The 113486-nt window shown below is 44.3% G+C and overlaps 3 protein-coding genes across 11 annotated transcripts in view; 2 read left to right on the top strand and 1 right to left on the bottom strand.

Moving 5' to 3' along the window:
- The window catches only part of efhb (EF-hand domain family, member B), a 4630-nt gene extending 818 nt beyond the window's left edge, over positions 1–3812 (top strand). The window contains exons 4-11 of the mRNA XM_041942272.1: positions 136–313; positions 598–708; positions 858–987; positions 1308–1388; positions 1491–1592; positions 2067–2281; positions 2539–2720; positions 3517–3812. Coding sequence (XP_041798206.1) covers positions 136–313; positions 598–708; positions 858–987; positions 1308–1388; positions 1491–1592; positions 2067–2281; positions 2539–2720; positions 3517–3663 — 1146 coding nt within the window. The 3' untranslated portion in view covers positions 3664–3812. The remainder of the gene's footprint in view (positions 1–135; positions 314–597; positions 709–857; positions 988–1307; positions 1389–1490; positions 1593–2066; positions 2282–2538; positions 2721–3516) is intronic.
- A 4084-nt stretch (positions 3813–7896) lies between these two features.
- Positions 7897–12929, bottom strand: si:dkey-82o10.4 (uncharacterized protein LOC797793 homolog). The gene is made up of 5 exons (XM_041943041.1): positions 12427–12929; positions 11648–11719; positions 11435–11561; positions 10589–10733; positions 7897–8716 (listed from the first exon to the last, which is right to left on the bottom strand). The coding sequence occupies exons 1-5, from the start codon at positions 12817–12819 to the stop codon at positions 8632–8634; spliced, it is 822 nt and encodes a 273-aa protein (XP_041798975.1). The 5' UTR covers positions 12820–12929; the 3' UTR covers positions 7897–8631.
- A 29973-nt stretch (positions 12930–42902) lies between these two features.
- LOC121609936 (DNA-binding protein SATB1) lies at positions 42903–104279 on the top strand. 9 transcript variants are annotated; one of them, XM_041941734.1, is made up of 14 exons: positions 42903–43184; positions 56677–56915; positions 59888–60064; positions 60982–61108; positions 63119–63187; positions 64484–64607; positions 70242–70353; positions 71430–71507; positions 74562–75058; positions 78969–79181; positions 82662–82733; positions 83341–83496; positions 99611–99817; positions 101595–104279. In XM_041941734.1, the coding sequence occupies exons 2-14, from the start codon at positions 56702–56704 to the stop codon at positions 102222–102224; spliced, it is 2676 nt and encodes an 891-aa protein (XP_041797668.1). In that variant the 5' UTR covers positions 42903–43184; positions 56677–56701; the 3' UTR covers positions 102225–104279. The 9 variants fall into 9 exon arrangements, with proteins under 9 accessions (XP_041797668.1, XP_041797672.1, XP_041797673.1 ...); XM_041941738.1 differs by having other exon boundaries at positions 64484–64532; XM_041941736.1 differs by lacking the exon at positions 42903–43184 and adding an exon at positions 51345–51376.
- The last annotated feature ends 9207 nt before the right edge of the window (positions 104280–113486 follow it).

The following is a 113486-nucleotide window of genomic DNA, read 5'->3' on the forward strand; positions in this document are numbered from 1 at the left end:
TCAGTGGCAGTTTTACTGTAGTTCACCATCTAGTGCAAATTAACAGTGTGTTAGTTTATGGCACAAGCTAACTTTGCATAAACAGTTTTAAGCAGAATGTGGATATGAGTCCTTCATTTTATGTGGTTCCAACAGGCGGGACACTTGCTAAATCCTCCCCAGAAGACCTTGTTCCAACAGAAGTTACAGGAGCTCAGTGAGACCGTGTACACCAGGAATCAAAAAGCACCGTTGGGCAGGTCCCATGATCAGCACGCTGGACTTCCCACCTGGTATAACGACCAAACTACATTTGGTGTTAAACCAATTCGAGGTATGTGTATCATCAAATAATGTCATGGCTGAAGCAATTTTTGAATAAAGAAAAGAAAATAGGCTTTAGTCTGGTAAGACACAACTTTTATAATCCGAACATGCAAATATTTATCTACTCTTATAAAAGAAAGTCAACCCTGTACTTAAAGCTCCTCAGAATGCTTAGATTTTTTTTAAACCTTGTGTTTTATGTTTCTCAATAATTATCATAAGTGTAGGAATCATTTTATTGAAATGATGAACCTCCTCTCTTTTGAATGTCTCATGTTCGTTTTTGTCCAGGCTTGAATGTGCGTGACATTATTAACCCTTCAAAAACAGCAGAGGAGGTGGAGAGGGAAGCCCAGGAGGGACACAAGGCTTACATTCGCAGCCACAACGCCTATTATGTTGGTAAGAGGAATGGAAAAATGCATAATATGCATAAAGCCTCTACTGTGTCTACCAACATTCTATCAGTGTGTCCATCAATCTTATTGAGTATTTTGAAATGCAATGACTGCCTTTCACCACAATGAAATCATCTTGCACTACTCCTCCAGGTGAGCGGATTGACAGGAAGTACAACTGCAGTCACTACAGTAAAGATGGCAGGTTTGGGATCATCACACCTCATTTCAGTGATGGCCGTAATGTTGGCAAAACTCTCCACTGGCTGGGGGAAACACAGAAGTAAGTCCTGCCACAAGTGTCCATCCATCATCTATACACCGCTGAATCCTTTGCAGGGTCACGGGGGGGCTGGAGCCTATCCCAGCCGTCTCTCGGGCTACATATACAGACATACAGACAAACAACCACGCACACCGCTCATTCACACCTACGGACAATTTAGAGTTATCAATTAACCTCAGCATGTTTTTGGACTGTGGGAGGAAGCCGGAGAAGCCGGTGAAAACCCACGCTGCACAGGGAGAACATGCAAACTCCACACACCGGCCACAAGTGTTTTGTTGTCAATTTTCATAACACTACATATTATTTTGCCATAGGTTTTACAATCCAAAGACGGTTTGGAAGAGATCTGGGAACAGGGAGAAGATGGCCCTACAACTTGGAATGATGAACAGCGTGTAAGTTTCTGTCACACATCCAGATGACCACATCTGTGATTTCTGTAGATGCTTTACTGACTCATGTTTAGCTTCACTCTCTCATTAATCTCATCTTTTCAGGAAAGGAAACACCTTGATTCCACCAGACCACACCGCTGGAACTTTCTTGCCACCGGGTGAATTTGGTAAATTTTGTGTGCCACGTGTCAAGGCTGAGTCGCAGTGGCCCCGGGTTTGAATCCAGCCCAGGCTCTTTGCTGCATGTCATCCCCTCTCTCTCCCCCTGCCTTTCCTGTGTCTCTCTACTGTCAAATAAAGCAGAAATGCCGAAGCAAAAAATAATTATATACATATTAGGTAGAAATACACATACTGGAACTATTGTAAGTCTTCAGACATTTTGGCCTGCTTCCTGCACAGGTGTTGGAGATATAATCAACCTTAACGTGGGCATGCTTTTCTAGAACTGCTCTGCTTCACATTTTAATGCATTTATTTCCACTGAAGTCTCAGGTACCGAATTGCAAATGCAGTTGAGTGATTTATCTTTTATGGTTTCTCAGACTACAACAACACTAAGAACAGATTTCAAGTCATGAGAGTTAACGTGACTCAGTTAAGATTTTAGGGTGATGTAGAGGTTACGTGCGGAGGTTCGTTTCCTGGATAATTTTCTTTTCATCGTCTCTGCTGCAGAATGTCCAGCATGGCTCCAGCTGACATAGAGAAGAAACCATCGTCAGAATCAGCACAGCTTCCTGCCTCTCAGGCCTCGGTTAAACCTGAGGACCCGGAGCCTGTTGAGCCAGGCAGCTCATTGAAGACCCTCAGGACCTTGAGGCGAGTCCCAGACCACTTCATGACGTCCTCCTCCCTCATTGGGGCTGCCAGTGAAGGTCCATCTACATCATGTACGTCAAAAATAGAGATTTGTGGTGACTACTTCCTTCCGGGTCTGAAACTGGTCAAGGGTGAAATAACCAAAAACAGCAATATGCAGACACTCTCTCTTACATGCAGATTTCTTCCTCATGACACAAGCACTACATGTTTGATATCACACTGTGGGAGACATAAAATGACTGATATGCATTATTTTTTATCATTTATACTCCATTCACTCTCATCTCCTATAAATCCTTACTTATAATGTGATCTCTTTACATAGGCGCCCACACCTGCGGCATCCCATCGGTGCGCACTGACCTTCCAGCTCCACGCATAAGGAGAGTCCATGACAAGACAAATTACGGTGATATATCCACGGTTAGAGATCTTCTATATCCATCAGTTCATGCCCTTCTGGGTGTCTATGACGAACACCTCCTCTGCCCTCGCAGCAAGAATGAGGTATGCAAATAACAACTGAGAGCAAATACTCACATTAAAAGGGATGGACCCTGTGATGGACACTGTGTGCAATTGCTATTCAGGGGACATGACATTATTTTGTTCCATTACATACATCACATTCATTTGGCAGACACTTTTATCCAATGCAACTTACAATAGAGTCTGTGCATCTTAATTGTCAACTCTGTCTGACATTAGAAAGTTAGAACCCCTTGTTTTCCCATATGGTTTCAAAATATCCTGTTTATTAAAAGCATTAAAATTCTGTATAAGATGCAAGACATGAAACATCATAGCAGGCGTGATGTTCAAGGTTGAATGCACGGTTGGGTGCTGAAGAAAAGCTTAATATAGCAGACAGTCTTTCCTGTTTTGTGCTTTATTACATATTCAAATATTCCTCTGAGCTTAACTTCACTGAATTTTCAACTAATACTGGAGAGTGTGTATTTTGTGTGACGATGTTTTGTTAAGCTGGATGAGCCCTGCAGAATCATTACTCCATTCTCTGTGATCTCTGTCTGCTGAACTCTTTCATTCTGTTCAATTTGTTGATTATCTTTTGTTTTCTTTAAACTTTTGTTAAGGAAAAGTTGATTGAGCTTCACCACCTTCACCAGTCTGTTTCATAATCAGTTCTTTTTTCAGACTGGTCATCAAAGTCTGCCACTGCTGCAGCGTGGCCTCAGCGCAGTTACATAAAAGATAAAACATACTTAAATCTCACAGCTCTAACTTGTGCTTTAGTGAAATAGGTTTTTGATATTGACACTCTTCACCCTCGTCTTCACAGATTGCAGAGATCTTCAGGAATGTGGGTGTGAGTATTTCTGAGGCGACGTTCGAGGAGGCCTGGACTCTGGCGTCCATGAAGCATCCAGCAGGGGAAGTTTGTGTCGAGGATTTCAGAAACGTACTCAAGGAAATAAAAGCAATGTAGCGCTCAAGACGTTCTTCCCGGCACAGTGTTTCCTTATCACAGTCTGTTTCTGTGTGAACAATATCTCCGCTGTCTGGTGAAAGCTTTGAGGATGTTTAAGTTTGATTGGAGTGAATTTTTGACATAATGAAGAAAGGATTTTATTTCAAGCCACGTAGCAGTAAACAATAATCTGAAGTATGCGGTAGATGTGCTGTTACAGATTTTTCACTAGACAACCATTATGCAAAAAAATTGAGGTTTGCTTTCTTGGAAATGATGCATTCCTGCATTAACGTGGGAACTCCCAAGAAACAACACGTTAAATTTTAATCTCTTTTTGTGCCTGTCGAGTCTGTTTGAGCTGGTAGGTGACCTAACGAAATACAGAGAGCATCCTCTCCACGAGATTTTTTTTTGTGCTGTCGCATATTCAATTACTGTTCTGCTTTTCTATTCAACCGATGTAACCTTTAATTTCACACGGTTACTTCATCATGATGGTGGTTATGAATCTGCTGAAACATTAAATACAGAAAGGGAACACAGAAAAATGAATCCCTTTTTGAATGGCTAATATGATACTAATGTGTATCATTATATGAGCCTCTTTCTGAGCATCCTCTTGACCTATTTTTTAGATTGAGGTCTTTTGGATTGTTGCTGTTCCTGTTATTTCATGAACTCACGGGAAACTGCTTGATAGTTCCTGATAGTGCATCCAACCATAAGAGGGATATGTGAAGAGACAGGCTGTACCTGCTTAACAATTTAATATGTGGACTGAACTGCTCCTTCAAGCTGTATCTCCATTATTGTGAACAGCAACAAACAACTTATTTAATGCAGTGTTACATGCAGTGCTTGAAGCAGCCATGAATGCATCATGGAGCAGACTTTAAACCAATGCATGAACTTTGTCTTCACTGTTCTTAGAATACCTCTGCAAGGATGTACCTGTGTGATTTCTTCTTAGATATGCAGTAAACCAGCCCTCTTCTGATACTGACCGGGTTCATATTTTCGTCCCCAGCAGGGGGCACATCAGCATGCAGGGGAATGACAGAAACACATGCATTGATAGTCCAAAGCACTGTGTTTCTCATTATTGTTGACTGTGATTTGGTTTTGGATTGTTCTTACATAGTCAGTCCTCACTTCTTAAACTCAAACTGTCCTTGTTCTGGCTTGAAAATTAGAAGAGTTTGTGAGACTGAATGGCATAAAAAGTGAGCGAGTTTTGGTTTTATTTCATCTCCCCTCACAACAAACAAAATACATTCAGTTAAAAAGGCTTTGTATTACTGTCAAGTATTCAGTAGTCAACACAAGACAGAATATTGATACCACAAATTCAGAGATGAACATGTCAGCAAACAAAATGTTTTTATCCCTATTACATGTCAACTAAGAGAGAATCAGTTTTTCTATTAAAATGAGAAATAGACATTCATGCACAGAAAGAGCTCATTTGTTATGCCAACATGTCACCTTTCTTTTGTTGGTACAAGTAAGCTGCTGTGAAACAATATTAAATGTTTGGTTGATTGCTTTAATAACAGCCAGTGTGACTGTTTCTATGCTGGTGAAAGACCTGAGTATTACATTTGATTTCCAAGCATATTTATCTTGTAATTCTATTAATCAACCTTAAAATGGGAGTCTGACAGAGATACCACAATTAATTTATGGCTTCCTGGAGCTGACACATGTGTAGACATACAGACATACAGACTCTCAAAGAGGTATGAGGAATTGTTTGCAATCTGTTTCGCTAACAAGATTAATGAAACAGTTTGGCACGTAGCCTCGACTGATCCACATGTCAGAACATTACAAAACAGTAAAATAACTAATAAAAAAACCCATTAGGTTTTTGTATATTCACCACTTGCTTTTGTTTTCTTGTTAATTTCCATTTAACTGAGTGATGCACAGGCGTGGTAAATTGTTTAATGTGCTCTCACCATATCCATGAGCATATTGACATGTGCTAAGCTAACCACACTCATTTAATCTCATTAGGACTCTGCGAGATGCTCCACTGGAACCAAAACCCCCCCCACGCAAAGTTCCACAGACCACATATTACTATGCAGCAAAAATTAAAATAATCCTCAGCGTATTGCATTATGCATGAATTAGCGGCTGCTAATGACAGAATCCTCTGTTTGTCAGATATGTTGTCAACATTAATAATATTGCAGCAAGCTTTAACAGAATGGGATGATACGCAGCATTCAAGAGCCTGTCAGACGTGATGTTTTTGACAAGTGACACGTTTCTGGCAATGACCGCTGGCTCAGATGCAGGCTGCATTTGAATTACTTGAACGGGTGGGGAATTTTCTGGTAGAATTTGTCACTCCTGCTTGCAGCGATGCAATACAACTATTTCCACTTGGTACAAGACTTGTGTTATGATTTCTTGTAGATCCATAAAGTACTTTCTTGACAACCATGTACCGAAATATGCGCATCCCCCTGCTTGCTATGGAAAATGGATTATCTTGTTGCTTATTATCACAAGTGCCTCAACACTAGTATATTTGGTCCCCTATATGTTTCATGAATCATCCATTCATCCATCCACTTATCCGGGGCTGGGTCGTGGTGGCAGCAGGTGAAGCAGGTAGTCCAGATGTCCCTCTCCCTAGCAACATTTTCCAGCTCCTCCTGGGGAATCCCAGGGCTTTCCCAAGTCAGATAATATACATAATCCCTCCGGTGTGTTCTGTGCCTACCCCGGGCTTTCCTACCATTTAGACATGGCCAGAAAACCTCCAAGGGCAGGCGGGAGGCATCCAGATCAGATGCCTGAACCACCTCAAGTGGCTCCATTCAATGCGAAGGAGCAGCAGCTGTACTCCAATCGTCACCAAATCTTTTCTGCAGGTGATTGTTGAAACATAAACTGACTGGTAAACGGTCCGGTACAACACCTCCACTTCTGCTGACGCTGCACCAGCCTGCTTGTCCATCTCATACTCTATTTTGCCCTCACTTGTGAACAAGACGCTGAGGTACCTGGACTCCTTGGCTTGGGGCAACAACTCACTCCCAACATCGAAGGAGCAATCCAAGGTTTGCTGGCAGGGAACCATGTCCTCAGATTTGGATGCCTCACACTCGTTTGCAAGCCGCCTCAGTGTGTGCGGATTGTCATAAATCTTGTCCACATCTTGCGCTTTGCCACCGAGGAGCTTGACTACCACAGAAACCTCTGTCAGGATTATGGGCGGGACTTCCCGCCGAGTCTTCAAACTCTGCTTCCTCGATAGAGGACATGTTGGTCAGGTTCCAAAGTGCACTTTCTACCGCTCGACAATATCTCCAGTCCAGGTCAGAAGTTTTCGTTCTCCCAATAAAAACAGCCTGAGCCAAGTCCTTCTCCCCTTCCTGAGTCAGCGGTTTGCCAGACCTTCTGAGGCCAGCCCAAAGTCCCTAATGAATCCTCAATGAACTCCCCCCACATCGACAACCACCAAAGGCGCAGCCCTTCTGGCCTCTCACTACCTGTCTGCTGCTCAGAGAGGAGACAGACATTCACCCTCACAACACCAGGTCTGTCCAGCAGCCTCTCCACCCATCTGACCCACCTCACCACCAGGTGGTAACCAGTGGACAGCTCTGCTCCTCTCTTCACCTGAGAGTCCGCAAGACATACTGATGCAGATCTGATGATATAACCACAATGTCAATCACTGATCTTTATGCCTTATGCTCAGACATGATGAGCACAGAACTCCAACAACAGAGCACTGCTCAGATTTGTATCAGGCAGGCTGTTTCTCCCAGTCACCCCCTCCAGGTTCTCCATTGTTGTCCATGTGAGCATTGAGGTCCCCCAGCAGGACTATTGAGGTGGTCTCCTTTCCTGGGTACCATTCCCTTCAATAGCTGCATCAAAAATACAACTTTAATTTGTGCTGTGGTTCATAAAAGGTGCATTTTGCCACATGCAGAGGACAACAGCTCTGTCTCTGTACACACTTAAACACAGTGTTATAGTGACATGCTGCGGAGAGGCTGGTTTTTCTGTCATCAGAGGGCTTGAAGCAAACATAATGCCGGCGAAGGTCTTGCTCTTTTACAACGAGAAGCAAGTCAATCATTTCTGCACAGTCCCTTCGTTTATCAGTGCAGCCTCAGAGAGACATACTGTGGGTGTGCAGAAGATGAGACCTCATAAGATGAAAAATTGATTGTGAGTGGGGGTGTGGCAGACTTTGTGTGTAAATTAAAAGGTCAACGGTGCAGTTTGGTGCTATGGTCAGGCAATTTATTGATGCAAAGTGTTGGCTTAAAAAGAACCTCAACAGAGTTAAATGTCAAAACATATACATATAGATATAGATATGTATACATATAGGTCCGCACACTTGTGCCCAAAGGTCAATCTCATTGTCTTCCTCAGAGGATTGAGTCTTCACAGCTGCCATCACTTGACCTACAGTAAGTACAGAACGTTGGTCACATGACAACAGTGACCATAATCAAGCACCTGTTGTCATGTAACCAGTTACTTGCAACCTGTAGGTCATGTAATGACAACTGAGCTATCACTATGACAACCTGAGCATGTTTCATTTGCAAAGGAGGACTGTGAGATGTAGCTGAAAGCTCTGGAAAAAGGTCTTTCTGTAGTAACCTCATCACTCCGTTCATATACTGCATAAGAGCTAAAAACAGCTGATGGTGTTCACAGCTGATTCAGAGGACATGTACAGTATGCTGTGTAACTGTGGGGGGGGGGGTTTAATGGCATCTGAGGGTCTGAGGCTGACCTCAAGTAGGTTTATAAAGTTCTGAGGTCTTCACTTGTGTGCACAGCTTCAGTGTCAGCGCTCCGGGTCCATTCAACGATCAAAGGTGAGTAGCTGATTGGCCAAGCTTCATGTTATCTTCCATGGATACATGAACTCAGCTAATTCCTTCTCCCCTGTTGGGTCCCAACGACTGACAAATGGCCTCGCCGCCTCGAGCCTGATCACTCAGCTGCTTTCCAGTGCCAGTGCCAAACAGTTGTGACCGTCCAGTCGGGAGAGGCCCCTCTCGTCAGCTCTCTGCGGAACCTGGAGAAGGAACGAGGAAGACGTGTTTAACAGCGGCGATGATGGTTTCCTCTCATTTTAAACACAAACAGCTCCCCAGACTGATGTAAATCATGCATAGCCTGCATCTCCTCTGTTGAAAATTCATGAGAGCTGCAGAGGAGCATCCTAAATTCTTCTTAGTATTACAAATGTATTCAAACTCCAAGAGGAAAAGACGGATTGACGAACACTCAACTCAGCTCAAACTAAGTTCTGCTTCTGGTCTCACCTTGGAAACAGCGAGCTTCCTTATCCTGCCAAACTGTCTGTTTGCTAGCCTCTGAAGTGTAACAGGCTTTTTCTGAGGGAATCCTAAGACCTGAAACAATAGAGAAGAGAATCTGGCTAACTAGATAGGTGGGCATTAGGTAGAATAGCCACACCATGTGGTCCTGCAACTAACCGGATTACTGATTGGAAATGAAAAGAGGCTTTGACTGTCACATCCACTGGGAGGGAAATTATTTCCTCTTTCTGCTACAGCAGCAAATCATACCAGCGCTTCTTTGCACCTGGATCAGAACCACTGAAGTGACGGCATGGACACGATTTTACATAACCAGGACTGGATTCTTTACTTCTCGAGGTCCTTTTCAGACGTGGACCTCGTTGCCGGCTTCATCTAGCGGCCGAAGTGACAAAATACGCAACTGTTAATTTTCCACGCAGCTTCATTCAGACACGACAGGACGTTTCAGTAAAGCGCCACAGTGACGCTCGCATGATATCTGGCACCTGGCGTGAGGCGGGGCAGCTGAGAACAGTGATGAGTTACACGACGTCATGACAACATGACAACATTTTGTTTCCTCTGAAGCGTTTTGCTGGATACTCAGAAATTCAGCCATCTGGTTTGCATGAATGAAAATTTTAAGTATAAAGAGGGTCTGATCTGACTGTGCTGAAACGGTCATGGATCAGTTTTGCACCAGTCAAGTTTAAACTTAGAATCGAGTTTTGAGGGTTTTCTCTTTGCACAAACTGATACTAGTTAATAAGGCAACTCCACATTTTTAAGTTTCTTCATTGCATATTTAACCTTTTTCTGCTGGAGCCTTTCTGTTTATCTGACAGCATTCAGTTCAGACCTAAAACAGCTTTCGGACTTTCCTGTTAAAGCGACTCTGGTGTTTATCCAAACAAAAGACCGACGTGTTCACTGGAAATCACATTGAAATACAAGGCTGATGTCTGAAAGGGATCTAATAAATCGCTGCTTGCACTGGACAGCTGTGTTTTATCAAATTAATGATTAAAATATTGGGAAAGTGTGCCACTACGCCTCACTGTGAATATTTGATTTATTCTGCCAAACAGATTTGTTCTTCTATTAATATTTTGTACTGTTAAGTGTATCCGAGCTGTCCTCCGGAGTCCTCCAGTGAAATAAATACGTCACTTTCACCGTTTTCCCATGTGAGGCATTACATATTAGATGAACTCTCATCCACGGACACATTCAGAACATTTCTCCAGAATTCTCCCTGACACGTATGTGTGAAAAACATTAAACTTGCCGCCGTCAGCTGTGGCTGTTACCCGCCCAACAAAAACAGACACGCCATATGTTGGAAAGCCCGCAGGTAACTTTGAGCTTTTGCCAACATATAATTATCTCTCTAAGTAAATATTTGTACCTTTTAATTGTGATTCTGCATGCTCTATATGAGAGAAATAAACCAAACAGAGATCTTGGCACAAAACATCTGAACAAATTAATGATCAGAAATGGGCTTTAAGTTAAAAAAAGAGTCAGCAGCACACTGCAGGAAATAGATTCGACCATGTCAAAGCTGAATGAGGGAAGATCTGATCGTTGCGATGTGTGCACTTGACGAGCTGAGCTCTTACTCGTAGACTGCTGTCGCTATCTTCTTCCGTGGGCCGCCATCTTCACTGGAGGCCAGTTTGAAGATCTTTGCGCCTTCGGGGTCATCAGAGCCTTCGTGTGTTGACAGGAGCCAAAACCTCATGACAATGAAGCAGAACTTTCTACCTGCAAGGACAAAGACAGGAATCAGAGACCATCCAGCAGACGAGTCGCATCACACCTGAACACCGACTGAGCCTTTCCAGGATGCTCCTTTCATACCCAATCATGATGCTATCACCTGTTACCAATCAACCTGTTGACCTGTGAAATGTTCCAAACAGGTGTTTTTGGAGCGTTCCACATCTGTCCCAGTCTTTTGTTGCTTCTGTCCCAACTTGTTTGAAACATGTTGCTGCATCAAATTCAGAATAAAGCAAATATTTACAAAAATCCATGAAGCTGCTGAGCTAAAGCATTAAATACATTGTCTTTGTATTGTTTTCAGTTGAGTTTATGTCAAAAATGATTAGTGAAGAATCACATTCTGCTTATTTATGTTTAACACAGCGTCCTAACTTTGGGTGGTAGCTTCATCTTTGTGACCTCAGGACCTGAATGTGTGCAGGGAGGCTCACATCAGCACCGTGTGGAACAAGAAGGATAACAAAATGAAGAGGAATGAAAGAAGTCGACAGTGAGGCTCCAGCTCTGAGTGCGAGGTTATGAGTCCATCCTTAGGCAGGGAGGACGGACAGTTTCGTGACCTTTGACTGACAGCAGAGCAGTTTGTTTTGGTCATGTGATCACAGGGAAACCCCTGATGTGATGCATGCTGCAGCTCAAGTGCTGGAATCAGTCATGCAGGCTTCTCAGTCAGAACTCACCGTGTCGATCAAAGACGACAGACACGTCTTCCGGCAGCATGAATATGATATCGTCCATTTTCACGGCTAGCTGCTGCCTCTGAGCATTGGTGAGAGCCCGGCACCTCTCCTCAACGTACTCGATCATCTGAAATGACAAGAAATCAAATAAAACTTTATCAACACCTGCAGGCTGCCATTAAGCTTGTGTGCAGAATGTGCAGGATTTGTTACCTCGTTGGACACTAGCCCCACTAGCCTGTGGTATCTGCCGCTGGACATCAGGTCAGAGACATGGACCAAAGCCTGGGACGGACGAGGAACAACGGGGTGATTAGTTCATCCTGCATCGCGGTGGACGATGTCACTCATGTAACTACCACGATTCCTACATGTGACGGTTAACTGTGACGCCTCGTGTTCAAAGCAGGCTGGGAAGCTTCCTCTTCCTCCTCAGGCAGGAAACACCAAGCACAGAATCCCTTCTGGCCTCAAACACCTACAAAGCCATGGCAACAAGAGCAACTCCATCTGCTGAGGAAGTTCATGTCATGTGAGTGAAAGCTCCAGAACAGCTCGGAAACAGAGCTTGCTTTCTCAGGAAGGAAATAATTTATTTTGATACCGACTTAGTTAAATGTGTGTAAAACTGCATTTTGGGAACTAGGGTTGCCGTTGTGATGCTTTTTGAGGTGTTTTTTTTTTTTTTTACTTTTTCTTTTTTATAACTTAAGTTTAAAGCTTAGAGCTGTGCTTTTCATTCCAACCTTCTTGCTTTTCATCAACCTTAATGTTTAACCTCTATGAAACCTCTGGTGCACCTGTCAAAAAGTGAGTTATCTCATGTTTAATTCACACCTGAGGAATCACAGGCAGCTTTCAAACCATTTACTTCATGAACTGAGGACTAAACGTGGCCGCTCTGGACGGTTTTCTCGGGCTCAGATGGAGAAATGTTACCGAGCAGTTTACGGCTGACAGGTAGAAAAAGGCCTGTGAGGTGTCACTGTTACCTGCTTCACTCCTCTGTTGAACTCAGCAGAGTTGACGTCTAACTCAAAGTACAGCTTGATGAGAAACATGATGACCCTGCACCGGATCCATGTGATCGGGTCCGGGATGCCGACCACGGAGACGGCGGGGTGACCGTCGGAGCCCCCCGGCGGCCCGTCGGCTCCGGGCTGCGAGCTGAGCAGTCTGTGTTTCTGCCCGGCGAACGCGACCCTCCGCCTGCACATCCTCCGGCCCTGCGCTCCGGGCACCGCGGAGAAAGGACGCGCGGGACGCACACACCCCTCCAGCTGCTTGCTAAAGGTCGGGCCCCTCTTCCAGGCGCGGAGCCCGGGGGAGCGAGCCGCGAGGCCGCCGAGCTCCCGGCATGCAGCGAGGCTGGTGATGCGCTGCATCACAGCGAGGAGGACGCGGCCTCACAGGCGGCGTCTGGACCACGGACCGGGGCAGAGACTGCGACCATTGTTAGCCACAGCTGCCTTTGGTTTACTTACGCAACTCACCCCATGCTGTACCCATAATCCTTATCGTGTTCACGGTGTACACACACATGACTGCTGCCTTCAGGTACTGTGGGAAATGCTAAAAGAAGCACTTTAAATAGAGCCAAACTGATTAATCTTCCTCTTCTCTGGATGGTAGAAGTGTTTTAGTCTTTGGCCTTTTGTGCTCGTAATAAGTATATTTATTTTTTTCAAATTTTTATTTTTTTTCTGACTATATTTTATATTGCTTTCATGTCTTCATGAACAGAACAGAACAGATTGCTGCTGCTTCATTTTCTTTTGATGAAGTCGGACATTAGGTAATGAGAGGAAGGGAAAGTGTGGAGGTCAGATGTTAAAATATACATTTATAACTACAAACAAATGGAGTCGCATGTTGTCTCTCTTTCATTCTGCTCCTGTAGCTACAGTAGGTCCAAAACAAAGTCAAACAGAAGCTTTCAAAGGACAATATTTGTGCTGAATTTCCCTTTTAATGACTAAGCTCAAACTTACAGGGAGCACTTAAAGGCAGCAGAGTGCTGTTACCGACAGGCTCCAGTAGAGGGAGATAAATATCCATTTATCCGCCTCATGTCGTGCGTGTGTGTTTGTAAAGTGTGAGACAAGGAGAAAACAAACTTTCGGGGAGTCTGTCGCGGATGCGTTATTAACACAATAAAAGAGAACATCTAAGGAGCGCGCGCGCGCGCGCACACACACACACACACACACACACACACACACACACACAGAAGCAGTTGTTCCTCCAGGCCAGCAGTTTCCGCCCAGACTCTGTTTTCTGCGCAGGTGCCCAAAATGATTGTGCGAAAATGTGAAATTTGATCAGCAGACCAAAACATCATTAAGTCCCCGCTGTTCTCGGTGATTACAGGTCAGCGCCGCTTTCCCGTCGCTTCTCCCTCCGCTGCGCGCGCGCTCTCGCACGCACGCACGCGGCAGACACCTGCGCGCGGCCCCGCCCACCTGAAGTTCTCCCAACTAATTTTATTTATCAATAATTAGCAGCGCAGCACTTGGTTATTTGAAATTGCGCTCAGACACGGAAACCTTTCCGGGATGCATCATAGTAATTATGTGTGTCAGCTGAGAATGCTTTTTACATCTGCGAGTCGAATGGAGCAGAATATTAACGACTCCGCGCTGGATGGGATTAATTGTTGGAGAATCTGCAGATAAACACGCAAGTGAAGAAGAGCTAAGAGTCCAGACTGCTGTGTGTTGCACGATAATCAAGATGTGTGAGGGGCGAGGAGGCGAGGAAGGAGGAGGAGGAGGAGGAGGAGGACAGGAATGAGAGGGATGCGAGGAAAATGGAGGAAGGAAAACAGCAAAAGAGATAAGTTTTAACTTCCGCACGAGCCACGTGAGGTGCTTGTTTGTTTTCAGGTGAATAATTAATGTGTCGTCAAATTAAATTTCACATACAAACCGTCAGAAAAGACTCATATTTCACAGGATAATGAGTGAAGTTTGAACCCGGACTCAAACTTGAATACATCAATTAAACAGCATTTAAACCAGCTCAGATCCAGCCCGTCAGGTGTAACACAGCCTGTAAGGCTGCAGCTACAGGCCACTGAGGTCATGTCCTCCCTCACTTTCTGCAAGGTCAAAGTGCACATGAGCAGAGTTTTTACCCACAAGTCTGATTCCTTTGTGTTTATCTTTGAAATGTGACTCTATTTAATCAAAACAATGAGGCAGATAGTTGAGGATTTAGTATTTGTCCCCCACAATTATGTGTAAAAGTCTTTGAAGTGGCAGATAGACCATTATTTAGAGACAGAATTAGTGAATTATCTGAATAAAAGGCATAAAAAACATTAATTTAAAGATTTCTGGGGGTGGCGTTGGGGGAAATTTTCCTTCTAACGTCAGTGTTTGGAAAAGGCTGCAGGCTGTGACCCGGCTGAGGACGCTCACTCCTGCAGGAGACGGCGTGCGAGCTGCAGCGCTGCAGCGTCCTCCCTCCTCTGCTGTGGCCACTGAAAGGCACTGTTGTCCACAGCTGAGCTGCTGGGTGACATCCAGATGAAGACGTCGAGCTGAACGAACCTCCAGAGCGTGCGAGGCAGGTCACCGGCGGAGCGTGGTCGGATGATCAGGGACGACGAGGCGGCTGCATCAGCGAGGCACGCCGCTGTTTCCTGCAGCTTCAGAGAAATCTGAAAACAGGATTTGGACATTAGAATATGAATTTGAGATTGTAGCTTTGGTGTTCATGTGGGAATAATCTCACATGTTAACCCGGTGGAGGGCTGTGGCCCCTCTACCAGGGGACAATTCACAGGATCCACAAAGTTCTGACTATTTAAAACAACTTTTTACTATATAGTGCACTTTTTTTTATTGTTATTCCCCCTGCAGAGTGGAAAAAGTACAATCCCATAATGCATTTACAAATAGCAAACATTACAGTTGTGTGACGCTGCGTCTACGTCCACCAGTGGTGACGCAAGTGTCCAAAATCTGAATCTACAGCTCACTGGAAAGTAAAACATGGAGTGTCTGCTGTATAGTAGTGACTTTCCTCTAATCTTTGGTTTTGCAGGTGAATTAATGTGACTGATTTCTCCAAAAAAAGAAGAAAAAGAAAAAAGACTCGATTTAGTTGACTGGTCACAACTCAAATCACAAGCAGGCGGTTTATTTCTTTGTCTGAAGGGTCAGAAGCTGCAGAAGGTTGAGAGACATTCTGCCCGTAACATAAAACTGCATTTTATGTTCCCCCGCCACTCGTTTGCTCTGATTACGACTTTTTAAAATCCTGAACTCCGTCTTCATTATCAGGTTTCTAAAATAACTTGGTCAACTTTCCGCCGGCGTGTTGAATGCGAAAAAAATGTTGTTTTTGTGAATTTGAATTTAATCTGGGCTACAGGTATTGGATTTTGTGTCTGCTGGCAGGGAGCCACACACAATAGCAGGCAGGTGTTGACCAGAAAAAAAAAAAAGGCGGAAAGTGATTTGAATTATCACTGCAGAATGTATTTGGCATCTCCGCAGTGGAGGAAGCTTTAAATAGAGCCACAAAGTTTTATGTCAAATTGATCTATGGATATTTCCAAAATTTCTTTTTTTTCCCCTCTCTCTGCTGAAGGTGTCACTAACTCTCGATTCCAAAATGCAGAGCTCGCTGATGAAGAGTACAGATATCTTTGACTCGAGCGCAGGGTAATGAGAGAAATTAGCACAAATGATCTAAGTAATAGTTCCTGATTTTTTTCACTCACAAATTATTTTTCAACTTGTTTTTGTATCTGTGCATAAATTAAAAAATCTGCTGAAATTTATTATTCATCTGAGATGTGATTAATATGCAAAATTATGCAAATTAAGATGCAATTAGGCTCCAATTCTCTAGTGGAATTTTCCATTATAATTTAATACAAAGTAACAGAGTAATTGGTGTCACGTGTAATTACGGTTACTCAAGTGCACTTTCAGGCATGCAAATGACTCGCTATATGTTGGTTATCCTATGCAAATGTGCCATGTGGTGTTTTAACAAGTCGAGGAGAACACAATGGGTGTGTGGTTACCCGGTGGGGCTGGAACAAGGTAAAGACGCCGGGGTGCATTTTTTTAAATGAGAGGAGTTGGAAAACTTTCAGCGCTCAGATTATCACCAGCTCAGACTTCCAGTTACTTGTTTTCTTCGTTTGGAATTCTTGATGAATTGTGTGCGAGGAGCAGACTTTCATCCGTCGCCAATCGATTAATGAGAGAAAACCGCTCTTGGATGCGACTTGGGACTCGTGTTGGAGGGAAAAGCAGGCGGCTTCCAGCACGAAACTGTTGCTTCAGTCGACGTTATTCACAGGAAGCGTCGCAGCCCGCCCGTGCCCACCCCTCCTCCAGCCGGCCGGGGCTTCTCGTGTCTTCATTACGACTGCGCCCTGTTTGATCAATGGCACCGCAAATGTCACGAGCTATCGCAAAACATTATGCGCGGGGGGGTGGGGTGGGGGGCAATTACGCCGCAGCTCGGTGTGACAAAGTTTGCAGTCGGCGGCCGGGCAGAGAGAAGAAAAGCGATTATGTAATTGATATCTATTTAGATAGAATGAAAGTCCTGTAAACGCTCGGAGGGAGAAATGTCTCTCAGAGCGATTCCTTCTTGGGAGGCAAATTGATTTTAAATTGTTACATGGCTGGTTACGTGTCCTGACATCTTGCTTTGCTCGCTCTCACACTCAAACACACACACACACTCACACACACACACGCTCTGGCATTAAAGACAGATACACTCACTTGTACACACACTCATGCAGACACACACCCTCTGCTATCTGTCTTGTTCATGATCAACGCTCTGAACAAAGACATCCTCCCTCCCGCCTCACGCCCCCCCCACCCATCTCCTCTCGCTCCCTCTCTCTCCGCCTCCACTCTTGTGCCTGCCTGCTTGCACAACTCTCTCAAAGAACATAATCCCTCAACAAAATGGAAACACAAAGGAAACTTGAGCTCAATCCTATAAACGCGCGGACACAGCAGACAATGCCTCCTCCCACCCGTTTCCCCCAATCCTCGTCCCCCTGCCTCCCCGGCAGCCATAAATGCCCCGTGGCACAGATCAGGCTTTATCAACCCTCCCTTCCTCCTCCTCCTACATCCATCCATCCCTCCCCGATTAGCACCACCTCTACCCCGCCCGTCCCGCTCCTGCCTCCGGCGTCTCCCATACCTCCACACGGGCCGCTCGCGTGCAGCAGGAGGCTGGGGGGCCCTTTGATAACTGGCTCCTTCTTCCTTTGATGCCCGAGGTGTGGCGAGCTGCTGCTGTCAGTGATGCACAGGTAGGTGTTTGTCAGGAAGTTCAGGTAAAGCAGCAGTTTGAGCACCTGGAAGTTGGTGTTGATGTGTCAGACACTAGTCAATCCAACCACAGTGTCCAACACGTCTTTAGATACTTTTTTTTGCTGATGACATTCAAGTGTCAGTAGGTGGTGCTCAGCCGGGATGACAACTAACAAATCCTTCTAATTAAACGTACAGAATGAAGTTGTTCGTCCGTGACCTCCGTAGGACCAGCTGCAGTGTTTTCTGACCGGACGTCCACGTCTGCAGGAAGACATCATCTGTCTCGGCCGTCCGAAACTGTCGCAGCCTCGCAGCAGTTCGTGAAACAGCCGCGAAATTTAATCTGCAGGATTCGTGTACGTGGATACGAGTGTTCCATCATCTTTCCTGACACTTTCAACTTTCAGACTAATTTATTTCATTTGGAAATATCTTCCACGTCATCCACCATCTTTCTCATTCCGCGGTCAAGCTAGCAATAATAGATACACAACGTCGGGTCAGGTTTGGCTGTTGGTCAGGTTTACACTCCAAAAAACAAAAGATTGTGGTTCTGGTTTAAATAGATGACTGTTGGTTTCACGCGGGAATCAAACCTGTGAGAAAGTCCTGTGTTTGAGCCATCCGTCCACCTCGGCCACCTCCTGATGTGGACTTTCTCGCTCTTCGCACCACGTTGGTCCTTGTTGTCATGAAAACCATGGAGCATGAATATCCAAGTGCATAAATCTAATGGATTAAAGTTTGTGTCTATTTCATGAACTCCTGATACTGAGCTGAAATAAATGTGGCGTTTAGCTCAACGTTTGGATATGATGAAGGTTCAGGGTCTGCAGGGTTTTGTTGACACATTTTTTCCTCAGCGCACACAAGCGCACAACTTCCTGTGTGACAGTTTTCCCAGGAAAGACACATAAGCAACAAAAAAACATGAAATCTATAAGAGTTTGTTTGCTGTCCCACAAAAACAAACAGCTATCTGTGTGAATGTCTGTTTGTCACAGCCGCTGTGTGCCCATCATCTGACGCATCACAACCAAACGTGATACAAGCAGGAAAGTGTGAGCTGAAGACGGCTTGTGGCTTTGGCAATGTAGGTCAGCATCAGTTTCCACCTTTCACTTAACTGTTACGCATCTGTTTGTCACGAGAGCTGATCCAAACCAGCACCTGAGCCCCGGCTGACGCCCAGTGTTCCCCCCCGAGAGTGATTCCTGCCCAGAGCCACAGCGGCGCTGCAGAGGGAGCCCCCTGGAGGTGGAGGAGGAGGGTGAGCTTTGATCTGCTCTAATCTGACTGCCGGTGGGAGGAGGGGAGCTGTTTGGCATCAGTACCGGGACTTTCTGCGACTGTGTGGTCTTTGGAGAACCACTTACCGCCCCCGTGCTCTCCTCCAGTTCCAGGCTTGGGAAGGTAAGGCAGGCTCTCTCCCTCCTTAACCCCTCCACACCCACCCCAGCCTGCTGATTAAATCAACCCTACGCAGGGCAAAGAGCGATAACGGAGGCAAAGTAGGCCACCTTCGCTCGCTGTCACAGGAAGAGGAAGTGCCTTGGTGTACCTTCACCTGTGCCTGGTGCCTCGCTGGCGCCGCCGCTACAACTCGCTGCACAGCTGGAGACGAGGCAGCAAGCGTGTTAGATCAGAGAGCGATGAGGATCACGTGTAGCGTTTCCTGCTGTGCCGAGTGACCATCTGAGGCCTCGACGGCTGTGCCTTCGCCGACGTGACGAACCGCGCTTTGAAGCTGTGATTCTGTGTTCATTACGCTGAAGAGTAGTGAGTCTAAAACTGTCATTTACACTTTTTGCTCAAAATATTCTCTCCTCAAAAGGAACAAAGTGACATTCAAACGCCACGAACGTGTGGATAACTTCATTTTGCCCATGAAAGAAAAGAGTCGGGTAAGTTGTTGCAAAACGTGGCTCAATAATGAACCTAAATCAATTTGAAGATTTAGCAACTAAGGTGGTGGAGAGAAAAACAGGTTGGGATTATTATATATATTTCCCTACGTTTAACATGCCAATGAACAAATCCCACAAACATCAGAGATCTGGGATGGCGAGTCCTTCCTTATAAATTCTATAAATGTCTGGTCTCTTTTCATGGATTACTGTCATTTGCCATCCGCTATTGTGAGCGCCTGCCAGGCTGGCTTGCCATTTCTGGGCCTGTGTTTCCAACCTTGATATATTTGCCAAATGAATATTTGAAGCTGTAATTAAATTTATCCCACCTCTACACCTTCTGTAAGACGGCCACCTTGCACATTTCTCACATGCCATATTTCAGCTATTTTTTGTGTGAAAAAAAAAAAAAAGGCACACAGCTTGTTGCCATTTTTTTAATGATTTGGAATGAGGATATTTTTACTGGAATAAATCTGATTTCAGGACATTCATAATGGTCCTGCTTACGTATTCAGACGTAAATAGACGCCGCGTGGCGAGAAGAGTCTTCATAGCTGTCACTGCCTCCATAAACAAACTTCATGCAACGTCTGTAAATACGATAAAAAACGATGAGTTGAAATTATATCGGAACTTAATGCAAAAATCAGGCGCTGATCCTGATAAACAAGCAACTATTTCCAGACAGGAGAGAGAAGGATGCACATGCAGAAACAGAACTGTTCTCATGAACATATCAACATGTCTGCGGTGGAGTTCTGCTTCTTCTCATGGCTAAAAGGTGAATCCAGAACGTTTACTGTTCATTTGTGTAACGGAGGGCGCGAGCGAGCTGCAGACTGGAGCAAAGGTTATGATTTATTAATCGGCTACACACAAGTGGATGCTTAAACTATTGTGCATCCTGAGACGCGAGGCCTTGACGCGTGCAAGGAGCAAACAAAACACTTGATTAATTCATGATGAGAAACTGTGCGGCTTCGGCTCGACATTTGTTTTTGTTTTCCGGAAACGTCTGAGAAACGCAGGCGCTTCTCTGCAAATCCAAACGCTACATGATTGTTCCTGTCTCAAATCCATCACTTCAGACTGTAGATCTGCAGAAATGAGGATTTTGTTTGGTCATGAGTTCAGAGATCTCTCCTGCCAGAGTACATTTCACTTCTTTCAGAGCTGTCTTCTCCGTCCTCTTTCGCTCATCGCAGGATCGAATGACTGACGTGTCCCGCCGTCGCCTTCCCTCTGATTCCTGTTAGTTACACTTTAAAGGAGCCCACTCCTCATAATTAAAATCTCCAAGCCTCCCAATAATTACCACTGGTTCCCCTTTACTTTTGAATTGCACTTGTGGTGACATAATTCATTAGTGTTTGTCCAGAGAAATGATTCAGAGTCTTTAAAGTGCTCCTCCATGCAGAATAGCTGTTAAAGCAGCCATATGCACATATGCTTGGAGCGTTAAACGGTTTGTTGAAGTCAGTCGGGGTACAAGCGATGATAAACATAAATTACGACTAATACACTGCACCAGTGGCTTTTTTGAAAATAAAAAAATTACCGACACAGGGAAAGCACTTTGGGTCCGCCGCCGCCGCAGCGCCGCGGCCCCCCCTCATCCGTGTGTGCTGAAGCGAGGATGTAGGAAGCACAACACAAATGGCTCGGGCATCACCTTGAATATTCAGATGGGTAAGCTAATCGTTTATGCCTGGATACACCACCGTGATTACCTGGCTCCTTTGGCATCACTTCCGAGCTCTCTCAAGGCGACGCAGAGCGCCTTTTGTTTTCATTTGGTTCCATTAAAAAGTTTAGACCGCACAATGAGACTCTGCCGCTGAAGTTCACGCCACCGGTTTCTACCAATTTTTTTTTTACTCCGACAACCTGCGACTGCTGCACAAAGTGCAAACCAGTCTCCACGTTTTGCGGCAAACACCCGGAGTGAGGAGGGCGTCTCCAATGATAAAAGACGAAGATGATTTTATCACCTGACAGCTGGTGCAAATGAGCAGAATTTCAGTGAGTTTTGCACCGGCGCTGTCACTCTGTGCACGCTGCTGTGTGTACACGTCTCTCCGATTTACACGTCAAAACATAAAACACCTTCATCTCATGATTTTGGCCTTCAAAAAATGTTTTTGTCCGCAGTTTGGAATATTAGCGAATGTGCACTAACAACAGAAAGCAAAAATACATTTAACTAGAATACAGATAATTAACCCGCGTTAATACAGGCTGTTGATTATGGCTGAAATAATTAGCAGATGAATCAGTTAGCTGATGGTCAGAAAATTAATCAACAGTTGTTGAATATTTGTCATTTTCCAGACAGAACTGAGAGATATTCCTGTGCTCCAGCCTCTCAGATGAAAGTCTCTGATAACGAGTCTTACTTTTGCTTGTTGATCTCAGTTTTTTTCCTTCCAGTTTTGCAGCACTTGTACCTTGTTCAGCAAACCGCTGCTGAACATGGTTTTCATTGTTATTAATGCTGACCCGTCCTGCTGTCCCGGCACTTTCCCCAACACCGTGAGAGCCTCCAGTTCGCGGTGAGCACGGCCTGATGCATTACCATACGCCCTGCATTCATCACTTTGTTCCCCCTTTGTGTTTCTCCTTTTTTAAGGGAACTGCAGGAATTATTAGCGGCTTAGCACCGAGAGGCCCCTAAGTAGCTCTCGGGGTGTAAGCCTCTCTCCCAAGTCAAGGCCAACAGCACTCTGAGCCCCCGGCCCCATTCAGTGATAATGTACATGTCAGCGGGGACATGCAATGATCCCTCACTTCTCCATGCTAAATGATCATTTTCTTTCTTACGCACTGCCTTTCATTCAAGTAAATCCACTCCCCTCAAAAAAAAACTCCAGAAAATATTAACACGCTGCTGAACAATAGTGCTCAGAAATCATGAATCAGCAGATGATTCCCAATTCCATGCACACAACAGGGGATTGTATTGAGTGTGTGTGTGTGCTTGTGCTTGTTAGGTTGGGTGGAGGGGAGCCTCCGTTAGCACCGGCGCTCCCATCCAACAAAATTCCAAACCCCCGGCATCAGTGCAGAGCTTATGATCTGTGGGAAAGCTGAGGCGAGTGGCGGAGCGGTGGAGCACCTCGCCCGAGTCTCCAGACGGCCTGATTTGGGAACGCCGTGAAATCCGTGGCACCTCTCCTGGCTTCCTGGCTGAACGGCTGCCATATCTTGTGATGGACTGAGGCAGGAGAGAGCGAAGCAGCCAGGGATGAATACGGCTTAATCTTTACCCAGGCCACATGTGTGTGCATGATAACATGGTTGCTTTCTTCCTGTGCAGGGTTATTCTCCGCCAGCTGCCAGGTTAGCTGCCTCGCACAGCCGTGTTTCGCTGCGATATTTGCCCGCTGTAAAAAGAACTATTGCACCTAAGGTGGGGGCTAATGCATGTTTTTGGAATTGGCGGTAATTCCTGACACATTTCGAGAGACAGATAGGGTGTCTTATAGCAAATGACAATATATGTAAAGACACCTAGCTTTTCCCCCCCTTTTAGTTCCTAATATTTTATTTGTGAGGAGCCTCCTCATGCTGGGGATAGAGGTTATTTTTATAATTAAATGGCTGCGTTGTGATCAAAAGCAGCTAGACGTGCAGCAAAATACCTAAACGCACATTTTAAAGTCTGGCTGCTCGTCCGCAGACATAAGGAAAATGCTATTTTAGCGAAATAGCATCGCACCAGGTTCCCATACAGAATGAATATAGATCGAAATGTGTCTGATAGTTGCTGATTTGTCCCATTTTGAATTTACAGACAACAAAGACAACAATGTTAAAGCTGTTTTATCCCTCATTCTTTACAATTAAAATGTCTGAATTTATGAATGTGTGTGTGTATCCGACATGCAGGTGCTCTTTGCTCCATACATTTTCCCATCATCTACATAAGCTTTAATGCAATCACTCCAGCAGCTTGCTGTAAATTTCCCTCCTTTCTGTCCTTCTCGCCTAAACTTTCTCCCCCTCCGCTCATCTGCCCGGCTACACAAAGCCCATTTATTATGATTGCATTACCATAAATGATTTTATAACATCTGCTTGTCAATAATTATCGTACAAATTCCCGTGCCCTCTGACCCGTGCTCTGAATGAACCCCAGGTGTAAGGCACTGTCGGGCTAATGAGTAGCGCCACGCTAGCACATTGTCCCCACGTCACTGCACACAGCCACCCAGCCACTTCAATTAGAGCCTGGCACATGCCTTAATATTAGCCGAAAATTGCGGAATCATGCGCTAATTGAAAACATTGCATTCAAGAAGAGGCGGGCTGTAAGCAAATGGTGAAGATATTTGATCTAATATCCAGATGGATGCATAAACGGTTGTTTTTCCTCCACATGGAGAATATAGAGCGAGTGTATTTCAGACGCCCCCCCCCCCCGACACACACACACACACACCTTTATTATTTGTAAGTCCAGACAATTAGAAATAAATGGTTGATACACTATAATGTATTTATAAGCATTTAAAATTCTATAAAATATTCATCCTATTTATTAATTAAGCGGTTTTTATTTATTAATACATCGTCACTGTCTATGACAACAAACTCCACCACCGATGAAGACCATGAGATGCAGCTGAAAGCTGTGGAAAAACTCCAGCTGTTCTTTGTTGAGATTTTTTTGGCAAACTGATTTGTCGGGTGAAGAATGAGCCTTCAACATGTCGTCATGAGTTCTGAACAGTTTTATAAACACATGAGCGATGCGTTCATATCTCACAGCTCTGTTATACAATATATATAATCTCATATCTGCTTAGAACTACATTGTAATGTGTTACAAGCTATTTATTAAGTGTTTATAACCTGCTTATAAATGCTACATAAGTAGGCTAAAATAAAGTGTTAAAGTTAGTGTTGCTTCTTTCATAAATTTTGCAATGACTGCGTGTACGAGTCTATTACTTATTTGCTATATTTCAATCATGTACACACCTGCCTAACAGGTGTGTATTAAATAATATTGAACTGTATGTTTTTGGCAAACAAAAGAAATCATTGTTAAATTGGCAGTGCTCACTTATAGATAATGATAATAATAATAAGAGGAAGCAGAAGAAAATGATTCAATCAAAATCATATTAGCACAATTTTTTACCTTGACGCACCTGCCAACATGGCAAAAGTAATATTTGCACATAAAAACAAGTCAAACATTGTGCATACTTGTACAAATGTTCAAAATTACAGTGGTTATTCCACAGTGAATAAAATTCACCCTTCAAACTCCTGTATATTTATGGAGTAAGATGTAATTGAGTGGGATCTCAGACCACACTGCTCAAATCATCCTCAAACACGATGCAACTGTCTAATAGCAAAATTAAAACAAATACACAGTACAATCACTTTAATGCCACATGCTCACATTACAAGTGCTCAAAGACACTGAAGTGCATCAATCTATTACACAAGTCTTTCTCTCCCTGAGCAGCAGTCTAGTTGCTATATAGCGCACACAACTGCAGTGTCAGATGCAGTCCTAATTGAAAAGTTAATTAACTTTTTGAAGTCATCAGCTGTCATTCCTGCAAATCAGACTGCAGTCGGCCCCCCGGAGACCAACTGTATATCAGTCTTAATGGCTGGGGACCCACTGCTTGGCTACGTGGGAACATTTGGTCATTGAAAGTGCTATTTATGGAGTATTGTTTAATTAAAGTCAAATTAAGAGAACTGTATGCAGAATTTAATTTCTGGTATGAATTATTGTCGAAAACAGAGTGCAACTCAGATAATCAAACTTTTCATTATCCTCTCCTCCCTCCTGAGGTGCCTCCGCTGGATCTTTGTTGACGACTCCCAAAACATAAATGAGAGGAAGCTACCCAGAATGCACTGCATATCTGCAAGTTTTCCCCCCCACACACTTCCCTCATCACGTTTTTGGTTTTAACAAACAAAAGCTTCCACTTGCAGCCCCGTCTGAAAACTGTGATCGATGTTGTTACGAGACTCATTCCTTCACCTGTGCAATGTCTGTGATAGTAGAAAACACCCAAATAAACCAATAAAAACTCACAAAAAGCATGAATTTTGATATTTTGTGCATTTTGGAAAAGGAGCATTTTTGAAGAGCGACGTAGAACCTTTAGGTGATGCTTTCTTTTACAGGTCCTGTAGTTTCCTGTAATCTCCTGAAAAGGAGCTGATGTTAACTGTGTATTTGTAGAAAATCCTTGCTGGAAAAGTGTTGCCATCTTTCCTCTTTACGATAGCTGGGTGTTACTTCCACACCTTTACTCTCCACTTCACCATTGCAAAATGTTTCTTCCCTCCATCACGTAATCTTTCTTCCTCCTTTTCCCCCAAACGCGCTCTTTCGTGCTGACTCCTGAATTCGGGCCAACGTTGTCCAATTCAGCCCTGCTGCTGTCTCACTGTAGAGGCTCTGCGGAGACGGAGCCTCCCGTGTTGTTTCTGGGGGTCAGCGCAGGTTTAATTGATTCTCCTTCTCCCTCCGTCTCTTATTAGGGCCACAGCGCCTCTCCATGGGAACTGCTAATTGGCCCTCCCCAGTGGCCACTTGGAGAAGCAGGCAGACGTGGCCCGGTAGACACTTCTGCCGGTCCACAGGGACGCCGGCAGATAAGAGATTCATGCCGACTACGTCGCTCTGCGGATCTGCTTCTTTAGGGACGACAGTCTGATGTCTCCCTCCTTCGCCATCTGGACACCAGATTTACCAACAAACCGATTGAGACCGCAGAGACTCACCGTGGATTTTAGAAGATAACACCTCTATATGTTCAGGCTGGGCTGTGTGTGTGTGCATGCGTGGGGGGTCTTGTAGTCCTATGCTTGTGAGGACCACTTTGAGCGATAGAATTTTGGGGGGATTTTTGGAAACGGAAATGCTTGAAAACTGACGCCGTGTGTGATAAGTGAAGACTTTTCTGAAAGTGTTGCCGTTTTTAAATAACTGGATGTTTTTGAAAGGTTGAGACTTTCTTTTTTAAACAAGATTTGACAGATTTTTAGAAAAGTGCGGATATTTTTGTGAGTGAGGACATTGTTGTAAAGCTAAAAATTGCATTTTGGGTAAAGTTAGATTAAAGTTTAGGGCAAGGGTGTGCAGTATGTCAGAGAAGGTCCTCACAAGGTAAGAAGTGCAAACATGCGAGTGTGTGTGTGGGATGATTTAAAGCATGGTGTGTGTGTGTGCGTTTTGTGCACATGTGGCGAGTAAAAATGGCCGAATCCGTGGAAGTGCATTTGCCGTCCGGTGCGATTTGTGCGCGCTTGTCGAGCCGCGTGTGGCGGGACATTTGCGTGCTTGCGTAACTGACCTTGATGTTTCTTCCTCAGAAGTGAAGATGAGCAGATAGGCAGCAGACTTTCACCTCAGTTGTTCTTCTTTTTCTCACTTCCCTTCAACCACAAAGACACAGAAGAAGACGTTCCATTTATTCCCTATCAAGCTGACGTTCACTCAGCCCGTGCATCCTGTCTGCGCTCGATATAAAACCAGCACGTTTCCTCGAATATGACATTTAAATCTTTTTACTTATACTTGTGTGAGAGAGCAGTGCAGGAGGGTTTTTTTTTCTGCCTCAAGTCAAACGGATTTTCTGTTCACACTTTTTAAAATAAACCTGTGCAACAATGCAATACTGAGAAAAAAAAAACGGTTTCATATGCGTGTGCTGAGATATTCTCACGGTGCTGAGAGGCTGAGGATGCATAATATTTACAGTAACTTGAATAATATCAAAACATTCACACCATTGTGACTCAACAAGTGCCCACGGCTAAAGCTTCGTCTTTCAGTCTCTTTGTTGTGGCACGTGTTTTTAATGAAATGCCCCAAATTTACCTGAAGTGCTTGTCACCACTTTTTCAGTTTCGTTTTTTGTAGACCATCAAACGGAAGTCAGCAGAGAATAAAGGTTTCCAACTGCCTTCAAAACATCTTCAATAATAATTCAAATAATTGCTTTTTATCGTGGTTTAAATATCGAAGTGAACGCTGGTAGAGCGAGCGGTGCAAAAGGGGATCGTCTCAAAAGATACCGAGCAAGGAAACTTCCTGTGCAAAAGCAGACGTATATATGAAAAGTCGCCAGTCATAACGGTTGTAAAACCACAACGAAGTCACAACTGTGCAGGAAGAGTGGAATTGAAAATGAATCAAGCGTGAAGTTTCTCAGCGCTCACGCTGAGAAATCACAGTAGATTCCAGAGAGAGCCCGGGAGTCAGGATTAACGTTTGAAGGCTAAATGGTGTTATCGGTTCTGATTAAGGAGCATGTACGTGGTGCTCGCTCCACCTCTGAGACAGCCATGGATGTCAATAGGGCTAATTGGCTCATTAGACCAGGTATTTAACTGTGCTATAATCATTCTGTGTCATCACTTAAGCCCTGGTGGAGCACGAGGGGCTCTGGCGATTGAATACCCCCCTAACCTCTGAAATAATTTGAGATACGAGACGGAGAGGCTTGTCTGACAGGAAGAGCGCAGTTTAATTCATGATCTCTTCTGCTGCGTGGCTTCTCTGTTTCCCTTTTTTTTTCAGGGGATTTTTTTACTTTGCCAGTAAACTTATGAAAGGAAGAATCTAACCTGTGAAAAAGCTGCACTTTCTTAGACTTTATTATTTGACGCTCTCGTCCCATCCAGACATCGATGTGGATCTGCTGCAGTCACAGGACTTTTGCAGCGAGCGGTAAAAGTATTTCGGTGAATCACTAAAGCCAGGAACAGAACAGGAACAGAAGACCAGACCAGACCAGACATTCCACATACAGCAACGGATTTCCCCTAAATTACACCAGTGTTTTAATCTTCACAGTTGTGAAAAAGCCCATTTTGAACAGCTGAGTAATTACGGCGCGTGGCATTGAACGACAGCTGCAAATCATCTGACTCTCGTATGGACATCTATATAAAGAAAAGCACGAATCATTGTTCATGCATTTTGCGGTTCGCGTGGAAGAGGTAAAAGAGGTAAAGAGGTAAAGAGGTGGACAACACAAACAGCTTGCAGTAGGAGGAAAGTTTGTCTGCTCTCCATGACGAATAACTCGCTGTGTGAGTCACAGCACACCACAGACTCTTTCCTGTGTTCCTGGAGCCATGTGTTCGTTGGGTCGGGGTCACAGTTAGGGACGTACATTTACCTGAAATCGACCAGAACACAACAGGAGGGTTCATGTGTGTTAACAGAATACTGATCCGAACAAAGGATCCTGGAAACACGGATAGGCTCCCGACACCACACAACTTTTGCCCGGACCTGAACTCTGTGACTGAGCAGCTGAGTGATGGAGGGCTACATGGGCCCCACCTCGGTCCCTTCAGCTGGTTCAAGGAACCAGTGGGACCCACAGCTTAGAGGGCTGCACCTTTATTCACAGAATCTGAGCTTACAGCCGTGTCCTGGGGTTCAAGTCTTGTTCTGTCCACTCACTGATTTCAGACTATTTTCTGCCCCTCACACATGATGTGACTCTTGGAGCACACCTGAACAGTAACTGGTCCAGACTGGAACAACATCTGTTCGATGTGGTCCTATCATGATCTATCAAATCCCTCAAATCAATCAACTTAGATAAAGCTAAAAGTCAATAAGTGGTCACAACCAACATCTACGTGACATATATGACAGTTACCAAAACCGCTGGAGAGTTCCAGGTGCAGAAGGTGCACTGGACCTTCGTCATCACATAGTTAATGTTGTGAGTCAGTTGCAGTTTGCTTCAGTTTGTGCACCAAAAGGATCGTGGTTTTCATTACAAACGTTTCTGACATACTTTATGGAACTTGCATTGCATAGGTTCACATAAGTCAGTGCTGACTCTGGTTTCACATGGGACAGGAACAGCGGTCTCCTTGGTGAAAGTCCTGTGTTTGTTTGGCCCATCCGTCCACCCCACCTTCCTCCACATGTGAATTTTCTTCCTCTTTACAGCACCGATGCAGCTGACTTGCATGTTACATCCATTTCTTTCTCCTCTCTCCTCATTTCCTGAATCTGTCATGTAAGTCGCCCAAAAGGCAAAAAACAAACAAAAAAAAAATAATGAACTTGTTTTAAGTTGCTTCTTAGACATATCAATGGACTGAGAGAATCAAATATTTTCAAAGATGGAGCTCTCAGTCACTGAGGAAGCTCTGTCACCAAGTCCCAACTACTATTAATTCAAATAGAAGCAGATGAGGCAGGATGGGGACATCAGGAATCTAAAGATTTTATCCCAAATGTTTTTTCCTAGAATGCACTGAACATATAGATAGATAAAACATTTCTGGAGTGGACAAAAATCTCCGTAATATCATTTCCTTCAAGCCTATAAGTGTTCCCTGAAGTCTCCAGTCTGCATGTAATTTAAATCAAAGTGAAATGAAAAACAAAAGTGCAGAACAACTAAAATTATACAGGAAAAGTTCAGACCAAACACATCTTCCCACTTTGTTTGTTTTCCCATCTGCACGGTTCCACACATCCGTTGGAAGCTCGTGCCATCACTGCCGTGGTCTTTGCTTAAAGGAGGGGGGGTTGTGGGGGGAGGGGCTGGTGTCCTGAGGGCCTGTGGAAGCTGGCATGGTGCTGACCACGCCGCCGTTGCCTCTGAAAGGAATGTCTGGTGTGGCATCAGTCACTGCTGGCATTCTGGAGATGGTCTGCCAGGCCCTCATCACTGTGCCACTGCTGCACGCACACACACACACACACACACACACACACAGGAACATAAACGCGTCACACTCGGCTCCCACCCTGTGCATGGCAGTGATAGGCAGAGGACGAAGAGCGCACATCCTTATCGACGCCAATCCAGATGAACCTACAGACACGCTTCCCCAACACCCCAGACCCACTCGCTGCACAGTTGGCCATCATTAGCCTTCTTTTAGCTATGACAGTCCTAAGGCTAAGGGGAGGGGAGGGGGCAGCATTGCCAAGGTGCTCCCCTGATTTGCTACATTTCCCAGGGCTACAGGGCCTCTAGGCTTACTGGCCCGTGGAGACATAAGCCCCGGCCTCCCTGGAGGCTCTCGGCCAACCCAGACGCTTGGCATGGGCCGAACCGCCCAATGGGAGCCGTCCAAGAGCCGTGGATGGCTATGATATGTTTCCACCGAGGGCAATTTCAATCATGTGGAATTTCGATGGATGAAAGGAATGTGTTTCGCTGGGGGTGGACTGAACGAGAGCGAGGCAGGCTGCTGCTTTCACACATTACCCCATCACACAGCAGAGAGAGGACGCTCTCCTTCAGCGGATTTAGAGGAGAATCACCTGATATAATTCACCTGAATTACAGTTTAATGTGTTTTTTCTCTCTCTCTTACGTATATCCAGGACACAATAACCATGCAAACAATTTTAGTTTTTGGTGCTCAAAGCATTGAAAGATCACATATTACAAAAACTCAACAGCACAGTGTGATCTTTACTCTGGGCCTTCCAGGTCAGGAAATTGTCAATTGTTGTGTGTATTAAACCACACAATTATACACCTCAACATCCTTTTCTCAGTGCTGCTGTTATTTTCTTTTAAAAATATCAAATCTGATCATTAACATTCATTTCACATGGATTGAATCAGGTGTTGCTGCTCTAATGCTGCTCAGACACCAGACGACACTGACGTTGATTCAGAAAAATCATCTTAAGTGGCGAGTTTTCTGTTTATTCCTGTAATATTAATGGAAGGTGAGTCCAGTCTGGTTAATGTGAAGGACAGACTTTTTCTGAATGTGTTTGTATGTTTGTGTGTCAGTTGCCTTTTTCCTTTCGCGAAGCCTTTCGTCTTCGGTTGCTGCTCTTGAAACGTGCAACAGAAATAAAGTTAATGACTCGTTGGAGACGGCTGAAGGAAGTAGGCCACTTTTTGGGAGCCTTGGTAATTTGTCCACTTGCACTATAAGAAAATTTGCATGAATATTCCCTTTAAAATAAGATACTTGCCAATTTCCTTCTTACAGTTCTGCTCTTTTACGTGTGTTGTCCAGCAAAAAGACTTCGCGCAGCTCGGTTCTGGCCGGAGTTTCCGATAATCACAACATTTTATCTTCGGATGACAAAGATAAAAAGACTACAAACGCAGTCATTAGCGGTTTGCAGGTCACAGTGGTCCATTGAGCGTCTACCTGCTGCATGGATGGCACACTGCTTCCTGCGCTGGCACTGAGTGTAATCACTGAATTGGACTAATTAATTTAAATTGCGTGCAATAGAATGAGAGTATGACCACAGAATAATGTGATGACGTTCTTCATGGCTTCACTGTTGCATCAATGTTTCAGCTCTTTATAATCAGCGATCTGGGTTTTATCAGTCATGAAGACTGTCGTAATGTCCGACACATTTATAAAAGATGCCACACACCAGAGGTTAAAGGCACACTGATGAAGGATTACGCTAATTTTTAATCGAGACGTGTTGTTTTTTTAATTCGCTCTGACTGCTCTGCTTTGATGGTTTTGATTAATACGGTCAGGAAATGTTTGTGAGAAAGACATATACTGCGATTCATCTGCAAAATAATCCAATCATTACCAACTAATGATGGGGGGTGTGTGAAAAATGATGCGGGCCCACCGTGGCTACCCAACATGCATCAGGGCCCCATCGACGCAGAGGATTGGAGGCCCCACCTGTCACGGCGATGCTGTAATTGCATTGTGGGCTCTCTCCTCTCCTCGGCTCGCGCTCCTCTCTTCCCCATCCGCCGCCGTTCAGCTGCGCAGACAATGCTCGTCTTAATGAAGCCGTCTGACGAGGTGGCAATTACAGACTTCTGTCACTGTCACCAGGGGCAATCGTGGAGGAGGTGGAGGGGGGGTGGAGGATATCTCACCCCTGAGGGCTTCTCCACACCCGCAGTGTTACGCTGGATGGCGGGGTGGCTAAGCTGCTGTCAAAGGCAGCTCGAGAGTGCGAGCTGGATTAGAGGTTTACTGTACGAGTGATTGTTGGAAATGAAGTGACGCGTCGCAGCGCATGGAGATGTCTCAGGATCGACAGATGAGCCGGTGACACTTCCATGCACACTTCAAAATGAAGCGGTGCCTCCATGCGCGGTAAAAGAAGTCCCCCGACCGGGCCGAGACTTTCGGGCAGAGTTTCTTTAAATCAGCTGAATTTCTCTCAGCGATGATGTGTCAAAGGGTCAAATTCAAAACAAAACGTGTCAACATGCACAGATTTCATGCATGAAGATCAGTTCACTCATCACGGTTACATGAATTCACCCTGTGACAACAGTTGTGTGATATCTTCTGTGTCCTTGACTCGTACAGAAAGCCTGTGTTACAAACACCACTGAGCTGCATTATGGGAAATGTAGGATCAAGCCTTCATGGAGCTTGACCCAAATTAGAGACTACGAATCTTTGCTGCATCTGCATTTTCACCATTCTTTTAATGTTTTTTCACTTTCTTGCAAGTCACCCAACTTTATGGAAGTGCAATAACAAATTGTTGGAGTGGCCCTTTAAGTCTCGCAGTAGCCGTGCAGGTATCTTTGGTTTTAGTTGCACATTTTGAGATGTATGTTTCTGAGGTTTCTGCCTCCACCTCAGCACAATAGAGCTGAATGAATTTCTTCAGTGGAGAGTACTGTGAATCAAAACTCTGACGAAAAATGCTAAAAAATTCCATTGACTTCCATTGTTTTGGGTTGACATCCTCAGATAATTAGTGTAAATTGGGTGAACTGACCGAATGCTCGTCACTGATTCAGGGTCAGACATGGTTGAACACACATCCACCGCTCTGATTCATTGACTTGCATTGTTGTTTTTAATCTGGTAATCGGCCCAGCGGTTACATTTTTAGCATTTGTTCCACCTGATCCGGTCACATTCAGTGGAGATCAATGTTATAGCTCGCTTTGTTCACAGCGTTGGCAACAGAATTAAAAAAGCTGCAACAGTGTGCATTAAATTGCACTCTCAGTTCATGCATAGGTGTCATCACAACTTAGTCACCAAACAATGAATTACCGTATATTCTTAAACTCACCAGGCCTGCTGTGTCTTTCCATGTACAGCAACAGACATTAAGAACACAATTAGGTTAGCCAAGCTTTGCTAAAAAATGTATGCAGAATTAGAGGTTCCTCTGGTTTCAGTGGTATCAAAAAAGCCATGGTGGCTAAAAGGGAAATGTGCATAAGAGGCTTAAAGGCATTCCAATTCTTAATGGTGATGTGATGGATGCACCAGTACAAAATGGCATTGCAGGCCTGGATAAATGGTTTAGTACAGATATAGCCCTGTTAAAAGATAGACACAAGGAGCTTCTATGTTCCACCTTAATGAAAACAACTGGAGGGAGAGTTCCCCAAAGTTAACACTGATGCAGTTAGTTTGAGGAACTTTCTATTTAAAATGTTCTTACTTGGAGTAAATGTTGCTCTATCAAATCAAGGCTGATCGAGGTTGAAATTTCTCTTAAAAAATACTATTTTTCACAAAATTCATTTCTGCAGTTATATCTGCACATCAACAGAGTGCGTTCCCTGTGTCCGTCATTACGCAGTCAACATATATTAGTAGAAATTGGTTAATTTAAAACTCTCCTGCAAACACAGTGTACATCTAACAACAACAGCTGTGTACTGAACATTCATCTTTAACACTGCTGTGCCTCTAAAGTGTCTCTTACTTGGACTGAAGTTAATTGAATCAGAGTCTTAATGCTGCGCTTCAGTGTTTTGACGTCTCCAGTGAAGCTGAAACTTCAACTGTTTGCAAAGACGTTCAGTCCACACACACACACACACACACACACACACACACACACACACACACTCTTCCTTTCACTCTGACACAGGTGTGCCCTGGTGCCTACAGATGTTGCCATGGTTACATCATGCCTACCTGCCCTATTTGATTATGTGGGATACCATGACACGGTACGCAAAACAAAGTAGCGTGAATACATCGTCCACCCCTCCGTCTTGTTTCTTGCGCCTTTATTGGAGAAGAAATCTCGTAATCTGCTGTAGTTTGTAAAGAAATGACATCAAGCAGCAGAGTAACTGAAAGGTTTCCATCTCAAAATATTTATATGCCTTCTCTGTGGTTTGTCGTATGAGTCATATCAGCTTTGGAAAACGTCTTTTTCGCTTTTTCTTTTGACAACTTTTTGGAAATTTGCCCAAAATGTGCACATTTGAATGCAAACTTACTGCGTCTGATACATTTATTGGTCAGAGAGGTTAACAGGTTGTTGGTGTTGGGGCTTTCTGAAGGCTGACACTGAAGCTGATAATATCTTTGACTCATCAAGATGATACCACCAGACATCTGCGTTTCCCTTCACATTTTCATTCACACCGGGGTGCAAAAGCCTCTGAAACATCCTCCACACCATCACGTGATGATCAGTGCAGCCGAGGGTACCAGCTACCTCCAGTCGGCAAACTGCTACGATGCTCTGCATGCTGCCGCCGTCCACCTATTCTGATCTCATCTTGTTGTCAAAGATAGGTTAGCATGATGTGGCTAATATTGCAAATTTACCTAAACCAAAGACATTCTGCAACAAAAGATGGACTGTTGCTAGATACAGTACAAATTTAATGTCTGCTATCTTAATACGCTCACTCCAGATCTCCAGATCTTGTGAAAATGAGTATTTGGTAGATGTTTGGCTTAAAATGTGTCCAATATTTCCTCCTTCCGGTGACTCCGGTGGATAACAGTCACTCGTCTGTGCTCACGTAAACTCTTTCAGCTCTCATGTTTGGTTTGTTTAGTGCTGGTGAAGCTAATCAAAGCTAACGTAGCATGAGCTCATTTTTACCTTTTAATCTGTTTTAGAGCAACAACCATATAAACGATCTTAAATATTCACTTGATGGGTTTAGCTGCATGCAGGTCTGGGTTAGGTCTGGGTTTCACGGGTACAACACTGAAGTAGTACGCTACTTAGCTGGGCATGCTAACGCTAGCAGCTTATATTAGAGCAGACCAACACATAGTTTAGTACTCTTTGTATGTGGAATATTGCTCTCACTGTTTTTTCAGCGTGGACAAATCCAAAGCTTCACGTTCCAGGTGTGCCTAGTTACAGTTGCTAAGCTGCGATTGGACAATCACTGTTTGAGGAAGGAGGAGGAAACTTTGAGGAAGGAATTGCCTGAAATTACTGTAATTTATTCCGGGATGCATACTTTGAGGTCTTTGAGTGAAGAGTTATTGTACAGCAGATGCACGACCAAACAATTAAGTGAATAAATAAAATGCAGAAATGAAACGGAATGAAAGTCCGCTGCAGTTTTTAATGACTGCGTGCAGATACCTGGAGACCTGGAAGAACACCGAATGACATGAAAGAGCCTGTTTATATCGAGGAAAAATAACAGGACTCAGCTATTTTCAGAGAAAGAGGAAAGTTTGAACGGATCATTTAAGTGAAGCAAACTCAGCGAGCTGTTTCAGAAACTATTGAAGGCCTCATTAGTTTGATTTGGCATCGACCCAATGACATATCAGAGCCATATTACCTGCAGTGGCTCATCACAGCCCCCCAGCTCGCTCAGACAAAGACAGAGCTTTGTTTTAAACAGCACTGCCCTGCATGTCTACGTTGCCTGTGACTGAGTAATGAGCGCACAATCAAATTCAGGAGGCGCAGAGGGCAGAGGAAGTTCACATTTTAACTGAGTTTCAGAGATCCTGCATCTTTCTGCTGCTTGTTTCCTCAGCTAAGTACTTCTGAGCAGCAACTTATATTTTTTTGACAGAAAGCGTTTACACTTTATGGTGAATTGAAATGACTCAGAGTTAAAATCCCCCTAAAATATTAGAGTTACTTTGGTTTCTCTCTCATCTTTCTGTCTCTGCCAGTGATTCATCTTTTACAAGTTAGTGAGAATTTCCCTGTTGCTTTCCACCTGGTTACAACTGACAGCCGTACCTAAGTCCCACCCACATATCTCACTCTAACTAACCAGTAATTAATCTGTTGTTAGTCTTCACCTTTGTCCTGACACACGCGCTTCGTCTTCTCTTGACGGTTTGCTCTAAACTGTGACTGACAAACTTCAGAAGTGGACCTGAAATGACGCCTCCTGCACACATTACTCACATGTTAACTGCGCAGCTCGCCGAGGTGTGTGTTAGTGCGTAATAGGCGCTATTAATAAAGCCGAGCCATGCGTGACTCGACTTTCTCTCTGCAGCCGCGTCTCATGGCTGACTCCTTACCGCGGATTCAGTTGTGTGAGTTTGGATCAGTCTAATCACATTTGTTTAATTAAGCACAGCTAATAGACTCTCCAGGAGATAGGGTGTCTCGCTGTGACGGCGGCGCTGCAGCGAGATGCATGTCAAACACAGAGGCCTGGTATCGCTCTGGCTCCCATGGCTCTGTACAGGCCGACGTGCCCGACATCCAACCACGTTTGCAAGCCTGACACAAATAAGGTGGAGGTTAAATACTGAAGGTTACACACTGTGGAATGGATGGATGTCAGCGGAACGTCTGACAGGAACTTCCCTTTGTAGTGGCTGAAGTGTGCACTTGACTGTGCGACATACTGAACTTGCTCTTCCCTCCTGATGCCTCCTGATGTCCTGACAGACGATCAGAGTTTGATGTCTTTTGCATGCATGTAGCATGTCCCTTAAAGCGGTAGTTTTGAAGTGGGGTTGCATGTGTTACCCGTCCGTAGTATGTGCATTACCTACAGTAGATGGCGGTCGGCACGCCCCAGTTTGAAGAAGCAGCAGGAGTATTGTGAGATAAGCGAGACAGAGCGTTTCACCTTCAACCTTTCCTTTGACATTACGTTTTCTGAAATGGTAGAACATCCATTTTCCCAATGCGTAAGCACACGGGTGCATGTAAGTGTAACCGTGCGGTAAGAAAGTGCTGTTGTGAAGACTGAAATCAGACTTCACTTCTCTAAAGATTTCACATATGGTGTGTGCTTCTGTTTTTACAAATAAGTGTCCTTGTCACCACGCAGATTTCACTGTGTTCCATTGAGAAATATTGGCCTTAGCCAGAACTGAATATAGACATTGATGCTCCATGAGCTAGACTGAGACAACTCCATGTTTGCAGCAACGTGAAGCTCAGAAAATATCCTAAATATGGAGTCCAATCAAGTGATTATGATTTTTTTTAGGTGGCTAAAATACATTTTGCTGCTGACTGTCATCCACTGTACTCTATAAATAAGTACCTCATACACCACTTCAAAAAAAAAACAAAAAAAAACAAAACCCAAACTGTCCCTTTAAAGTAAATAATCTGTGATGTTTCCATGAAAAGAATGTCTGCTCAGTAATTCAACAGTTGCAGCTCCATGAAAGCGGCTCTGCACTTCTGAAAACACCTGCTGACTGATTGCTCCACTGCATACCTGGAATTTTATGTTACAGGATGCATCAAAAGCAGCTTGTTTGAAATGAAGTGGGCATTCACACTGGATGCATGACGTCTGCAGCACACGAGCGCGACTGAAGGTCAACTCTGACTCTGACCCACTGTGGACAAACCTGGTGGACTGGTGGACAAGAACTGCTTTCAAGTCGGCTTTATTAGAAGTATTCAAGAGGCAAGCGTTGGTTTTATTTTTTAATGCAAATATTTTCCCTGCTGACTGTGGCTCTATGTGCCCACAGTGACACAAGAAAGCTCATAAAGAAACAGGATAGCCAAATGCAACATATAGACAGTGGGCTATCTGGGTGTTCTGAATGACTGTCGTCAAAGATTACCCTTCACTTAGCGCCCAAGAGCAAAGCCTGGATTATATATTTAATAGCATGAAATAAAAATCCGTTCTGTAAGACGGCCGAGGGATGGACGTCAAGAATGCTGCCGCTTTGAAATAACGTTAGCTAACTTACGTAGCTAACATAACTACATCTTTAATTGACTTTAAAGCAACAGCAACCATATCTGAACATACAGAAACGCGCCAGAATCATAAGTGAATAAAAGTGGTTGGGACTGACCCGAGAAGAACGACAGCAAGCGCACCCAAAAAACGCAGTTTACGTTGAAGTGACAGAGCCCTCTAGTGGTTGTAGTAATTATGACAGGAATAAACGAGAAAGCCAGGTGTCTGTCGTTGCTACTGTCCGAAGGTGATAAAAGTAGTTTTGGGAGTCATTGGTAATCCACCCCTTCATTCATTTAGGTAGGAGGATTATATATATTTGTGATTTAATTTTGAGGACTTGCTGGTAAAGATCCTGAGTACGAGGTCTATGCTTGAGAGAAATCATTACATTAAGAAGGAAGAATTACTGCCCAAGAACTAACCAACCAAATAAAAACAATTAAAATTAAATTTGAGGGCCACCGCTGTGGCCCACTAATGCACCACTTGATACATATCCTCGAAATTAAAATTCTGTCACGACTTCCTCAATTTCTTTAATTTATCACCATGTGACACAAATTCACAAGCAGGTTCCGCCAAAGCCTCAGATCCAGCCAGCTTAAAAGTGATCCGTGTTGATCCACCTGATCACAGGACGTGTTTGTGTTCGGGAGGTAAGAATCCAAAGGTAATCCAGGTATAAGAAGGTTGGTTTCGTGGACGGGCTCATTAACAGGAGACGACATGGCGGTCGGGCCCCCACCGTTTGACTGACAGGTGAGTGTGTTTCAGATGTACCTCAGCACATCTGAGGAGTGAAACCAGCAACCTTCCCCTCATGGAGTCCTCTAACATCTGGGCAACTGCCACCCGTGTTCAGCTGACGCTCTCCACATACACTAATGTACTAAGTGACATTAAGCTGCCACAGCTGATGGGAGACTTAACACCAGACAGTAATTAAACTTCTGGGCTGTTTTCTTTCGCCCAGCTGACTGACACCCCATTAACATCTGGAGGCGTGTGCACTTTGAAGGCGCTGGCAGGTCAGCTTTTATTGTTCCGATCGGCTCTCATCTCCACTGTCCTCCTTGGCAGCAAGCAAATGAGGATTAATAGCGTTTCATTTGAGAGGTGAGCTGGTGGAATACTTCTGATTCACATGTTCAGAGAGGTGCTGAGCAGAAAAGGGTGGAGGCGGAGGAATCCACAGTTCAACTCCCGCTGAGGTGATCAGAGGAACAAAAATCTGAAAATCCAGCGCTTACCCGGGATAAAGCCAGGAGACAAGCGCTCGTCTTCTCAGGAATCCTTGTTAATCTTTAAAAGGTGAGCAGTTATAACAGAGCTGCTGAAGAAAGTCACAAAGGCTAACCACAAAACCAGAGCAAAAAAAGCGGCTGAGCATTCCAGATTTAGACGAGACGTCTGTCTTTTAGCTCTTGGGCATCTTTCTGAGACAAATTACTTTCAGTAGTCAATAGCCTGTAATTAAAATATACCCACTTGATGGAGAGGCAACACTGTCTCTCGGTTTAGTTATGGGTTGGAAAGATTAATTCTGGGGTGTATAACCCTTGTAATTTTCCAACTGCTGTTTATTGTTTTCAGAGGGGGAAAAAAAAGTGCAGACGATAGAAACGTCTCAGCTCGAGGTCTGCTTTGATTTGTTTACTCTTCACACACGTTTGGTTCTCTGTTTTTTGTGCTTTACATGTGCCCTCTCTATGTTTCAGCGAGATAGATGCACTTTATCAATTTGCATTACCGTTCTGGAACTCGTCCACAGCTCTCACACGTCGCCGCCGCAGCTATAATCTCCCCTGCGTTTGAATGCAGAGGTCAGGGACATGTCTGAATCAAGACAATCAGACATGATGGAACAACCGGCATGTTAAAAAGTATAGAAGGTGTCTAAAGGAGAGGGGTCATCCTCAGCTGCCCTCCTTTCCTCTCACTCTACCCTTCTCGTTGGGATTAGACTCACCGGTCCCCCTTGTGGTCTTAGTGACAACTGCAGCACATGTGGGCTTCGGAGGCAGCAACATGAATTTTTGAATAAAACACAGGCTGCATTGAAATCACCAGCTGTTGTCTGTAATGATGAAAACATCCCTAACTTAGCATGAATTTATAATTATGCAGAAAGCAAATTTGAATCTCTTTACTGGAACTTTTCAATTCCCATTCAATCTCCCAGGAGAGAGCTGGTGTGAATCATATGCAGAGACTGTGTGTTTGTGAGTGTGTGTGATTTTTTTTTTAAATGCAGAGCTCAGATGCTTCATAATGAAACTTTTGTGGAGTCCCAAAACCACAACAAATGAACTTTTCTGAGAAGTATTTGCAGGTATCAGCTTACAATAAGACCTCCAGTCCTCCTGCATCTTCTCTGATAAATAAACTCAATGCAGACAATCAGAATCGTTTTTTGTGAGTTCATTTCCTTCAGCTTTCACCTTCTGTTGTCTTCTTCCGGCTTCTTTTACCTCTTCACTAATTCTATTTTGAACCGGGATGTAAATCAAGTATAAATGTAAGTGGATCAGTGTGTTATTTATGCTAAACCCGGTAAGAGAAACACATTCATATTGCAAGTAAACAGCTGCCATTATCTGTGGGCTCCTGCACACCTGCTAGTGCAGAGCAGTTAGCCTGTGTGCAGATGCAAACTGTCAATCATTCCACGCGCGCGCGTACACACGCGCGCACAAGCACACACACACACACACACAACAAAAGGCTGTAAATGCGTGCAAGGGCACGCGCAAATGCCAACACACACACACACACACACACACATGACACAAATAAAAATGTGCAATCAAACCACAATATGCGATGCACACACACACTGTATACACACACACACGCTCACATTGTAGGCTCACACATAACCACATGTGCAGGAGCTGCTCTCACACACACACACACACACACACACACACACACACACAATGGACAGAGACATGACAAAATCAAACAATGAGAGAAGGAGAAATGTTCATTCATGCCTGAACTATTTCATATTTTTTTCTGATTTGAACATCTATTGTGGGAAACATTAACGTAGCCTACAACATGCAGAGGTGTAATAACAGGCATCACCGTGCAGAGACTGTTATATGCTCTTCATGAAGACTATTTAAATTAATTTATTCTCTGAAACTCGACATTTCTCCCGTCTAATTTCAGACTTTGGCAGGAAAAAACAGCGACTTGTGTTCTGCACTTTTCACACAGCAGTCAACACATCCGCAGCTGAAAATCAATTAAAACAGCACAAATACATTTAGACACCGTGAGGGCGAAAATAAAAGCCTTTTTCTCCTCCGTTATCTGTCACTGTCCTGTGCGCCTCGGCTGATTCTGCTCCAGGCTGTGTTCTTAAAGATGTCCAAGAAGAGCAAAAAATAAGAATAATAAAATTATTCCGCTCTCCTGCTAAATTCGGACGAACGTGCGTTCTTTAACGCGGGTTTTTATTTTTATTTTTCGGTTGGGCCCGCGGAAGGATTTTTAAATGTGATGGAGAGGCTGTGTGTGTGTGTGTGTGTGTGTGTGTGTGTGTGTGTGTGTGTTAAACTAAAGTTACAACTGACAAAAAAAGAGAGAGAAAAAAGCAACAGCTTGTATTGCTGAAATAAAAGTGAGTCCGGTTCAGTGGTGACGCATTAAAAATGTTCACTGGCGAATAATCAGAATAATAATTATTTTCTACTAAAAGCCTCGTTTAGATTGCAAAAATTAATGGAAAAAATAGCTGTCGGCAAACACAGCAAGAGAACAGACTGCAGCATTAGCCGCTCTCTCAACAAGCATTGTTCAAACTTAATTATTCTTGAAAACTTTTTTCTTTATTATCACTTTTGCGCGCTTTCAAGCGAATTAGACAAGCGGCTCTTTATGCCGGTGAGAGCATCTGATGTACGGCAGCCTATACGCGGCTGTGTGGTTTCATATTCCGCTCAGGTGTGCGGGGAGGAAAGCTGGCAGGTTGCCCTCCGCTGTTAAAACAACAGGCTTTGACTCTATACGGAGCAAAACGCGCGCCGCTGCGCGCAATCGACTATTTACCAGACTTTTTCCCCCTTCTTCCTCTTCTTGACATGCAAACATGTGGCGTGTAAATATGAAAATGAATGAGTGTGAGAGCTCTCCTGGCACCGTCTCTCTCTCTCTCTCTCTCTCTCTCTCTCTCTCTCTCTCTCTCTCTCTCCCCACACTCAGTCCCCGGAGAAAAGCGCGTCGGAGAGGAGCGGCTGTAAAAACCAAAGTGGGGCAATGAGACAAGCTGCGCCACAGCTGGCAAATCATCGATTTGAGCATCAGAAACGGGGAGGGGCGGTTCGTTTACCTGCCACCCTCTCAAAGCAGCCCTCCTCACATGCCGCCACTCTCCTCTCCTCTACTTCACCCCCGCAGCCCGCAGCGCACGGTTGCTCACATTTCTGCGCTCCATCCGCCGTGTGCGCTCCCCAACTTCAACCTCCGCCAGTGCGGTTTCTGCAAGACGACCCCCCCCCCCCCCTCCTCGACCATAGGACTTTTGACTTTTTAAAGCAGTTTTTCCTCCCACAGAGCAGTCGCCTATTTTTGGATCTCTCGTCGCGGAGCAGTGACAAGAGGTTGTTCGACTTTTGATGGAAAACAAGAGGTCGGGCGACTGCTGACTTTAAAGGTACGGTCCCATAGTGTAGCCTGCGCCGTTTCTCCTCACTCATCTGCCTCTGCTGTCACTCTGTCACACGCCTCGCTTTTTTTATTTGCATGTGTTTTAAGTCACATTTATTTTACTGCACGACTCATAAAAATAAAGTGCATCTCATTGGATTCAGAAGGATGAATGGCTCGCTTCTAAATGAATTAAAAGCAATTTGCAGACCCATCCTCTAAATCACTTAAAACCCACACAGACAAAAAGTGGCTGCTAGGATTTAATATTTCATAAATTAAAAAAATATATACCGAATATGGCTGAGATGCTTAATTGTGCCAAATATAAAAGCACGCACGCAGAACTCTTTTTTTTCCTCGCCATGTTAATTTTAAATGTGCAGAAACGGGCCTGTGTCGTTTCTGCACGAACAAGCACAGCACTCGTGATAGTGGCGGGGTGAAGTACATCCATCTCCTCTAATTCATTAAACAAGTTATCCAGCGCGCGCAGAGGAGCCAGAAGTGATGCTGCCACCGCTGCTGCTGACCTGATGCTTTCAGGAACCTGGGATCTTTGAGCGCTGAACAAAGTTGCTTCACACTTCTTATTTTCCTCTCACGTTATGATCTTTAAAAAAAAAAAATTCTATTTCTGCCTCTTGTTTGTCAAAACTTGGTTTAGGATTTTAAACCTCTTTCTCTTTGACGCATTACGATGATGGTGATGTGTGTTGTCAAACCGCTGACATGTCTGAACAGAAATGCTGAAGCTGTTGCAGCCCAACTGCCCATCTACTTTTACTACTTTTTATTAGGCCATTAGAGCCACTTCATTTATTCCCTCCATATACTTAATATTTAATTACGTGTCAACTTGCTTCAACACTTTTATTGCTGTGGCATGAAACACTTTGTGCAACTCTCAAAAACACACTGCTCTGATTGAGTCCAGTGAGGTAAAAGAAAAAAGATTATTATTTTTTTTTAAAAAGGAAAGATGTGACAGACTCAGAGGCCAGCAAACAGTTAATGGATTTACTGCTGCCTTTCTGCCTGACTTGGTGTGAGGCCGTCACAGAGATGCGATGATACAGAAACGTTGTAGTAATGCTGCTTGGTCTGCCTTGTGGCTTTCGTCACAGTGCTGATAAAGTAATCTCAGGTGCAGCCAAACGTGTTCGTGTGTGTTTGTGAGCGAGACGGTGAGCAGTTATGAGAAGACGTATTGCCATCTTAAAAACTGCGTGGGCACTGATGCTCTGTGGTTTCCAGGTTTTTAAAGGTTTCACTCTCTGCTCCTTTAGAAAATAGCTGACGCCTCGCACGACAGCATGGCCAGAGGCTTTCACTCTGATACTAATGATTATTTGTAGTATCAGCACAAGCACTCTCATCTAAGATAGAGTTTGTACTGTAAGTGTGATCTGTCATGAAGATTGTATTTGTTAATTTGACCGCGGTGCACTAAAACAGATAAAAGTGGAGAGAAAATCCCAATAAAATCTGGTGGAGAAGTTTGCATTAAATTAGAAAAGTGATCAGATAATTTGAGGGAAATTATGCTGATATAATCTCCAGCCTTCAGTGTCACCGGGTGTGTGTTATCTGGCTGTTGCTGCCAGGCTGTGTGCTTTGCTCACATGCGATTATGAGGTCAAGCATGGCACCTCTGCATGGGAAAAAACAGGTTACGGCACAGCACCGGTGAGTTTTCTCCTTTTATCTTTGCAGATCTGTGGCAGTTCAAGGTGCTGTGGTTTATCTGGTCAGTGCCTTTGACTGCAATGACACACAGCCCTTTTCCTGTCTCAGGCTGCCATGTGTCACTTCTTGTAAAAAGTGCTCAGACAAGACGAAAGCCTCAACGGCAGCTCGCGAGCGACGAATCAAAACTTCTCGGTTTTACTCCTCAGCTCTGAGCCCTCGTTACAACCACTTTTTTTTTTTTTTAATATATATCAGCTCGTGGTTGTGAAAGTGGCACAAAAAAAAAATGTCTGCACGCATGTCCACAGCGGTGTGTCGATCTGTCTGGCAAAATTTCTCCACGTAAACTTGTTTGGCAGGAATGATAAGAATCAGAGTGTGAGGACGGCGACGGCGATGGCGGCGGCGGCGCTGCGTACGACTGCCAGGTCACACAGATCCAGCAGTAAAGCCCAGACATCTGTCGCAGCTTATTAGTGTGTAATTAATTCCTTTGAATGTGTTCTGTCGTGCTCGCAGTTCTTACAATAACCCTGTGATTTACAATTAGGAAGAGATCCGGGAAAACACCTCAGTGTTTCCACCTTTCTTCTTCTAACTTGCAGGTTTAACCTTGCAGTTCTCAGATGCCCCCCCCCCCCCCCCAGGTTAGTTTTGTTTTCATTACAACTAATCGAAACTAGTGCACGCTGCATTTACTGTACTGTAGTAGAGGGATAGCAGGAAATCAGCTTGTGATGTTCACAATAAGGGATCTCTTGTCTATTCCCTTTAAAGCCCTGTGACACTTCTGCAGCTCCTCTAGCTGCCACTTCAGGCTGGGACAGGAGGGGCGACGAGGTCTGTGCATCACAGGTTAAACCTCACACCCCTCCAGTGCAGAGCAGATTAGTTCAGTACAATACAGCGGCTGCGTGGTGGCGTGCCGGGCTCTCACTCGAGTTAACGGAGGCTGAAGAGCACCTCATCACAGCGAGAGAAGACGACAAAGTTTGTCCTGTGACCCCAAGAGACCAATTAGCCTGCACGCTGGAGAGCACAGGGCGTGATCTTCTCGCGCTTGTTGTCTCAAAGTGTTATCAAGCTTCAGCACTTTGATTTAAAGCCGAACCCTGCTCCTTGTGTCGCTTACAAGAACATAAAAAACGTGCAGGGAAAGTGCCGCCGCCACACTAAGAAAGAAACCTCTGTACGTCTGCAGCAGCTGCAGCAGTTTTGAACTCCCGCAGCAAAAGATGCAGATTATTAAAACCCCTACTGTTGAGTTTGTGCTGGGAGTTTAGAGCTGGGCTGTGCCTCACTTTGCTGAGACTGATATCTCGGCTAAAACCATTAATCGTCTTTCTTTACCACCTCGATAATTATCGCTGTAGCAAAATAACAGCTCAGCAAACAGTGAAATTATACCTGCGGTAGGGAGCAGAGTAAATACCTGTTTAGCTGCCAGCAAATGTATTTATTAGACTGTCGCCAGTAAATAAGAGGCCTGTCTCGTTTTTTAATGTGTGGCTCTTTGGGGATTCCACCCCTTCACCCCCCCACCCCCCATCCCTCCTCTGTATGAAATAGCTCTGTTATGATTGCTAATAGAAGAGAAAGATAACAATGATTCCCAGTGTTTTTTTCTCTTTTTTGATGACATGTTGCAGCTAGTTTGGAAAAAGAAAAGGTTGGTGTGTTAATAGGGACCGCTGCATTCCAGGGCTCAAAAATGTAAGAAACCCCCCCCCCCCCTTCCAACAGTTACAGACATACCACCCTGGGTGAGTGCTTAGTGTGTGATTCGGGGAGTTACAGCTCATTTTGTCATTATCTGGAAAGTTCTTTATAAAAAAAGAAAAAAGGAGAGGAGGGGGAGTCAGGGGTGTTATGTTGTCCTAGCATGTTTGACTGCATTTATTCTGGCATATGCTTTGCATACTGTTGATCCAGATTCCTTGGCTTAGCGATAAAAGCGTCACATTGTTTTTGGGTCCTGACAATCAGCGGCGTTTGTCGAACGGGTTGGCGTGTCCTCGCCGGGAGATAAAAAACCCAAAGTCCGTCAAGTCGGTTTTGTCACGCTTTTACAAAATGACATCCCTCCTGTGTCGGATGCTTTCTGTTGTTCGTGTTATTTAGCATGCTTCATGCTACCATGGCGAATATAATTTAAGAGAGCATATGCATGTAAGTTTCCACGATTCAAATCACATTATTACAGGTCTCAATGTATGTTTTTCATTTTTTTTTTTAATTCTTGAGAGGGAAAAAAAACTCATTGTCTTTTATTCCGATGCTTGTCTTTATCCAATCTGTGTAGGTTTTTCTGAATCCTTTGTTCAGAGGAAAAAAAGAGAGCGATTTAGAGGAAAGCGCATCCTGCTAAGATCAGGTTGTTAATACCCACCCACATACTCCAATGAAACAATTTCAACAGATACTGTATTCTCTCTCTGTCTCACACACACACACGCACACAAACACACACACACACACCCTTTCCTTATCAACTGTTTTGTTCATCAGTGGCTGGATGATGCATCCTTTGACAAGGGATTAAATATGCAAAGAAAAATATGTAGATAAAGAAGCACATCCTTAAGTCTGCACCTCTCATTCAGTACTTCTGCCTAAGCCTCGATATTAAGAGCCGTTCTCCCCGCATGCTCACATCCCATCGCTTCCTTTCTTTCATCCCGGCGAAGCGTCACTCCTCGCACACTGAGGCCAGTAACACCATCCCATCACCCGCCTTCATTTCTTTGACACTCCCAAGAACTCCCCACAAGGCCGGGGTACTGTGCCCTTCACCGCCTCCCCCCGAGGTCGGGAGAGACCCAGCAGGAAGTGGCAGCCTTTCTCACCCCTTCAGCCCGTCCTCTCTGTGCCACAAAGCCATCTTCAGTCTCTCCTTCTCCCTCCCGCGCACACACAAACACCCCTGTCTTTCTAACTCTATTAATTGTTTATTTGTTGCAATCCACGAGGCAGAAATTAGACTTTAATTATTCGCTCATGTGACGACCGGAGTCCAGCGAGCGGTGACAGAAAAGTCATCTCTTCAGACTCGGCCCTGCCTCTGATGCCCGTTGATTGTTGATGACTAATTGGGTTTATAGTTCGATAAAGGGCGAAGCGAGCGAGAGAGGGAGGGGGTGATAAACAAGGCGGTGGAGGGTCCTCTCGACAAAGGGTGCAGTTTGAATCTTTAATACAGATTCCTGTGAGGATCGAGCTGGCCTGAAAGTGCCACGACACTGAAGCCGACTGCCAGGTCAGGGTTCAGGCGGAGGCCCCGTCCCTGAGGGCTGAGGCCTTGTTCGACGCTGCGCCCGTGCACGCTTGCCACCGCCGAGCGGATGTGTCTGCACGCGTGGGAGTTGTGTACAGTGAACGCCACAAATCTAGGGGGTCGGCGTCGAGAGCGGAGACGTGTTAACCAAGGGGCTCGAGTGGAGCGGCTGTCTTTGAAACGGTCCTGATGTTCGCGCTCCACGGCGCCGCAGACAGCCGCTGAGGCCAACTGGCATTAGGCCTTCGTGTCAGCAGACCTGAGGTGGAGACCACTCGCTCCGCTTCTATTTCTGTCGGCTTCATGTGATTATAAAACAATTAAGCACTTAGGAGTCGACTCTCAGTTCATTACAACCCCCTTGTTCTTTCTTTCTCTCTTTTCTCCCTCCTCCCACACTGAAGCGCGGACATATGAAAATGTAGAAATCACCTTATTTCACAAGTAATTGAAAGCCACGCTGGCTGCGCGAGAGGCTAATGGAAAACATGAAACTAATGTGATCTGGAGGATGTGTTCATTATGGGATATTTAGTCTATCTGTGCTTACCTTGCAACAGCTGATTTTTCACGGTCCCTAAGATGAGGAGACATTAAATAAACCCTGAACTCTGCACAGAAAGTGAACCTTGATGTGTTTTTGTGCAACAGTTGTGCTGACAGATGAGCCATTTAGAAAAAAAAAAAGTGTCAACACGACTGCATTTCTGAGAAGACAAAGAACAAAGTGAGACCTGCGCCGACAAAATGACGACACGCTTGTTAGCTTTCAAATTTTCTACACTTTCTATATTGTTTTTTGGCAGAAGAGGTCATATTTTGTTTTCATAGGGCGTCTGTTGGTTTAGTTTTGAGTCTGAAACCCATTTGTCCGCATAATCAGCGCCAACGGCACTGGACAACTTCTACGAGCCAAAAGTCAAAACCCTCCCTTTTGTGTGAATTCATTCACGATTAAATAAATTAAAGCAGCAGTTGTTAACGTAAAATAATCTCCGTCTGCATCTATTCAGCGCTTTTGTTTAGACGAGAGGTTGATTTCGCTTTTTGCCACTCGTTCGGCTGCTTGTTGGTTTTGCCCGGCATCCACTGCACACCACCCTGCTTTTCATTTTTTTCACCGTACGTGATATCTTGTCTCGCTGGGTTTCATGCGTGCACCCACAGTGATGCGGGCGTGTTGTGACACGCTCCCCGACAGATTATTAAAAAGCTTTGCAGCCTCTAATAATACCATTATGTTTATGTGTGTGTTTTTATTGTGGCAGACACTTGCAGAAAGAGCTCAAAGTCAAACCAGTGACAGTGCTTCCCCCCCTGTGCTGTTTGTGTTTGCCCAGACTGGATGCGCAGACTAATTTGTATTAGTAATCCAAATAATCGTATTAATGCCCATTAGAAGCAACACAAGTGGCGAGCATGAAGACATCACAACACCTACGTACAGTAAGTGATGACGCCGGCTTCGCCTGACACAGTAAATAAAGACGCTTCTTGATGTTGAGCCAACAATGATACATTTTCTTATTCATATTTCCCCCCTTTGTGTGTTGATTATTAGTGTCTTTTTAACGACAAAGACATAACATTTAATTCCTCCTGAGACATAAATATGCGGTTTAAAAAGCAGCAGGCCAGATGTGATAGTTTTGATAATTGTGTTATGGTGAAAACATACAGTACCTGTGGTAATACACAGAGTGCAGGTGAAATGTATCTGCGGTGTAATGCTATGACTCCTGACATTTAAATGAGGTGTCTTTGTTGCTGTTTAGCATCCAGTCTGTCATGTCTCTCATGTCATTTTCATTTTTTTTCTTTACAAATGCAGCCAACAGGCACAAAATCTTGCCTGAACAATTCCACTTGTGCACGTGCACAGCGCACCACGTGCTGTATCTCCCCTACACAAAGCCACACAGGCTTGTAAAAACCCACCTTGAACAGAGCTAAATCTGTATTCAGCACATGATTATAACAGCACACGGCTAGTATTTTTAAACAGGCTTTCTGTATTTCAAAACCCATTTTTTCCCTCTATTCTGTGCGATACAAAACGGTATATGTTAATTGATAATCAGCAGTGTTGATTCAGTGGTGCATTCAGTGCAAATCTGTGCCCTTCTGGATGTCAGAGGGTTTTCACAGCCACGTCGGTGCCAACCTAGCTGGCAGTGCCGGCACCTGTTGGCGGTGCCAAGGCCTGGCAGGGGTTATCGATGCTCTCTGATGGTGCCCGACAATCACAGTGGAAATGACTGCGGCTGCTTGCGTCATGCCAGATAGAAAAGAGCATTTGCCGACAATGGCTCGCTTTCACCGTCGCTCCTGTTTTCCGAACACTGCTAACTGTGGCCAAGGGGTAGGGTGGGGGGGGGAGCAGAGAGAGAGAGAGGGAGGGAGAGACGGGAGCTGCGGCGAACATCATGTAAAACATGTCAACGTGGAAAACATGTCAACATGCAGAATGCTGTGCAGCGGTGCCGCGCAGGTCTAAGTGATGCGGAGTGATCTGCTGAGGAGAGGGTTTGGGGTGTTGGGGGGGGGGCTGCAGCCTGTCTGTGCACGTCATGTAACACAGTGACACCAATGAACCTCCAGAGTCGGCACATTCTGCAAGAATTAAACCCTTTAAAATGCAGCACATCTATTCCAGAGACGAATTATTGCCGGATATTCACTCTTTATTATTTAAAAATGATTAAAAAAACATATTTGCAGGACAATTTCATCCTCTTACCTATCATGTAGCAAAGAGCTCAAGATAGACAGCAACTTCAATATGATTCATTCGGCAATTTTTCTTTCATGTCTTCAGTGACTTTGTGGAAATCTCTGTCACATTTTCAGAAGCTGAATAATATCTCATGTTGGAATGAATCTCTGAAAATATAGTAATTACTCCACAGTTTGGGTCCTTTATTCAGACACATAGCAGAGCCATTTAACCACACTGCACACCGCAGCTGTGTTTAGTACACACTGTTGGCAGCTCACTGAAACCCCGAGAATGGTTAAGATAAGAATTGATCGCTGAATCTGTGCAGCAGCCTCTGCTCACGAATTCGCGCATGTCGGGGTCTTGCACAAACAGTTTCAACAACTGTTATGCTTCCTGTTGAAAAACCACAGCCGTGGGACCCTTTTAAAGTGCAGCCACCCCCTCAAAACTTACACCTTGTGCTAACTCGGCGGCAATATTGCAAGACATTGTTCCATCTCAGGTTCGAAAGGTGAGTTTCACATTGTATTTTTCCGTTAAAAGCCTCTCTGCTGGCCTTCTGCGGTGAATTCCTAATGCAGCCTTTTTGGACACAAATGTGTTTTGAATAGAGCAAACTTTTGACCCCACATCGGTGGGTGGAACAATGATTTGGTTTCACAACCAGGGGTTGAATGGGAGGTGTAACTGTACTGTTTCTACTGTGCGGTGACACCACGCAGCATCACTTCTTCCATCGGCTGATCTGCGCCAGCTTCTGGCCTTCTTTTAAAAGGACTCCGCTATTCTTTCCCCTAAAAGCGAGCTGTTAACACCTCCCATAAACCTGAAAGACTTTCTTCACATTTGTTCCGTAGAGTTTCCTCCACTGTCGCCGTCACCTGACTGTGGTTACCGTCAGGCTAAGCTGAGGAGCTCACGTCTGCAGTGTTGCATTGTTTATGAAACAACAGCTTTGTGTGAGAGGATGTACCATTACTGTATTTATGATTTCACACAGGGGGAGTTTATGAGCCCTGCGAAGATTTAATAGTAAGCACGTAATGTTATGTAGCATTTCTCATGCACCTGACCTCCACAGTCGGCTCGCAACCTCTGGCTTTGCCGTTGTGATAGGTGTACGCGCTTCCTGTTTTCTGTTGGTTTCCTGTTTTTGTTCTGACGCAACGTGGACATGCACGCTTGTACATTTCTCTTTGATGTGGATATTGGCCTGACGAGTCGGATCATATCGTCCCACCCCGCTTCTTCTGTACCTCGTAAAAGAAAAAAAAAAAAGCTTAATGTTCCATCTGCCTCACAGTGGTGATAAATGAATGAATACTTCTTTAGTTTCACCTTCTACTGCATTCATCCTACATTCTATTTATGTACTATCAGTATTACTATATTTCACATGTGTGTAAAAACCCCTGTGGTCTCCACAATGAACTGTGCCTCACACACACTCACCCCTCTGCCTCTTCATAGGACCTAAAGATGGTGAAATGAGAGCTAAATGCATCTACACCTCACACTTGCAGACAGCATTGGTACACATTTATTGTCAGCTCTGTGAGCGCGTGTGTGTGAGAGAGTGTGTGTGTGTGTGTGTGTGTCCACCAGATATTAGTCTGGCCTTTGCTCATAAAGTCAAAGTGAAGCAGTTATTATTAGGCCACCTTAAGGTTGGGGACAAACACCATATCAGGCCTTTATTGACAATATCAACAGAGATTACCTTGTCTGATATTTTTGCCGTTTGCTCCAGAGCAACAAAGCCCGCCAGCAGGGAAAGGTTCATGAAATAATTACAAAATAATAACAATAGCTCTCACATCAACTTGAGAAAACCTTCCAGCTTGCTATTGTTTGCAGAGATTGTGTGCCTCTCCAGCCTCTAAACATTCCTCCTTTTCAGTTGTTCCTCCACTTTGACAGTTCAGGGTTTTGTTGACAATATCAACAGAGATTAGCTTGTCTAATATTTTGGTATAATCATGTTTGACATAGCCTGGCATGGAGGTAAATTTTGTGAGATAATAGCAGAATAATGACAGTGCAAAAGCTAAATGTTGAGATGGGAAATGCCTGCCAACTTTCCTTGATGTTTACTGACAAGAATATATGCGCATCTACGGGACAACCCACCAAAAATCACTTTTTTTATTTGTAGTATGTGGAGATTACACTGCTTTTCTAGCAAAGATCCACACAAACTGACCTAAATGATAGAACAATGAAAGAGGAAAAACACCTTTTTGAAAATATATTTCATTTTTCTTTGTTTAGAGATTATATCATGCAAGAATACAAGTGTTTTATTCATGCAACAACTAAATATCTCTCAACTTGACACTGAGTTCTGTCTGCTGACAAACCACCAAGCTACAACAACGGACGTAGCGCTCCGCCTTTAGTGTGCGGAACAATAGAGCCTTCCTACTTTTTAATGCCAAAAATATTTATTGTGTAAATTCAGAGTTCAGGGTATAAATAAATACCCACTTGAATAAATAGATATTTATTTTTTGCGTCATAGTCAGTGTCTAAGAATGAACATTAACTGGGAGTCATATACTTTTTCCATTTGAATAAAGATCTCTTGAAAGGCTTTGTGATTTCTGATATCAATTCAGAGCAGAAATATTAAGAAGTAAATCTATGACAAACTTTTGATGAGCTAAAAGAGCCTCGAGATGAACCTCTATTGCGATTGCACATGCAAAAATCCACATCTTTTAAAGAAGATGCAAGTTAAAGGAGGTTTTTAGCTTTTCTGCGTGTGTTTTTGGGTTCCCTTTAGTTTATAGTGATGTTGGTTTCCCTCAGAGTGACTGCCGCTGCCTGGAGGTCAAATAGTCACCTTAACTCCTGCACATCACTGAATGTTGAATATTTTGTAAAACAGAAACGATGCATTGTGGAAAAGTAAATTAAAAACGCATCATAAATTAAGGTATCCAGTGTGTGTGTGTGTGTGTGTGTGTGTGTGTGTGTGTGCGTGCGCGCGAGCATCTGTGTGTACCCGGTAATAAATGCAGGACCGCCTCACTCTAATCAAGCTGATTAAAAATTCCTGCGCGCACAGCCGGAAATCGCACCACCGTTCGTCTCTGGTGTGTGCGTGTGTGTATGTGTGCGCGCGCGCGTGTGTGTGACAGCGTGTGCATACATGTGTGTTTATGTGTGTGTGTGTGTGTATTTTTTCTCCCTGCCCACTTTCTCCACTTTATTTGTCTCCGCCAGGACTTTCGGCCTGAGGTGCGGAGGAATCATGTTTTTTTTTTGAAAGGGGATTATTTCTCTCCTCCTCACACCCCCCCTCACGCACACACATTTCCACACACACACACACACACACCTCCTATCTTCTATTTTTTCCTTTCTTTTTTCTTTTTTTTGCCCCCTCTCTGCACGCCATTTGAAATGAGGAGGAGAAAGGGAAGGCACAAGCGGCGGCAGCACCAGCAGCGAGGAGAGGAGAGGGGGGAGTGATGAGTCAATACAACTAATAATTTAATGGGGACAGAGAGAGGGAGAGACGGAGTGAGAGGGGGAGAGACAGAGAGGGAGATAGAAAGAAAGAAAGAGGAGCTCCGTCCGGACGCCAATCCCCAACCAACAGGACACCTCCTACTCTCACTACCGCCGGCAGCCCTCCTGCGCGTCCACAGCCAGCCTTATTTACGCTCGACATCGGAAAGTAAACCGCACTTTTTGACCCCCCTCTCCTTGTTTTATTTTGCGAACCTGTGTCGACTGTCCGCATATCGTCTCCACATCGCCTCGACAGCCGAGCTCTCACTGTCGGTTATCAGCATTTCTCTCTCTCAGTCAGCCTCTGCCGGCGGTCACATCCACAGACAGCACTAGCTAAACCGACGTTAAGCTATTTTTTTCCGCGTCCCTTCGCGAACACACGCACACAGCGAGGGGTTTGTTAGGTCTCGGCGGCGGTTATTATCACTACAACTGTGTCCGAGGTGCTGTCGGTGCGTGCTGGCGGGGGCTAACTGTGCTGTACGGCTGCCCGCCTGCCGCTAAAGCGATTCGGATGTTGTGGTGCGAACTAAAGCAGAAGTCGCCTTCACTTGTAAGCGACGGACGCGGCTAGCCGCTCACTTTGTGCTAAATGTCGCTGCTCCTAACGGCTTCGCTCGGCGTTTTTTTCCCTCCTGTTGGACGGAATTAGCTACCGTTGGGGCTACACGGACACACACACACACACACACACACGCTCTCACACACACACACACACATTACCGCTTACCAATGTTCGCCTATCTCGGTCCATCTCGCCCGCGTCGTCTCTCGCACAGACCCGCGTTGTTGTTTTTCCGCACCGCCTGTCAGTCCTCCGCGAAGAATAGCAGGAGAAAGCGTCTTTTTAAACACTGATTCATTTTTATTATTATTATTTTTTTAAAGCGCCGCTGGCTGTCATGCACACGTAGAGAGAGGTAACAGGAGAGGAGCCGGGAGTTGTTTTGGGGGGGTTTCTTTTTCTTTTCTACCCTGGCCAAACTTGAAGAAGACGCGTTTTCCAGGCGGCGTTTTATGCTCCCCAGTGCTGAAGTGCTGCGTTTCAGGTTGGTTCGGCAGATTTTTTTTTCCTCTCAACTTGTCCTCCCTTAACTCCCCCCTTTTCGAGGCAATGTGTCCATTTGAACTATTGCTCCTGTTTTCCTGTGTTTTAAGGTCATTTAAAAATCCTGACCTGGATCCGGGTCTGGATTCCTTTGGCCCCCTTATTTGTGGGGAATTAGTTGCCTCATTGCATGTTAAGAATGGTGGAGTTGATGGTGTTTTGTGTGGGGGGGTGGATGTTTTTGCCCTTTTCACTCTTTGACAGCCGCATTCCTGTCCATGTTCATCAGCTCAGCGCGTTAACCTGCGTGCAGAATAACCTGTCATTACTTTATCATTGCAGTTTCATAGACGAGCATGTCCCATATTAGACTGATCAAACCTTAAAGTTTACCCACACACTTCGAATGCTGTCTGAATCGTGTGCTTCAGCCTCAGCGCCTCTGTAGCCGTGCACTAAAGCACCTGTGGTTAAAGCTGCCACAGACTCCATCTTCCCTCCCTCTCTTATTTCTCCCTCGTCTCTTCATTCTCAACTTTTGACGGCCGTCCGCGTGAGTCAGCAACTGCTCGATTTCAAGTTTTCCTGCAGCCAAAGTTGTGGACTGTGCCGTGAATACCTCCCTGCACTTGCACGGTCTAAAAATAAAGTTCACACCTGTAAAGCCGTGTAGCTGATGGCGTGCGCGTCTGTCACAGCAAAACGACGTTGCGGCCTTTGGCCTCCTTTTCCCTCCGAGCTGCGTCACGAATGTGAAGCCACGCCGAGTGACTCAGAAACCGAGTTGCGTTCGTCTCCCCTCTCTGCGTGTGCCGCAGCACAACCTTGTTCCTTGAACTGCACTGTATTCATTCAAGTGGAATCTCCCAGCAAATTAATGTGTTTGCACTAAAACCGGGGCTTGTTTGCCCCCTCTCGCATGGGAATCTCTAGCGGGACACCCATACATAATACATGTGTTGAAAAATGGGAACATTACAGCAGCACGAAAACGTCACCGTGGCCTGAGCCGACATAACTGAAGCGAATTGACAGTTATTGCCGTAATGGGTCTGTTCTCAGAGGTTTCACTTACTTAAAGCACGCTCTATAAAAATGTCCCCTCACGTCTTCACATGTCAGTGACATCAACACAGAAGATTTTGTGTTCATCGCCCCCCGTACCACCTTTCAGACGTTCTTTCTTTTATGCCGCGCACACATCTCCGCTGACAGCCGGATCGTTCTGTGTGTCTCCCCAGGTGATAGTGAGCAGAGGTGCTGAGAATGATGGAACATCTCAGCGAGACGTGTTTGGGCAAGGAGAACTCCGAGCTGGTCAACAGCATGGCAGAGGCCAAGGCCCCGCCGGCCAAGCTGCCCCGGCTGGAGCAGAACGGCAGCCCCCTGGGCCGGGCCAGGCTGGGCAGCACCGGGGCCAAGCTCGCCGGGGTCCCGTACAAGCCCACCAGCCACCTGCTGAAGACCTGCCACAAGAGAGGTAAGAATGAGAGTGTGTGTGTGTGTGTGTGTGTGTGTGTGTGTTAATCAGCAAGAATTTAGTTTGATTTAATGTTTGTAATCCAGTAAGAGAAAATACCAAGAATTTGCAGCTTTACGCATCTCAAATTTGAAGGTTTTCCGATTTTCTCATGATATTTCATTTGATTTTAAATGAATCCTTTATTGGACAAAGCAATTTGAAGACTTCATTTCAGATTCTGGGACCGACATCTCTCTCTGGTTTTGATAGAGCTGAAATGATTAGTGGATGAATTTGACACTAAATTAAAATTTTCAAGCAAACATACCAAACATTTGCTTCTCAGATTCTCTGATTTGCTGCTTTTCTTTGTCTATATGTGACAGAAAAGTGAATATTTTAGATTTTTAAACTGTCAGTGGAAGAAAAAGTAAATTTTAAGGTGACATTTTCAGCTTTGGGAAATTCTCATGAACATTTTTCACAATTTTCTGACATTTTATTGACTATTATTCGAGAAAATAATGAGAATAATATTAATTTTAGCCCTTTTGGACTGAAAGATTAATTAATTTGTTAAATAATTGATTAGATAATCAATAAAGGAATTATACATTAGTTGCAGCCTGAGTCTGTACAAACTGATTTGGACACAAATATAGTTGAACTAACTTTTTGCACAAGTAAGAGAAGAATAAACCACGTAAATAGAGGAAAGCTATTTAAGTGCAGTTTAAATAGCCCCCCTCCCACACACATACACACCACCTTCCACCCACCACCGCCACCCCCTGCATGCTCTCCAAAACTCTTAAACCTTTTTACAATGCATCTTTAGTCATCTCTGCACACACACACACACACACACAGCACACACTCCCACTTATTTGCCCAGACAATAGCTAATAGAAGAGCACTGTGAGAATTATTCCTGTGTCGCTCTGCATCGCGCTGTGTCACGGCTCCTCTCACCAACCGCAGCCCTCCTGCTCCGACATTTGCTTATTAAGGGAAAGTTTCGGTCCTTTAAGAGCCATTCCTGTTTAAAGGGAGCCTTTACTTTGAGATTATGACATATCTTTTTAATATAACTGGTGTCGTCTCGTGAAAAACGCGGCGGGCATAGCTATCCAAAACATGAACCTTTTTATGATTATGGTTTTGTTTTTTTTTGTTTTTTTGTCTTTTTTTTTTTTCAGTGGGTCGGAAATGAGTTTCCAAACCTGCCGGTTTGGAGTTGTAATGGCACTTGGCAGCTAAGGCTCGTCTGTTTGTTTGTTTGGCTGGTTTGGTTTTCTTTGGGCAACAGGGACTCGGGAACTCTTGGAATGCGGCTGTGTGAGTGTCCTCGGATGGGCCGTTTCTCTTATTTGCTCCTTTAATCTACGTGTCGCACTCCAGCAGAGAGAGCCTAATTTTTCACCTTCATCATCTCTACTTCTCTTGGCCTCCTACGACGTTTGTTCCTCCAAGCCTCCTCGTCGCCCTCCCCTTCCCGCTCGTCGGTTTGTTTCATTTAGTTTTTTTGGTTTCTTCCTGGGTAAAGGCTGAAGCAGCCGAGGGAGGCGGGCGGTCCGCGGCGGAGGCTTCGCAGAGGGCCCACAGTGGGCATTGTGTCCGAGCCCGAAACAATATTTACCGCAGCCCTCTCTGGGCTCCCTGGAAACAAAGCCAGTATTGATCCCCCAAATGAACCTACACAGCAGTCTTTATTGTTAGATCTTTATCTATTAAAATCAGGGGAGGAGAAAAGCAGCTCTTTCAGCACATTCCCTGGCATCTGTCGGCTTATTGATTGTTTTGCCAGAGCTGTGTGCATCTTCTGGAATGCCTGGGATTGGAAAATATTAGAACGTGATTCATTTTAATCGGCAAGAACAATAAATGTACAGAAATGTGTTCAGATGACAGTACAGTGGAGACGTACGTAGAAAGTAGGGCATCGGGGCACCTCACAAACAATGTACAGTGAGCTGTAGAGTCCTTCTTCGTCAAATTAGAGATTTGTGCTGTTGTTTTCATTCAGACAGAGACTTCAAAAGGCCACGTTGTTCCCCTGCCCTTAAACTTTCTGAAATTTCAGGGATGTTATTTTAGAAAAAATGGCATATCGGATGATATTTGCACAGTGGGTCCCTTGAACATTCGGCAGTCTTTGGACAAGGATTGCTCATTCCACCTAAAAGCAGAGCCACTGTTGACACAGACTAGTAAACCTCAGGGCACAGAGGTGGCTCGGGATTTGAAGCGCTGCATCATGGGAAGATGATTTTGGGTTGGCAGGCAGAAGGAAGGCTAATGTGAGCCCAGATCCTTGATAGTGAATAAAAAGTTTATTGTGCCAAAAGGAAGAGACGTTTGAGCTGAAGGATTTCTGTGTCTGCTCCATGTTTGTTCACATCGAGCTGAAGATTATCGTTCTTTCTTATGGAATATGTATTTGCTTATTAAACTCAAACACTCAAACTAGTGCAGCATCTCTGTCATATTCTGCCATCATCTTGAAACCGGAAAGGGGAACCTAAGACCGCAGGAAGAAATCCTCAAAGAGCTGATAAAAAAAAAATCGGGATTACAGATGGAAAAACCATCTTTGACAAACTCAGGATTGTGAAAATTACATGACAAAAGAGAGACTTTGTTCTGCCAAAAGAAGTCGAACAAATTCAGTTTGTGAAATTCGGCAGGTTATTGTGCACCTAGGGAGTATTTGATTCCTGGTGTTGATGTGAGAGTTTGGCACTGAGACAAAGAGGTGAAGAAATTGGCCTATAAAAGATGAGAAATCCCTTTCTGGTCCACGCTCTCCCCTCAGTTATTCTCTGTCCAGAACTTCCACTCACTCATAATCCTTTGACGCTCACCCTCGGTGTAACTTAATCATCGGTGCTAAATATTAATCTTGTGCCTCCACAAACGCACAACACTGAAGGTTAAAGTTGTCATGTGAGGAAGTCCTCCGGTTCTAAGTTGTGCCTCTGTGCCCGCAGGCAACATGCTGCCTGTGTTCTGTGTGGTCGAGCACTACGAGAATCCCATGGATTTTGACAGCAAGGAGGAGCACGCCGAGTTCGTCCTGGTGCGCAAGGACATGCTCTTCAACCAGCTCATCGAGATGGCCCTGCTGTCGCTGGGCTACTCCCACAGCTCAGCGGCCCAGGCCAAAGGTAACCCCTCCCCGACTCATCGCTTTCCTCTCTGTCCTCGCACTTATTTTTCTTGCTTTATCTCTTTGAAGCTCATTAATTCTTCTTTACGGTGTTTTGCCTCACACACACATGCTGCACACACCCTGTGACCATTATAGCATACCGCCAGTAGATCTGAAGCCACAGTAACACATCCTGACACTGATCCCAGACAGGAGACGCTCTCAGGGGTCACACACACACACACACTCACACACACACTCACACACAGATGTTTGCTTGTTCACACAAACTCTAAACACACAGGCTTACACACAGAAATTTTTATATGCACATTCACATACCATGCATATAATCAAGTAGCGCACACACACACACACACACACACTTGTACTGTATATATTTATACACACATACACTCAGTGACTCAGTAGGTGGGAGGGGCAGGTGAAGGAAAGGGTCTGCTAATTGCACTTGAGCACACGCAGGCCGAGGGTGGCTGTTTCAAGGTGCCTCTTAGCATGCTCTTTTATTATAGCCTGTCCATCACACTTACACACACACACACACACACACACATTTAAGTACTCGCCCTCGCCCGTAAGCTTACATCCTGTTGCGTGGGCTGTAGCTTTTTTTAAATTCTTACATTATTATTTTGATTTCAGTTACAAATAAAGTATACGAAGAGTGTTTACGGCACCAAAATGCGTCTAGAGTGGCACCACGTGGCTTAATTCATACCGTGCATAACGTGTTACTGTTTTAAATAAGCCGACTCCGTGAACTGAGATGCTATCGTGAACTTTGTGCTGATGTTCTCTCTCGCTTTCATGTTCGCTCTTGTCTCCATCGTGGTGCTTTTGTGTGTCGTGATTCCCACGTGTCCACCTTCACCCATGTGTGTGCATATGTGTGCACGTTGCATCGCCCAGGTATGATTCAGGTGGGGAAGTGGAACCCCGTCCCCCTGTCATACGTGACAGACGCACCGGATGCTACAGTGGCTGACATGCTGCAGGACGTCTACCACGTGGTCACGCTTAAGATCCAGCTGCACAGGTAAGAACGCACGCACACACAGGCAGGTCGTTTCCTCTAAAATGTGTGTAGATGATGCAACTTTTTTTTTTTTTTTTACATGCCTACCACCCACACAAGTGCAGTGTCATAACCTAAAACAAACACACATGCACAGCACACTAGTGTTGGATTTCTTTCATACATATAGAGGCAGGTTTTACCTGCTGGTCTTTGCTTCCAACACTCACACACAGCACGTATCGTATGCCCAGAGGCAGGTGCCAATCAGCCGATGCCCTCTGCATGTTTGATACTGAGAATAGCAACATTGCTCACACACAACAGACTGACCTTTCCCGGGAAATGGGAAAAACCCATTTGAATACTGAAAACTTCCTCATTTCATGGTGCTAAAGAACCACAGAGACTGGTTTATTTGTCAATTTAACCGTTAAGTGATGGGAACACAGATACCAAAATCACCCTTGAGTCCATGCTAACAGTTCAGCTTACACTGTGATGAGTGATCAAGTAGATTTATCTCTCGTAGCTGCTCTGCATTTAACTGGTAAGTGATGTGCAGATAACAGTGGCATGTTTGCATTGGAGATCGCTAAAGTGATATACAATAATAAAGTCACAGTTTTTGAACCGAGCGCTACGTTAGCTCTTTTCATGAAAAAAAAAAAAAAATGTGGTGGGCAACTGGAGACTGCTCACGGCTAAAAATGACTCCACAGAAGATGAATATGAGGTTGTCCACCTGAAATAGTTCCATAAATAAAGCTGCCTGCACTGGCTATTTTAAGTGAAATATGTTTCTTCTACATCCACATCACATATAATAAAGAGGACTAACAAGCTAAAACCTTCCACACCGTACTGCTAGCTGTCTTGTGCCGTCACTCACCATATTGTATGCTAAATGCTACTCTGTAGGAGTGAGGCTTCGTTGTATTTATACACACAGGGAGGGCATACGAGCATTTATAGACATGGATGCAAGCGGGCTCATGTGTGTTCACACACACACACGCACACACACAAAAACAGCCGGGTGGCGCTGGTGTGGAGGCTTGTGCCAGCTGCTGTTCCTACTCTTTTTCTACCTCACTCTGCCTCTTCCTCTCTCTTCCCTCTCTCTCCCCTCTCCTTCTGTCTCCCCCCCTCCGCCACCACCCGCCTCCACCAGTCAAGTGCTCACACATACACATACACACGCTCACTGACGTGAACTCGTCCACCAGCCAGAATGCAGAAGGTTGTGTGTATATCCGGCATGCTCGCCCTGAATGCATGGATAGCTGTCTTTCCCCACTACCCCTTTCTGCCTCTCCCCCCTTCCCTCCTCTTGTTCACTTCCTTCTCCCCAGAGGCTCTCTGGCTGCTGGAGCAGTTTAAGGTGTTCTGGAAAATCCATTGTTTGCGTGCGTGTGTGTGCGAGGCTGTGTGTTTTCTTACAAGCAGATGTTAGCCTCGACCGTTGCACGCATCCTTTTCTCTTCCAGTGTTATCTCCTTGCTCGTAATGTTTCCAACACACCGACTGGCAGATTTATGGACACACACACACGCTTGCACACACACACACACACAGCGTCCTGTGCACTTATACACTCATCATCCCTCGCTCAGTCTCTCATCTCTCACTTGTGAAGTGTCACGGCAGGTTTAACGAAAAGTAATTCAGCGACACGTGCAACGCGAAACACATCGAACATATGTCTTGCACACGTGAAGTGTTCATCCAGAGCGAACTGGGCGCTGTGACTGGCGCTCAGTTCGATTCCTCCACGCTCCCACCCACCGCGTAAATACATTTCTCATTTTCAAACCCCCCGAAATCAGAGTGTTCCTCAGGTAGAGCCGAATCCCTGAGGCACGCAACTCTAGCACCAGCTCACGTCAAAGCCAATCTATTTGATATATAAATCTATTTTGATTTTGCTGCATATTGTTGTCAGTATTGTTATTGTTTTGTATTTGTTTTTCCCCTTTTCTCTCCCCGCCCCGCCATCCCTTCATCCCCCCCAACCCCACCCCACCCCAGCCCTGACTGCCGCAGAAATCTAGCCAGTAACACCTTAAATTGTTTTGCCGAGCACAACGAGCCAGGAAGGTAGAAGTAACACGAAATAATAGTCGCCACATGCAGCTGATGTATAATTCATGCATCAATCCAGCAGATGTGTTGTATAAAGTAATTAACTAATCAGAACAATCAGGAGAGAGAGAAAGAGGGAGAGAGAGGGAGAATATGAAAGAGGGAGAGGGAGCGAGGCAGGCAGAGCGGGGGGGGAGAGAGAGAGAGAGAGAGAGAGAGAGAGACAGAGCAATCTCCAGATGCATCTGCTTGATGCGCCAAATGAAATCTGTCTGTCTTGGAGGGGCGCTTGCAGCAGGAAAAAAGAGCGGGAGCCCATGTGTGTTCGGCGCTCTTCCCCTCTGCTTTCCTCGCTCTGTCTCTACCGCTCTGCCTATCTGATTGTTCCAGAGATTTGGCCGATTCATCAATATGTATTTTAAACAGGCTTTGGCTAATATTGCAACCCTGTGTTAAGCCTCTGTTTTGGGCGAAGTCATTTTTTACCAGAGTACTTTCAGAGTATCGCTGAAACCATCATCGATCAGTCGATTGATAGAATGTGTATTCACAATTTTGCCCATCTTTTAATGACGTTAAAATGCCCAACAGTCACTAGTTTCAGCTTCTCACATGTGAGGACTTTACTGTTTTTCTCTGATTTATATCATTAAACATTTAATTCTTTACTGGTTGGACAAAAACAAGCAATTTTAAGACATTTTGGCAACTTGTGATCGTCTTTTTTCACTGTTTTCTATAAGGAACTAAACAGTTACTTGACACATTAGAAATAATCATCAGATTAATCAATAATAAATAATCTACATTTACATGCATTGTTTAAGTATGTAATATGCTTTTGAAATAACTGATGCTGGATGAGGAAGTGTTTCAGGCTGGATGCTGCAGAATAACTTCCCTCAGTCGCCTCAGTTGTGTTTGGGTCAAATTTATTTCCAGATTCAAAGATTGCTGTTGGACCCCTTTGCTCCGTATATCAGGGACATGTCCAACCCTTACAATCAGATTAAACAATTTTGATATTGTGTTGCTGAATTTGTGGCTTGTGTATTTTATCGTTTCATTGAAGATACCATCAGGGCTGCTGGCTTTCCTTTATATCTCAGTCTCTTCTCCATCTGAATTGTTTCTCATGCTCTCCCCTCACCCCTCTCTCCCCCCTCTCCCTCTACATCCCTATCTACCCCTTCCCTCCCCCCTCCTCCCTCTTTCCCCTCCCTATCTTATGTTCCCTGTCCCCCTCCACCCCACACCCCCGTATGTCTCCTCTCTCTCTCTTTCTCTCTCTCTCCCTCTCTCTCTCCTCAGTTGTCCTAAGCTGGAGGACCTGCCGCCCGAGCAATGGAGCCACTCTACAGTAAGAAACGCCCTCAAGGAGTTACTCAAAGACATGAATCAGAGCTCTCTGGCTAAAGAATGTCCCTTATCACAGGTGCTGAAGCCCAGTCTGCTTATTCCAAAAAAAAAAAAAAAAAAAAAAAAAAAGGTTTAACGCCCAACCCCACCCCCCCAATACCATGCTGCACAACAAAACAAACACCCCTATCTCCATCACCTCCGCCTTTTATCCTTTACTTATCAAATGCCCTGAGTTTGATCAAGTGGGAAAGAGAATCGGCATTGAAAATCCAAATCAATGGCTATTGTTATTTGTTTGCATGATTTTTTTTTTTGTGTTGTTGTTCCTTTTCACGCCCCCGACACACACACACACACACACACACACACACAGACTTGTGTGTAACGGCAGCCAAAAAGCAGAGGTGTTGTTGAACGTATGGTTATTGTTAGATAAACATTGGCCCAAACCCAGAACGATCTGGATTGTTTTGTTCTGTTTTTCCTCATTTAGTTAATTCTCAACATTTTATGGCATCGGGGCTGCAGATACGTACGCTCACATGTTAGGTGTTATATTCTGTGGGGTTTTTTTGTCAGCTACGAGGTTGGATAGAAAGCACCAGTGCAGATATTGTATTAACAGGCAGTGTAGTCAGTATATCATGGCGGCAGCTCTGGAGTGAATGGAATGAAATGGCAGTATATCTCTCACAGGCGGCAATAATGTGTGTGTGTGTGTTGCAGTGCGAGGGGTGTGCGCTTCTGTGTGTGTTTGCCTGAGTATGTTTGTGAAATGTATATCAACGTACAGGACGTGCACGTGAAAGTGTTATTTGTGTTTGGCTTGTGTGTGTGTTTAGATCCAAGCTTGTGCGTAGGTGCCTTCAGTGTGAAGCCAGCTCTCCTCCTAGGCCACCGTATGGTCACCTGGAGACCCTCATTTGTGCTGCGTGTGTGCGTGCATGTGTGTGTGTGAGTGGCTGCTCTCAGTGTGTGTGTGTGTGTGTTTGTGTGTTTAGCCGGGCATGAGCAGTGCGCTGATGATGTAAAGAGTCCCTGGGTGGCGTTCAGGCGGAGCCCAGCCCGGTCTGGTAATCACCCTGTTTACGGTCCATATGTGAAGACGGCTCAGAAGAGAGCACACGCGAGCTCGGAGGATCTAACGCAGCCACACACACACACTTTTCCTCAGACACACATTTGCTATTTTCACATACACACTAGTCTCAAATTAAACTGGAGGTTGTTTTAGCTTTCCAGTGAGGGTGAAAGAAGGTGCTGTAAATATCTCGAACTGAATCTCTGTCTTTCTTTCTTGTGTGTATTTTAACAGCTGAGTTTGTCCCATATTCAGATCTTAATGGCATTAAATGGTCTTGCGTTTACTGTCATGCAGAAAATCTTGCCAGCCATTGCAGATTCTCGGTAGCCTCGGTCTCTGCAAACATGTTATTTCTTTTCTTCCTTTTCACTGTAGTGTAGTTTCTTCTTTCTCTCCTGTTCTCATTGTTGTGCATCCCTGGTAATAAATAGCCTTAATCAGAATAATGCTTAACTGTACAAGTGAAACCAGTGATATCTGATATCACATACCACATATAAACTCTGTTTTTATAGTTTTTGAGCCAAATAGAAGCCTTAATTTTAAAGAATTATTTTGTATTTATTACATTTTGTCTAGACATTATTCAATTTATTTATTGCTATGTCTGTTTTTAAGGCAGCACACTTCAAAATACTAGTATTTTTTTTTTTTAAATCTTATGTAAAGAGAAACTGGCAGCTTTGCTCTGCAGTCTCTTCATGTATCTGTATCTGCCTTGTTCAAACATGGCTGCCATGATGGTGTTTGACATCTGTTACTCTGTGGGGTTTAATGTGGCCTGCTACACCCATAGAGCGGTGGCTTGTTCCTCCTAAACCCAACTGGTTCAGTAGAGTGGTCGTCACGTCCGAGGGCTGCCCCCACGCCGCATCGATACGCGCCGTTCCCTGCCCTGTGATTAGCAATGTCACCGCCCGCATGTAGTCCGATGAGAAGGTGAGAAGCCGGCCTCCCTCTGAGGTTTCTGAGTTGACCAAAAAAGTGAAATGAGTGGGAGGGGAAGGGGGCGTAGTAGGAGGGAAGAGAAGATTGGCACCTTGTAAGGATTAGTGTTTCCTTGATATTCTGCTGCGTAATCCCGAACCGAAAAGAAAGGTTAACAGATGAGAGAATCACAGCAAGCGAGTGAAAGAGAATTAGCTCACCTCTGAACAGAGCTCTGAAGAGAGACGGGGAGGAGGGGTGGTAGAGCAGGGAAGGGAGGGCGGTGGGGGGTTATTTTGTGAAATGCTGCTTTTGTCTGGGTCTTGTCAAACATTTAGTTTCATTCTTTTGTCGCGGGGAGTCACGCTTTGTGTGTTTGGCCTACAAATGACACGAGGAAACTCGGAGAGAGAAAATGTATTCACTCATGGCCATTGTCGCTCCGCTGGAGGACCCGATTCTGACCTGCACACATTTGAAGCAAGTTTAAAGATTCACAGCTAACAGCTCTGCTCTCCAAAATAAAACTTCTCCTGATTCTGCCTCAATCAGCTAATCAGGCTTGTATTTTCTCTGCGGTTGCTATCAAGCTTAGCAACCCCCTTGCCCATGTACGCAGAAACTATGGCAACAAACGAGACCCCCCCCCCTCCGACTCTTCCCCATTGCCACCACCTCTTCTTGCCCACCCCCTGCTCACTCTCACTGAGCGGCCCCTGATGCACCAGCTGCTGTGTTGCGTAGCAGCAAATAGTCATCAGAATGCCATCTTTGCAGGTCTTCACCACCTTGGCTGCCATAGGCGTAACCTGGTTGCCAGTGTGTGTATGTGTGTGTGTGTGTGTGTGTGTGTGTGTGTGTGTTAGATTGTGGGGAGGCATCAGCCATCAAGACAGCAGGCTAAGTTGGAATGTGTGTGTATTTAATTGTGTGCGTGTGTGTGCATTTGTGTAACTGCTCCGTGTGTGTTTGTCTGCAGGGGTTGTACTTTGTGTGTGTTTGCATTTGCCAGTGTGTGCACCACACTCTTAACGCTGGCAGCTGGGTGCCTCCAGTACCTGCCTGCTGCACCGCCATTCTCTTACACACACACACACACACACACACACACCCACTCTCTCCTTCTCTCTCTTCCTGTCTCCCATGATGGGGAGTGGAGTAGATGTTGGGGACCGATAGTAGCCCAGTGCCACTTCCTGGTCTTGCTGATAAGCTCTCTGTGCTGCAGATGGCTATCACTTAAAGGGTCCACACACATGCTCATGCACACACACACACCCACACACACACAGAGCCATGCTACCTGTTGACAAGCCCTAGCACAGCCCTCCCGCTGGCACCGCAGTGGCAGCAGAGGCTCTGGTTATCTGCTTGATTTCACTTAGTGCGTATGCGTGTGTGTGTGACAGAGCTGTGGGGAGAGCGAGGGAGAGAATAGGTGTGTGTGCGCGCATTGTTTCGTTCGCACATACACGCAGGGCCCCCTGTGAGAGGTAGAGTGATGTATTGAGGGAGAGGGCTGATTAATGAGGAGCGTTTATTAGAACATCTGTGTCAAAGATGGCGGAGAAAGAGGGAGTGAGAGAGATAGAGAGAGAGAGAGAGAAGGCACACCGTCTTCTGCAGGCCTCTTGTTTGTTGCCTGGAGCCGCCTTAGCCCAGATATACTGTAAATAAAACATGTCAGGCTGGAGGAGAGGAGTTCATTATCCCACGACTTAAAGCAGAATTCTTCTTACTTTAAATTTATGGTTTTCAGATAGAGCTTCGGCTTGGGAATTGGCTACTGGAACCAGGTTAAACTGGAATGTGTGTTGTGCTGCTCAGCTAATTGTCACAGCATTGTCAACACCATTCATTGTGATTTACACTGGCTTTTGCACATCATAAGGAATTCATTTAAGGGCCAGAGAAGGTTGAACTTGCAGTTTGCTATTTACTAATGCTAATATCGCTAAAAGAAGTAGCTGCTTCATGCATATATGTATGACCCATTAAAAGGGCAATTCTGACTTCCTAACCCTAACCTGAACTCTATCAGCGTTTTCATTGAATGACGGCTTTTCAGCGCGTCTATAAAAGACTGCTTTGTTATACCACGCAAGTCCAACTGCAGGCCTCTTCACCCTCCTTGTTTTTCATCATGCCGGCACGATGCACCACAGTGTGGCTGGCACAAATTCACACCCGTCTGCAGTGTGCAGCGTGACTCTCGCCTCACTTAGATTTGACTTTGAAAAAAGAGGCAGCTAAGTGGATGTGACAAAGTGCAACCACAGTTGACTCTACCTGGTACGAGCAGGTAGGATGAGAGTCCACGGTGAGTAGTGGTGACTGTAAGTTTATGACTTCTGTTAAGGTGTAAAGAACTGCGACACATATTAGTGAACTCTCGCTCAACATTTAATTGCTTTTGTTTCCCCCTAAGTTGCATTTTAGTACTATTGCGAGACTTGGCATCTAGCTCAGTCAATGTCTTTGAGAACTCCGGCTTTTATAAACTCCTGTGTGATGTTATTGGTCCCAGACGTCCAATAGAAATGTTTTGTCACATGAAGCTAAAATAAAGCTCAAAGCCGACTACAGTTTGATGAAGGAAACTTGTATCCCTCTTCCTCTATTTGTGTTTTTGGTGTGTTCTGGTTGTTCGTGGGATGTTCAGACTGGAGTCAGGCCGCTGCATGAGGTGCATACGGCTTTAATGGCGAGGTCAGGAGTTCAGAGTTAGATCGACCTTTCTGACGGCGCAGCTGCCATCCTTTACCCTCCTTTTGTGCAGAAAAGCTGGAGCCAGAGAGCCAGAATCATCATGTACCAGTTCATTGTGCTCACACTGCCATGCTGCTCTGCCAGAAGGTTCCCCCGCCATCCTCCAAGCGCATACATTATAAAGAAATGATAAAGATGGCAAACCTGTAATTTGAAAACAGATGGTTTGGTTCTTTTGAATATTTATAACAATCAAAAACAATTTCTCCTGCACCAACCTCGCTATTTGCCCGGAGGCCGGCAAGGTGTAAAAACATTCATTTTAATGAAACTAGAAGGGAAAAAAATATTGCCTCTTTGTTTTTTCTGAGGTGAAGGAGGGCGGTTGAAGTAAATGTAGAGGGGGCAAAGAGTCGACTGTAAAGGGGGAGGTGGGAGCACACGTGCGTCGGAGAGCAACACGCTCAGTGCGGCCCGCGAATCTGCTTGAAGTTGTTGTCTTTAACAGATTGTATAAAGAGTTGCAGAATAACAGTGGTTTATCTGTTTACATCGGCCAGCTCCCCAGATGCTGATATTCAATAAGCTGCTACCTTCTTTCTTTTCGGCGGTATATATCCTCCCTGCCACCTGCTCGTCATGTCAACAGACTCAGAACTCAGTTGACCTTCTAATTTACCCACTCTGAAATAAAACAAAATGTTCAGACAAACTCAACGGCATTTGATAAAGAAGAACAAATAAAACCTTGTTTAATTTCATTTGTTTTACCTTTCGAGGAGGGGATCCAAAATTTCTGCATGATGCTTTTCATTTGGCTTTTTTTAGTGCTGGGTTTTACCGTGTCCCTATCTTTTATTTGTTTTGACAAGCTACAGTGTTACTGCATGTTTCACAAGCTTTAATATTATGTCTGCATTTTCCACAATGAGAATCTAAAGTCTCTCCCTCGTTCTCTCTCCCTCTCAATCAATCTCTCTCTTTCAGAGTATGATTTCCTCCATTGTGAACAGCACTTACTATGCAAATGTGTCGGCGGCGAAGTGTCAGGAATTTGGGCGCTGGTATAAACATTTCAAGAAGACAAAAGATATGATGGGTAAGCAAAACGGAGGGGCGCAAAGTATGGCGCTCACACTTTTGTCTCTTTGCACACACACACACACACACACACACACGTTCACACACATACACACCAGTCGCCATTACAATATGTTCTCTAACCAACCGTCTCTTTGTCTTCCCGCCGTTGCATGAAGCTGAAATACATTTTTATCTTGTTATCTAATAATTCAGGATTACTCCACACTGTTTTGCATCTGAACACAGAGCTATCTCTGAATTATCCATTATTCCTTTAACCAAAACTAATGCAGGAGCCAAATTGAGGGCCTCTGACTGTTTTATTTTTTGTTTGTGCGCGAGTATAACGCTTCAGTTTTCCACGAACAAAAGGCAGCGAAGACTTCAACCAGCCACCGCCTAGTCTGAAATTCAATTAGATTTTCTTACCAACCCTCTAACAACGCATGCTTTTTATTATCTCAAAAAAAAAATCCCCTTTGACCCACCAGGAAATGAGGTTATATGATACTAGTAGCACCCTCGCTGGAGATAGAATTCCTGTATATTTTTATGCCTTTTGATTAAGCAGAACACCACTCTGTTGCAAGGCTCATAAGGCGGTGTAATGTTGAGATATTAGCTTTAACAATCTGTTGAACAATCTTTTTCCTTTGCCAGTGTGCTACTGCTCGCAGTGATGACAGATGAGATATTATATCAAAATGTTTTCACAGCCTCCATGCAAATAGCGTGTTGTGATCATATCTTATCTGATGTTTTTTCTTCTGTTAAAGTGGCAACATACGCTGGGAACATTATTTACTTCAGACCTGCTGTACTTGTGTATTCTCTTGCATACTCCTACACATTTTCTGTCATAACTGTTTTCTCTCTGGCTTTATTTTCCTCAAAAATGGGGCTGCTGCAGCTGCCAGTATGGCCTTAGTGATGCTGCTGTTTTTAAATGGCATATTCCTGCTTAGCTGGACCGGGAGAGAAGTACTCTAGAAAGCCTTAACCTTGTGTTTCTCTCCTCACAACTCTACACCGTATGCCGTTTGTGTGTGTGTGTGCATGTGCGTGCCCTGCCCCCTCCATCCGACTGTGTAGGCATGCGCCAACCCTCCCAGCTGGAGGGCTACCTGGGGACGTGTGTCCTCCGTGAGAGCCCGCGTGCCAATGCACTAGGTATGTCGCAGCATGGGCACACACACAAACACACCTTTGGTTATTTCATTTTGCCTTTAACATGAATGAATCCCTTGATTTAAAATGACACCTCAACCATGACCAATACACACAAACCGAGCTGTTCCTGTAACTTTTACCCAACCCCAAACCCTAATTTAAGGAAAAAACAAGCAACCTAACAACCCTGAAATGATGAGCTTTACTTTGTGGCGACCAGGTTTTTGTCGCCATAATGTGCCTGTGTGAACAGATTTTGCTAGATGTGAGACAAGAGTACATAAGCGCACACACACTGATCTGTCTAGGAGCTACATACCTTCCTTAATACCCAACCGTACTGCTTCAAGTTAAATGACTGTGTTGCCTAAACTGAATCGTAATTAACATCTTAATCTTAATCTGAAAACCAAATAGCAGTAAAGTCAAATTAAAATGATAAATGACTTTCACTTAATTAGCCCATGCTTTGGAATTTGGCACCAATCCCTCCTTCAACCTTCTCGTCTCAACCTACAACCAAACAGCATGGCGACATCCTTCCCATGATGTCCCTTTACAGCTAGAGTCCATTAAAACTCTATTTCCTTCTGACTTTAAGGTGACATAAACTGCTAGACTGCTAGTTTAAAGGTTTCTTTTTCGTGTCGCTTTCTCTGTGAACATCAAGTCCTGATAAGAGCAAAACCACCAATGTACATCCACATAAGCAGCGATAACATCTCAAGCTGTGCTGACACACGTTCATACAAACTCTAGCACCCTCGTGTCATGTTAGCCAAACCTCAGACACAAAACCCGAGCAGCAAGATTTCAGGTGCCCGCCGCATGCCCGCGGGAACTCCCCCCAACCTCGCCACTCATCACGGGCTGCTGTTCGCTGCACGTGGCCACGAGTGGTGAAATGCCAAGTTCGAGAGTGGCACTGTTTTGCCAGTGGCGTCAAATGTGACTCTGCATTTACTTCACCACGCTGCGGTTTGAGCCTGAAGTCAGCAAGTACCTGGTCACAGGTTCTGGCACGCTGCTCTGCTGCTCCGCCAGCTGAAGTGGCGTTACCGGCCTCCAGCGAGCGCCGGGTCCCTCCGTTTGACGTGGCAACACTAGTGCAGGGGAGCCAACGCAGCAGAGAGAGTTGGGTCACTTTGTATGTCTCTCTTTCTCATTCCCTCTCTCTCTCTCTCTCTCACACACACACACTCCCTCCCTCCCTCAACCCACATCCCATTCCCATTGTGTGTTTAATCCGGGGCTCTTTTGTGGCAGGATTCCACACGAGGACTCCCGCTTCTGTGGCAGCCTTTTTCTCCCAGGGCCTGCCATGCTCTTCTGTCACCCCTTCTCTTTTCAATTTGCATGGAAATGCCTCCGTGTGCTTGTGTGTTTGTGTGTTGTGAGCATGCCCCCCAGCAGTCTGTGCGAGCGAGCATATGCACGCACACACACACACACACATTCACATATGAGTGAATAGACACGCCATACCATCAGAGCCAGGGAATGCCAGGGATTATGGGAAGAGATGTGATTATTACCAAGATTTTTTTGTTTTGTTTTTTTCCCCCCACATCATTTGTTTTCGACAAACGCTCAATAGACCCGTCTTGGCCGGGTGTTTTGTGCTTGCTGACAGTTAAGAAACAGGCAGCTCAAACACACGATTATTGTGGGTATTTTTGGAAAACATCCATGCACTTAATCTTTCATCTGGTGAAAAAAAAAATTCAGCTTGTTGAAGACCCCCCCCCCCCTCCATCGCCTCTTCCCCATAACAGCAATTTACTCTTTTCACAATCTCATACGACGCCTTTCTGTGGGATGTGGAGGCCGCAGCACACTTCTAAGGTGTTAATGTTGCCTTCCGTATGAATTCTTAAACGCTGCCCCCTCACTCACTCACTCGGCACGCAAAAAGCCTCGGCATATGCGAATTCCTTAAAGAGAGGCGTAAACCTGAAAACATTCAGCTGCTCCAAATGCTCATTCACTTCGCTGTGGGTAGTACTTTGAATGTTAAATCATTGTTTTCATCCTCTAAGCACATAATTTAAACCTGTCTTAAAATATTCCCTTGCAGCCATTATGGACTTAAAGATTCCCAAAGCAAGAGATGCTGCAAAAATCTCCAAAATGCCATTAAATGACGGCACATGGGTTTATTTTTTTTTTTTGGTCTCACAGTTCAAGTTGAGTCTGATTTTGATAATAAGGCCGTTTCCCAGGTTACACACCGTGTCCGCCGATGTACTCCTTGTGTCTCCGTTCACTGCTCCTTCTATTTATATTCCGACCATCCTCCTCTAAAAATGTCATATTGGCTAGCTTGTGTTCCTTATTTTAGAATTAAGGATGTAAAGAATCAGATTTATCAGCATTGCCTCTGCCTTTGTGGACACACACACACACACACACACTCACACACATATTAATCCTGTACCTACACGTACACACACTCCACTGTTTCTCCAAGATTTTGTTTCACATGATGAGGCCACAGACGTTCTGAACTTAATTTCGAAGGCATGGGCTGTGGAAGACGCAGGTCAAACACAATGAAGCTCTTTTATCTGCGTCTCCATCTTTTTTTTTTTAACCACTCGCTGGCTGATCAGCTGTTTCATATCCAATCAGGGAAGAAGGGGCCTGCAGAGGGTACTGGTTATGGAAGAGACACTCCTGCATCTTTCTGTTAGTTTGGTTGAGCATGTGCTGGCTGCAGAAATGTCTTCCTGTCCCATGGGTCATAAAAGTAACCAGGGAGGCTTAAGTTTGATCTGATGCATTACAGATCTGTTTGATTTCCTCTGATTAGGGACAGTTTCTGCAGTGCCATTAAACTGATGTCCTAATTTCGAACTGAAGGTTTAACTTTTCCAGATTCCCCAGCGTTTGTAGTTTTGTTGTTCCTCTCTTCTAATTTCTCCTCTCCTGTTTCCTTTGTGGTGTTAAAGACAGACTTTAAATCAAGAACTGACCCTGTCTTTTCTTTCCTTCTGTCCCCTCTGTCCTCCACTTTCTCCCTCTTTTTGCTCGCCTTTTTCCCTCCTGCTCTAGAGATAGATGGCCTGTCCGACCTCTCTCCACCCGGCTCTAACCACAACCACAACCACCTGGGCTTCTCGCAGCAGCAGCAGCCCATCCCGGGAAGCACAGCAGAGCAGACTCCTTCCTCGCCGGTGCCCCCGCTGTCTCACGCTCCACCTCCACACGGCGGCCAGGCTGGTGGCCGACAGCCCCAGCTTCCCGGCCTGCACCACCCGGGCCTGGTGTCCACGCCCATCAGCCCCCAGCTGGTCAACCAGCAGCTTGTGATGGCACAGATCCTCAACCAGCAGTATGCGGTGAACCGGCTGCTGGCGCAGCAGTCCCTGTCGCAGCAGTACCTCAACCACCCACCTGTCAACCGCAGCTCCCACAACAAGCCCCTGGAGCCACAGGTGGCATCCAACACGGAGGTGTCCTCAGAGATTTACCAGTGGGTGAGGGACGAGCTGAAGCGGGCCGGCATCTCACAGGCCGTCTTCGCCCGCGTGGCCTTCAACAGAACCCAGGTGAGGAGGGATGGGCTAGAATAACACAGACCAACAACTAAAACGCTCCATCACTGCCACCATGATTTAGCCAAATTAAATAATAATCCCTGTCAATGGATGTTTGTCATGGACTTTAATATCAATCACACTGGCAGACAGTTTCATTTAATACATAAAGATCAGCTTTAATAAATGCAGGAATTGTTTTATGTACATTGGTATTTAACTTTTATAATCATGGAAAGCATCCAGCATTTGCTGCATCATTTAAAGTTGATAAAGTATTTAATTTATTTTTTGTGTAGTTTTGTTTTAATTTCATTTATTATCTTTAACTTTATGCCCCAGTCTGACTCATATTAGCAGGGTAATAAAATGTTTAGAATACAAACAGAACTCATAAAACGAGCGCTTGAAGTTCCTGGAAAACGGTGAATATTTGGTGGTAACATCATGCTGCAGCACTGAAGTCACAGGGAGCGTCCATCCAAAAATATCATCTGAAATTTTTCAGCAATCCCATGTTTGAAACCAAACTGCACAAAACACTTCAAGTGTGTCCCTCTAAGATTCAACACACGCACCATAAATACACCACATCAGAGGTCCGTTTCACAAAGCAGGTTTACTGAAAACTCCGAGTATGTTAACCCTGAAATGAGGGAAACTCTGAGTTTTCCGTTTCACATAGGAAGGTAAGTCAAACCAGAGAAAGAGGGGTAACTCAAGCCTGTTTCACAGACAGAGGTAAGTTAAACTCTGAGTCAGTTACCGCAGTAACTGACTCTATGAACCTAACCTGGTCGGGACCAGGTTTTACTCAAGAAACCTCGAGTTTCTCTGTGTCTCCGCCCTCTTTCAACCACACACCGCATTCATTTCCTCATTCATTCATTCAGTCGGCAGACGAGTTTTGGCATAGTTCTGCCGTCTGTTATTAAAAAAAAATCATTAAAAATATCAGTCAGTGGGAAGTCCATTAGGCACAGTAGGTGGTGACTTTTTTCGTTAACATGGCATGTTAACGTCTTTTGATCATGATCCCGTGGATGAAGGTGCAGCGATACTGCGCAGAGAATTAAATATTCGTCGGGAGATAGTTATCAGACCACGATGTTCTTGCTTTTCCAGACAATTATCGGTTTTAGGCCACCACCCGTTCTTCGTGCATCTGCCTTCTTTCTGTTAGCTGAGTAAAAGTCTGTGTTAGTTTAAATATAGGCTTAATTATTTAACATAACATGATATAGATGAGAACACTTTTTTCATTTTTAAATTTTATTTCATTCGTTAACAAAAAACAAAACATTATATGAACACAATATAACCAATTTTACAATGAAAGGGAGCCACTTAATATTTACTTTACAATGTAAAACATGATCAAAATGAGGTAGCTACCTCCATGAGATCATGCCGAGGTCTTACCTGTTTCAACCATGTTTTTATATTTCATTTTAAGCTGCTGCCAAGTGCGCTTCTCCCCCGCGGGATTGCACCTAAATGAAATAAATTAATAGGCAACCATTCAAGCAGTTTTGCCCTGTAATATTATTGTGATTTCAAAGGACTACATTTATACTCAAGCATTGACCCGAGCAGCAATGTTCTCCCACGCCGTCTCCCTCTCCTTCGCAGCTGCAGCGGTGTTGGACTTCCGTCTAAAAACGTGTTCATATTCGCTGTATGAGCGCATTAAAATGTCTAATTTCCAGTGGCGTGAAGTACGCAGCCTTCCGCTTCCCCGTTGCCATGGTGAATCCTTAAATCGGGGTTCCATTGATGCTGTCTTTTTAAAGTTGCGGTGCACGCGCTTAACTCGAGGTGAACCTACTCTGAGTTAATCAAACTAACTCAAATCTGCTGTTGTGGAATCGAAAACTCAGAGTTTCCTATCTCAGAGTAGATCAACTCAGAGTTCAGGGTTACACTCAGAGTTTGTTGAACCTGCTTTGTGAAACGGACCCCAGGCAAGTCGTAAAACAGTTTAGATTTGCTAAGAAGGGCCTGGTGTTTGAATTTGGTTATTTCCACAGTTTATATCTCATTCATGATTCTCTCTCCAGTAATGTAGCACCTCTACTGTACTTCAAGACAGCTGGCAGCCGGCCATGTGAAAGACCCAGGCTCGGTCATGGCGTGCGTTCTTTTCGTGCCAAAATATGCGGTTTCACTTCATAGTCAGAGGCCGTGCACACACATACCCACACAAACGCACCCACACAGAAGGCAGTGATAATGTCTAAGATGTACCGTCTGTATTGGGGGGGGGTGGAAGGAGGTGACAGCAAACCTCATTACGACTCCATTTGCTTTGAAGTCGCTGTGTATGAAAAAGGGAGAAAACAGAAACTGATAAGGATCTATTAGAAGTAAAACGTACGGCAACCCCACCCCCTAAACCCCACCCAAAAAATAAATGTGTGTGTGTGTGTGTGCTCTATGATAGAGTCAGACAGTGGTGTTTTGTACAGATTGGCATGCTCCCACACAAACAGAGTCTTATCTGTGGCTGATATGAGGAATTAGCCCAACGTGCCATTGGAGAGTTCCCCTTTGGAGGATTATTTATTAGGCTTGAGTTTTTTTACTTTTTTTTTGTGTTGATAAAGGGGGGAGTGGTGTCGAGTCGTGACATGAAGGGCCCGCTGTCGATGCAGGAGGTGAATCAGATGAGGTGGGGGGAAGGGACTGAGGCTTTTTAAAAAAAAAATAAAACGATTGACCAAAGAGATAAAGAGATGAAGGATTTAAGCACGCACACGCTGAAGAATGAAGACACCGACGCACAGAGACGCACAGGACCAACAGTAATGAGATATGCCACTAAACGATCCCCTGAATGCTTGTGTACATTAAGTGCTCGGTCCCCTTTCGCTGTAAAAACGTCACTCAGAGTCGGGTTTCATTTGAGTATCTGTTCACACTTGTCTGGCTACCGCAGACATACCTTATTAAACATGACACATAGTTGTACACATTTTAATAGCCAGATAAACGACACCGAGCACATATTTGCAGCTCTGCTCGTTCCCAGAGAGGACTTGCATGTTCCAAAAAAATAAGAAGCATGAGCATGTTTTCCCCATCACCTTGTTTTATTACAAAATCACACCTATTGATGGTGAGAGAAGCGGAGCGATGGCTTGCACAGTGTGTGGCCAAGAGCTGATGAAAAGGCCCAATCACACGTCTCTGATAATGGAGTCATCGCCGTCTCATAATGACGGAATTGAGCGCTATTGAAAAGTAAACAGAGGATACGCTGATTGCCCGCCGTACAAGACTTTCATATTTCAGGCGAGTAGATGCAGCTCTTATCCAAAGCAACATACGGCCCCAAGAATATGTCCAAGATCTGCAAAATAACACAAGGAAAGGGTGATGGGTTTAAAGGCCACACAAAAGTTTCAGTGAAGTTGTTTTGTCACCCAACAATGAATATCGATGAACACAATCAGTTTTTTACTTCAGGACTGAAGCTCCGCAGAGAGCCCTGAGGATATGGCCACTGCCCACTGTAGAGAAAGCTCAGGCTGAGGGGAGTGTGGAGGCGCTGTCATAGTGAGGCGACACAGGAAAAGCCTGTGACCCCATCCTTAACGCTGTGTGGAGTAAAAATCTGCAGTCTAAATGGAGTAACTAAAAAGTAGAATTAGTTTACAGTTTAAGTGGGTATAAGAGTGTCACATCTCCATGGTCATTAGAGTCTCCATTTACACTCACGGCTCTACTTAACTGTCTTATTTAAGAGTCCTCTAATGTGATAATTCCCTTCTTGCTTGCCATCCTGACCCCCACCACCCAACTGTTTTCCCTCTCCGGGAGCTCTGGTCTCATTTTCTTCCATTCTCCCTCCGCTCGCTCCATCACCTCCTCTCCATCTTTCTTTGCTTTCTCCGTCTCTCCTTTCCGCCCCGTCGCGCAGGGCTTGCTGTCCGAGATTCTACGCAAGGAGGAGGACCCTAAAACGGCGTCCCAGTCGCTGCTGGTCAACCTGCGCGCCATGCAGAACTTCCTGCAGCTGCCGGAGGCCGAGCGAGATCGCATCTATCAGGAGGAGAGGGAGCGCAGCCTGACGGCAGCCTCGGCGATGGGCGCCGCTCCACTCATCAGCACTCCACCCAGTCGACCTGTACAGGTACCAGAGATTTGATTTTATTGTGCATCTTTTCCTGTGGTATCCATGTGTTTATAATGCAGATAGATGATTGTTATCTTAATGTTACTCAGTAGGACTTAATTAGTAGACTAGAGTTTTAATTTTACAAACATTTCCTTGAAGCAGAGCTGCTCTATAAACCTTCAAAAGGTTCGTTCACAGTAGCGTTGTAATTTAAAGTCACGGGGTGAAAGCAGATTTATACTTCTCCATCAAGGCGGTGCTGCTGTAGATGCCCACAGCATTGGATCTGATTTATGGTTTGACCAATCGATTGTTGTAGCACCACTGCAGCATTAGATGAACGTGTCATGCATCGTAACCCAGTGCTGAGCATCAATTATGCACCTTAAGTAATCATATTTACATTGTTTTATTCACTCTTTAAAAGAGAACAATGGGGAGAAGAAGTGGCTTTTCCAAATCACTCAGTACAAATTTGTCTGCCGTTACGGAAAAGGAAAAGATTAGCTTTTGTTCATGTTCTCCCATTAGTGGTGGAAAACATGGTAAAAACAGAAAACAGCCCCAGATGACCAATCACAGTTCATCAGGCGGCCCAGATGTGTAGTTCTTTTTCTGAGGGGTGCACGTCAGCTGTAGTGGGACCCTGAGTGTAGCTTCGAAAGGAAGCCAAATCCAAACCTAGGCCACCGCATACCATATCTAGTTTGCCTGCTAGCTAACATGGACAATAAAAAATTGTGTTATTGGCTTTGCCCATTTAGGGTTCATGAGATAATTTCTCTCCTCAGAGCTGCACTGATACAGAGAAATATTTGTTTAACTAACAAGACTTTCTGCACAAAGTCAGACGTTTGTGAAAAAACGTTCTGATAGCAGCAGTTATAGTTTCTTTATTGGATGGAGGAAAAGTGCAGACATAGTTCAGAAAGCATGCAGCAAAACGAGAGATGACAAAGGCTGCATTCATTCATCACAGAAAAACAGATGTGTGATTATTTCTAGCCCTGTGAACTGTTTAGCTGGCTGTTTCCAGGTATTCTTGGTATTGTGTGAATGTGTTTCGGTGCAGTCAAGGTTTGCAGGCGCGAAAGCAGGCTTGGAGTGTTTTTAATGAGCTTGATTTGCTGGTTGTGATGGCGTCACGGACTGATGCTAGACATGTTTAACGAACCCAGTGACGTCAGCCCGATCCGAAAGGCTCTGCAAGAGGTGTTTTTCCCTGACGTCCCATGTCTGTTAGCGCGTAAACAGCATGTATCTACGTTTTGTGTGGATTTACACACATTTCTACTTGACAAACACAGACACACTCATGCACTGCACTCATTAGCGCTCTTTGTTTACATGTGACGTCAGCAAGCATGCGTACAAGCACCACCCGAGCACGCTGTTTTGTCACACACCTCACATTCCCCTCCATTGTATCAGGCTACAACCTGTCTGGAAACACGTGGAATGAATAAAAGCCCATTTGGTCTGTCAACGTGTGCACTAGAGAACATACTTTACATTCTCCCTGCATGTAAATGAGCTCTGCATCATCCCCGCCCTCACCACACAGGTGAGAATGGTGCACAAATGATGGATAATTTTTTGTGCTAATTTTGACCTTTTACCATGCATTAGGCAGCATTAACAGCCCTCCCATTTTCAAAATAAAGCTCACTCAGTGATGACAAGCTCCACGAAAGATCAAACATCGTTTAGTCTGTCCCTGCATACCACAGCACAACTTCCTACCCTCACTGCAAATCAGTGTCCCTCATTTGAAAGGTATGTGGCAACTTTCTACCACTTAAGCCCATTTGAAGTGCGGTCAGCTGCATCTGGGAGGTGAGAGGTGCGGACAAAGGCTTCCTCTGTCCAGTCCTCGGCGAAGATTTGGCTTTTATTTAGGCGAGGAGGAAAGAAAGACAGGCACATGCCCACCCATCTCCAAAATGGAGCCTCCCCCTGAAAGGGCTCAGCATGATGGCAGTTGCATTCTGAAGCAGCGGTGCTGAACTTTAGCAGGGCCGCTTAGCAGTTCACAGCTCATCTTTACAATCAGAGGCTGTGTCAGTGCAGCACAGAGATTCAGAGTTACAGAGTGGACTTTTGCACATTTTGTTTGGCATAATAGCCCACTGTTAATGTTTTTATTAACAACCCAGAAGCAGAGATAGGGATTTGGAACTACGGGTTTTTAGATTTTCAATAATCACATTAGTTGAATTAGAGTGAATGTACTGAGGGCCTTTTAGCACATCTGAGACCAGCTTACAGAGCTGTGGAGGTGCATAACAAAACAGAAATAGACTTGCAAGCTGAACAATAAACACAATGACTACTACGTTGCATACAATCTGTAACCATTTCAAACATGACCCAAAACTCAAAGCCTCTGGTTTGTGGTTTTTATTTTCACATCACATCAGAATAGTGTTGGCACACCAATAGAATATCTTAAGGCACAATATACTTCACCTGTGTGACTTAAACCCATTGACATTTATCACGCAGACCTGTTCCTGCACAGGGCGATTCTCGCACGCACGGCCGCAAACACACACGCGTTCGCGCACTCGTACACCTGGCCATCTGCCAGCCTCTCCTATGGAGCAATGCGGTGTGAATTCAGGCACATAAATCAGCCAGGGTGGCAATTGAGCCAGAGACAGAGGAGGGTTTTTATTGGCCTCGTAAAAACAGATGCAGAGGTATGTTTCTCTCACGTGTGCTGATGGGTCGGCTCAACTCCCCCAAAGCCAGTTAGTGCACGTCCCAGCCTTAACAATTAGCTTGACATGGTAACCTACCGCTCAGACTGACGAGCCCACGTCGGGCTGGCGTTTAAAAAAAAAACAGGATGAAAGGCCCAAAGGATGAAATGCTCCGACATTCCAGTTTCACCACAAATTTCACGATTATGTTTTTAACACCTACAGGAGCTCGTATTAGGTGTCTAGACCAGTACTTGAATATATATGTTTTTGAACACAGGCTGTATCATGATTTAGTAGCTGTTGGTGTTATTATGGTTTACTTGAATGCCGTGCACTTGTACTCACACCCAACCCTGTCGATGCCTCTTTTCAAAAGGGCTCGTATGGAATGATTCATATGCTAATGGTTCTTGGGTAATGCTTTTATTAGGATACTTGTTACCTTGTCAAAGGATTTTTGTCAAGATGCAACAAGCCGCTGAATGAAGATGATTTGATTTCACTTGACTTGCATTTATTTTTTAATCACCAGCTTGACATAAGAATAATAACATTTCATACAACACATCTAAGTGTTTTTGAGCAAAGTAACGCTGGAGCCGTGTGTGTGTGTGAGAGATGGGTGCATGCGTGTGTGTGTGTGTGTGTGTGTGTGAGAGAGATGGGTGCATGCATGCGCGCGTGTGTGTGTGTGTGTGTGTGTATGCTTGTGTTTAGCCAGATTACCTTTATTTTTTCTCATGTGAGCCTGAATAAGTACCGTTGTGTTGTGTTCCCGACACTGCAGCCCCGGAGGGAAGACTCCAACAGCCTAAGGCCCGAGGACTGGAATCCCCGAATCCCCGTGGGCATTTCCCCTGTGAGCAAATAACTCCACCCACCTCTCTCCTCTACCACCAAAACCATCAATCTGAATGCGCACAATCTTATAGACAATACACACGCGAGAGCTTGTCGTTTCCCAACATGCAATTCGTTGCTGTTTCAGTATGTGCATGTTTGTGTAGCAAGAAACAGTAACAGGTGTGACTTGAATTTATATTTCAAGTTCAAGGCTAATATTAGCAATTTGATGAGTTAAACTTCCAAAAATTGCTAAAGATACATATAGAAAATAGTAATAACACACTCTTACAAAGTTTTTTTTAATTACATCTAATGTTGATAGCTAGATTCGGGCCAAATAGAGGTTTGTTGGTGTTTTTAACCTAATTTTGTGTAAAAAAAAGTCTGGAAAAATAAAGTGAAAAATGTACATGCAAGGTATTTAGTGTACCAACCGTCACTCATGACTCTTATCATATAACATTAAAATAGATAATCTTCAGATGACCCAGTTCATGCACACAACTAGTGTAACTGGGAGAATTCAACATCTGACCAAGTATTAGAGTTTGAAATGGAAAATGTGTCTGATTTTGTGTGGGATTTTTCATAATTTCCCTTGTATTCACTCCTTTAACCAGGTCAAACCGTCGCCTCTGCCCAGCGAGTGGAACGGCAAAACCGAGAGCTGCATCCTCAACATCAACTCCTCCATCTACGATGAGATCCAGCAGGAGATGAAGAGGGCCAAAGTCTCCCAGGCGCTGTTCGCAAAGGTGGCTGCTTCTAAGAGCCAGGTACTAAAACACACTGAACGCCTCACGAAACAAAACAAGACGGAGAAACGTTTGCTGCTTGTCCAAAGCTCGGATGCCAATATATCCAAACATTTTTTTTTTGTTTTCTGTTGGCGTTCTCGTTATTGTCTCCCTCCAGAAAACTTAATTGACCATTTTGGTTCAAGCTTGAGTTACAAAATACAAAGAGCTTTCTTTCTTTATTCATCAGTGAAGTTAAAAAAATATCATGAAACAAAAAACAAGGATGTCGTTTACGTACTTCTGCATAAAGAGTAGCATAATGTATGAAAGCTGTTACTCATTTTACGTGATATTACTTTGTAAAGTAGCTCTTACTGCAGTACTGACGAGCCATTAGCCAAACCTGAATTTCTGACCTGCACAGATACTCGCTCATGACTGTCCACACACTCACACACACACACACACACACACACAAGCAGCCTATACATAGATACTAGATGCACATACCATCATACAGATAAAGGCAAAGAAGCAGAAACCTGTCCAACCCCAACAAACCTTGTGCATCACTGCGATGATTTATCGACATAATGACACATGTCCTCTCTATTGTGGGTTTGGAGTTTAGCAGCCGACACTGTTTCAACACCAAACAAACCTGTTTATATTAGCTGCGCTCAGTAAGACGATGGGGCCCCTGTTATCTTCTCCCAGAGAGCAGGGCGCTCACACAGTGCAAGCTTGTGTGTGCTGGAAACAGGGGAAAAACACACACCACCAGTTTAACTCTTTATTAAAAGTAATTCAAAAAATGTAGCACTAAGGACTTATTATTAAAGGTTTTCGTGTGTCTGTCGGAGGCAGAGTGGGGAAGATTTCCACAATTGTGCTTGATGAAGAAGATGGGGGGAGAAATAGATCACCAAGGGCGGAATAATCTAGAAATATCTGCAAAGGCTTTATTTTTTTCTTGCTGATTAGGATGATTATACCCCCAGATAGCTTTGTTTTACCAAATTGCAGTTTGATGCACAAACCACTGTTTTTGTTAAGGAGTTCAAAGACTCTTTGGAAGGATGGAGAAAGAGAAAGGGGGAGAGCGAGGCGGTCGGAGCATTAACTCGCACATGTCTCTCTCTTCTCAAATGAAGGTTTGTCTGGGAACCGGTTTCCACCCTGCCTTCTCCACCTCACTCCCATCTTTCTGTCTTGCCCCTCTACCTCTCTCATTCCCCCGATTTCTGCCTCTCTTTCACGTTCCATTCATGGCAGGCGGGTGTGAATGTGAATTGAGCAGCAGATAAGAAGTGTGCTAATTATGCCTGTGAAAGGGGGCCTGGGAGAGCACTTATCTCTGGCTCCATCTCGTAATGGGCGCTCCCCGGGCAGCTGGTCTCCTCCCTTACTACCCAGCCGGCATCGCCACAGCTACCGGCACCGCAAGGCCAGGCCCGTTCCTCCCCATCAGGACCCCTGAACTGTGAAAATCAGGGACTTGCACCCACTTTTCAGTTGCTGTTAACACACAAATCTTCTAAAATCCAGCATTTGCCTTTTTGCTTTTCTATTTAACGTGAGAGATTGTACTTTTACTTATTTTGCCGTGGGCAGACAATTCTACTGCATTTTAGTTCCCAGAATTCACATCAGTCCAACAACATGGGTGGAAATGTCTCCCTCAGTGTTGTATCTTTTGTACCTATCATAAATATAACAGGGGCCGTATGACTCCCATGTTATATTTCGTTGACAGCAGTAGAGCTGCAGCAATTACCTGTTAATTAATTTATTACTTGATCAGCATAAAATTCATCTAGAACTGTTTTGCTAAATCAATCAAACATTTGAGTCACTTTAGCTTTGCTGGTTCCAGCTTCTTAAACGTGAGCGTTTGCAGCTGTTGTCATTGTTTCTCAGTTGCTGTTTTATTTCTATTGGACACGTTTGGGTCAGACAAGACAATAACTTATTTATTTTAACAAGCAGTTTGAATTTTCAACCTGCAGGAAATTCTGATTTATTATCTATTTATCACAATTTCCTGACATTTTATTGACAAACCAGTTAATCAAGAAAATAACCTGTAGATTAATCAATAATAGAAATAACCATTAGTTTCAACCTTAAACAACAGCAGCAGTTTTTTGTGTTGGCACTATTAACAACAGCCTGAGGTAGGTGAGGTGATGCTGGTTTAAGGTACCTGATATTAGACATGTCATTTCATTAATATTCAATTGCTGCACAGGTGAGCTTCTCATTTCTGCTTGCTCCATGAAGGAATCTGTGCCACGGCTGGAACTAAAGAAATTATTACTAAATGTGACCAGAAGATTTTTGTTGGGAAAGGAAATTTTCACAAGGACACTGGGTGCTGAGCACGTCGCTGTTCATTGTTCATGAGGGTCTCTATAGTGTGTCAGCCAGGCAGAGAAGCAAAATATCTATTTAAATGACATGTTGTAAATGGCAGCTGAAGTCCAGAGAGGTTTGCAGCCTTGCAGGAAGAAAACAACCACTACCCCGCTACCCTCTGCCAGCAGAGACTGCTGGTACTGAGGTTGGGAGTGCAGTGTCGATATGGTTGGTGATGAGGATGGAGGATGGGCTGGACTGGCAGGATGCCCATATGGGGTCCAGGGAAATAATCGTGGGGGGAGGGCGGGGAAGAGGCCTCATCACTGAGCCTGGCACCATCCTGGCAGCTTGGTGTGCAGTTCAACCTCCGCCTCTTCAGCTCAGCTTAGGATTTCCCAGCATGCTGACGCAAGCACAGGATCAGGTGACCAGGATCCGTTGGTATCAGTCCTGCATATGTGCGGGCACATGTGGACTATGTAGAGGGTCTTAGTGCATTTAGAATTAGTGTGCAGCATATTTGCCTCATTCACAGGCGGACAGATGATACAGTGAGAAGGGAAGAAGAAGGGCGTGGAGATCTGAAAGGAGAGCAATAAGAGATGTGGAGTTGAAGGAGGTCATAGGCAGTAGTCTTCCTCTAAGGGGAAAAAAAAAGGAGTAAACAGGAGTTTACTCGTCGGTGCACGATGAGTGTGTGCATATACTGTATATAAATGTGTAGTTTCTGTGCATCAAATATGGTTTATGTGCAGGCACATTTCAGCGTGCATGTTTGCGTCTGTTGGTGTGTGCGTGTTTGGGGGGTTCCTGGAACGCAGCCATCCTGTCCTCTCTTAGGGCTCGTAACCACAGCAGGCCTCAGCCACCCTTTAACTGCCCCTCCTCTCTCACATATTCAATGTTGCATTTCAATCACTCTTTTACTGCCACATATTCAGCATAGTAACTATAGAGCAGTGAATCTCCCAAGCCATATTACTTTATCAGATTAATGGTCGCCATTCACTTCAAGTCTGGGCATACGTATTTTTTTTAAGTAATCCATGCAGCCATTCTGATTTATTAGGACAGATATTACATTTACTCTTTGATAAAATCAGAACCATTATTCATAATCCATTCCTCAGTGATTCAAACTGATCAAATGCTCCAGGAATGCTCCATCTCCATTTAGCTTCAGGAGATGTCAGGCTTGGAGAAAACATCTGCGTGCTACTGGTTCACGTCCAGGGATGACACTGCCAGAAGTAGCTATATTCGCCAAACGGCCCATTTCATCTTAGCCTGCAGAGGTGCAGGCTATGATCTGGATAGCCGAGTTGATATCAGCATTATTAGCTGGCCCAACAGGGCTAGAGCTCTCTCCAGCAAGCTACTGTGCTTTGTTTTCATTCACATTAGCAGGGGAGGCTTGCTGTGTTGGCTAGCCTGGCAGAGGGGACGGCTAGCGTTCAGTTGAGCGACGGGAGGTTAGCTGAGGGTGGGGTGGAGCAGGTTGGGGGCATTCCTTTGACATGACTTTTATGTCTAAACATCCCCGACACTTCCTGAGAGGAATTGCGCAACGGATAGAATCAGAGTCCCTGCTGTCATAAAACAAGCACCCTGGGAGCCCGGCGCACTGCAGGGCTCAAAGCCCTCCGACTCCTCAATGACCAGAAGAGTACAGACCCCCGTCACCGCCACCAACACCGCCCTCTCTCCTCATCGCTCTTTCTCTCTCTGCCTCTCTCTCACTCGCTCATTCTCCCCTGGAAGAGGCTACGCTAATTAGCCAGGCTCTAATGAGACAGAATGGCACTGATCTGGTCCGCCGCTGCGCCACCGGGGGGGCCGGGCAGGGGGGCTGGTGCAGTCGGGGGAGAGTGAGGGGGGAGGTTGGTGTATGCCATCTGTCACCCTGCGCCCGCCTGGCACGGCAGTCCCTGGAGTGGAGGGTGGGGGGTTGTGAGGGTGGTGATGGTGCCTTGTTGGTCTGGAAAGGTGGGGGAGTGGGTGGAGGTGGGTGGGGGATGCTGATATGAGTAGAGTGACAGAATAACTGTAGCTACTTCATGTTTGGAAGATGACTAATTCCCTGTTACATGTGAAATCTGCTTCGTGGTCGCTCATGGTTTACGGGGGCTCGAACGCTTTTCTTCGCTTTATTCTCAGATATCTGGCACATGACCCACCTAACCAGAGCAGAACAACAACACACACACATCACACACACACACACACACACCCCACTTCTCTCACTCTGCTCCATCCAATGGCTGCTTAACAAGAGGGGCAGATGGCTGACCTTTTGGGTGTCTGTTTCTAGATCGCGGCCGTTCAGAGGTTTGCCTGTTACTGAGAAGCCGCTCGGGGTCAGCCTGTTAGAAGTCATGTTTTGCATGACGAGTTCTGTACAAACGGCATTAAATGGCACCTTAGGATAGTCAAATTGATACAGCGACGATGTTATCAGATACGTTTCAATATCAGGAATTGCTAGCGGCGATGTGATGGAGCGACTCGAATTTTGCTCCACTTTTCATGAGTTGGACTTTGTTCGCTGTGGCGGGGCAGGTATCAAGATGTCTTCATTTTTTGTTCTCCACACCTCTCTCTCCCTCAAATTAGCCAGATCAGAGCGAGCACATCACAACCCCAAGGGATCTAAAAGGGCCGTGACTGTTTATTAATTGATTTATTTATTTATCTCCTGTGCCTGCTTGGTTATTAGGTTGCCATGGGAAACAGGCTAGGCCAGATCTTCTCTATTATTAAAGACACAATTTCTTGAACTGGAGACCCAGCTGTCTGAATAATTAATTTAGCGAATGAATTATCTTGCAAACGGTAAGTCTTCCCCTCCCTCTGAAATGAGCCTTTCTCTTATTGTGTAATGGACAGTGGAATTCCCACCAGCCTGTTTTCTCTCCGCTGCTTGTTTCATCGAACCCTCCTCCTCTTAGCAGGAGCCCAGGGTCTCACTGAGCATGCCCAGAGCACTTAGTGTCTCTCTTGCCATCTCTCTCACTTACGCCTTACATGCCACCTCTCACCCCATCTGTCTCCAATTGCACAACCCACTCCCTCCTCCTCGCCTGCCTCCCAGCCTGCAGTCCAAACTAGGAGTCTGCCCCGACTGTCAGGACTCCGAATTGTGTCTTCGTCATCACCTCTGATGCATTATTATATGACGAATGTTTTCAACTGTGGAGCAGGTGTTAGCCAGCTTGCTAGTTAACTGAACAGACTCTTCTCTAATAGTTCTCTAGACCTCAATGAATAGTTCAAGGCCTAACCAGTGCTTATCCTACAAGCCACCTCACTATTTAGCCTGTGCTAGCTTGTTAGCGAATGCTACCCCTGTCCCACTGACAGGCACAGCATTTTGCTAGCTCTTTCCTCGCTCCAAATGTTCGCAAGCTAACCCTCTCCCACTGTCTCCACTTCTCCTGACAGACCACACAGGGCTTGTTCTGAGGCCCATTCTCACTAATCTGATCAGGCAGGCAAATACGCCGGGAAAAGCGCTTTAATGATCCCCCTAATTACCTCAAGTCAATACCAACTGTATTATTAGACTCGGGGAAAATATTCCATTAGGGTGCCCCCCGTGGGAGTCCCCCCTGTGCGCGCTGATGTCACGCGCTGCGCGCCCCCTACGCTTGTAATTAATTTTATTTACACACTCAGGAATGCACAAGGTCGCACCTGCAGCCCGGAGCCGCCCGACTCGGCCCGCCTAATCAGATCTGTCATAATTATCATTCTGCATGCTTCTGACACACGCCGGGAAATATTTCAATTTAACTACAGCCACTAGCTCCGGCAGATGCAGTCTGAGAGAGAGAGAGAGAGTGTGTGTGAGTGTGTGTGCATGCAGGAGTGTGTGTGACTGAGTGAGGGGGAATTGCATGGGGAGATATTAGGACCTATCCAAGTACTCGTGCTGGTGCTTGTGTGCACTTGGTTTTGCTAGCATTATTTGCTCTCTCTTTCTCTCTCTGTCTTTCACAATCTCTTCTCTGTGTCCTAATCTCTCTCTCTCTCTCTCTCTAAGGGGAGGCCGACTCTTCCATCCTCATCACTCTGTCTGTTCTGCGCTCACTATTTTTACGATATGCCGCATAAATTGAGCTAGAAGGAGGACGTACAAGTTGCCTTTTCAGCCACGTACAGAGAGACATTTGAGATTTTGTGTTTACTTTGTTGCCACTTGTGTAAATACTCTATTTTAAGTTCAAGATGAGTTTCCAGGTTGAACCATAGCACTGAATAAACAACTGCATACGAAGACTTCTATTTCAGAACACTTTTTGGGTTTGAAAATTTGTTCAGTTTCATTAGTATCTGAAGCAAACTTGTAGGCCAATTAAGAACACTTATTTAGCTGACACAGACAATTTGCAGGTTCTCCGCTATTTCAATCCCTAATTCAATAAGATCAGTCATGATTTATCAGCTTAATTGTGCTTTGATATTAGCAATTAAACCCAAGCTTTGAATTAAATCTCAATCAAGCTCTTATAATTGATGGAATCAGACTCCATGTAGGTGCTTTCTGTGTTTGTAATGTTGCTGCCGTCGTTGTTTATCTCCGGTTCATCTTCAGTGTGTTTGTTGTCTTCTGTGCATTCATCCTCCATCTGCCTCGACAGTATTGAACAGAGAAGATTATAAACAAGAGGTAAATTTGTGGTGGGAGAACAGTGTTTGAACATTCAGTGTGCCGTGCAGACAGTGCTGGTACCCAAATATCAGCCCACCACCAGGCTAAACTGGATTATGGTGCAATTTCAGCAATACTAATATTTGATACAAAGAGGCACATGTACTGTAGCATCATCAGTGACTTGATTTTCAGCCATTTTGTACACATGAACAATCTGAAGTGCTTTAGTGGACAAAGGCAATGCAATTTCACAAAAATGTGATATCAATTGAAATTGAAAGAGAATTTTTACATTCTTAAGAGATAAAATGTGCTGCCTGCAAATAGTATTGTGGACAAACGCGGAACGTATTCAAACATTCTCGCCATTTATTTTGTAGATATTCGAACTTGCCTCTCCTGTCCTGCTCTTGAGCAAGGCTGCTGAGAATCCAACACATGCACCGGGGAACTCCCAGGTTATATTACTGTTACTGTGTTGTGTGCAGCTGCGTGTGAAGAACAACTTTGCTGCAAAAGAACAAAACGTGCAGTTAAAGGAAAAGAAAAAAAACACTGTAACCACACAGATGTTTAATGTGCTCCATTTTAGATGGACTGGTCATTTGCCTTTGGCTATTCTTTATGCTCCATCTGCCTCTATTTGGTTGCTTGAAAATTCCCTGCACACTTTATTGGTTCGGCAGCCATGACGTAAACCGCCACACAAAACTGGTCGGTATTGTTTCTGGGAGCGAGTGCTGACACAGAGAGGGCCATTTCCTGCACAGTCATGCCTTGCCTCCACAATGTGTGTCGTGCTAGCTGTCAGTCTGTTATTGTTGTCAACTCGCTTATTGTATCTGGAGAGGTCGCGACCCCTCTTCAGAAAACGTTCACTGTTTGGCTAAGACTTCTCCATGTCGCGGCTCAAATAGAGATTAATTGTTTGGCATGTATGATTCACACTGGCAAATTTCTCTCCTGAAGCTCAGCCTCTGACATCCTCACATAAGAGGATAGTGACACAATCTGGCAACCACAATCTGGAAGGCATCCACTCTGACAAGACATCAGAGTCGTTATTTAATGACAAAAAAAAAATGGTGTTTTTTTTTAATGGCAAGTTTCAAATGATATAGGTGACTCAGTTTTTAATCCTCATAAGCTTTCCTTAAGAGAGACGCAGCTTCATCGTTGGTACATATGAGAACCAGAAATTTCATCACCCATTACTGTGGTCGCAGATCCAACCGTCCTTAGGGCCTATCTGTCATTTCAAAAAGGCGTCCATTTGATCCATCTGTTTTGCAGCATGCTTTCCATGAACGCTTAGGACCAGCATGTGGGTTGGAATCGGCGGGGTAAATAGATAAAGGAACTAAAAATGCGGCCTAACAATAAATTCCACTCTTGGGTCACCATTTGTGAAGAACCGTGTGAACAAAGAACATATTTCTAGAAAAATTTATTTGTATAAAGGAGCTCAACATTTTTTTAAATTCTATTTTTCTTTCCAGCCATGCTATTCAATGTGTGCAAACCCTTTATTGTGTTGTGAGCTCTTTTCTGTCGTTGACTTCCAGTCGAGTATTTGGCGAAGCTGTTAGAGAGGTGAGCTTGGGCTGAGCTGGGTCACTGGTTTGGAGTTATGCTTCTGCACTGAGCTGTTTCAGATGTCCCGGAGCATTGACATGGTCCTCCTTAAAAACACATAGATGTACATGGAGCATGTTGACGAACGCTTAGTAATCTTGTTCTCTATAACGCTACATAAATGAGTATTTTGTGATCTAGCCAAGCCATATCCAGCACAAACCTTCCCCTCACTGCGCTCTAAGTGAATGAAAGAAACACGATTACTTTGGATATATAATGAATGCACAGATCAGTAATCTTCCTCTTCTTTGTAGTGTGGCAAATTCGTATGTTAAGATCTTGCTAGCAGTCATTTTTAGTGCAAACCCTACCCTCGCAGTGATCATCTCCCTATCGCGGAGTCAATAAAACAATACAAACGTGATTACTTGGGGTATATAATGAATGCACAACATAGCCATCGTTATTTATCTAGTGTTGCAGCGGTGCCACAATAATCAAGGGGTTAAATCCTACATGGAAACATAAATTAACTCCTACGCTTTAAGCATCGATGGTCGGGCCAACACAACACCACACAGAGGAGCATGAATGTGGATAACACTTGTCCCTTCATTAAATAGACTTTTTGGGGTGGGAGTTTGGGCCCTTGCTCACCTGACCCATTATCTCTTGGTACAAATGGCACCAGGTATTAGCTCACTCCGCTGCTCACGATATCCCTGTAACACACAGTGTATAAAGGAATTGCTGCACAGCATGATGAGCAAACAGCTTTCACCGACTGCGTAGACGCTAAAGGAGAAATTGAATAAACACACAAATAGACAAATAAATAGGACTTTGTGGTGTTACTGCAGGGTACAATGAGTACTTTTTTACTGTCCCTCCAGTTGCCATTGCAGTTCAAATAAGGCCGTTGACCCCATTTTCATCGCCCTATCTTCCTCACAGTATGCCAAAGATTGTTCCGAGCTGTTCTATGAAGACTTATTCTCCCCTGAAAAGTCTGGCCCTGAATGGTGCAGTCAATTATTGCTTATTGTTGCGGGAGATCCACATATGCCCGAGCATCAGGAACCTTTCAACACTCCACTGTCGTCAGCAGATGGGCGTCCACCAATGGCGTCATGTTTTTACAACACAGCGCACATCACCTTGCGCGGCGGCGATCGTGCACGTGCAGCCGCCAGTTTGGCTTGCTCAGGGAGGAGGAACATGTTATCGGCTGCATTTATCTGCACAGTGTTGTCTGCCAGTGCTGGGCCTCTGCCAGGTTCAAGGAGGAGGAAAGACAATAATGCATTGTCTTCCCCCTACTTTTAGCTGTCTCTCTTGTTCAGACACAGAAGAGGTTTGTCTGGCTGCCTCCGAAACAGTCCTGTCCTCCAACCAGCCCGCCACGACAATGACGGCAATCATTTCTTCATCTGTGTTTTTTTTTTCCTTCACTATTTGATGTGTCATCGAGGCCTCTTTTTTTTTTTTTTGTCCAAATCCGAATAGCACTGGATAGACTCACTCAGTCTGTTCCTGGGGTTGAAACTGCGGCGTTATTTTTGGTCAGGCGGTAATCCGAGGTAGGAGGGGGAAAAAAACCTCAAATGGAAAATTGATGGACATCTGTTGGTTTATTTTATTTATTTATTTTTGCGGTGGCCGAGGTCAGCCTGATGAGGCTGATAACAAGCAAATGAGATTATGGGGAAGGTGTCGGCCAAGCCGTGTGACGGACCTGTCTGTCCCTCTGTCTGTCAGTCTGTCTGTCTGCTGCCCCTGTCTCACAGCAATGCCAGTTGTTCATTTGTGTTCCTCTGAGCCTCCATGTTGGGGGCGTTAGCAGTGGTAGTTTGGTGCTGAATGGGTGAATGGGTGGGTAGGTTGGGCGGTGAATACCATGCTGTTCTCTGACAGAGCAGGCCTATGCTCTTATTGGCAGCTTGTGACTGCAGCACTCACATACACGGTGTACCACATTGCATAGCTGGGTGAATCTCACGCATGAATTCAACTATTGTGTTGCGAGGAAAATATTTTTATCAGAACACCCGTTTGCTATTTATACCAGGACTATACAATAGCCCGCTGAAGAGTTTATTACCCTTTTAATTTGGCACCTTGTGACCCCAGAGCCTCATGAGCCTCTGGTCAGATCTGTGTCTGCTGTAAAACAAGAAGAGGCTGGTGGCTCTCGATTGCTAGTCCTGCTGTTTTTAAACTAATTAATAATGAAGCAACGACGACCTCGAGGCAGCGGATTATTGTGTAATATTGTCACAGGTGTGTGCCAACATAGCAAGATAATCCTATGGCTGTCAGTGCTTATTGCTTCGATGAACCTGTTTGCAGCATCTGATTTCAACTGAGAGGTCTATTTAGCATCATGAATAAACTGGTTTTCTACTTTGTGGGTTCTAAGGGCCTGTTTACACCTCACACCACATCACAAGTGGACGACCTTAAGTACAGGCATGAACACACCCACGTCTGTATTGAGGACCCATTGAGATCCAGTCGTTCAGACCAGATTCAGAGGCAGTCTGGGCCACATATGGTCACACTCTTTTAGCAGTGTGTACATGTAAGTACACATGAAACACGCTGTCTGATTTCCAATTGGTTCACTGTGACGCTTACCTGCCAAGATATGCAGCAGATGTTTGTGGACACACTGTTTCAACTGATTTCACCACTGAATTACTCGCCACAATATCCTGGAAAAACAAAAACGTGCAATCTGGAGAGTTGTTGAGTGAAGAGAAACTTACGGCGACAGCAAATTCGCAATCATTCGTGTGTGAAACTTCTTGTAAATCAGACTTTAAATGCAACATATTAAGACGTTTCTTTCCTTGTATGATTGTTTGCCGTGAGCTGTCGGCTACTCTGTGTTTAAAAATAAACCTTTCCTGCCAACATTTAGCTGCCTTTTTAACTGGGTTCACCATTTACACTAAATATATGAAAGACGACAGCGTTTTATTGGTGGTGAACATGTCAGATTTCTCAGTAAGCCATACCTTCAGGTCCCCAGACTCCCTTGAAAAATTGTGCAATTTTGTGAGATTTAGGAGAAACTTTATAAACTTTGTGAAACTCTGTCCATCACAAATACATGACGAAGTATTTGGGCCTTCTTAGAAATTTGGCAAATGTCATACATTAAATTATGTCTTTCTTTGTGCATCTGTTTATCCCAGCATGTTGGCGCCTACTGTTCAGCCACCGGTTAAAAACAACAACACAGCCTTTGTGAATGGAAATGATGTACAGGTTTATTGGTGGTTTATTGGAGACGCACTGTAATGCTTGGTGTGAACGGAGTTGTCTGCATGCGATCAGATCTCCTAAAACACATCAATGCCAAACAGAAACAGGGTCTAAGTTAATCTAGGTTGGGGAAAATACATTGATGTGCTGTAATCTGCCACAACACTGTTGTGTGTAGCAACTGATGGCTCTTTGTTAAAAAATAAGCACTAGATGATCTCTAATACCATCGCTGTTATACTTGCAGACCTATTAGCAGTTGCAGGATAATTTTCTACCAGGTGCACACTGATACATGAGTGAATGTCATCTGCTGTGGATGTGGATGTGCATTTAGCAACTATAATTAATCCATTAATTGGACAGTCTATAAAACGTCAGAATTATGATAATTTTTCCATTACAATAATTTTTCCTATCAATTTTTCTGTCAATTATTTGACTTGATTGATTGATAATAATTTTGTCTATAGAAATATAAAAAATAGAGAGAAATGCTGATCAGAACTTCCTAAATCTCAAACTGACGTTTTCAAATCCCTCATTTTGTCCGATCAACAGTCCAAAATTCAAAAATGCTCCATTTCCAGTGATATTCTTGCTGAAGAATCAAAATTGTTGAAGATTAATTTTTGACAGTTGACTAATTCAGACTGTGTTGAAGGGCTTTTCACCACAGTTAACATTTAGCGGTAAGAAAAAAAAAATAGAATAATTTAAGTGATCTGACCACTAAACTGACAGAATAGTGCTCATACACCATCGGCTTATGAAGTTGTTATGGCTAACGTGTTAGCAAACAGTTGTCTACTGTGTCATCCAGCAGACACAGAGCAACACGAGTATCCTGACCAATATAAGTCCGCTGTTCTCCTCTTAGCCAGACTCTCATTTACTCTGGCTGTCTGCCGGCTTGTCTGAGATGGTTTGCTGGAAATGGCTGCCTGTGGTTTTGTTTAGTGAGGTTTGATGAGAGGTGTGAGATTTAACCTTACATTCCTGCATTCATATATACATATATATATATATATATATATATATATATATATATATAAAGCAAAGTTTCTGATGTGTCTCATCTCATCAGTCACAGACTTCCTGTCTGCAGTGCTCTGAGGCTATGATGTTTGAAGCAGGACTGAACAGGAGTTGTAGTGGAGCACAGAGAGTGTGAACTGTATTCTGTGTTGGCTGACAGCTAGGCCTGCTCCGCGCTACCTGTTCTATTTATTTATAGAGAGCCCTTAATGATCTTCAACAAAACACAGAGTACACTGGATTGAAGAGCCCTAGATTTTTGTTTTCTGGACCGTGTTGGAACACTTTAGCAGCAGGGGCAGCAAGTTACATGATCCAATCAAGAGCGCTTGGTGCTTGTCAGCTGCGGTGGAGAGGCTCAACAAATTGTGTTAAACAATAAAAAGGGGAAAACAGATTTGCAACAGTATGATAATGCTGAATGCTGAACAGAAAATCTTGATGGTTTAGTTATTCTTAGTAAAGAATATTGATATTTATACGTTTTAAATGAAATAAACTCCATGCTTCTCTGCATTGTAGAAAAAAAAATGTTTCATGCATTCATTATGCCCCTTTTTTCACTTATTTTTTTTTTAAAGTTTGCTGGCAAAAAGGCCGTCAAATCGCTAACTTCCCTCACTCTCTCTCTTTCTATTTCTCACCATCTCCGCCTCTCCCGCCTTCATCCCCGCTCCCTCTGCCTGGCCTGTGGAAGCAATGCAATTAGACAAACACAAACAAAGCTCTTGAAAGTGCCATGGAAAATGCTGACTGTCCACTGTCCACAGTGCTGGCCGGGAGCGGCCCTAGCTGCCGTTTGACGTGCGTCACATAACGTTTAGCTCACGTTCTTCTGTAAAAGCTCAATATCAGCTCTGAAAACTGTCGAAATGCAGGCAGCAAAGTTACAAAAAAAAAAAGAAAAAAGCCACACAAACGAACATTCACACTTGTGAACTAATAAACTCTCTGTACTTTATTTCATCAAATGGACTTCCTGGCATTGAAATGGAGTTCACGTCGTGCCTTTGTTTGATTGGCTCTGCTACTTTGGGTTTAATCCTGCTGGTTTGGGGAGTGTTTGAGTTGGATTACTCCATCGTTGGGCCGGGGTACTGTTTCTCTGGCTTTGACAAGATGGTGTGTGGTGGTTTGTGTGCGTCTGTTTGTGTTTTGTGATGTGTGTGTGTGTGTGTGTGTGTGTGTGTGTGTGTGTGTGTGTGTGTGTTCTCCCTCACTACCGAATCAGCTGAAACCACAGACAGCCCAACTGGAGCGCCGTCCAAATCCCTCTGCATGCAAATTAAAAACGCAACAATAAACGTGGCAAAGGAACAAGGTGGGCACGCAGGCTTTATGGCCCCCTCTACCCGCCCTCCTCCCTCTCTCTCTCTCTCTTTCTCCCTCTTTATGCGTCTCTCTCTCTCGTTCTCCCCCTCTCGGCTTCCTCCAAAACCCCTCCTGGGTTTGATGTGGCTTATGGGAGGAGTTGGAACAGGGGACAACCAAACTGCTGAGTTATCTCTTGCATGCAGTGTGGCGGCGTGGCTCTGCCCTCTGTGTGCATGCATGCATGTGTGTGTGTGTCTGTGTGTGTGTGTGTGTGTCTGTGTGCGGACCAGCAGCGCGGTGTAATCCTGTGGAAATGAAAGGTGCTGCCGCGCACTGGCCGGGAGATTACAGCGCCGCTCTGTCACGCTGCCAGGACAGACCCGGCTGAGCGAGTAGCCCTCTGTAACACACACACACACACTCACACACCTCGCTGCTCCTCTTTGACGCCGCGTTTCCTCCTCGCTGGTTTCACTCCCCGACCGTCCCTCCTTCTTCATCCACTCCTGTCCCTTTACAGCTCTCTTGTAGATTCACTACAACTTCACCCCCCCACCCACCGACACTTCTCCTCGCTCTCCCACCGCAGTGTGTTATGTCCCACCACCCTCTCTCTCTCTCACACACACACACACACACACACACTGGCCTGCTGAGGTTTAGGCCCCTGCAGAGCCCTTCTGTCTGCACAGTCGTGATTTGACTTCCAGCAACTGTGAGAAGTTCATTCATCTGTTCATTGTATTCATTCCATAACATCTAACTCTGTCTTATAGTCCTCTCATCCACAACAGTTAGCGCTCATCTAAACTTGATCCCAGTCCTGACCTCAGTCCACTGAAAAAGTCGATTACCAAAATTATCTTTTGGTTGACTAATCGCTTCTGCTCCATTCAAATCAACATATTCTGAATATTTTCTCATATACTGTGCCAACATATGCAAAACGTGATCTAAATTTATCTTGAATTGATGTTCAAAAGTGATATTAACTGCGTTGTAATGGGAGGTTTTACACTAGAAACAGCTTTTTACACATATAAAACGAAACCATCAGCATTTTGATAGTTTTTAATTACAGTTTGGTTTGGACTGTTATTTTAAACAATAATATTCTGTAAAACATAAACACAGTATGATCATATCTTGATACCTCAGTTGTACTTGTCACATGTGTGATTCTGTGCGGCTTTTACTGCATAAAAATAATATATAAAAGTACAAGTGAGTTCACGCTACCTTTTGTCCTTCGGTGTCATATTGAATCGTTCACTCAGGTCACACTCATTGTGCTCCCATTGTGCTGATGAAATAAAGCACTTGGGATTGTGCAGTTCCTCAGCTCTGTCTTCCATGGCCCTCTGCTGGAGTGATTCAAACATGGGAGTCCCCGTCTTCCTCCCGGGAGCGCCGCACAATGTGCGAGTGTGTGTTTCTCGTCACGTTAAATCGTCCCTTCCTGCTGTGTTGCTTGACCTTGGCTAATTCACATCTTCATCTTCGGCTGTGGCAGGAGAACATACCAACTGCAGGCGCAGCTATTGTGAAACAATGCGCTGTTTTGTGTGTGTGTGTGTGTGTTATTTTTATGTGGGTTTATTTTAGTACTGGAACGTGTTTTTGCAAAACAGTTTTTTCATTCATTTTAATTACTTAAATCATTTGAAATGGTGTTACTTTGGATCTTTTTCTTCTCGCTACTTTGATGCTTTCAGGTGTGCAGATCTTCCTGTTACTCATGTCTATTTTAACTCCAAAGAAGCAGATTTAATGATCTGGTTCTCCTCTTTGGTAAAACACTATAAAACTGGTCCACTGTGTTCTGTACTCTGGGGCCTAAAATTAGGCCTCACATTTGAGTCTGAACACCATGCTTTACTGACCTGCCCCCCCCTCTCTCTCTCTCCCTCTCTCCCTCTATAATCCTCCCTTCAGGGCTGGCTCTGCGAGCTGCTGCGTTGGAAGGAGGATCCCTCCCCGGAGAACCGGACGCTGTGGGAGAACCTCTCCATGATCCGCCGCTTCCTGAGCCTCCCCCAGGTGGAACGCGACGCCATCTACGAGCAGGAGAGCAGCGCCGGGCAGCAGCACCACAACGAGCGGCCGTCGCACCTGATGCACATCTCCACTGACCAGCTACAGGTGAGCGTGACCGCAGGTGTCCTGACTCTGCCTCTGCAAACACGCTCAGAACATAGTGTGTGTGTGTGCCACCTAATCGATTAATCGATTAGTTGATGAGCGCAGAGTAAATCAGCGACTGCTTTGACAAAATGCCAAACATTTGCTTTTTCCAAACTGATTGATTGTTAATTTGCTGCTTCCTTTGTCTTATTTGAGGACGTAAACTTTAGATTTAGGCTGTTGCGATCAGGATTTTTCTCTCTCTTTTAAAAACTTTATAAATGATCAATTGATCTGATGTGAAAATAACCTGTGGATGAAATGCTGATGATAATGAGACACAGAAACAAACGCTCTCCTAATAAAACTCTGCTGACTGTATTTGTGCATATTTTCTTACTTTCTATGAAGTTTCATATCGAAAACAAATAAGTAAAAAACATCATTTTCCCCTCGTTTATTTAATCTTAACTAATTTTCCAGGAATTTGTAATAAACAACACTTTGGAGTTTTATGAATTCTCGTTAATTAGAAACACAGCAACACTTAAAAGTTCCTGCTTCTCAGCGAAAGCCATTTTCTAAGATATCATTAGCCTGAACTTATTTAAAAGAGCTGCTTTATGAAAGACATCTGGCAGATGAATACAGAATAACACACAGGCTCGGATAGCGGTCCAAATATCTTAATGAAGTACAATAATACCTCTATTAAAAGTCTGAGCCACAGCCGAGTGGTTGATTAGTTATTTGGTTACTCGGAGACATGGCCAGTGTTTCACAAAGGCTGCCGTTCGCTGGATATACAGTAAATAATTCTTTTACGAATGTTATCCAGCAGCAGATATGGAAAGAGGGAATTTTGTGCACTTTGCATGCAAACAAAAATGGTTGTAGATTTGATAAAATAGAATTATTGCTGATTTAATGGTGCAGTTCCACACTGTCCATAAGAGACTAGTGTTTAAATATTTTGTGCCGGTCCTTTACTAACACGATACATTAGCCAAATTAGCTCCCATTTGCTCAACAAGAACTATCATAGCTCAGAATATTGGAACGGTAAAATCACATCTTTGGGTGCATTTATGCAGCTGGCAAACAAAGTCCCTGCAAAGTGCTGTTTTGCAAACTTGATTATGAAACACCTATTCTACAGTGTCTGACTCAGAAATGAAAATAAAAGAGCACCCATTTTGCGGGGTCAATAGGGACCACGAGTTGCCCACTCACTCCCTCTCCAACCACACAATGAGACATTTTACGAGTAATGTGTCATGTGTTTACACTAACGGGCTTCTGACGGCAGAGTGAAAGCCATCGATAGCATTCTCACACTGCAGCAAATCAGCCAGACCATCGCAACACGAATTGTGCACAGGGAGCTTGTTTATCACTGCCTGGCAATAGAGCCTGATAAGCAGCAGAAGCTATAATAGAGCGGCCAGTTTCCCACTGTGTGTAGGGCTGATTGTGTCTTTTGAGTTTGTATGTGTGTGTGTGTGTGTGTGTGTGTGTGTCTGCCAGTGTGTTGCTGTTGCCTCTACCCCCACAATGAGAGACACTATCTCCCACTACCAAAAAAGGGAAAAAAATCATATCTGCAGAACTGATTACATTCAATGAGATATTACATGGAAAATTCCTTCAACCAAGAGCCTGTTCTATACACAGCGGGCCCATTTTTCCTCACAACTCAATTGATTTTAATGAAAGGCCTTATTAAGGCGCCGATAAGTGTTCACTGATAACATCCCCGTCTCTTTTCTCGTCCCCTTTTTTTTCCCCACTGCAGGCTCAGCCACCCCAGTCGCAGCAGCAGCACCAGCCCTCCCTGTCCCTCCAGCAACCCTCCCAACCCCTTTTGTCCCAGCAGCCTTTGCAGCAACAGCAGCCAACCACCGGCCCCCGGTTGCCACCTCGCCAGCCCTCCACCGCCTCTCCGGCCGAGATGGAGGACGAGGGCAGCCGCCTAGGGAGCATCAAGTCCCGCACCTGCGGAGGGAAGATCTCCCTGGAGGCTCTGGGCATCCTGCAGAGCTTCATCCAGGACGTAGGCCTGTACCCCGACGAGGAGGCCATCCACACCCTGTCGGCACAGCTGGACCTGCCCAAGCTCACCATCATCAAGTTCTTCCAGAACCAGCGCTTCTATGTCAATCACCCAGCCAAGGCGCTCAAGGAGCCCAATATCAACAACAACAACAACGGCACCGCAGCCACCGCCAACACCAACACCAGCAGCAGCAGCAGCAGCTCGGCCTTCGAGGAGGAGCTGACGGACTTCAGGGAGAGCGGAGAGCTGCTGAAGGAGCTGGACGAGAGCACGCAGACCAACAGCACCATCTTCTCCATCAAGATGGAAGAACAGCTGGCCCGAGGCGCCGAGGCCCAGTCAGAGTTGGAACACGAGGCCAAGGAGTAGGACCCCCCCCCCACCGTCCAAACGACTTTTCTTTGTGCACACACGCAGACTGATGACTGTGCTAAACGTAACGCTCCGGCCGACACAGACCCACCACACACGCAAATACAGAAAAGTAGTGTTTTTAATCAGTACTGCGCCTGGACTATATGAGGAGTGTTTATATATATCAGTTGCAGACTGACAGGCTATGTGAAGTGAGTGTTCACACACTGGAGAGCCCATTTCAGACTCAAGTACTACTTTTTGGATTTTGTAAAACTTGTATTATTCACTGTAAAGACTGATGCATCATTTAAATAATCTGCACAAAAAATTATTCTAAGTATGTTGCCGTGGATATTTGCTGACTGCACTCTGTCTGTTGTTTTACACTGACTTACTTTATCTTTTTGAGCTACTGATTATATTTAAAAAGAAAAAAAGTCCCCCTGGAGTTTGCTAGGACTTTGATAGGTGTTTACGTACGTGATGTTTAACTGGATTTTTTAAAAAAAATAGCAAATGAAATCAAGGACCAAGTGGTTGACAAGGCCTTAATTATGAGGTATCGAGTCTGGAGCCTGCTGGCAGATCAGATATTCTTTTAAAAAGCGCATAATGTGATTATGGATCACTCCAACCTCTGGAACGCGATCACCCAGCCCAGGTGAATCTCCGAGAATAGCTCAGTCTTTACATATTATTTGTTAGGGAGGAAATATAAATATATATATATAGACATTATATTGTAACTGTAAAAAAAATACAGTCTTAAAGAAACTATGCCAACAAATGCCTTGTACTATACGGCACTGCCGATGTTAGATTATTTTGCAAAACCTTTGTCACTGTAACTTTCTGAATCGCCACAGTTAGAAATGTGAATTACACCATGTTTATGTTGTCCAACATTATTTATTTGCAGTTCATGCAGTGTTTCTGATGTAATTACTTTTTTTTTTTTAAGTTTATGTTGCGTAGAGCTTTTTTAAAATTCCACCGATCTTTTTTCTATTTATAAATGTAATTTCGATGGGCAGTAAAAACAAAAAGTGTCTTAAACGTTTTAAATGGAGAAATGTGCTTTAAAGGTTGCCTATAAAAAGTGCTGTACGTCAACCAACTCATGCTACAAGCTTCACAATTAATGTTGTATGCAATTTTTACTATCATGCAAATAAGCTTAGGTAAAATGACTAACCTATAGAACACCTTAGAAAGAAAAACATATGCAATCTGTGTGAAAATCGATGTCTGCGATGTGTCTTCCTTTGGTTAACAATCCAATTCAAAAAGCTATTCCTGTATAAATATTCTGTATAAAAGTGTTTCATTTTTTAATGAGTTTATTTCAATGAGAACACCAGTTATTTTGTTACGACTGACTGTTTTATAAGTGTTTCTCGGTTCCTTTCTGCAGAAATGTTCTAACTAGAAGTGGTTATTGATTGTTAATTACACAATTAAACTGTTTGTATTGTACCACAGATTTCTTGGCATTAACTTGACCAGACTCTTTTGACGCCAGAGTGGGATTTTCTCCTCTGCGAACGAAAGACGAAACGATGTGAATTGTTTTTAAATCTACTGCTAAGAGATCATCGGCTCCAGTTACCGACTCCTTCAGCTGCAGTCACTGAACACGTTATTTGTAATAACTGTACATATCACATCTTATGAATCATTGATTGTTTATTATTGTAAATATATTTGAAGTTTGTGCAAGAGCTCGCCGTACAAAATTGAAATCAACGTTCTGTCGTGCCTCTTCCTCTCAAACCGACTGTACCTGAGCTCTTCTACTGCTGAGTGTATCTGAAGCACCTGTGAAATCTGAAATAAATAAATGTTAGGTGTGAACACCTGTAATAGCAAAGCCCTCTGCAGGGAGTAAAGATATAAAACAGCACAGGTGTCCTTACCTTGCTGTGAACCCCAGGTGAGGCCAGGTGTCTGCACCTTTAGGAAATTACCCTCACCTGTTAACACCCTGCTATATGTGCCAGCCAGCCTTGGCCGGCGTTCCCTTGATGTTCTGCTCTTTTTTTTCATGAATAAAAAGCCAGAGTGTAACATTGTGTGTGTTCAAAGGAAAAGAAAATCACATAAAACAGATCATACAGACTTGTCAAACGTTCTCCGCTGGTGGTGGTGGTGGTGGTGGTGGGGGCTCATCGTTTGGTTAGAGGTGGAGATCAGGAGGTGCACCGACACGTGTCAAGAGGTAAAAAAAAGAAACACAGGCACCATTAAGCTTCATTATTTCCTGATTTTGACATTACAAGCGACTTACTCACTGACAAACAGAGGTGAAGGCACCGACAAACAACAGGAACTCCGGCTAATTCTCCTCCTCATTATCACTGTTTTCTTAAGGATCAGCCATATTTGCCTCCGCCTTACAAAAGGTTTTTCCACACAGATGGCTAATACTTTTCTATAACTGTGGTTGTCGATCTTGGAGGTGGTCACAAGAATATTTCTGAAATGATTTCTACGGGGAAAAGGGAATTTTAAAAAACTTTTAAATTGAATAATTAAGGAAAATATCTCTAAAAAGGGGTTGGGAGGACAAAAACCCAGCGTCCGCATACAGCTGCAGAAGAGTTTTCAGCAGACGTGGATTCATTTTAATGGATCACAAGCTGAAAAGGATCATAATCGCTGTCTCCTAACCAGACAGCTCCAGTTCTGTGCTGAGCACTGGAGTTTCACCACGGGTGGGTGTCATGGGTGATTGCTCAGAGAAGACTTGCAGGCACAGAACAGTTTTTAAAACTCCGTCTCCATTAGGCTGTTCGCAGGCTCTCCACGGTATCAAACACACTTCAAAGACTTTCCCCAGATGTCAAAATAGAAATCATAATCACGACAAGAATGGTGACTGATGAATCATCGACTCTGTTATCCCGGCCTTCTCATGCTGTTGCTTATTTTTCAAAATTAGCAGGCTACGCTGCACAAGTTTCCCAGAAAGCGCTCACGTCACGCTGTGGTGCGCCGCTTTTGGAAAAAAGGCCCAGCAGATACAGTATCTGCTTGTGATATTTGTGGAAATCCTCAATGTCATAGCAAATAAAGTTTCCACATGAAGGTTCCAGTTGACGCACATGGTTTGCTGAGGGTTGGGTGGAGCTACTGAGGTCGAACTGCCAAATGAAAGGTTAATTTTAACTCGGTGAGATTTACTGACATGTTCTTTGATGATGTTTAACTGACAGAGGAGGCAACCAAATGTGACCAGGAATAGCCAGAGGACCTGCAGTCCATTGAAGTTAATGCAATTCCATTAATAGGTTGCATTTAAAGTGAAATAATTTAGTTAATAAGAATTCAAAAAACATATAACTGTTAGCTTTGTTTCATATTCATGAAAATGATTGTTGCAGGCTGCATTCAGCAGTACTGCAATATAAAATACTTAATTACAAGCTGCTTTAAAAAAATCATTTATTGTCAATACAAGGACATGAATAATTTGCAAAATGTACTTAAGTGGCAAAAATAAAAGTACTCGTAATGTTGAGAGGTGAGTGTTGCACCATTATATATTAAATAATTGCATTATTAAAACTGATGCATTAATGCAGAAATACTATTATAATGTAGCTAGTTGCAGTGGAGCTAATTCTAAGTGTTTTATATACTTCTGAGTAGTTTAATCTAAAATACATGATATTTTATAAACATGTTTTGTTTGCAAAATCTTGATCTGTGAAGTAGCTAGCAACTGAAGCTGTAGTGAAAAGTACAGTGTCACCCTTTGAGCTGTAGTGGAGTAGCATGAAATTGAATGAATGAAAATGTGCCTCAAAAGTACAGTAAATATACTTTGTAACTTTCCGCAGCTGGAACAACAGGCTCAACGCTGACGAAACGTCCCAATTTATCACTTCTAATAGGTGTAAGTTAATCTGAATATGTGCATTTTTTATTGCTCGGATGCACATCTGCAGGATGGACACATTTAAAGAACGTATACATGCTCCACTGAACACAAACCTCCAGAGTGCTCACGTAGGTGTCAGTCAACGGTGCACATTAACACTTCACAGACGACTTGAAGGCATCCTGGAGAAACACAAGCTCGGGTCTCATGAATGCAGATTTTCAAGTGAGCATCATATTCAGTTTATACCAGCTTGTTTTCTACGTCGTTTAATGGCTCTGAAAAGGTGGTCTGAAACTCGTAGCTCTGCCAGACTGTCAAGTGTCTCACCAGGAGAGGAACGGCTCACCACTCGGCTCGGCCCCTCACAGTTTTCTGTTGTATAATCCATTACATGTGATACTTAAGCCAGCATCAGCTCTCATCAGCCTAATACACAATATTCAACAACTAGCTTTCAAAAATACTGAGTTTTTTTTTTTTTTTTTAGAATAACAAGGGTGTGTATTTTTATTTCTGGTAGCTGAGGAGGAATTGATTATCTAACTCTTTGTACCGTATGACAGAAAATCTGAGAGGACATAAAACATGAGATGAAGAAAGAATTTAGTGTTAAATCTAAAATGTCAAGCATGTTGTCCTTGTGAGGAACATTTATCCCAAAGTGTGATGAAGAGGATGAATGTTTCGAGAATCCCAAATAAGAGACGAATCTTAGCAGTTGTAGATGGACTGTGTGCCTGATGATATGTGATCAATTATAAGATCCACAGCTGTTCATTCTCCGCTTTGTTTTTTCCGGCTGTGTATCTAGGGTTCATTAATTTGGCTTTATCTTTAAAAAATGAATTGCTTGTTTTAAACATGGACAAAATGATGAAACAAACACTGAAATATGAGCGAGAGCAATTTTTGCTGGTGATTTGTTACCCAAGAGGCCTTTTCTGAGCTTTTAGTGTTGAAAGGGGATCCTGTTTATTATCACTGCACTCTTGCAACTTTTGTGCAAAAATCAGTTGAAAACCTCTTATTGATATTATTATTAAAATAACAATAACAATAAAACAGATAGGACTTAAATCCACTGAGGCTCATTGTTAGTTGCAATCATACAAATGTTTCGTACTTCGAGTGTACAAAATCTGAAAATTTCTTAGTTTGGTGCCATCTGGTGGTAGAATGAAGAATAGCACTTTATGACCTGGTAAAAGAAGATCTGATAGCAACACAAAGCTGCTTCAACCTTCGCTGTCATAGTTTCAGGCCTGAACCACACGTATGAACATGTTCCTCGACGTTTTCGCCTCTCGTTCACATGCAAACGTGATGTCATCACCTCATTCATGTCTGCCCGTTGTTGCTTTGTGTAATGAATCTGAAACAACAGCAGCGGCGCCAGAAAGGTGTTCACTACAAATAAACAAATAATAAATAACAATAGTTTGTGTTTATAAGTTACTATCGCCGAAGGAGTGTTCTTCTCTGGTATTTGACATATTGTTGATGTCGATTTTATCGCCACCTACTGGTTCAGAATGCTTGTTTGAGTGTTTGGAATCGTTTTCGGTTGTGTGGACAGAGTATCTGTTTTTCAAAATGTTCGTATACGTGGGGTGAAGGCCTTCAATCTTCCACAAACAAAACCTGACAGAGAAGATGCGTTGAACAGAGGTCAAATCAGTGTGTTCATGATAGTTCCAGTTAACCGACTCCAAAAAAGTACATAAAAACAGAATCTAATCATCTGCAAACAAACGGTTTTCTGAAGTTCCTGAGTCGATGTAGTAACATCCTTTATCCAATCATGTGTTCACAAAGTGGTGAACCTCGCTCCATCCCTGCTTGTGAACGACTGAGCCTTTCCAGGATGCTCCTTTCATACCCAATCAGATGTCAAAAAGGATTAGCAGGTTTTAACAGTCTGTTTTCTTTATGTTTTACAGAGCGTCCCAACTTTTTTTGGAATCAGGGCTGTAATTAAGCACCAGTTGATATAGCTGACACATAAAACTATAAATAACTTCATTATCACTTGGCAAAACTCAGTATGTACACAGTGAAGCTGGCAGGCTACAGCTGCTACTGTGTATCAGGTAAAAAAAAAAAAACACTCCACCCCTCCCATGTGACGTGGTGCATGTGTTTCATGTGGCAGCGGACATACCCAGAATCCTGTGCAGGACCACGTGTGGTTGTTATCGCTCTATAAACACAAACACTGACGTACCAAAGAGAGCACATGCTGCATCTAGAGGCCTTAAAGAGATTTATTGGGCAGCACCTTCGTTATGTTTCTGCTACGTTTAGCTGCAGATTAATAGGGACGTTACACTCAGGTTGCTGCGGCACAACATCGGCAGGTCTGGCTCGTGCAGGGGAGCCCTCAGTGCCTACCCATGAGCCCTTGGGACTGCGCAGTAAATCAAACAGGAAATGCAGCAGAAAGCCTAATAAAGTTATTCTAATGATAGCAATCTCTGAGGAATCACCCCAACGTAAATCGGAAACTTCTCTCTCTGCCTCTCTCTCCTCTGCTCAGCTGCTTGGTAAAAGCCGAACATTTTCAGGAAAAAAAAAAAAAAAACACAGTTTCTCAACCTCCAAACGTGCAGAAGCGGAAACAGAAGGTTAGAGGTGTGGAAATTAATAACATTAATCACTGTGTTGCTTTCCACCCTCCTCTCTTGCTCTTTGCCTTCTGGATTTGAGGAGACAAGATTAAACATGAACAAACTCAGGGGGGGATTCAAACCGTCCTTCTGATCACATTAATTCAGCAACATCACGCTCGCATGAATATGGATGCTGATTTCTGGAAAAAGTGGCACATGCATTCGGTCTTATCCTGATTATTAACATGTTCTAATTTTTAGCAGGAACGTTTTCAGTCAGGTGAGTCCTGCAGCTCGAGCAGTGTGCAGGTATCACCTCATAGTCTCTGCCTTCAGCTGCCTCTGAGTTTTACATTCCAGGTCTTATATTTCTGTTGGGGGCCGACACCTCTCAGACATAACAGCTTTTGTTTGAATTTGGGCGGCAGACACAACAACGCAGCCATGGCTCCACAGCGCTCAGACCTTCCACCTCTGTTTACAATTCAAGCATCTCAAGCATAATGTTGTGAAACGGACAGATGGACCTGCTGAGCTTCCAAAGAATTCTGTTATCCTCAAAGTTTGTGCCAAAGCCTGCAGACCATTCGCTCCAATGTGTGTCTGAAACCAGAGAAATAGATTTTCCTGTGAATATTAGGCTACAGTATTAATAAATGTTGGTTTTGTAGCCTTTTCGTCTCATGGTAAGGAATTATACACTAAACTGTGCAGCCTGCAGTGAGAGGCAGAGGGAAAAATTACAGTGATAATCAACTCATCTGTATTTATTGAGTCTGCAGCCTGTTGTTCATGTTCTAGGAATTTAGCTGAAGTGGCCTCTTGTTATTTGAAGCACTAATTGAACCCATTTTCCTTTTCCAAACCTGTCTTACCACTTTCATTTTAAAGCAATAACTCATCGATGAACAACACCACTCAGCAGACGCCACTCGTCACGATGGTTCCACTTATGCATTGACCAAAACAGACTCAACAGCCAAAGTTGCATCACAGATTTTCAGGCCGGCGGCTCGTCAAAGTGCCTCGCCACTTATGGGTCTGAATTGTGTATAATATATTCAGTTTTAGGCTGTTTTTGAAACCGCAGAGCTGAAAGCATCCCGGCAGATAAACTGGCGGATTGAATGTATGTGCGTTTTCACAAAATTCAGCAGTTTTAGACTTTTTCGCAAACCTGCCCTCAGAGGTTTACACACTGGGGCCTTTCCAATAAAATTCCCAGACAAGAAGGAGAGGAATCCTATTCAGTCTTTGTCTTTGATATTCCTAAATGTCCTTAAACCACGTAGAACCTTTGCAATATTTGAACCTTATTGAACTTAATTCAGTGGATTTAAGTAAAGCGTGCTCGCATCTGTGTCAGTGTTTGTAGATGTGAGTTGTGATCTTCCAATCATGGGGATGCTGATCCAGGAGAAGTTGACACGTCCTGGTCGGCAATCTGCATGGGAGCTGAGGTGCGGATATTTCATTCAGGCACTTCTTTCCTCTGATCATAATTGCACAGCGACAGATGGGCAATGGTGGAGCACGCAAGTATACAGCATGCATAGAAATGTGCTCATAGCTCTGAACAGGAACAGCTTTAAAGCAGTCAGGTGTGTTTTTTTTTTTTTTTTTTTTTTGACACTTGCCTACGTAGCACCTACTTCTTCACAGCCGGGACGGAGTTGCATAAAAATTCTCATAAGTTCCAGCCTAGATGTTTAGAAGTTTTCGGTATGAATAGCTATAGATCTTTCCTGTTACAGGTGAATGATGGAAATTGTGGCCGTGTTTGAATCAGAGAGCTTCTCTTCCAGGATAATGGAGCAGTCGCGAGGCCTCTTGCCACCTTTCCCTCCTTGACAAGCAAGCATCAAGAGAAAAAAGGGAGAACGGAGAAGAAGCAGTTAAATTGCCTTTAACAGCTGTGCAGGGTATGAATAACTCGTTAGCTGTGTGCATTTTAAGTCATCAAATCCAGATACCCCCCCCACCACCACCTACCCCTCATTTGCAAAGGGGACAGGAGGGAGGTGCTAATTAAAGTGATAAAGAGAACAAATCTTATCAAATCTGGTGCTGGATTTTTTTTTTTTTTTTTTTTTTTTGGAGGGTGGGGTGGAGGTGTTGGTGTATGTGGAGAAAAAAAATACAGGGTTACATCTGTATTCTCAAACACTCGGGGAAGGTGCTATTTCATGTTTAATTAATTAAGCAGTCTCTTTAACTGTATCTTGACAAATGTGATGCCAATTACATAGCAAGGAGAAATTGTTTATTGCTAATGAATGGTTGATTTCAGGGGAAAAGAAGTTAAATCCTGTGGTACCATGCCTTTTCCTAACTGTTACAATACATAAATGAGCATCTACCTGCTGCCGGATGAATGGATGGAAACAGGATGCAACATCAGTCCACCTTTAATCATGCTGTGCACCAAGCGCAGGTCGATCCAGCACACCTTTATCTTAAATTTTCAACATCTGCATTGACATCGGCCGTGTCGCATTAAATCTTGTGTGTAGAAAGATGCATGAGACTGTTGTCATGTGATTTATGTCTGCAGCCTAAAAACTCTCTCCATATAGCTTTAATTTGATTTTCCTATCTATTTATTCAATCTTTATTTAATCAGGCAGTCTCCTTGAGATTAAGATCTCTTTTTCAAGAGAGAAGAAGACACAATCACAAGAATACAACTAGCAAATGGGAAAAAAAAAAAACATAATTACACAATAAGGAATTAATAAAAAGCGAAAGGAGTCATAGAAAACATCAGATAAAGAAGCTTTTAAATCTTCAAGGGCTCTAGTTTGAGGGCAGTTTGCAGTTTGTTCTGCTGAACTGTGCACAGAACCTGAAACTAGTTCTACCAACAATATTGAGTCCATGCGGCTCATCTAAGGTTAAGTAGTTGTGTGCTGTAGTTACTGCATCAGGAAATGTAGAAAAAGGTGTGATATTATCGATGTGAGGGGAATATTAAGAGGGGAGAGAGCTGGATTAAGCTGGATGAACCCCAGTCGGTTCGAGTTCGAGACCACTGAGCCACAGGTGGATTAGCAGCAGAGCCTCTTATGGCCGGAGAGGATACTGCATCACTTCAACAGCAAAACCACAAGAGAATTGAGTTTTCAGCTGACAATCAGACAGATTAAATCACTTCAGGCCAAAAATACACACCATGACGACGGGACATAATGCAGAGCCGCGGTCACCGCTTAGGTCACATATGGGTTTGTAGAAAAACAATGCACGTCTCTTCCTGCCTCACGTGCATCCAGTCAGCATGGCAAAGGTACCTGCTTCACATGTCACCGCTTCATTCGTTCCAGTCAATCTGGCAAATGGAGGAAAAATGAAACAAACTACACTATGGATGCAGAAATAAAATGGACCATGAATGTGTGGTAGTGTCACGTAATAAACACACACACAAAATAAAGAAAACAAAACCAGAAAATAACTCTAACTGAAGCAAAAGGCCAAAGAAGCGTTTTTCTCCTTTTATTTTGAAATCATTCTTGAAACAAGCTGCCTGATGCTGGAAACATGTTGGAACTGTTTGCCAGATCTTTTGACCTGCGTTTGGAAAATCTGATTTTTAGGTGCCACAGGTCTCTTGATGTGTGTTTATTTCCAGATGAACCTGCTGCGATTGTGACATCTCTGCTCTGATGACTGTGCATACCTTCATCAGTTATTTGCTTTACATGCAGTCTGAAGGTTTACCCGACAGCACGAACGAGCAGATTGTTTTTAGTTCCACATTCGTGATGACTTGTCTGATATTACAGATTCTGGCAGATTTCACTGATCCTTTGCTTTGTCTAATTGAATCACCTGATGACTGAGGACCTGCAGCTGTGAGCTGGTGGGTGGATCAACCATATAAATACTGCAACACAGCAGCCCGAGGACGGCTTGATCCTGCAGGGACTGAGCCAATGTTGCGACAATGTTTGCGATCCTCGCTTTGTAAATATGAAAATATCGAGCAGTCGTGAAGACTTGAGGTCAAATTTAATCTACCTTTGTGCTACAAACACTTAGATAGATGTAGATAGAGTACTTCATTGATCCCATATGGTAAATTGCAGCAGCAGCAGTTCAGGTCACAAAACCCACCTAACTGACATATGGTGACATGAGGAGGGTAAAAAAAACACTATTAAAAAATATAAACACATGTGCATCGAAACTACTGTGCTAGCTAAGAAATAACATAAAAATAGATTAGAGTTAAGCTGAGATAGAGTTCTCACAGTGCAGATTAAACCTGAGTGTGCAAAGTTAGTCCGGAAAATAAAGCTGAATGTGCAGCGTGACAGAGCCCACGTCATTTAGTTTGGATCGTTTCTTTAAATTCACAGATTTCCCGTCTAATTTTTTTACATTCTTTGAGAAACCAGTTAATTTAAAGAGTGAAGCACGTTTGAAGCGCAGCATCAGAGTTAGTTGTTTCAGATCATCTGTTCGTTTAATCTTTTCAGTGTCTTCGTCAGGAAAAGATTAATAATAATCCACATGAGCTGTACGTAACGAGTCACTGAGAGTGACCTCGTGCTAAAACGGGCCTGACCTCTGCGTGCACGCCAATTTTCCCACAACCGAAATCATAAAAATGCCTTTTGTTCCGGAACACTTCCTCCCATTGAAACCACTTGTGAATTATCATTTTCTCAGGGAGTACAGTCTGCCGTCATCTTTCAATTACTGTATGCCAAAGTGAATTAGTTAAAATAGCAACATGACACACTGTGAGAGTGCCGCCGTCTCTTTGGCGCCCGA

This window comes from Chelmon rostratus, chromosome 8 (assembly GCF_017976325.1).
Source record: "Chelmon rostratus isolate fCheRos1 chromosome 8, fCheRos1.pri, whole genome shotgun sequence".
Taxonomy (NCBI): domain Eukaryota; kingdom Metazoa; phylum Chordata; class Actinopteri; order Chaetodontiformes; family Chaetodontidae; genus Chelmon; species Chelmon rostratus.

Coding starts and splice junctions, on each gene's coding strand:
- si:dkey-82o10.4 (XM_041943041.1), bottom strand. CDS start 12,819: ATGCAGCGCATCACCAGCCTCGCTGCATGCCGGGAGCTCGGCGGCCTC. Junction 11,562..11,647: donor TGGGGCTAGTGTCCAACGAG/GTAACAAATCCT, acceptor TTGTCATTTCAG/ATGATCGAGTACGTTGAGGA. Junction 10,734..11,434: donor TGTCGTCTTTGATCGACACG/GTGAGTTCTGAC, acceptor TTGTCCTTGCAG/GTAGAAAGTTCTGCTTCATT.
- LOC121609936 (XM_041941734.1), top strand. CDS start 56,702: ATGATGGAACATCTCAGCGAGACGTGTTTGGGCAAGGAGAACTCCGAG. Junction 61,109..63,118: donor CTTAAGATCCAGCTGCACAG/GTAAGAACGCAC, acceptor ACCCCACCCCAG/CCCTGACTGCCGCAGAAATC. Junction 83,497..99,610: donor TGGCTGCTTCTAAGAGCCAG/GTACTAAAACAC, acceptor TCCTCCCTTCAG/GGCTGGCTCTGCGAGCTGCT.